Source organism: Thalassophryne amazonica, chromosome 12 (assembly GCF_902500255.1).
Source record: "Thalassophryne amazonica chromosome 12, fThaAma1.1, whole genome shotgun sequence".
Taxonomy (NCBI): Eukaryota; Metazoa; Chordata; class Actinopteri; order Batrachoidiformes; family Batrachoididae; genus Thalassophryne; species Thalassophryne amazonica.
Genome location: NC_047114.1, coordinates 80,365,734 through 80,492,260, shown reverse-complemented (window position 1 = coordinate 80,492,260; position 126,527 = coordinate 80,365,734). Strand labels below are relative to the sequence as shown.

The 126,527-nt window shown below is 39.5% G+C and overlaps 4 protein-coding genes and 1 long non-coding RNA gene across 6 annotated transcripts; 1 reads left to right on the top strand and 4 right to left on the bottom strand.

Annotated features, from left to right (window-relative positions):
• Positions 1-3,998: 3,998 nt before the first annotated feature.
• On the bottom strand, positions 3,999-10,064 carry bag1 (BCL2 associated athanogene 1). Its single transcript, XM_034182711.1, has 7 exons — positions 9,941-10,064; positions 9,536-9,661; positions 7,164-7,246; positions 6,958-7,071; positions 6,757-6,864; positions 6,602-6,664; positions 3,999-4,993 (listed from the first exon to the last, which is right to left on the bottom strand). Exons 1-7 carry the CDS (start codon positions 9,975-9,977, stop codon positions 4,904-4,906), a joined length of 621 nt encoding a protein of 206 aa, XP_034038602.1. The 5' UTR covers positions 9,978-10,064; the 3' UTR covers positions 3,999-4,903.
• A 2,017-nt stretch (positions 10,065-12,081) lies between these two features.
• chmp5a (charged multivesicular body protein 5a) lies at positions 12,082-31,623 on the bottom strand. Its single transcript, XM_034182710.1, has 8 exons — positions 31,456-31,623; positions 27,580-27,684; positions 27,445-27,491; positions 27,228-27,321; positions 24,624-24,695; positions 24,087-24,195; positions 21,204-21,319; positions 12,082-12,477 (listed from the first exon to the last, which is right to left on the bottom strand). The coding sequence occupies exons 1-8, from the start codon at positions 31,522-31,524 to the stop codon at positions 12,427-12,429; spliced, it is 663 nt and encodes a 220-aa protein (XP_034038601.1). The 5' UTR covers positions 31,525-31,623; the 3' UTR covers positions 12,082-12,426.
• Positions 31,624-40,863: 9,240 nt separating this feature from the next.
• Positions 40,864-49,250, bottom strand: oprk1 (opioid receptor, kappa 1). The gene is made up of 3 exons (XM_034182426.1): positions 48,912-49,250; positions 43,399-43,751; positions 40,864-41,540 (listed from the first exon to the last, which is right to left on the bottom strand). Exons 1-3 carry the CDS (start codon positions 49,148-49,150, stop codon positions 41,002-41,004), a joined length of 1,131 nt encoding a protein of 376 aa, XP_034038317.1. The 5' UTR covers positions 49,151-49,250; the 3' UTR covers positions 40,864-41,001.
• Positions 49,251-63,675: 14,425 nt separating this feature from the next.
• atp6v1h (ATPase H+ transporting V1 subunit H) lies at positions 63,676-124,344 on the bottom strand. Of its 2 annotated transcripts, XM_034182424.1 has the most exons (14): positions 124,202-124,344; positions 115,475-115,625; positions 112,945-113,044; positions 110,796-110,885; positions 110,437-110,550; positions 108,756-108,860; positions 100,171-100,230; positions 99,147-99,244; positions 97,769-97,961; positions 88,288-88,466; positions 85,224-85,349; positions 84,207-84,308; positions 78,570-78,683; positions 63,676-63,838 (listed from the first exon to the last, which is right to left on the bottom strand). In XM_034182424.1, the coding sequence occupies exons 2-14, from the start codon at positions 115,576-115,578 to the stop codon at positions 63,784-63,786; spliced, it is 1,440 nt and encodes a 479-aa protein (XP_034038315.1). In that variant the 5' UTR covers positions 115,579-115,625; positions 124,202-124,344; the 3' UTR covers positions 63,676-63,783. The 2 variants fall into 2 exon arrangements, with proteins under 2 accessions (XP_034038315.1, XP_034038316.1); XM_034182425.1 differs by lacking the exon at positions 100,171-100,230.
• Positions 100,221-112,365, top strand: LOC117521112. The gene is made up of 3 exons (XR_004563892.1): positions 100,221-101,034; positions 104,452-104,455; positions 112,352-112,365. It is a non-coding gene; the product is annotated as an uncharacterized LOC117521112 (long non-coding RNA).
• Positions 124,345-126,527: the final 2,183 nt, after the last annotated feature.

Genomic DNA, 126,527 nt, shown 5'->3' with positions numbered 1-126,527 from the left:
AAATACTAATGTAATGATTCACAGGATTGCTAAAAACAGTTTGAACATAATAGTTTTGAGTTTGTAGCGTCAACAGCAGGTGCTACTATTATTGTGAACACCCCCTTTTCTACTTTTTTTTTTTACTAATAGCCCAATTTCATAGCCTTAAGAGTGTGCATATCATGAATGCTTGGTCTTGTTGGATTTGTGAGAATCTACTGAATCTACTGGTACCTTGTTTCCCATGTAACAATAAGAAATATACTCAAAACCTGGATTAATCTTTTTAATAACATAGCACTACTATTGTGAACACTACTGTACGTATTCACACCCTTTGCTCAGTACTTCATTGATGCACCTTTAGCAGCAATTCCAGCTTCAAGTCTTGAATATGATACCACAAGCTTGGTGCACCTATCTTTGAGCAGTTTTGCTCTTTTTTTTTTGTAGCATCTCTCAAGTGCCATCAGGTTGGATGGGGAGTGTCGGTGCACAGCCATTTTCATATCTCTAAAGAGATGTTCAATCAGATTCAGGTCTGGGCTCTCGCTGGACCACTTGAGGACATTCAGAGTTGTCCTGAAGTCACTCCTTTGATATCTTGGCTGTGGGCTTAGAGTCATTGTCCTGCTGAAAGATGAACCGTTGCCCTCAGTCTGAGGTCAAGAGTGCTCTGGAGCTGGTTTTCATCCAGAATGTCTCTGTACATTGCTGCATTCATCTTTCCCTCAATCCTGACTAGTCTCCCAGTTCCTGCTGCTGAAAAACATCCCCACAGCATGATGCTGCCACCAACATGTTTCACTGTAGGGATGGTGCCTGGTTTCCTCCAAACATGACGCCTGGCATTCACACCAAAGAGTTCAATCTTTGTCTCATCAGACCAGGGAAATTTGTTTCTCATGTTCGGAGAGTCCTTCAGGTGCCTTTTGGCAAACTCCGGGTGGGCTGTCATGTGCGTTTTACTAAGGAGTGGCTTCTGTCTGGCCACGCTATCATAAAGGCCTGATTGGTGGATTGTTGCAGAGATGGTTGTCCTTCTGGGAAGGTTCTCCTCTCTCCACACAGGGATGCTAGAGCTCTGACAGAATGACCATCGGGTTCTTGATCACCTCCCTGACTAAGGACCTTCTCCCCCGATCACTCAGTTTAGATGGGCAGCCAGCTCTAGAAAGAGACCTGGTGGATTCAAGCTTCTTCCATTTACACATGATGGATCACTGTGCTTATTGGGACCTTCAAAGCAGCAGAAATGTTTGTGTACCCTTTCCCAGATTTGTGCTGAGACAATCTTGTCTCAGAGGTCTACAGACAATTCCTTTGACTTCATGCTTGGTTTTTGCTCTGACATGCACTGTCAACTGTGGACCTTATATGTAGACAGGTGTGTGTCTTTCCAAATCATGCCCAATCAACTGAATTTACCCCAAGTGGACTCCACATAAGCTGTAGAAATATCTCAATGATGATCAGTGGAAACAGGATGCACCTGAGCTCAATTTTGAGATTCATGACAAAAGCTGTGAATACTTACGTACATGTGATTTCTCAAGTTTTTTGTTGTTGCAAAAATCTCCAAAAAAAAAAACCTCTTTTTTTCCACACAGTCATTATGCATGTAGAATTTTGAGGGGAAAAAATTCATCTCTTGTGGAATAAGGCTGTAACATAACAACATGTGGGAAAAGTGAAATGCTATACATACTTTCCAGAGCACTGGTTCATGTTAGGTGAGCCCCTAGTTGCTCCCTGTGTGTTGTGAGCGCCTTGCATGGCAGCACCCTGACATCGGTGTATGAGTGTGTGTGTGCGTCAATGGGTGAATGTGAGGCCTAATTGTAAAGCACTTTTAGCTTCTGATGCAGATGGAAAAGTGCTATATAAATGCAGTCCATTTACCAGATTGTATCCTTAGATATTTCTACTCTAACCTCACACCAAGGGGAACTAGCCCATGATACATGTCATAATGATGATAAGTGTCATAACTGCACAACAATCTTTGTATCTTGAGTTCTCCTCTGTTGCTTGTTTGCTGTTGACTGAGTTTATGTTACTAAATTTAAAATTAAATGAACAGTAAGCACACTGTCCATACTGAACGCCATGCAAAGTAGTAATGTTTGTGTTACATGTGTTATTACACTAGCCGAAGGATCATGTAGAGGCGCTTAAACTCAAACTTGCCAGATTTTGGTGCCGATGCAGTCCACGTTACAACTCTGAAACAGATTTCCCCAATGGGGGTGAGGTAGCTTTCACACTTGACCACATTTTGTCCGGAGTTTTCCCAACTGTACAACTCTGGGGGAAAGGATGCTGAGTATTGGACATAGAGGAATATTAAAGGAAGTGGATGTCAAGTTACCCTGAGTTGAGTATGAGTTAAACTAAGCTAGTTAGGAGTTTGACTTAGTTTTTGAAAATTCTGAACATGTTCATAAAGCGCCGGTCACAACCCACCGTACTTTTTTTTCCCGCCGTACGTTTTCTGCGGATGCCATTGCCACTACATTTTTGTGAAAACGTACGGAGGCAGTAGCAAGAGGAGGGAGGGAGTATGTTCAACGGACGTCTCTAGGAGTGTAACGATAAAGAGAGTTGACAATAAAGCAGTGTGTGTGTGTGGGGTCGGCTTTTCTTTTGATGTATGTGTTATGAGCGGGACCGGAGCGGCAGGTGTTTTTCGGCGTCGGCGATGCATGAGCGTGTCCACCCGGCAGCGGTCAGTTGTACGAGTGTTTACTTGCCTTGAAAAGTTACAGCTTATCAGACTGGAGCTGTGGAGTGTGTGTTGCTGAAGTTTGGAAATAAAGTCCAAGTTCAAGTGAGAAGCTGCATCGTGTGTATCACAATCTTCAAGATCTGACACCTACAATTTAATTCCATAGTATGTGGTGAGTAGCCTACTGCCTCTGTACAGATTTGGTTAATTCAATAGTAATTGAATGAAAATGTGCTGCTCTGAATCCGTACTGAGGCAGTACTCACAACGTGCGTCATCTGTACTGCTGGTGAATCTGCAGCCTGACTGCAGCGAAAGTTCTGCATGCACTAAAACCTCTACGGCGTGTCTGCGTGCTCCTAAATTCGTACTGAGGCAGTACTTACGACGTACGGCTCTCCAAATTTAGCCCACATTTTTGCAAGTAGACTGCACGCATGTGCAAGTACGGCGGGTTGTGACCACGACTTAACTGGTGCAACTTTAACCCACAGAGATGATAAAAGACTGGAGTGGACATCAAGCTTGTTTCCACAATATTTTCATCTACCATCTTGTATAAGAGACTGCTTCTGGTGTTTGGGTTTCAGGTGAAAATTGATTCTTTTCAATAATATCCAGTAGCTTTTCTGGAACCAACATTGCATTAGGTATGTGATTTCAGTAACTGTTCTTGTGCATTATCACAATGATCACATCAAAGTTGTCAGTTACCTTTTATCACCCAGGTAATGGCTGTGATGCTATGATTCAGAAGCATTCAGTAGTTAAACAGTAGACCAGATGACCAACTGTCCCCTTCCCCAAACTGGTGTGGTGTCAGCAGTTTGCTTTGTTTATATTGTGTAAATTAATTTCTGAAACAAGAAGGGAGCCTGCGCTACTCATTAATGGCTGGTACAGTGAATGACAGTCTGCTCCAGTCTTTTTTTTTTGGACCTTTCCCAACTTGTATTAACCACAACAACCAAATTGTATACAAGTTGCACCAAGTCACTACTTGGGGAAACTGTGCACCAAATGCAGTCACACATGAGAGCTATTTTTAAAAATGCGTTCTGTGGTCCAGTACCACAGGACGTCAGTGGGCTTTACAAGGGTCTATCTGAACTGGAAGGACATCTATTCGAGTCTTGCTGTAATTTACAGGTTCTGGTTTCTCCACCTGTACTGACAATTGACATAAGGGTTAAAATAACCTCAATACAATGTATCAAAATTCCTACATGGAATAAAGCTGGAAATTAAGTGAAAAAGAATGTTATTACAGCTGGATTTTCAATCAATGAATCAATGTGTTCTGTAGCCACTTTTGGGATTTACATCAAGGATAATTTATTCATTTCAGAAATAAAGTATTTGCATTTACAAACAACAAAAAAGGCAAGAGTCTTCATAACTGCAATGCAATTCAAGTGTACAGTGGACATTTTACAGAGATTAAACAGGATCAACCACTGGATTAAACATATTTCTGGTTTGGTGCTGACGTAAACAAACATGCTCACATTCAGGATTTGTTACAGTGACTTTGCACACTATCAGATCAGAGCCGGGTGATACTGGTTTAGATGTATATCGTGATGGGAAACTGATGCTTAAGCTTTATACCTTTTAAAACTCGCATGAGACTATCTGGGTAATTCTGTGGTAATGGAATTATAATCACAGCATTTTTTTAAAGGGTGAACTAAAAATATGGCGAGATTTTGCTGTCACTGAAATTCCATTACCGTAGAACGGACCAACTGTCTAAAATACACTTCAGATCTCACTGTAGCTTTTGTGTCATGATTAACGTGGACAACAGCAGTAAATCAAATTATACTGAACTCGTGTAAGATTTCTCCCAATGCATTTGAGTTTGTTCAGAGCTCATTGTGGATTTAGTTTTTTTAATCAGGAACCAAAGGAGATCATTCTAAACGTCCACGAAGTCTACAAACGTAGTTTGTCAGAATTCACTGATCCTTAGCAAGCATGCTGTTACACACTTATATACCCCAGTAGTGCTCGGATACCTGGGATTAGCGTAGTTAACGAGCTTCTATGTTCACAAAGTGTATGATGGAATTCATCTTGTACAGCACACCAGCCCAACAATAAATATGCAAAGATCTGCTCCATATTTGAAGCTTTCTGTACAGTTTGTGGTTGCTCACAGAGCAATGTTTAACACGCAACTGGACCCTTCTAGTCTGCCAGAGCAAGGTTTTTAGACTGGATCAGTGACAGTTGGTATGATATGCTAGCCTCCAGTTTGTCACATCGCGCCAGGAAATCCTGTTGACATAAAACATTCACTTTGTCGTTCATCCGTATTATCAGAAATTCTATATTAAAACACACTGCAGTATTATTATCAAGATGTACAACCCCTGGCAAAAATTATGGAATCACCGGCCTCAGAGGATGTTCATTCAGTTGTTTAATTTTGTAGAAAAAAAGCAGATCACAGACATGACACAAAACTAAAGTCATTTCAAATGGCAACTTTCTGGCTTTAAGAAACACTATAAGAAATCAAGAAAAAAAGATTGTGGCAATCAGTAACGGTTACTTTTTTAGACCAAGCAGAGGAAAAAAATATGGAATCACTCAATTCTGAGGAAAAAATTATGGAATCACCCTGTAAATTTTCATCCCCCAAATTAACACCTGCATCAAATCAGATCTGCTCATTGACATTGACCCTACACCATGACACTGACCCTATGTGTCTTTTTGCAAGGAATGTTTTTGCAGTTTTTGCTCTATGGCAAGATGCATTATCATCTTGAAAAATGATTTCATCATCCCCAAACATCCTTTCAATTGTCCAAAATATCAACATAAACTTGTGCATTTATTGATGATGTAATGACAGCCATCTCCCCAGTGCCTTTACCTGACATGCAGCCCCATATCATCAATGACTGTGGAAATTTACATGTTCTCTTCAGGCAGTCATCTTTATAAATCTCATTGGAACGGCACCAAACAAAAGTTCCAGCATCATCACCTTGCCCAATGCAGATTTGAGATTCATCACTGAATATGACTTTCATCCAGTCATCCACAGTCCACAATTGCTTTTCCTTAGCCCATTGTAACCTTGTTTTTTCTGTTTAGGTGTTAATGATGCCTTTCATTTAGCTTTTCTGTATGTAAATCCCATTTCCTTTAGGCGGTTTCTTACAGGTCGGTCACAGATGTTGACTCCAGTTTCCTCCCATTCGTTCCTCCATTTGTTTTGTTGTACATTTTTCGATTTTTGAGACATATTGCTTTAAGTTTTCTGTCTTGACGCTTTGTCTTCCTTGGTCTACCAGTATGTTTGCCTTTAACAACCTTCCCATGTTGTTTGTATTTGGTCCAGAGTTTAGACACAGCTGACTGTGAACAACCAACATCTTTTGCAACATTGCGTGATGATTTACTCTCTTTTAAGAGTTTGATAATCCTCTCCTTTGTTTCAACTGACATCTCTCGTGTTGGAGCCATGATTCATGTCAGTCTACTTGGTGCAACAGCTCTCCAAGGTGTGTTCACTCCTTTTTAGATGCAGACTAACGAGCAGATCTGATATGATGCAGGTGTTAGTTTTGGGGATGAAAATTTACAGGGTGATTACATAATTTTTTCCTCAGAATTGAGTGATTCCATATTTTTTTCCTCTGCTTGGTCTAAAAAAGTAACCGTTACTGACTGCCACAATCTTTTTTTCTTGATTTCTTATAGTGTTTCTTAAAGCCAGAAAGTTGCCATTTGAAATGACTTTAGTTTTGTGTCATGTCTGTGATCTGCTTTTTTTCTACAAAATTAAACAACTGAATGAACATCCTCCGAGGCCGGTGATTCCATAATTTTTGCCAAGGGTTGTATATATATAAAAAAAAAAAAAGGGCTAACCTGGACTGTGTTTGCAAGTCCTCTTCTCTTCAGTTTGCAGTCCCTAAAGTTGTCTGGCAAACTCTATTTAAAAACCAAAAACACTTCATTATCATGAAGGCTGATATATTTAAAGTCTAATAATTACAATAGTAGAAAATAGTAAACTAGATTACCATAGCATCTAGCTGCTCTAGGATCTTCATGAGCTGCTCAGTTGCTACTTTGACACTGTTGTCGAGTTTACCCAGACTCTCCACCTGAAGGTCTTTACCCAGGAAGCCCTGCCAACACATGATTGACATCAACAAAAAAGTTCAATATGTTGTGCAAAATAACAAACTAACACAAATAATCTTAGAAATTATAATTCATACATTCTTGATTCCAGTCAGCTCCCCGTCCACGTGCTCCAGTTTTTTAGCCAACTGATCCACAGATTTCTCGATGTCTCTCAGCTTCTTCAGTTCAGCTTCTTCTTCGGGACTGTTCTGTTCACACATTACAGCCAGTATGTAGGATGACTTCAACATGTTGGGCAGTTTAAGGCGTAACACAGATTCTAAACGTGTAAAGGACGTACCCTCTTTCCAATCAGCATCATTTTGCAGCCTTCTTTGATTCCGTAGCTGAATAGACTCTCCTCTGGGTCCTTTAATGATTTTCCTGTTACATTACCAAGATGAGATGATTACAATACAATAATATCTGACAATAGATCACACATCTGTGAAAGAAAAGTCACCAGCAGAAAAACATTAGTTGTTTCAGTATTTTACTTATGTGACATTCTACAGTAGTGGCCTCAAACTAAGACTACCTAATGGCCACTGGTCAGGTTGCTCCACTCTTGAAGGGGCCATGTAAAAAATGCAGTAGTATTTTTAGTACAGCAGTACTGTACTTATTTTTATTACTGCCATCATTTTAGCCATTACACACAATGAATGGTCAAAGGGAGTGGAAAGATGGCTACCTTATGACTTCACTGTGAAAAATGCAACATTTAACTATAAAATTGCAATAAAACTTACTTATGGGTTGAACAGAAGTTCTCAGTACGAGGCAGATATTAAATGTGAAATAACAAAAATATAATAAATTAAAACAACATGGAACGTTCCAGACACGTTCCAGATCATATTACTAAAACAGAGAAGAATGTTTGTTGCATCCAGATGGGAATAAGCCTTTTTATAGCACCACACTAGTCTCCAAGGTCATGTGGTTTTTACCATCACTGGAGTGACAATCCTGCCACCAACCTAATGCCGATGTTTTGATGGTGGGAGGAAACTGTGCTGGGTGGAAGCCCATGCAAACACAGCGGGAACATGCAAACTGAATTTTGGTGAACTTCAACCCGGGAACTTACTGCTGTGATGCCAACAGTGATAACCAGTTGTTCCCAACCTTTTTTCCTTGGAGCTCATCCCCGAGCCCCCTCTGGTTCATTCATTCATTTGCTGCAGATCAGGTCCAGGTCACGTCACTCTATCGCTACCTGGAGGATTCTGAGGTGTTCCCATGCCAGCTGGGAGATAGAATCCCTCCAGCATGTCCAGGGTCTTTCTCAAGTCCTCCTTCCTGTTGGACTACCAGATGCCTAAACCACCTCAGCTGGTTCCTTTCAATGTCAAGGAGGAGCAGCTCTACTTTAACCACATCATCTGCAAACAGCAGAGATGCAAGTCTGATGTTGCCAAACTAGACACCCACCAGTCCCTGGCTGCCCCTAGAAATCCTGCCAATGAAAATCATGAATGGGATAGGTGAGAAGGGGCAGCACTGGCAGAGTCCAACACTCACTGGGAACATGTCTGTTTCAATGTCGGGAATGCAGATACAGCTCCTAATTTCCTAGTGTAGAGACCGGCTCACATGTAGTAGTAGTGGTGGTGGTTCAGGTACCCCACCCTGAGGACAAGAAATTTAGAAATTTCTTTGGTTCATCCAAACCCTGGGTCACCAACCCTGTTCTTGGAGGGCACCTGCCCTGTATGTTTTCTAACTCTCCCTGTTCCACTCCCAGGCAATTAACTCATTTTTTTTGCCCTATATATATATATATATATATATACACACCCACACCCACACACACACTTACAAGAGCCATAACATTGTTTACGGTGCCGAAGAGGTGTGCGAGCATATTTCTCGTATCAATGCTTGATACGACAAAAATGCTTTCATATCTCAAAAATGTGATGCGATTGGCAAAAACTCACACCAGATTTGGATTCAGTGCCCCCAAATTACCCAAAATCCATTGAAAAACTCCATACAAGAAAAACCGTGTTGACTAGTTTTAATCCCCATGGCAGCGCCCTGTGCTTCCCAGAATGCACAGTGGCGCCAGCAGAGTTCTGGGGTCTCACAGCGCATGCAAACAATAGCTATCGAGGATGTGGATGATGTTGATCCAGCGAGTTCACAGGCGATTATGATGATGACACGTTCCCTCAAGTTGAGAGGGTTATCTTGAGGAGGTGTAACACCTGTGATGAACTTCTGCTGTGCCCTGATGTTGTTTTGTTGTCCATACTTCACGAGGTTTGTTTACATTGTACCCTGAACCGGAACTCTGCTAAAACTGACCTCTCATGCGAGTCATGGATCGCAAGATTCACAACTGCGAAACAGCAAATGATCTTTTTTGAAAAGATCATTATTTCTTCCGTGCAGTAGCTGGCTTTTCTGGTATCATGACACTTTTTAAAAAAACAAACAAACAAACAAACATTCAATACAGGTCCAAACATATGATAACCACAATATGCAACATATGTTCCACCACTCGACTTTGAATACATGACATATTGTAAAGCTGTTGGTTTGTGTAGTATCACTAATATTGAATGTATGAGTGAGCTCAAATTGTTTTGTTTGACCCTTTTGCGTCGCTTTGTGTTGTGACGACGTTCTCAGAGCTCCTGCTAAATGATCACACTGTACCTTTGAAGATGAGTTTCTGTGCAGTTGTGTGCACTCCGGTAGCTTCAGCCAGAGCTTCAGCCAGATCTCTGACTGTGGGACTTTGACCATCCTGACACTTCAACGTCACGCTGTGTTTAACAGACCCTGCGGTGGGACAAGAAATTAAACCTGAAAAAATCACATCAAACTGTACCTCTGTGTGCGTTACTTTCCACCACGATGTTAGTACAACTCGAAAACCCTTCATATTTACAGCTACGTTAAATGTTCATGCTGTCGACAGTATTTTAATAATGTACTTAGGGTAATTAAAAGCACAATGATTGCTACCACTGTAGCTACATTAGCTTAGCTTGCTAGCTAATAAAGCGGACGTTATTCATTTCATTAAATACTGTGCATCTTCATGCAAAGTCACGTTACCGTATGCGACTGTCAACGTTAATGTTTGTTCTGACATTATTTTGTTTATAGCTTTTTTTTTTTTTTTTTTTTTTAAACAAACTACTAGCAAAGTGACTGCTTGGTGTTTTCTTCTTCGCTTGAACCGTATGTATTGAAACAGCGCTTTGCCTTGCATTACCGCCCCCTTCTGGACTGGAGCGGGTTTTGGAGGTGCTTTGAATTCAATAATTCCTGTATCATTATAAAATTTCCTTTAATTTTTTTTCCATCTCACATTACCTCATTTTAATCTTGATTGTGATTATTTATAATTTCATTAATCCATTAAAATGTTCTGCACCGTATTGTTATTGCACCATAATCATAAACAGTCATTGAAGAGAAATTGAAAGACTGCCATTTTTATTTTATTTAGATCATGTTGTAAAGATTTTTCACTTTTGCATTAATGAGAATTATATTTAAAAACGGTCTTGGGGGAGTTGGAGCTTATATTTTGTACACAGAAACTGATTTTAGCTTTAGTATTTTTGATTGTGTCATGTATTTCTGTAAGCTCTCAGTTGTCCAGGTGGTTTCCATAGCAGAGAAGCTTGAATCTTCAACTGGACTGGGTTGCTTGACACGAGGACGTTTCGCTTCAAATCGCAGAAGCTTCCTCAGCTAAAATTCTTGCTCTGGTCGTCTGACTTCTGTCTTGACTCTTGTAGAGAAGAAAAATGTTTCTTCTCTACAAGAAAAAGAAAAATGTTTCTTCTCTACAAGAAAACATTTTCTTCTCTACAAGAGTCAAGACAGAAGTCAGACGACCAGAGCAAGAATTTTAGCTGAGGAAGCTTCTGCGATTTGAAGCGAAACGTCCTCGCGTCAAGCAACCCAGTCCAGTTGAAGATTCAAGCTTCTCTACTATTGTGTCATTTAAAAATATATTAACATTTTAACTGGAGACAGACAAACATTTGCATTTATAACAGTAGATAAACCTTTTAATTTCTGATTATAACGCTATTACATGTAAAAGACACTATTACAACTCACTTGTACACACTGACATATTTGATCACTTTAAGTAACACATTAAATTTATAGACTATTATTTTGCTCGAGATCTACTACAGTTCTGTTATTTTCTAATTTAATGTTCCGTCCAGCCAAAATTCTAGTTTAACTCTTACTTTTAGTCTGCTTTGAGCATTTCATTTAATTCTTGACTCGATATGTAAAAGGACAACCAAAAACCCCAACACTTTTTTTGATTTTGATGTGTGCAGGAAAAGGATGAATTGTTAAAATTCACAATTAGATCTGGGATGCCATGCTCACGTTGTAAAGTATCAGGCATATAGAGAAAATCTAACATAGGCTTTTAAAGAGTAAAGTTCAGTAACAATAAATAATAATATATGTGATGTGTACTTAATTAGATACTTGCCTATACATTGGAATGAGGCTCCAATTTTTTTTGGAATAATCTTCCACATGAGCTGAGAAAGTCAACTTCTGTTGAGTCCTTCAAAACCATTACCATTCATTTATTATACTATTACTATATAAAACACACGTAGTTCATAATTACTACTTATATTCTTATTGAGTATTTTATGTTTATATTGTTTGTATCTTTGGCTTTGATGTTAGTTGTTTTAACATTTTCATTTTTTATTGTGCAATGTTTTCTAAACTGTGTTTTTATGTCAAATTGGTATTGTAGAGCACTTTGAAATGCATTTCTCCTTAAAGTGTTACATAGCTTATGAGTTTCCTACAGTGGGTTATGATGATTCATTTGATGCAGATCTTATTTTTATTCAAAACATCTGATTGACACTGCTGAGTACACCCATAAACATCTATACTAAAATTAATCCATAACCACTTTGAGAGTGCCTATATATAGGTTGCACCGGAGTATAAGTCACACCTTTTTTTTGTATTATCAGCCCTTTAATTTAGTAATATTGTGCATTGTTGTAATATTTTTTTTTTATTAATTGGCATTTATTCTTATATTATTAGTTTACTTTGTTTACCACTGATTCCTGGAAAAGTCTAATATAAGTAGTCATTATAATTATTATTATTAATAATAATAATAATGAATGTGTGATTTGTAGGTATTTGGAAGACGACTATAAATAATCAACGCCTGGAAATCCAACATTTAATTAAAAATTTTATTTTTCACACACACATGAGCAGGCAGACTGGGATTCATCTCCACCTGTGATAAAGTCAAACAATGAGAACTAAACAATCAGACTACACACAAAAACCAATACTGATGGATAAAGATTAATGGGAGAGGGGATAAAGTTTTTTTTTTTTTTTTCCAAAGTTTCAGTGTGTCACAAGGCCACATACCAGCACAGCAGTAGTAACAATACACAACCCAATGTCAGGACAGCTTCAAACGGTAGTGTTCTCAGGTCATGTGCTTTTGCCTGTATCTCTGTTACTCTATATACAAGCGTGTTCTCAGTGCAGTGTTGAGGCGCTTTCCTCGTTTAAGTGGCTGGAATCTGCGGCAGGCCAAACTCGTCCACCAGAACACCGTCCTGAAAGCACAAGTGCAACACGGTTAAGCAACCAGTTACTACGGTTCATTCTGGTGTCGGCACACACCAGTGATGCCGGTAACGCGTTACTTAGTAACGCGTTACTCAAGTAACGCGTTACTCTAATCTAACCACTTTTTTTAGTAACGAGTAATCTAATGCGTTAATCTTTCCAAATCAGTAATCAGATTAAAGTTACTTCTCCATGTCACTGTGCGTTACTATTATTTTTCATTGTGGTTCGATAGCAGCATTAAACTTGGTCTGTGGGCAGGAGGTCGGGGTTCGACTGAACTGCCCACTTTAAGTGAGCTGTGAGCTTTTCATCCACGGTTTTTTGCAGCTGCTCGACTCGTCGTCTCCTCTTAAAGCACAGTGATCAGCACACCTGCACTGAGCTTTACAAAGACATTTTTATACTTTTTTTTCTCCTTTATTTAGAATTCTGAGCTGAGCCGCTCCGTATCTGCACGTTAAAACAGCTGATCCTCCGCGACGCGTCAACAACTAACACTATTTTCCACTCAAATGCACCTAAACTCTCTTTCTGAGGACCACATGATGTGAAAACACAATAAAACTTTCTTACCTGTAAATCTGGTCACGTTTTCTGCCTAAATAAATGTTATCCATTCTTTGTGCTCAAACACCAAAGTAGGGGTGAATCCAGATGGAATGGGGGCGTGGGGGAGGGATGTGCCCCCCTCACAACACCCCTAGATTAAAGGTCCAGTTTTGAAGCCTTTTTTTACTACAACTACTAATACTACTTAAAATAATATTAATTTCGACAAGTAAAATATTTAGAGAGAATTTAAATGTTAGAAAAATGCTAGAATGAATTTAATAGTTGCGTCAGTCACAGTCAGTCAGAGCTGCGTGTCGTCAGAGTGAGCTGCAAAAAGTTTGTACCTGAGTTTTCAGAGGTGGTGTTTGTAGTTGCCATCTGCCACGCCGGTGTTTGCCAACCCGGACAGTGGGAATACCACCTCAACCGGCAACTTAGCCCCGCGACTGGACAGCAACAACGTCCGAGGCCCAACGTGGTGAATTCACTGAGGCCGCGCGCTGCGTCATTAGAACCGCGCGTCACGAGTGCCGCTTCCCCGAGGCCTCGTGCAGCCACCGCGCATCCATCAGCGCGGAAACACCGAGGCCGCGCGGCACCAGCGAAGTGCAGATCCATCCCGGTGACAAACAACGCAGGCTGTTAACATCGGCGATCGACAAGCTGCTCATAAGCCGACCATGGGGCCTAAGAAGGTTCTGACAGCGGAGGAAGGTGACGATATTAAAAAATCTCTGGACTTTTTATCAGAGGAGATTTCTGTTGTGAAGCAGCAACAGAAATCAATCATGGATCTGGTGGAGGAGGTGAAGGCATTACGGCTCCAGAATGCCGAGAAAGACCGGCATCTGGTGCAGCTGGAAAATAGAGTGGCTGAATTGGAGCAGTACACCAGAATCAACGACGTCATCATCACAGGTCTTCACATCAAACCACGGTCCTACGCACGGGCGGTAACAGATGAGAGCGGAGGGGAGCCCAGTGAACAGGAGGTCAGCTCTGTGGAAAAACAGGTTGCTGATTTCCTCCTATCTAAAGGTATAGAAATGGATTTAAATAACATTGAAGCGTGCCACCCTCTGCCCCGGAGAAATGACGGTGATAAACGAACCGTCATCATGAGATTCATCAACAGAAAACACAAAACAGCACTGTTAAAACAAGGAAGAAAACTGAAAGGGACAAACGTATTCATCAATGAACATCTCACCAAACGGAATGCCGACATCGCCAGGAAAGCACGCTTCTTGAAGAAACAGGGAAAAATCCAGCACACATGGACTTCAAACTGTAAAATATTCATCAAACTGAACGGATCACCAGAACAAGCAAAAGTCATGGCAATAAGGAACATCGAGGAGCTGGACAAATATGAACAATAGTGTTTCTTAAAGCGAGGATCTGGACAGATATGACCAATAAGGTATGAGGACACAAACACATCACAACACCATGACACAGACCAGAGGAACCTATTCATCTACTACCTATTCATCTACATCTGGAGACAAGAAGGATATAACTCAAAGGATTGCTGATCATGGAAAAGTAGAACTGAGAACATTTAAATACACAGACCACAATGTACTGGACTTGGAGCACGATATAGACCCGGACAATAATTTCTTCTCAAATATCAATGACAGTTGTTGCTATTATACAGATGAACAGTTTAATCGGATCATTAAAACGGATAACAAATTATCAATAATCCATTTCAACAGCAGAAGTCTATATGCAAACTTTAACAACATTAAAGAATATTTAAGTCAGTTTAAAAAATATTTAACATAATTGCTATATCAGAAACATGGATCAATGAAGATAAAGGAATGGATTTTGAACTGGATGGATATGAATTTAATTGTGTAAACAGAAAAAATAAGAGTGGAGGAGGAGTGGCTGTGTATGTGGATAAGAACATGGATTATAAAATAGTAGACAATATGACAACTGTGATTGATAACTTATTAGAATGTATAACTATTGAAATATGTGAAGAAAAAAGCAAAAATGTATTAGTCAGCTGTATATATAGAGCACCAGGATCTAGTATTGAAACATTCACTGACTGTATGGGAAAAAATGTTCTCAAAAACTAATCAAAAAACTGTGTTCATTTGTGGTGACTTAAATATTGATCTGCTCAATCCAAATAAGCATAAAATAACAGATGAATTTATCAGTATAATGTACAGTATGAGTTTATATCCAAAATCACCAGGCCAAGCAGAATTACATCCCATAGTGCCACCTTAATTGATAATATATTCAGCAATGATATTGAGAATAACACTGTGAGTGGATTATTAATCAATGACATTAGTGATCATCTACCAGTTTTCATCGTTATAATAGAAACCATCGGCGGAATCAGCCAGAGGAGAAAATAAAATACAGGCGAGTGCGGACAGAGGAAAACATGAACACACTAAAGAAGGATTTACAGGAGCAAAACTGGGAAAAGGTATACAGTGAAAGTGATGTTGATAGTGCATATGAAACTTTTTTACAAATATTTACATCATTATATGATAAAAATTGTCCAATTAAACAAGACTACAGAAAACAAAAAATCCAAGCTCGACCATGGATGACGAAAGGGTTACGAAATGCATGTAATAAGAAAAATACACTGTATAGAGAATTCATAAAACTAAAGACTAAAGAGGCAGAAAATAGATATAAGAAATACAAAAATAGATTAACTAATATTATACGGGTATGTAGGAAGGAATATTATAGTAACATATTATATAATAACAAAAACAATATTAAAGGAATATGGGATATATTAAATAGCATTATCAAAAATGGTAATAAAAAACAGAGTTACCCTCAGTATTTCATTGATAATAATGTCAAGAAGGAAAATAAGGATGAGGTAGTCAACGGTTTTAATAATTTTTTTGTAAATATTGGACCAAGCTTGGCAGAAAAAATTCCCGATTCCCAACCTGAGGATTGGGATAATAATCTCATAGAAAGAAATCCCTGTTCAATGTTCCTCACAGCAGTGGATGGAAATGAAATTATAGACATTGTGAATAATTGTAAATATAAAACATCTACCGATTTAAATGAAATTGATATGGTGGTGGTAAAACAGGTCATTGAATGGATTGTAGAACCATTAACATACATCTGTAACTTATCATTTCAAACCGGTAAATTTCCCAATCAAATGAAAATAGCTAAGGTTGTGCCGCTGTATAAGACTGGGGATAGACACCACTTCACAAATTATAGACCTGTTTCTTTGCTTCCACAATTTTCCAAATTATTAGAAAAGTTATTCAATAATAGATTAGACAAATTCATAAATAAACATAAATTACTTACTGATAGTCAATATGGATTCAGAGCACATAGTTCAACATCACTTGCATTAATAGAATCAGTTGAGGAGATTACAAACGCCATAGACCACAAATTACATTCAGTTGGAATATTTATAGACCTTAAAAAGGCTTTTGATACAATCAATCATGACATATTAATCAGTAAACTTGAACAGTATGGGATTAGGGGTTGGTGTTGCACTGGGTGAGAAGCTACTTAAGTAACAGAAAACAGTTTGTGAAGTTGGGGGAATATACATCATCATGCTTGGACAATGCTTGTGGCGTCCCACAGGGGTCAGTATTGGGTCCAAAACTGTTTCTAATTTATATAAATGATATTGTCAATGTTTCCAAAATATTAAAATTAGTATTATTTGCAGATGACACAAGCATTTTTTGTTCAGGGGGGGATTTGCAGGAGTTACTGAGGAGGATCAGTATAGAAATGGGAAAATTGAAAATATGGTTTGACAGAAATAAATTATCATTAAACTTAAGTAAAACAAAATACATGTTATTTGGCTATTGTAATACAGACATACAGGTTCAGTTACAAGTCGAGGGGGTAGATATTGAAAGGGTACATGAAAATAAGTTTCTGGGGGTGATAATAGATGATAAGATAAACTGGAAGACTCATATAAAACATACAAAGTAAACTGTCAAGAAGCATTTCAGTTCTAAACAAAGCGAAACATATTCTGGACCACAACTCACTCCGCATTCTTTACTGCTCACTGGTTTTACCATATTTACAGTACTGTGCAGAGGTATGGGGTAATACTTATAAAGGTACAACACAATCACTATCAGTAATGCAGAAAAGAGCTATAAGAATTATTCATAATACTGGCTATAGAGATCATACAAATCCACTATTTTTACAATCCAAATTATTAAAATTCACAGACTTGGTTCATTTTCAAACAGTACAAATTGTGTATAAAGCAATAAACAATTTACTTCCAGCAAATATTAAAAATATGTTTTTTAACAGATCAGGGGATTACAGTCTGAGGGGGAAATTTAATTTAAAGCATCAGTGGGCACGAACAACATTAAAAGGTTTCTGTATTTCTGTCTGTGGGGTGAGGATGTGGAACAGATTGGGAGTGGGGCTCAAGCAATGTCCAAGCATGAACCAGTTCAAACAGCAGTACAAAAATATGGTTTTTTCTGGGTATAGGGAGGAGGAAGGGTAATGAGGGTTAGGGTGTTTTTGTTGTTTGCTTCGGCTTGTAAATATATAGTATTTTGTATGTAAGTAGGTATGTGTAGGTGTATATTTATGTTTGTGTATATATACGTGTATATATGTATATGTGTATATATGTGTATGTTGATGTGTATATGTATGTGTGTGTATATATATGTATATATATATATATATTGATATCGGTTTAGGTGTGTAGGAATTTATGTGTATATGTGGCAAAGGGTATTACTGGTTGTGGGGAAGAAGGGGTAGGGATAAATAAGCTGATGCTTCACCCTACCCCTTTTCGGACATGTTGGGTACACAGTAGGAACTTTTTTGTTGTTGTCTTTACTGATCTATCTTGTAATTGTTGTTGTATCAAATGTTCGAAATAAACAGTTTTCATTAATTTTTCATTAATAGTTACATTTATAAACAATGTAGGTTCGAAATTGCAAGTTTTACTGTTACAGTGCTGTCAACAGTTAAATATGAGGTCAAGAAAGAGGTCTTTATTTTACTTTTTATAAAACAAGTATTTATTTTCATTGAAGTGAAGAAAGGGTGACTATAAAGTAAGTTTTGGCAAAACAGGTATCATTGTCATGTTGCGGTAGCAGAGGGTTGTTGTCGGCAGCTGGAAAAAGTAACTAAAAAAGTAACTAGTAATCTAACTTAGTTACTTTTACAATTGAGTAATCAGTAAAGTAACTAAGTTACTTTTTCAAGGAGTAATCAGTAATCAGTAATTGGATTACTTTTTCAAAGTAACTGTGGCAACACTGGCACACACACAATAACTGTGTCCACTATAGATTTTTCTTTTTGTCTGTATTTTTATTTAAATTTACAAAACATTTTGTTCTGTTGGTGCTCAATAACTTCATGCATTTTTTTCAAATGTTGTGATCATTAAAAAACTGGCTGATTTGCATTTATTCATGAACATACCATATTTTTTGGACTATAAGTCGCACTTTTTTTTTTACATGTTTTGGCCGGGGTTGCGACCTATACTCAAGAGCGACTTATAAATGAAAAATATCCCGGTAGATTCTCAATTAATTTACCGTAATAAAACAATTTTACGTGACAGTCGCTCTATGTTTTAAAATGGCCACCGGAAACGGAAATGCAATGCATCATGGGCACTGTAGTATGGCGGCCGCCCTATAGGTCACCCTGGTCACGATAACCAATCAGAGAATAGAACACTGGACGCGTATTCCTCACCTCACCCAGGCCCACCTGACACAGACAATGATTGTGAAACAGCATGTGAAGCAGACACAAACTAACAAAACAGCTTCAACCATTGGATATCAGTGTGAGCAGAGTGTTTAAGTTGACGCTGAGAGCTGCGTGGGAGCACTGGGTGAGCGACGGCGGAGGATTAGCGTCTGCACTTTGAAGGAGCTGGCGTCGACACCACGGGGAGGTCATGAGCTGCGCAGGTAGGTGCTGCATGAACATCGGCAGCTGACACCTGGTGTGTACTATGGTCCACAGCGGGTAATGTGTCTGAAAAGAACCGTTCAGCGATGGTGCGGGTTATGGTTCGGCTCGCAATGTGGTCCGCAAAATACAAACATATCCGTAGGTAAAATGCAGCTCACGAGAGGGCACTCAAGGCTTGTGTGACTGTTCCTGCGACTTCTGACTACCATAGAAAAATAAAAATTTCAACATTACTGATAACTTAACAAGACAACGGAGAAGGCCCGAAAAAATGCCACCAAAAAGAAAATCATACTCTGCAGATTACAAGTTACGACTGGTGAAATATGCATCTGAAAACGGTAGCCGTCACAATATTATCATCTGAACTTTTCATGTTAACATACCTGTATGTCCATGCAACTTATAGTCCAGTGCGACTTATTTATGGTTTATTTTTCTTTATTATAATGAACTAGATGAACTCAAAGATCTAAAACTTTTTCCACATACACAATATCACCATTTCCCTCAAATATTGTTCACAAACCAGTCTAAATCTGTGATAGTGAGCACTTCTCCTTTGCTGAGATAATCCATCCCACCTCACAGGTGTGCCATATCAAGATGCTGATTAGACACCATGATTAGTGCACAGGTGTGCCTTAGACTGCCCACAATAAAAGGCCACTCTGAAAGGTGCAGTTTTATCACACAGCACAATGCCACAGATGTCACAAGATTTGAGGGAGCGTGCAATTGGCATGCTGACAGCAGGAATGTCAACCAGAGCTGTTGCTCGTGTATTGAATGTTCATTTCTCTACCATAAGCCGTCTCCAAAGGCGTTTCAGAGAATTTGGCAATACATCCAACCAGCCTCACAACCGCAGACCACGTGTAACCACACCAGCCCAGGACCTCCACATCCAGCATGTTCACCTCCAAGATCGTCTGAGACCAGACACTCGGACAGCTGCTGAAACAATCGGTTTGCATAACCAAAGAATTTCTGCACAAAGTGTCAGAAACCGTCTCAGGGAAGCTCATCTGCATGCTCGTCGTCCTCATCGGGGTCTCGACCTGACTCCAGTTCGTCGTCGTAACCGATTTGAGTGGGCAAATGCTCACATTCGCTGGCGTTTGGCACGTTGGAGAGGTGTTATCTTCACGGATGAATCCCGGTTCACACTGTTCAGGGCAGATGGCAGACAGTGTGTGTGGCGTCGTGTGGGTGAGCGGTTTTCTGATGTCAATGTTGTGGATCGAGTGGCCCATGGTGGCGGTGGGGTTATGGTATGGGCAGGCGTCTGTTATGGACGAAGAACACAGGTGCATTTTATTGATGGCATTTTGAATGCACAGAGATACCGTGACGAGATCCTGAGGCCCATTGTTGTGCCATACATCCAAGAACATCACCTCATGTTGCAGCAGGATAATGCACGGCCCCATGTTGCAAGGATCTGTACACAATTCTTGGAAGTTGAAAATGTCCCAGTTCTTGCATGGCCGGCATACTCACCGGACATGTCACCCATTGAGCATGTTTGGGATGCTCTGGACCGGCGTATACGACAGGGTGTACCAGTTCCTGCCAATATCCAGCAACTTCGCACAGCCATTGAAGAGGAGTGGACCAACATTCCACAGGCCACAATTGACAACCTGATCAACTCTATGCGAAGGAGATATGTTGCACTGCATGAGGCAAATGGTGGTCACACCAGATACTGACTGGTATCCCCCCCCCCAATAAAACAAAACTGCACCTTTCAGAGTGGCCTTTTATTGTGGGCAGTATAAGGCACACCTGTGCACTAATCATGGTGTCTAATCAGCATCTTGATATGGCACACCTGTGAGGTGGGATGGATTATCTCAGCAAAGGAGAAGTGCTCACTATCACAGATTTAGACTGGTTTGTGAACAATATTTGAGGGAAATAGTAATATTGTGTATGTGGAAAAAGTTTTAGATCTTTGAGTTCATCTCATACAAAATGGGAGCAAAACCAAAAGTGTTGCGTTTATATTTTTGTTGAGTGTAGCTGCTAGTGCGACTTGTACTCCAGTGCGACTTATAGTCTGGAAAATACGGTATTTAAACTCTGTATGGGTGCTAATAATTCTGAGCATAATTCTGTGTGCTTCAAACCCAATGCAACATTTAACTGCTACCTTATTTGTCTTGCTGTCACTGGGCATTCCTTCGGGAATAGACGGGGCGGATGAGGCCTCATCCAGGTAGGATGTGTCGTCATCCAGCAGAAGCTCATCACCCAGTGCGTCCAGTTCTGCAATCACATCCATACTCTCAATATACTACTGCAGACACTTGAACTGCCACAAAGCAACAAAAAGAAAAAAAAGCGCACAAAAAAAATCTGGTTATTGACGACTGAATATCTTTATGAGCCTCTTACCTGGATTTGACTCTTCATTCTTATTTTCACATTTCTGTTTTGCTCTTTTTAATTCTCCTTTTTTAACAAATACTACATAATGACACTGAGGTGCAGCGACAATCGTGCTGTGAAGTTGTGAGTTGATAGAGAACATTATCAGCGTCATAACGTCAGATACTAACAGGACTATTCCATTTTCATATTCAGACTCTGAACAAAGACTATTTTCTCTCATCTTTTATCTTTCACATTGTCATAATGGCCTTTTCACAAAGTGTTACAGGAAAGATTTTTCTGGCTGAGACGCCATCTCATTAACTTATCCTTTAAGCCCCGATCACAACCCACCGTGCGTTTTTTTTCGCCATACGTTTTCTGCGGATGCCACGGCCACTACGTTTTTGTGAAAACGTACGGAGGCAGTAGCAAGAGGAGGGAGGGAGTACGTTCAACGCACGTCTCTAGGAGTGTAACGATAAAGAGAGTTGACAATAAAGCAGTGTGTGTGTGTGTGGGATCGCTTTTCTTTTTTATGAGCGGGACCGGAGCAGCAGGTGTTTTTCGCCGTCGGCGATGCATGAGCATGTCCAGCCTGCAGCGGTCAGTTGTACGAGTGTTTACTTGCCTCGAAAAGTTACAGCTAGTTATCAGACTGAAGCTGTGGAGTGTCTGTGTTGCTGACGTTTGGAAATAAAGTCCAAGTTCAAGTGAGAAGCTGCGTTGTGCATGCAAGTCTGTCGGAATCCATAGTATGTGGTGAGTGCCATAATCCGTATTGCCTACGTACGGATTTGGTTAATTCAATAGTAATTGAATGAAAATGTGCTGCTTTGAATCCGTACTGAGGCAGTACTCACAACGTGCGTCATCTGTACTGCTGATGAATCTGCAGCCTGACCGCAGCGAAAGTTCTGCATACACTAAAACCTCTATGGCGTGTCTGCGTGCTCCTAAATTCGTAATGAGGCAGTACTTACAACGTACGGATCTCCAAATTTAGCCCACGTTTTTGCAAGTAGACTGCACACACGTGCAAGTATGGCGGGTTGTGACCACGGCTTTAGATACGCGAGAATTATTGTGGCGGCAAACTCCAGACTCTCGATGACACAATCCCATTACACGCACGTTATTTTGCCTTATGTGCTTCGAACTGCACTTCAACATATTGTGTTAGAAATGACCAAGTACTGCCACTAACGGCAGCAGGTACCTTTTTCCTGACCGTGACCTGCTTTGACCACAGAGATCATTTTTGAGGTTGTACATACAAACATTTTTCAAAGATAACTAATCAGTCAAATGGCAAACATGGAACTGCTCTCCATCCACACCACGGACAAGATAACAAAGCAGTCGTGATATAGCACAAATATTAAAAACACATTTCTTGACGTTACCCTCCCAACTGCAAATTTTGCACGATGACAATCGGACAATCGTTCTTTTCGTGTAGGTTTGCATGTCTGAACAGATCTACAGAGAGGTTCACTGTAGAAGAGCCACACTTGTTTAAAAGTCAAAATGTTGTTGGTTTAATGACAAAGCAGCTCAGTGGGATAAAGAGTTGAACTACCAATATGGGTTCAATGCCAAGTCACGCTACCCGTCTGTGTCCTTGGATAAGACACTTGATCTGCATCATCTAAAGCCCCTTTCACACCGGGGCTCCTTCGAGTTACTTCATGTGGCGTCATGACGACGCAGGAATGTCTGCGTCAGGTGCACGCTGCAGGGGGAGAGAGGAGGTGAGGACGCAGCATGCAGGTTCTCTCAGAGTGCACAGTTTGGCTGCAGACAGACTGTGCACTCTGATTCCTCTTCTAGTTTATATTTGTTCTTGTGCTGAGCTGCAGGGCTGCAGGTCTGTGCTCTGATTTCTGTTATATTTTATCTTTCTTCCTTTGACCGCGAGCTGCACATGAACGAACCGTCCATGAGTAAATGTGGAGGTGTCTGGAGTTCGACCTGATGTGGACATGTCCTGTCTCTGGCAATGAGTCTGTGAGCAGGACTTATGTCCTTTTTTTGTCCTTTATTTAACAGAATGATGAGAGTTTGAGGGGAGAGTGAGGAACTGCAGGAGCCAGCCAGTTTTTTTTCTTTTAATTGTTCACATGTGCGCGTGTGAACGAATCATCCGTGAGTGGACTGGAGATGTCCGGACTTTTTACTGGACGTGGACATGTCCTGTCTCTGGCAATCAGTCTGTGAGCAGGACTTTTATGGACTTTATTTAAACCATAGAAGTAGAGAGACACATTTGTGAGAGAATTTAAGAGCGAGGAGCTGCAGCAGCTGTGTAGACGGTATAAAAACAATCCTGCGTGATTTATACTTCGGGAATAATGGAACACAGCAGGAATTAGAAATTGGCGTTGGGTAATATTGTATTGTGAGGGTGTGGCTTCCAGTCACATTAGGTGCCCTTGCATTGCTCTGACTTGCGCTTAAACCACTTAATTTCTGCGTCTTGTGTTCAACGCAGAAAAAAACTAAACGTTTAATTTTTGGTGTTCGATTCACTTCGTCCTTTGCTTCCCTCACACAAAATACCGTTTACGATTTTCTGTGAGTTTTGTGAATGTCAAACTGTCACCGGTTTGTAAATAATTTTACAACACTGTACATGAGTGTTTGTGACAATCATTCATACCTGCTTCAAGATCATCCTCGTCTATATCTGGAGTGCCGTAGCTGCGGCTCAAGGCCTCTTGTACTTCACTGGCTTCTTCCATCATGTCCTCCAGCTGATCCTGTAAATCCTACAAATACAAGAATATGTGATCACTTTTCACGCATCATAATACTATGACAGAACGCACAATTCTACTTCATATTCATCTCTAATGTAACATGCTATGAGTTATCTTTTAGCACCTCCCTCCCAATTGATTTGAGATTTTAATCAATCTTACAAACAATATGAAATTAAGGATGGCTGTTACTAAAAATAAGGACGTGCAGGTAAAGACTAAGATGATCACACCCCATATAACCACATACATTAATCACATGTTGCAACTTTTTAAACCTTTCCATTGTTTTAAACGATGGATTAAAAAAAGTATCACATTCCATTTAAACACCGCCAAGCAAATACAACATTGACGTGCATCAAAGTTGCCATTTTTGTATCATTGGACAACACAAAAACACCACAGAAGTCATAACAAAAACAAGTTAAACCTACATCAATCTGATCAAGTTTAACATCCTTGTAAGCCTTCTTCATTTCCTTTGCGCCGATCTTCATGGCCTCCACCTACGAACACACAAGAACAATCAGGCATTTAATTTTTGCAGGTGATTTCCTCGTAAAGACAGACGTCTATGATAATCAGGTTCATTCTGTGTGTGGACATGAGTTCAAATTCCGTTATTGTTGTACCCGAGCATTAGCCGATTCTGTCAAAGCCACTTATCGTTTTCATTGTTTGTAGATTAACTGACAGGAATGCCAAAGGTGCACTGTGCAGGTCTCGTTTGCATCCACATTTGCAACACTTGCATCTTAGATCCTTCTGCTTAAGAAGTGAGAACAAATATGCAAGAAAAAAAAGAGGCACAGAAGGAAAGACTGTGGAAAAACTGATTAAGACAACACAAATGTCAGATGATATACAGAGACACAGAAACATCAGATGGTAGTCTTAATCAGATTATTGCAACTGGGCTGTTTTTTTACTGACAAACTATGGTGATAGTCAAACAACAATCAAGAAATGATGGAGTTTCAAAAGATAAGGTGTATGATAATCAAGTTAATTCTGTAACAACTAATTGTGATGTAAACAAAATAAAACTCACTCATCTTCAACCACTTATCCAGGTTTCCCTTTTCACACTGACCACCTCTGACTGTGGGATCCTGAGGTGTTCCCAGGCCAGTGTGGAGATATAATCTCTCCATCTAGTCCTGGATCTTCCTCGGGGTCTCCTCCCAGATGGACGTGCCTGGAACACCTCTCTAGGGAGGCGCCCAGGAGGTATCATTACCAGATGCCCGAACCACCTAGCTCTTTTCAATGCAAGGAAGTAGGGGCTCTACTCCAAACTCCTCACAGATGACTGAGCTCCTCACCGTATCTCTAAGGGAGACACCAGCCACCCTCCTAAGGAAGCCCATGTCAGCCACTTGTACCCGTGATCTAGTTCTTTGGGTCATGACCCAACCATCATGACCACAGGTGAGAGTAGGAATGAAGATTTACCAGTAGATCGAGAGCTTCGCCTTTTAGCTCAGCTCCCTTTTCGTCACAACAGTACGGTAAAGCGAATACAATACCGTCCCTGCTTCGCTGATTCTCCGGTCAATCTCACGCTCCATTGTCTCCTCACTCGTGAACAAGACCCCGAGGTACTTGAACTCCTTCACCTGGGGCAAGACCGTATTCCCTACCCGGAGTAGGCAATCCATCAGTTTCCTGCTGAGAACCATGGCCTCAGATTTAGAGATGCTAATCCTCATCCCAGCCGCTTCACACTCGGCTGCGAACCGACACAGTGAGTGTTGGAGGTCACAGGTTGATGAAGCCAATAGAACCACATCATCTGCAAAAAGCTGCAATGAGACTGAGCCCAACAACCTGAAGACTCTCCTCCTCCCGACTACACCTTGATATGCTGTCCTTGAATATCACAAACAGGACTGGTGCCAAACCTCACCGGAAACAAGTCTGACTTACTGCCAAGAGCCTGAACACAGCTCTCTCTTTGAGTACAGAGAGTGGCTGGCCCTAAGACGGGACCCCCTCACTCCATACTCCCGCAGCACTTCCCACAGTATCTCATAATAAAACTTCAAGATAAAAATACTTTTAAGGCTTGGGTCACAAAAATGTGTGTCCTACAAATTTTGCATGAACTGTATTTTAACTGCCTATAATTTAACTTTCAGATAAAACATCTGATAGATAGATGGTGTCCTGCATGGCTACAGTTGCATCAAGTCCAAATAAGTGGGTGGTTACAGAAACCTTTCCTCCCACTCTCTTTAGCACTGCAAGATGGGGCATTTTGTCAACTTTTTTGTGAATTTTGCAAAAGATAATGAGGATATTAGTACTCCACATATGCTTGATTTATGTCATAAAGATCTGTGCATGATCTCTTGAGGGGATCTGCTCCTTGGTCCTTGTCCCACACCCCACCCTTCCACCAAGTTTCAAGAAAATCCATTTGTTTCTGCATAGTTCTGCTAACAGTTGGACAAACACCACCCAAAACATCACCTCCTTTGCGGAAGAAACTCTACAAGTTGGAACAGAACAGAGGATTTCCTTTAAAAGATGTAAAAACTCAGCTGGAGGAGACTCGAGCCTAGATTTCACCTATCTTCTTTAATTAAAGTCCTAATCCTTCATGCAGCTGTATAATTGATGATGCAACAGACAAATGCTGTACCATCTCCAGTTTCTTTAATCAAAGTCACAGAAACCTACAACTCCTTCAGAGTTATTGTGGGTGTCTTGGTGGCTTCTCTCACTAGTCTCTTGCACAATTATTCTGTTTTTGAGAAGTGCCCTCTCCACACAGATTTACTCTACAGTACCATGCTGTTTGTGATTCTTAATAACTGGAGTAAATGAATTCCAAGAAGATATTCAGTGACTTGGAAATGTCCATGTATTCATCCCCTGATCTAAGATTTTCTGTAAACACAGTGTGTGCATTTTATTTTAGTATATGAAAGTATTGTTTGTTCTTTAATAACTTTGGCCATTTTATTAAATATTCTAATCATGCAAAAAAAAAATGATTTGTTTGGATTTATTGGTGTACATTCTATACTTACTGTCGTTTTTGTGTCCTTTAGTGTCTGAATTGTGTAGTTTGCCTGCTCCATATTAAAAGACTGCTGAGCCAACTGTTCTCTTTGTCCTTCATACCTGCAGAAAACAGTAACTGCTTTCAAACAGCGGTATTGTGCACACACTCCCAAACCTCAATTCTGTTATGCGTGTAAAAATAAATAAATAACATGAACGTGGACATTTCAGTTAAAGACTTACATTCTCTTTTGCTTCAGTACTCTCATCGCCTTCTGTTTCACCATATTCTACAAAGGAATTCATGAGACGGACATTTGTCTTCTTTACAAAAATCCTGAGAGTCATTTCCTAAGGTTGCAGTCAGACATGTCCTACCTTTGATGGACCATCCTTCATCTTTTTCAGCTGGTCCTTGTACTTCAAAAGCTCAGCATCGAGTCTGCCAATTTTCTTTTCTATGGATTCTGATCTCGCATCTACCTGTGTGAGAAGAAAGAAGGAGCTCCTTTAGATGTGTAATGGCTCAGCGCATCTTCGAGTACAGACCAAATGTCATACGCGCCCTGTGTGAGAGGGACAGAGAGCAGATAGGTGTCTTGATGCCCATGATCAGGGATTCCTTAACAAAATGGCAAACAGAGGCTGCACACTGCAAAAAAGGGGCGTCTAAAAGCAAGATAAAAACACGAAATCTGAGGGAAATTATCTTGCTGTATGGACAGATAATTTCCCTTGACAAGATGTCTTGAATTAAGATTGTTAAATATAGAAATAAGCATGTTGAACACTTAAAATAAGAAATTAGCCCTTAAAGCAAGATAAATCATCTCAAGGTTTTTGTTTAATCCCAGTAAGAACCAAATAATTTGCAGTGTACCAAGATTTAAAGAAAAAAAACTTTTAGATTTACAAGTCTTTGATCATTTATCTTGCTTTAAGTGTTAATTTCTTATTTTAAGTGCTCAACATGCTTATTTCTAGTTTTCATAAGTCCCTTTGGCTGCTCCCTTGTTTTACTCAGGGTCACCACAGAGAATCTGAGGTGGATCTGCATGTTGATTTGGCACTGGTTTTACACCGGATGCCCTTCCTGACGCAACACCACGTTGCACGGAGAAATGTGGCAGGGGTGGGGTTTGAACCGGGAACCTTCCACACTGAAACCAAGTACATTACCACTTTCTAGATTTAACAAACTTAATTCAAGACATCTTGTCAAGTGAAATTTCCCCCAGATTTAGTGTTTTTGTCTTGTTTTTAAATGCCCTTTTTTGCAGACCAGGCAAGGGTTCTGCAGAAGTGGGGACATGTGCACATTGGTTTGATATTATCTGCAGCTCAGGACAATAGCACTACTTACACACATACAGTATTTGCACACATGCAGCAGCGACATGCACACACAGCAGGACAGCTTTTGTCTTTTAGAGCCGAACATACGTTGACGTATAATCTGTGGCAAATTCTATACAGATAAATACGCGACTGGTACACCAGATTTAAAATTGTGAAATAAAGAGCTTTTTTTCCCCCCACTCTCACAGCACATACATGCATTTATGCATCCTGAATGAGGGACTCTGATTCTGCTTATTCTGGAGTTTATTCATTTGATACTTTTCAACTAGTGCATGTTTGTAGAAAGCACCATGCGTTGCTCTTATTGCAAAGCTCACCAACAGATTATGATTTTTGTTTACGGTACAAAGGCCATTAGAGGTGCATTTATTAAAAAAATAGAGATGCATTTATTAAAAAACAACAAAAAAAAAAAACAGGCCATGTTTGGTGTTGAAGAATTTTGAAAGTGGGACAGCTTAGTCAGCTGGTTGTCACATGCAGGGTAACACGCTGAGTTAAGAGACAGGAGGCTAGCACATTTTGAGGAGTGTGTGAAGATATTTATTGACATGTGCAAACACAAAAGTAGAGAATGGTCTTTTTTCATCAGCAGAAGGGAAAATGTGTAGATGTAGTTTGCATGGCACAACTAAATAAAATATTTCCAGTCGACAATGATATAAAATAGCAAACAGCAGAAAATAATCAAAAAATTAGACTTTTTTTTTTCAATGACAAACTATCGATTATGTAAATAGGTGACAATTAACGCTCTGTCTGTTTCATCTGTGTTTTTTTCTCTTCAGTTGGCTGTTTGAGTTATGGTGGCGTCTCATGCTGACGTTGAACACAGAAGGATTTTCTTAATAATATGAAAAATTTCAGCAAAGTTTGTCAGAAGGGACATGAGATACTAGAGCCTAGATTTGAATTTTTGTTTATGAAATTGCTTCTCTGTTCCCCTCCACCATAAAGCTGTGATCAATAATGCAGCAAGCAATAGTTGCATTACACTCAGTTTCTCCAGTCACAGCCACGCAGTCTGTAACTTCTTCAAAGATGTTATGGGTACCTTGGTGGCTTCCCTCACTTGTCTTCTTGCAAATTCACTGACATTTTGGGACCTGCCTACTCCAGACAAATCAAACATACAGTACCATACTGTTTGTGTTTCTTAATGACAATTGATGTACATATTTAGTGTCTGGTAAATGTTGTTTTTGTATCTACTGTCTTGCTCCTCAAAAGAAAACTGGCTGTTAAAAAAGATATTGAGTAATAATGTTTATTTTTAGTTTCTCCAAATACTTTCAGCCTCTGAAAATGAAGGGACTGTGTATAAATATGGCTCTAATTCCTAAATGGCTAATGTAATTCATTCATTCATTTTCTATATTCGCATACTCCAATAGGGCATGAGGTGGGGTACACCCCGGACAGAACCCCTGGAGTTAAAGCTGACAGTCTACACAAGAATATCTTTACTGTTTCATTCAAGTGTTTAAGTAATACATTTTTATGGCTTCAACTTTCAGTTTAGAGGAACAATTTATTGTATGCATTTCCACTGTGGTTGATTTACAATACATCCCTACTTGAAAAATGATCACTGTACCGAGAATCTTATGGACTCCTGTAGTTCCAGAACATCTCTGCAGAAATTTGAAAATGGCTGTGCACCAACACTCGCCATCCAACCTGATGGAGTTTGAGAGGTGCTGCAAAGAGGAATGGGCAAAACTGTCCAAAGATAGGTGGCCCAAGCTTGTGGCATCATATTTAAAAAGACTTGAGGCTGTAATTGCTGCCCAAGGTGCATCAACAAAGCATTGAGCAAAGAGTGTGAATACCTATGTACATTTGATTTCTTAGTTTTTGAATTTTTTATAAATTTGCAAAAAAAAAAAAACAAAACAAAAAAAAAACACTTTTTATGCTGTCATTATGGGGTGTTGTGAGTAGAATTCTGGGGGAAATAATGAATTTACTCCAATTTGGAATAAGGCTGTAAGATAAAATGTGGGAAAAGTGAAGCACTACAGGCATTATAGGTGTCAGTCTTGACAGTCTTGCTGCCTCCAAAGACTCTGTCTTGACTTTGTCATGACCACTCCAAAATCTCAAATTCTTGGTTTTGAGTCACACTGTAAACTCTTTGTTTTGATTTGGACTCAATATCAGTGGTCGTCTCCCCGTTTTTTTTTTTTTTTTTTTAATTATTAAAGTCAATTTACAAGGTCCCTGCTTAGAATTGACGTCAAAGACTAATGATACCTGACAAGTCGGTGGATGTTTTTAATACATCATAAAGGCATTCAGGACACAGGCTAGGAAAAGAAAGTTTTAAACCCTATCAGAAATTAATACACAAGTAACCTACACCATGTCAAGCAGATATAAAGCTGGATCACAAAAACTTTTTTTTCAATAAAACTGAACTCATACGATTAATCAGTTTGCTAAGTGACAAATCATTGCAAAGTGAAATCATTTTGCAAGATCACTTTGACTATAATTCCAGTTTTTGCACATTTCCTTCTTTTTCATCTTACAGGTCTGGACTACGGGACTAAAAAAGTATATATATATATATATATATATATATATATATATATATATATATATATATACACACACACACACACACGTGAATTTATTATTTCCCAACACTTTATAGGCTAAACGCATAGAAAATTACTTCACCACCAGTGGAACTAATCGCTGCTCGCAGCCTTAACTGTCCTGTTTGTTGGACCTTCAGCAGTTTTTATATGAACATCAATTCTCTTTTAATTTGAACACAGTAATCTGACAGCCTCCGTTATTTGTTGTTTAGCCTGCTAGCCTGTTAGCTCGGTTGGCTCTGTGACCGTGCAAACTAACGGTATCGTCATAAACTGCTCCACTTACGTTGCCTATGCAGTCCGACAGATTAGGAGGAGGATCTTTCGGTTTTCCTCGCCCGAATATTCTATTCATTTTCTAAATGTTTCACGTCGATATTTCAGCTTTTTATTTGGAAAATACAAAAACCATTAAAAACAAAAAGCGTTCTACATTAATGACACCAGGAAGCAGCTGTAAAGACAGAGAAGATTTTTATTGGTCGGTGTAAATAGTTGTGGCCAATGACAGTTGAGATGTTCTGTTTCCCCCGTGTGGCGAGCAGTGGTAGTGCAGCTGTCAGGGGAAACCTTTTGTCCGCAGTCTTTGTCCACAAACCGTCTGAGGAAAAAGACACTGACAGCAAGGTTATGTTAAAAATGAAAATATGGGCTTTGGAAAGTGGAAAGTGGTGTTAGATTTTGATACAGATTGAGATGTGTATTTATTTATTTAGTATAATAATAATAATAATAATAATAATAATAATTATTATTATTATTATTATTATTATGGCCTCTTTTTTCTCCAGAAGAATTAATGTTGTGAGAAAGACCTTTCTTCAAGATTGTAGAAAATTTCTCAAACTATAATACATGAATTCTTTGGAAAAATAAGGCATTTATAAACTATTCATATCTACGATTTCGTGTTGAGACAGGATTCAGACGATAGAAAAAGTTTTCAAAGAGCCCTGCGCAGAGAACGCAAACAAGCTTCCAATTCTAAAAAATTCAAGGTCAAAGTCCTGTTAGAAGTAACTTTTCATAAACTAAATTAGATGTGATCAAATGACAGGAGCATGTATTTAGTTCATGCACTTGAATCAAAGTTTTTTTTGGTGTTGTGTGTGTGTGTGTGTGGGGGGGGGGGGTCGGATTATGCATTCTTTTTCAGATAATTTTCACAGAGCATTGGTTGTCTCTGCTGTGCACCATTTGTCATTACTTTTTGGCATTTGGTTTATGACTGATAACTGTAAGATAGACAAACGCGCATAAAATTGGAACCTCCATCCAATTTTCATGGTGTAAGTAAATCCATAACAGAAAAATGGGAGTGACTGAGGCACTTTTGATTCAGATTTAATGTAAAATGTACACCAAATGGCTTTTCAATATTAAATTCAAATGTCCACAAAAACACAATCCAGATCAAACCTGGATCAAACTGTGTCAGGTGATAGTGAGTGCCAGTCTGCACCTCACTTTCAAATATGAGAGCGATTGGGGCATGTTTGATTAAGATATAATGTAAAATATACATTAAATGGGGCTTTCAATATTAAATTCAAATGTCCACAAAATCCACAATCCAGATCAGATCTGGATCAAACTTTGTGAGGTGACAGTGAGTGCCAGTCTGCACCTCACTTTCAAATATGAGAGTGATTGGGGCACATTTCATTAAGATATAATGTAAAATATACATTAAATGGGGCTTTCAATGTTCAATTTAAATGGCCACAAAAACCAAAGAATAGACGTAGAAAACATGCAGGTCAGGGACCCTCCATTCTACATGGATGGCTGCTTGTACACTCTAAAAAATGAACTGCTGTCTCAACTAGAAGACGTGATATCACAATCTGCATAGATTTTTAAAGTTATTTCAACTTAACTAGAGAAGTCCTGTGGCATTATGTCAGTAATGGCTAAGCTGATAGACTTTGTGGCCCCAATTCAATGCTCCTTTACTTGATTAAAACCTCTCCAGATAAATTTTTGCCAAGTGCATAAATGTAAGAGTTTTATCAGCTGTTGGGAGACTGTTTTTCCTTTGGATAAGGAGGACGATTAAAGCAAACACAAAGAGCCTGGCTGTAATTGCTTTCTAAGCGATGTATGCATTAAAAGAAAGAAATAAAGCAGTGACTTTTGTGTTATGATTGACAGCACATTTAATGCAAAGGCAGACTGATTTAAATTTCTTTTCAAACCCCTTAAAGGTCTTTTATATACAATCTAACCATGACTATCCCTATCACTGTGATGTTGACAGTTCGCAACAAAATAAACGCCGACCTTGGGAAGAAAAAAACGTTCTTTGTCAGTGCCAACATGATATCACCCAGAGACTCACTGAGAGTTCTTACATGGCATCGATGTGTAACGCATGGCTTAAAGTGCATTTCAAATGTGTCAACTCAAAAGCAAAGAGGTTGTATTTAGTCCTATAATATTGGCTGGGTTTTTTTTTTTTTTTTTTTGCACATAAATTGAATGACTCCAGTCAGTGACCTTGCCTTTAAGAGCTGCATGCACTTGAATATGGTGCATCCGTATTTAGATAGTTGGCTCAACATGTAACAGACGTGAGACATTTTGTGGCAAGGAAATGAATCGCAGATGAGCAGTAGTGGTCCACCAAAGCTCCCTGAGGTGAAGCAGATGGTCACCTAATTCCTCTTCTGACTACCCAATCTCCTCCACACCCCATCAGGCTGATGCCCTCTTCCTCAAGGTCCCTCCTCCTGGCCAACCCATTGGTGATCCCTGCCTCTGAAAACAGTTTTGTACTTCACATTAACTTTAACTTTTCAATTTTTGTTTTAAATTCAGTTTGATGAGTGATGATGAAGAGGAGAACTATTGTACATCTCATATGTACAAGCAGAGTGCATGTGCACTGTGGACCTACCTGTACCTGTATGACATTTATCTGAATATTACGTATAAATTGCAGAAGAAGCCGAGCACAACTTCAAACAAGTTTTTGTTGGTCTGTGGCGCAATCACTTTCTGTTGCTTCTTTATTATAATTTAGCAGCAGAATGCCTCACCACACATCATTTTTAGACCAATCTGACTACAGGTGCAGAGAGGAGCATGAAAGTATTTGGTATTTATTCCAGTTTGCATCAATAGCAAACTAGCATTGACACTTGCTGTGCACTGCCTGATACTTTGTCACCTAGTCCACCATGGTTCATCAATGTTTCTGCACTACTGGATGAAGTAAAGGTACAGATCAATATCTAAAAAAAACTTGTTTACACTGGCGGGGGTGTAACAGGAATTGATTTTGGGAGATGAGGTACCCATTAGTGTCACTATCATAGCATTTGGAGTCATTCAACATGCTGAATCTTCTTCTGAAGGAAACAGTTCATTCATTGTTTTTAATGTTTTGAAACAATGACATTTGTTCATTCAGTGTTTCAAATATTGCTTGACAGTATGTGGCAATCCCTCATTGGTGAGGAAGATTGTTTCTTGATTGAGTCCCAGATGGGATGGCAGATGCAGAGAAAATCTACATCCGGGATTGATCTAAAGATGCCTGTGCGCTGGTTTGTTTAACGTGGAAATGTTGGACACCGTCATCGTAGTCCTTGACAGGTCCTTAGCCTGGTCTGATGGCTGTGAAATCCCAGATGATCTGAGTCTGAGGACCTGTTGCAGCCTTCACAGCCATCACCTCCTCTACCTGATCTACCGTTGAAGACTTCTTGTTTCATCGGAACCCCATTAGCTGTTTTGTGTTCAGGGTTGGGCCTTCATCGTTACCATAGCGGCCACAGGGCACACAAGGTCCTGACCGTATTTCACCCCAACAGGCAATCCCCTGCTTGATTCCTTACCCAGGTGTCACGATGCAGACGGGGGGTTGGATTCTGACAGTATATGCTGTGCACAAATGACTGAAAATGAGGAATTGTCGGAAAGTACTTTGAGTGGCTGTCCTCAGGTGAAAAAGCACCATATGAACGCAATTTAGTCCACATTTCAAACTGTGAATCATTTTTTGAAGCCACTGCTTCATTTAGGTTTTCAAGGTTTTGGATCCAGTGCATCAGTTTCTGAAGCAATTGTTCAATCAATCAAACAATTGTTTTTTTTTTTTTTTTTTTTTTGGAGTGTTTAAATACAGTGAATTATTTTACCAAACCTTTGGTTCATTTAACAATTCTAGCTTTTGAAACAGTAATTTTTTCCAGTAATTGTTTAATTTACTGTTTCCAGTGATTCAAAACTGCAAATTATTTTAGTTAAGAAAATGTTTCATTCTCTCTCTCTCTCTCTGTCACTCCCTTTTTTGATTTCCTCAGCAAATGTTTCATTTAGTGTTTTGAGCATTTCAAAACATAAAAGTGCTTTCTATAACATTTGATTCATTCAGTTTTTCAAATATTTAATATTGTGAATCATTTAATTCAATGTTTCCAGTGGTTCAAAACTGTGAATCACTGACTGAAACAATGGCTTAAGTTGCATTTTTGTTTGTTTGTTTTTAATGTTTTTGAAAGTGTGAATGATTTTTTTTTTTTTTTTTTTTTGAGTAAGTGTTTCATTTAGTGTTTCAATGGTTTCAAAACACATAATTTAACAGAATATAGAATCTGGTTCATTTGGCAATTCAAGCTTTTGAAACAGAATAATTGGGCCACAATGGAAACAAGTGCTTTATGCTTTTTTGTGTTACATTGAATATTTATGTATCCATGTTTATTTAATACATTTTTGTACTGTATTATCTTACACGTTTACATTTTATATGAATAAAAATCAATCAATCAATTTACTGAAGTAAAACTTAAAAGAACTAACCTCTGCCTTCACACAGTGGCTATATTTGAAGTCAGTGCATATTCCGTGTAGAGGACTATATAAATCCACTAATTCCATGGTTGATCTGGAATATTACTTAATGATTTTCATTTACATGAAGGAAGGAAATAGTACGTTATCTTACGGTACAGAATGTTGTCACATTTTCCAGCTTTATTCTGAACCAATTACACATGTTTCTGACATTTAAAGCAAATAAATACAGCAGAATGCCAAACAGATACAAAGATTTTTACAAAGTGGCACATTACAGTCACATTATAAAGACATTTATATTTGCTCAAAATTTGAATACAGTTCAGTATCAATGTAATCTGGTCTATAAAATAATTTACAGCATCAACAAAAATGTAGAATAAAAGAATTCTGTGACACATTTTCATATTCTAAAAGGAGGTGTGTGTGTGTGTGTGTGTGTTGGGGGGGGGGGGGGCGCAGTACTACACTGCACTGAAAAAGAGAATAGTTGAACCAATTTAAAAAAGCATTACCATTGGTAAAACCTTAATGAATTAAGTTGTTTGAACTTCAGATAGTTCAAACAACTTAATTCATTAAGGTTTTACCAGTTGTAACACTTTTTAATGTTGGCTCTTTTTTCAGTGTGTATTTGTTGTTCTTTCAGAGAAGACAAATGTGTTTAAAGGGTACACTAATGTGTATGCTGCTTTGAACCTTTTGCAGTAGTAAAATTATGCTTTCAGACTAAATTCTATGACAATCTTCCCTACAATAAGCAACATTTGGGCCTCCATGTTATAGATGTCTGGAGTTGTTTTACAGACATTCAAATCTGGAACTCAGCTTGCTCTGTAAAACACACCCACTGAGCTGGATCAACACAGTGTGGGTGTGGCAAGTAGCAGCTCCTTTTAATTTAAAGAGACAGGCATTGAGACATGACCTGAATTTTACTTCGATATTTTTAAAGGATACAACTTTTTTCCCCCCTAATCATTAATATCTTTAATAATATTGACACCCTGGGACCTACAATAGCTGACTGAAAAATATGTATAATATGACTTTTTTTTTAAAGGCTAAAAATAAGGCATACAAAGAAAGGCACACAATCATATTTTATAATTACTAATATACAAGTGTTATCACTGCATTTCAAACTTTAGAGACCTTAAATTACATTCATTCCTGTTGATCTAATGACTCCTGTAAAAGCTACAGTGTGTGAGAAAACAGATAAATTATTCATATAAATTACATTATACAAGATTTTTTTTTAAAAGCATGGCATGTACTAATCAAACACAAGTTCAAGTGAAAAACTTAATTCATGCTTTGTAGCTTGGAATATGATTGATGGTTGGAAAAGAAATAGAGCTCTCTTTTTTGTTAAGAATGATGAAAATTTTGCACAGTGCTGTGCATATTGTAATCTGTTTACTTCATTTAACAACAAAGAATCAGTAATGAATCAGACATTACTGTACACAATCACATTATAAGCGCTTAATAAACACTATACATTAGAAAGAAACATTTTTTTTCTTTTTACAAGCGAAATCCTAATTCCCTATGTTAACCATTTCTGTTTATACTAGTAGAATATATTACCAATATTTTCAAACCTGCTAAGAACAAATAACAACACTGAAAACAACAAGCTGAACATTAGATTGGCCCTGATTTGTATCCGGTGTGTTATTGCCATATTGGCAGTTGCCGTGAAGCCCTGTGCCCAGTTTGACATGTATAAATATTTTAGAAAGGATGAGAATGAGCCATGATTAAAAACTGAGCTTTGATGTCAAAGCTGAAAACTTTATGAGCTCAGTGTCAGGTGTAGAAGCGGCTGATTAAAGAACATTTTAAAGAACGATGACCACTGAAGTTGTAAAACTGAATATGTATGACTTGTCAAAGTGGAGCCTCTTGTCAAGGAGATACGACTTTGATTCCATATGATCTGACAGAGGATCCTTGACAACATGTTCAATCATTTACATTGGTGTATGGTTAAAGTGATGAGATATTAATTTTCAAAGATACAATATTTCTCACAAATTCACAAAACTATCAAAGCCCCGAACTGCTACACATAATCACAATAATGTTAAAAAATAATAATAATAATCTGGAGTAACTACTTATTTTTACTCTATGCACAGACAGCAGTCATTTGAAAAGTACCAGTTGATCTTTCTATACATGTAAGTACTATTAAACTTTATATAACGCCTGGATAGATCCTTGTCATTTGATTAGTGGTTTGTATGTCGTGATATAGCTTATTCGTACCATTTGACATTGTGTTCCATTTACCATGCAATTTTGGTTTCATACATTTAATGCTATTGCATGCTGCCATGCGCTCACATTAGCGGCGATGGCACTTAGCTTAAAAGCAAACAGCAGCCCAACACAGTGCCCAGACACACTGGGTAATGGATGGGAAGGCTGGAAGCACCAAGGGGGCTTGAAAGCGAGTCTGGGAGGTTCTGAGAAAGCAGTGCTTGCTGGAGGTAGAGCCGTGCAGGCTGGGTTGACCCCACCACAGCTCGGGGTTTGCGGGGAGCCACTGGGGCACAGCAGGCTCCATCAGATGACACCTGGGTGAGATGGGGCATGTCGGTCTTGCTACCGAGCTTTGGCGGACACCGTAGGACTGGGAAGGGCGTAAGTCTCTTTTCTCTTGTTTATAAATTAATAAAATATTAAATGACAAGGATCTATTTTAGGTGTTATATAAACAAGTAATGAATGTTTTTTCATTCATTCAATGGAAAGAATATTTCATGAAATATTATTATCATTACACTCATAAACATTCATTATTTGTATTATAATATTATTTCCATCCATCCATTTTCTTCCACTTTATCCGGAGTCGGGTCCCGAGGGCAGCAGCTCAAGCAAAGACACCCAGACCTCCCGATCCACACACACCTCCCCCAGCTCCTCCGGGGGAACCCCAAGGCGTTCCCAAGCCAGCCGAGAGATGTAGTCCCTCCAGCGTGTCCTGGGTCTTCCCCGGGGCCTCCTCCCAATGGGACGTGCCCGGAACACCTCTCCAGCGAGGCGTCCAGGGGACATCCGGAAAAGATGCCTGAGCCACCTCAACTGACTCCTTTCGACATGGAGGAGCAGCAGCTCGACTCCGAGCTCCTCCCGAGTGACTGAGCTCCTCACCCTATCTCTAAGGGAGCGCCCAGCCACCCTGCAGAGGAAACTCATCTCGGCCGTTTGTACTCGCGATCTCGTTCTTTCGGTCATGAGCCAAATCTCATGACCATAGGTGAGGATCGGAACGTAGATCGATCGGTAAATCAAGAGCTTTGCCCCCCTACTCAGCTCTCTCTTCATCACGACGGTCCGATACAGCGACCACATCACTGCAGATGCTGCACCGATCCGTCTATCGATCTCACGCTCCATCCGTCCCTCACTCGTGAACAAGACCCCGAGATACTTAAACTCCTCCACTTGAGGCAAGGACACTCCACCGACCTGAAGAGGGCAAAGCACCTTTTTCCGGTCGAGAACCATGGCCTCGGATTTGGAGGTGCTGATTTTCATCCCGGACGCTTCACACTCGGCTGCAAACCACCCCAGTGCACGCTGAAGGTCCTGATTTGACGAAGCCAACAGAACCACATCGTCCGCAAACAGCAGAGACGAGATTCTGTGGGGACCAAACCAGACCCCCTCTACACCCTGGCTGCACCTAGAAATTCTGTCCATAAAAAAATGAACAAAACCGATGACAAAGGGCAGCCCTGGTGGAGGCCAACGTGCACTGGAAACAGGTTTGACTTACTACCGGCAATGCAAACCAAGCTCCTGCTGCGGTCGTACAGGGACCGGATAGCCCTTAGCAAAGGACCCCGGACCCCGTACTCCCGGAGCACTCCCGGAGCGGGGCTGGACGCTTCTAATATTATTTTCTTCTGAAAATATAAGACAAGCTTTTTTTCTGAAAATTCGATGTAAAAAAAAAACTGAACACAGCTACACAATAAAATACTACATTTCTTGATCATATCTGACATACATGTCATTTGCTTGGAAAAAAAAATAGAGAAAAATACATGTCACAAATTACAATTACATACTTTTTAAATGTTAACAGCTAAATTCCTTTGTGATATACAGTACACTGTAACATTTTTGTATATCTACAGTGCCTGTAAAAGTATACATTTTCTGTGTAGATTTTTTTTGTTGTTGTTTTATGTATAAATTGAAAAATAATTTGGCTTCTTTATATTTAAAAAAAAACATTTTACTTTATAATTTCTAATATCTGCACTCTAAAAATGATATGTTATTTTTACTTAATCTAGTTATGTCAACCAGTGCCACAAAACGTAGTAGTTCAAATGGGAACTATGAAAAACATTTAATTGTAACAGTTTGTTGAGACTGTATAAGTGCTTACTCTTTTTAACACAAAACAGGTAAATTATTATGATTACTGTTATTTGGCAATACACAAGTAAAGTGTGAAAAATAAATATTTATTTCTGAACATAATCATGTTGTCACTTTCTTTAAATATTGAAATTAACAAGTGTAATTTTAGAACAATTATGCAATGATAACTTTTAAGAAATGTAATGCCAAAAAAACCTGCAAAAATGTGACCCAAATCATACTCATAAACCAATGGAAGTGTGTATTTTTGTAGCCACTGTACATACTGTACCATGCAGTAATGTAGTATTTAGGCATGGTGTACCTTAGAACAAACCAGGCAGTCTTATGACTGGTTGGTGGTTCCAAACATAGAACTAGTTGTAGAACACTAAGATTGTGACAGTCTCGTGGGTTTGTGCTCTAATTTTCTAGATTACATCTATCAGTTTTCTTGATCTTTGTAGGAAAAAGCATGTTGGACCTTCTGATCCACTTTCTAGATAAAGAAATAAGAACTCGCCCTCTCACTGGCTTCTAATTTTCAGATGGCAGTGGTAATTTGAGTCACATCAACATCAACGGAGTCTTCACAACCCTGCTGGCAAACAGATGTTGAGTCCATGGCTAGTCATACGGCCCTGGCTTGCCTCCCATCCTCCCGTGCATCTGTAGGACACGAGTGATCCCGTAGAGTGCTTCTCACCCGGCTCACAGCATGGCTGTTACCATGGCCTTGGATCCTGGGACAGCAAAAGTCCCTGAAGCACCTTTTGAAGTTCTCGTCCAGGAAGGCGTAGAGAATGGGATTGAGGCTGCTGTTGGTGTAGCCCAGTGCCACGCAGAAGAAGTAGGCGGCTGTCACGGCAGTGGTCTCTGGTACGTTGGATGACAGAGCCTTGATTAGAACGAAGATGTGGATGGGAGTCCAGCACACCACAAAGACAGCCACCACTACGAGGACCAGGCGTGTGATCCGGCGTAGGTTTCGGTCTTTCTCACGTGAGCCTGACAGCAGGCGTACACTCTTCAGCCGTAGGACCATCAGCGTGTAACAGACGGTGATGATAATGACAGGAGCCACAAAGGCAAATATGAAGACACAGATCTTCATTAGGGTGTCCCAGTAGATGTAGGGTTCAGGGAACTGTAGGGCACATTCTGTAGTATCTGATGGTTTCAGTTACAAAACAGCAGAGTTAGAAACATACATGTAAACAGCTATGAGCAAAGTAGACTGAAGTACACTACGAACAATCCATCAGAAAAAGAAGAAAAAGCCATCGTCTCCTCCACAACATATCAAAGCTTGAGCTAGGAAAGTCAGGACTGGGATGTTCTGTTGGTGCTGCTTGGTGACCCATCCACCACTTTATGGAACTACTTTGGGTCCCAGCAGACAGCAAGCCTGGCAGACAAGAAGAATATGAAGAAGAAAGTGCTCCATGGGCTCTGAAACTTATTTGTGTTAGCGCTAATCCCCAGATTCTGTATTGTGCAGATGAAGTGTCTTGTCCAAGAACCAAGACAGGTACCCCAACTGTGAATCAAAACAGGTCTGCATATTGGAATTCCAATTCAAACATACATACATATACATATATCTTCAACCACCTCTGACTGGGGGATCCCGAGGTGTTCCCAGGCCAGTGTGGAGATATAATCTCTCCACCTAGTCTTGAGTCTTCCCCAGGGTCTCCTCCCAGATGGACGTGCCTGGAACACCTCCCTAGAGAGGCACACAGGTGGCATCCTTGCCAGATGCCTGAACCACCTCAACTGGCTCCTCTCAATGTGAAAGAGCAGCGGCTCTACTCAGAGCTTCTCGCGGATGACTGAGCTTCTGGTGCTATCTCTAAGGGAGACCCCAGCCACCCTCCTGAGGAAACCCATGCCAGCTGCATGTACCCACAATCTAGTTCTTTTGGTCATGGCCCAACCTTCGTGACCATAGGTGAGGGTAGGAAAGAAGACTGACCAGTAGATCGAGAGCGTTGCCTTTTGGCTCAGCTCCATTTTCATCACAACAGTACGGTAGAGGGAATACAATACCGCCCCTGTTGCACCGATTATCTGGCCAATTTCACGCTCCATTGCCCCCTCACTTGTGAACAAGACCCAAGGTACTTGAACTCCTTCACTTGGGGCAAAAACTCATTCCCTACCTGGAGAAGGCAATCCATCGGTTTCCTGCTGAGAATTTAATTCAATGCATTTAAAGTAAGTCCCTTATACTTCTTCCTCTTGTCACTCACGGAGGGCGAGAACCTATTCTAGCATTGATAGGGCTTGAGTTCGGGTACACCCTGGACAGGACGCCAGTCTGTCGCAGGGCCACATATAGACAAACAAACACATTTACACCCGCATGCACCCCTACGGACAATTTAAAGTTTCCAATCCACCTAACTTGCATGTCTTTGGATGTGGGAGGAAACTGGAGCACCCAGAGAGAACCCACGCAGACACGGGCAGAACATACAAACCACGCACAGAAAGTCCACAGGTGGGAATCGATCCCATGACCTTCTCACTGTGAGGCAACAGTGCTAACCACTAATCCACCGCGCTGCCCATATTCCTTGACCTTTGCCCAAATTCATTCTTTAACAGCAATTTCAGGGTCAGCTTTCACTGACATACTAAATTTGGCAGAAATCAGCAAAAGGACATGGGAGGAATATGCCAACAAATTTAACTTCACATGGGCAGTTCCTGAACCCACCTGCATATGTGAACCGCATGTGAACCAAACTTTGAACTGCAATGACCATGACCTTTGCCAAAACAAACTCATTAAGGGCAGTTCTGGTATCAACCTACATACACACAGCAAGTTTGGTGGAATAAACAAACACACACACACACACACACACACACACACACACACACACACACACACACACACACACACACACACACACACACACACACACACACACACACACACACACACACACACATAGATTATGGTACAATACCAATCACACCCCTGTAGAAATGTGTGCATAATTAGGGGATAAGGTACCATTACTGGTCTTCGTGCCACTGAGTACCATGGCAGGGACACCGGCAGATGATGACAGCACCCAAATGATCACGTTGATGATCTTGGCCTTCATGGGTGTGCGGAAATCCAGGGCCTTGATAGGGTGGCACACAGCCACGTAGCGGTCCACGCTCATCATGGTCAAGGTAAAGATGCTGGTGAACATGTTGTAGTAGTCAATAGAAATAAAGACTTTGCATGCCACTTCTCCAAATGGCCAAGAGCTGAGCAGGTAGTCAGTACTCTGGAAGGGCATGGTGGTGGTGACCAGAGCATCGGCCACAGCCAGATTAAAGATGTAGATATTGGTAGCTGTTTTCATTTTGGTGTATCTATGTGGTGGAGAAAGAAACAGGTGTTCAGTATTGGCTTCAGTTATGTTTTTGCTACTCTCTGGTTTGCTTGAAAGAAATCTTAAAAAAAAAAAAAACATTGCTGGACACATTTCTATATGGTTCTCAGGTCAAGGAAGGGTTTTGCTGAATTTGATTATGATCTGCATCTGCCTCAGGTCAAAAATTTGTCATTTTATCTCCAACAGCCAAACCTTATGATGTCATAAAGATTTGCTGAGGAGTTAAAACACTTCTCTCTGCTAATCATTATTACAGCAGCAAAGGTACAATACTAAGTGGCAATTATAGGTACATTAATCATAAAAAGCTGCCAAATGTCTATTGTTTGTATAAATATATAAAGTAAAATGTGTGAACACTTCACCCTTAAAAATGCATCTTTTCCTATAGGTGTGCTCATGTAATTTATTTAAAAATGAAAATTGAATTGTGTCATCAACTATCTTGTCATCATCAATCTGGAGCAAAATGGCACACACGCACACACACACACACACACACACACACACACATACATATATATATATATATATATATATATATATATATATATATATATATATATATATATATATATATATATATATATATATATATATATATATATATATATATATATATATATATATATATATATATATATATATATATATATATATATACGCTGTAAATTGTGATTTTGTCTGTTATCTTAACATATTATTCTATGTCATTAAGACACATGATTACTGAGGTCGTTATAATAACATGAAATTATTAGTTTAAAACATCTCAACTACAAAATAAATGCTAATTTGAAAATCCAGGCCCAACTGAATTAGAAATGTAAGTCAACTTGACTTTGGGGATAAAAACGCCTGCGTCATCATGCTTTTCTTGAAATGCATTGTGGGAATGCAGCTGCAGGGGGGTGAACATGTGTTCCTTTCCTCCCTTCCTCCATTTTGGACGCAAGTTGGAGGGCATTGTCGACCACATGTTTCTTCGGAGGTAAAACTTTCACTCGGTGAAATTAATCGATTTCATTTAAGTGTGTGTGTGTGTGTGCAAATTCAAATCACAACCAAGCAGGTCAATCAATTAATAAATCCAAGTCAAGTTAACTGACACAAAAGGTTTACATAACTTACAGTTTTAATTAAAATGAAACAGATTTGCTAGTTCAGACAACTACCCTAAATAGCTAAATCAATTGACAAATCCAAGTCAACTTAACTGAAACAAAAGGTTTATAAAACTGACCATTTCAGATTCAAACAACTACCTGAATGAGTTAAATCAATTATGAAAGATAAAGGCAGCCCTTTCACTTGTATTTTTAAGTTCAAATGACACATTAGATATTACAGTATATATATATATATATATATATATATATATATATATATATATATATATATATATATATATATATATATATATATATATCATCAATTTCATCATCAATTTTATTTATATAGCGCCAAATCACAACAAACAGTTGCCCCAAGGCGCTTTATATTGTAAGACAAGGCCATACAATAATTACGTAAAAACCCCAACGGTCAAAACGACCCCCTGTGAGCAAGCACTTGGCGACAGTGGGAAGGAAAAACTCCCTTTTAACAGGAAGAAACCTCCAGCAGAACCAGGCTCAGGGAGGGGCAGTCTTCTGCTGGGACTGGTTGGGGCTGAGGGAGAGAACCAAGAAAAAGACATGCTGTGGAGGGGAGCAGAGATCAATCACTAATGATTAAATGCAGAGTGGTGCATACAGAGCAAAAAGAGAAAGAAACAGTGCATCATGGGAATCTTAAAAGTAGAGAGGGTGTCTGTCTCCCTGATCTGAATTGGGAGCTGGTTTCACAGGAGAGAAGCCTGAAAGCTGAAGGCTCTGCCTCCCATTCTACTCTTACAAACCCTAGGAACTACAAGTAAGCCTGCAGTCTGAGAGCGAAGTGCTCTATTGGGGTGATATGGTACTATGAGGTCCCTAAGATAAGATGGGACCTGATTATTCAAAACCTTATAAGTAAGAAGAAGAATTTTAAATTCTATTCTAGAATTAACAGGAAGCCAATGAAGAGAGGCCAATATGGGTGAGATATGCTCTCTCCTTCTAGTCCCCGTTAGTACTCTAGCTGCAGCATTTTGAATTAACTGAAGGCTTTTCAGGGAACTTTTAGGACAACCTGATAATAATGAATTACAATAGTCCAGCCTAGAGGAAATAAATGCATGAATTAGTTTTTCAGCATCACTCTGAGACAAGACCTTTCTAATTTTAGAGATATTACGTAAATGCAAAAAAGCAGTCCTACATATGTGTTTAATATGCCCTTTGAATGACATATCCTGATCAAAAATGACTCCAAGATTTCTCACAGTATTACTAGAGGTCAGGGTAATGCCATCCAGAGTAAGGATGTGATTTCTAAGATTTGTGGGGCCAAGTACAATAACTATATATATATATATATATATATATATATATATATATAGTTTTTTATATATATATATATATATATATATATACAGAGAGAGAGAGAGAGAGAGAGAGAGAGCTGGCAGACCTCATTTTTTAAAATAGGAATGTGGAAATATTTGGACATTTCACATGTGATTTACAGCTGACACAATGATTAAATAGAAATATCAAACACACTTGGGTGCATAAAACCTTTTCACAGTACTGTACGTATGCATGGCTGGAACATCCTTTGTTGGATTTCAAAAATAAGAATAAGATAATTATATATTGGCTGGCGTGTGTTGCAGAGAAGCATGACGTGTGTAGGAGCAAGAATATCATGTTCTTGTGTCTTACAAATTATTTATCAAGGTAAATGTCACATCATATAATTAATACAGTAAGCAGCTCCGAACACAAAGAACAAATGAATCTAGAAAGGAAGCATGGATGTTTCTTTCTGCATTTTCTGCATATTCGTGCTGCTTTGTGATAAATACTTCAAAATGCTGATATAATGAGTGCTTAAAGATAAAAAAAAAAAACAACAGTTTAATAAAACACACCACCACAGACACCGTGTTTCAGCCACAGTGGCAGAACCAGAGGTATTTCATTTGTGGGGCAAGGTGTGTGTATGTGTGTGTGTGTGTGTGTGGGGGGGGGGGGGGGGGGATTTCATGTTGACCAACAGAATTTGTAGTAAATCTGAAAATATGCATTTTAATGTCAAATTAAAGTGTCACCTTAATAATAATAATATTCATTAATTCATTTAATTTGTTGATGCTTACTTGGGTTTGGGTCATGGTGGCAGCAGACAAAGCAGCTAAGCCCACCCTTCCTTATCCATGACCAAGTCCTGTTACTCTTTCCGGGGGATCCCATGTCATTCCCAAGCTGTTTGGGAAATATAATCCCTCCAGCGGGTCCTGGGTCTTCCCCGGGGCCTCCTCCCAGCAGGAGGTGCCTGGAAGAACTCCTTAAGGAAACAATCAGGGGGCATCCTCACCAGATGCCCAAAACACCTCAACTGGCTCCTTTCAATGCAAAAAAAAAAAAAAAAAACAGCAGCTAAACTTTGAGTCTGTCCTGGAGATTCGAGCATCTCACCCTGTCCAGGAGTGTGAGCCCAGATACCTGAGGGAGGAATTTTATTACCGCCGTTATGGGACCTTTTTTGGGCAGTGGATAGGGGCACATACCCATGTGAATAATAATAAATTATTATTATTATTATTATTATTATTATTAACAATAAAAGGCAGGGGTGGAGGCCAAGTGGTTAGTGCTCTTGGTTTTGGTGTAGAATGTTCCTGGTTCAAATCCCACCCCTGTCACATTTCTCCATGTAATGTGGAGTTGCGTCAGGAAGGGAATCCGGAGTAAAACATGTGCCAAATCAATATGCAGATCCACCTTGGATCTGCTGTTGTGACCCTGAGTGAAAACAAGGGAGCAACTGAAGGGACTTACTTTATTATTATTATTATTATAAATAAGGAGAGCAATCAGAGATTTCTGACATCCAGCGAACTGGATCTGGATCACCTCCAAAATGGGTTCTTCCATGTCCTTACATCTATTTGTGGTGCAAATTTGGTGACAATCCATTAAGTAGTTTTGATGTAATCCTTAAAAGCCTATATAAAGTGAAATTATGAAGTGAATTATATAAAGTGAAATGATCTGGATCCAGATCTGGATCACCTACAAAATGGGTTCTTCCATGTCCTTATATCTATCTGTGGTGCAAATTTGGTGAGAATCCGTTAAGTAGTTTTGATGTAATCCTTAAAAGCCTATATAAAGTGAAATCTTGATCCATAATCCAGATCCAGATCTGGATCACCTCCAAAATTTAATGGAGTCTCCCATGCCCTAATATCTATCTGTGGTGAAAACTTTGTCAAAATCCATGCAGTAATTTTGATATAATCCTGCTAACAGACAGACAGACAAATAATAAATGCTTATGATTTTATTACATCCTTGGCAGATGTAATAATGATTCAGAACATTTACAGGCTGAATATTTAAGTAAGTAAGTAAGTAAGTACAGTCAACTTTATTTATATAGCACCTTTCGGATACCAATCACAAATTACTTTACAGAGTGCAGTAAAATAGATATTATTATTATTATTATTATTTATTACAAAGGCATAGAATACAACAAAGTTAGAACAGCAAAATAAAAACAAAAAAGTAGTGCCTCTAATTAAAATTTTGTCTAAATAAAAGAAAAAACAATCACATTTGACAACTAATGGCACAATCAGGATAGAACCTGCTCTCCTTTAGGTGAGGCTGTTGACCACATTTGTCAGCGTCACCAGGTTCTGTTTCCTAAATGTAGTTGATTGACAAGAAAACAATCCATTTTTAAATCATGTCATTCCTTGAATGAGCGGATTGCCAAATTGCAATGACCCCCATTTCTGGGTAAAGCCCCGTCAAGCCCACCTGGAGCCGCACGTGTTGAACCAAACACTGCTCCATAAGGGCCTCTGTCAAAGTGAGAAAAGCCAAAGTGCAGCGTGACGCGCGATCGGACACTTACATCGTTTTTTTTTTTATTATTTTTTTTTATCATATTCATTATCATTTAAACTACATTTCTCGCCTTTCCGCATGAACAGGAATCATTTTCGTCAATTATGAGTTACACGCTTATTCATGCTCACCTGATGATGACGTACATCACCAAACAATTACCCGCCAATCCCACCACGAACACGGCGGAGTACAGCGCCACGATGACGGGGATGATCGGGGACATGAAGTCCGCTTCGGAGTCCCACGTGCCGTTGGGGGTGTAGTTGAAGATGTCCGGCTGCCAGGTGAAGTTTGAGACGCAGTCCTCCTCCGGGTGGCCGGAAGAACACCTGTCCTGTTTGGAGATGTGCACCACGCCGCTGTCCATGGTGCTGAAAGCTGCTGCTGCTGTCACCAAGTTCAGCGCGATCAAAGACGAAATGGCAGCTGCGCCGGGTGAAGTTCCAAAAAGGACAACTGGGAGAAATACGCACGGGCTGGAAATCTGCCTGACTGCAAAGATTACAGCTCCAGTAAAGAAGATTTATCAGACACGCGCTACCTGATTGATTGATTTTTTTTTTCTCCTCCAGCTTCGAAACTATAAAGTTCGTTCAGATAATATCAAGTCGTCTTTAAAGTGTCCACTTAGGAAGGACAACCCGGCTACGTAGATTCTTAGTTGTGGACGATGAGGAAATAAAGAATTCCGCGCCTGTACCAAAGATGCGTTCTGGAAGGTGCGCGCTCCACTGACATCACTGACTGTGTCCACAGCACTCACATTACGCAACGCGCACCCCGCGAGAAACGCAACATTTCTGTTATTTCAGGCAAGCGTCAAAACAAAGAGTCCTCACACGCGCAAAAGTGCGACCCTTACCAGCCCAGTCTCACGAAATTTCGTGACGACATTATGAAAAGTACATTATCTATTGTTTCGTGACAGGGGCACGAAAATGGGGCGCTTTTCGTACATATGATGCGCTTTGTTGGACCACAATGGAAACAAGTAGTTTTTTTTTCTTTTTTGTGTTACCCTGTATTTTATGTACTTATGTTTTTATTATTTTGTACATGGTTACATTTTATAGGAATTAAAATCAAGCAAACAGTCATTATGATTTTTCACCATAACTGTAAACTGTACATTTGAACATTTTGGTTTTAATATTTCTGCTGTTGTTATTTGTGTCAGTAAAGACTAAATCTGAACTATTCCGAGACATATACCCTCTAACATGCAGTGAGTGACTATCAACGAACGAATGAATGAATGCTTGCATGAATGAATGAATGAATAGAGTCTAGGTTGTGCAGACAGGAAAACCAGGCAGTTGCTTGTAGCCCCAGCCACGGGGGGGCTGGAGCTGCCAAAATGTACTCCACAGCACCAAAAACAAGCCAGCCAAGCCTAATTTTGTACTAATTATTAATTTTATTTGAAGTTATTTATTTCCATTATACATTATATATATTGTGTCAAGTTTACTTTTGATGTGGCCTTATATGTTGTTTACTTATTTACTCAGGATTGTATTTTTTATCTTTGAAGTTATACTAATTTGCAGTGCACTTTTTGGAATAAAGGAAAATTCATATTTTATATATTTTTGTTGGTGTCAGATTATTTACAACGATTATTGATAGATCTGGGTTTTCAGGGGCCTCTGTTGGTCCCTGGACCTCACTTTGAGAACAATTAATTTATTTTTTCAGTATTCATCTTAAAAGAAGATAGATAGATAGATAGATAGATAGATAGATAGACAGACAGACAGACAGACAGACAGACAGACAGACAGACAGACAGACAGACAGACAGATAGACAGATAGACAGATAGATAGATAGATAGATAGATAGATAGATAGATTGATTGATTGATTGATTGATTTAAATAACACAATCACACCTCTTTGAATTATGCTGATAAAGAACAAGACAGAGAAAACTGGTCAGGTGAAGTGTGCACTGAATGGGGTCCGTGAGAGAGAACACATTTCTACACAGAAATGTACTAAATCAGAGAAATGAACTATTATTTTCTCATTGTTTTACAGTATGTAAAATTCAAATGACATGGTTACAAATCCACACAACCCCACTGGAAGGAATGTGTTGTGAAAGCAGGCTTCCATCTCTCTCTCTCTCTCTGTGTCTGTTAGCAAGGCCCACCCCTGCTATGGCAATTGACAAATTATTTACACATTTATAAATTATAATTAAGAATATTAAGCAGTGAATTTATCATTAGATTTATAACATAACTTTTCTCTAACATATAATTGTAACATACCTGTCACTGTAATTCATGTTATTGTAAAAGTGTGATTGCAATTCTCACATCATCAAAAGTTCCCCCTCTTTCATAGGTCTCATATGCTCATATGACTCTTAACCACCTGCTCTGCCCCTGGGGTTCTGGATACAGTATAACGCAATAACTAACTAAATAAATAAATAAAAAAGTTGAAGCAAAATTTAAAAAATTCTATAAAGCATCTCTAGAAACTGCAAAATGAAGAAAATTTTCTAAATATCACATAATGTAGTGCATTAATATGGGGCGTGACTACCACTTCCTTTAAAAACTTTTTTTAACTATTTGTTTTAAAAGATAATTGTAGAGAGCCATGAATCATGTAATTATTATTTATTAAAAAAATTAATTTGGTCTTTTATTGATATATTAAGAAAGAAAAACAAACAAAAATAGTATGCACAGTCTAGACTTAGACTTAGACAACTTTATTCATCCCACCAGGGGCAATTAATTTCAGCAGCCTGCATACCGGCACATCACAAAAAAAAAACAAAACATACTACATCCCCATAAAATGTGCAACATACTACATCCACATACCCATACATCCACACCTTACAAGGAATTTAAAAGACGGATAACAGAAGGAATAAAAGATTTTAACAACCGATTCATCCTGCAGACAGGTGAAACATAACGACGGCCCGAAGGCAACAAAGAAAATCCACCTGCCAGCACATGTCCGGGAGAAGACCAAATACAATTTGCCTTCCTCACCATTTGCTGTTCACAAAAACTAGCTAGGTCTCTGGTTTCCACTCCAATGATCTTTGAACATGTCTTTGTGATACTATGCAAGCTACTTTTATCTTTCAGTGCCAGGCTAGGAAACCAGCAGATGAAAGAAAAACATAAAAGACTTTAAATAAAGGACTGATAAAAATGACCCATAATAACAGAACTGACAGAGAAGGACTTCAATTTGCGAAGGAGGTACACTCTCTGTTGCCCTCGCTTCACAATGTCTGCCGTATTTACGTCGAATCTCAACTTCTCATCAAAAAAAGTGCCCAGATATTTATATGCAGGAACTTTTTCTACAGCTTTCCCATGAATAATGCTGTCTATAGCAAACCCTTTGTTACGTCTAAAATCAATTATAAGCTCCTTCGTTTTAGATACATTTAACTCCAAGTGATTTGTATCGCACCATGAAACAAAATCAGCAAGGGCCTCCCCATGTCCTGACTCCTCTCCCTGAAGAAGGGACAGCAAAGCAGTATCATCAGAGAACTTAACTAAACAGCTGCATTGCCTGACACTTCTGCATTCATCTGTACGAGGTCTGTCCATAAAGTATAGGTCCTTTTTATTTTTTTCAAAAACTATATGGATTTCATTCATATGTTTTTACGTCAGACATGCTTGAACCCTCGTGCGCATGCATGAGTTTTTCCACGCCTGTCGGTGCCGTCATTCGCCTGTGAGCACTCCTTGTGGGAGGAGTCGTCCAGCCCCTCGTCGGAATTCCTTTGTCTGAGAAGTTGCTGAGAGACTGGCGCTTTGTTTGATCAAAATTTTTTCTAAACCTGTGAGACACATCGAAGTGGACATGGTTCGAAAAATTAAGCTGGTTTTCAGTGAACATTTTAACGGCTGATGAGAGATTTTGAGGTGACACTGTCGCTTTAAGGACTTCCCACAGTGCGAGACGTCGCACAGCGCTCTCAGGCGCCATCATCAGCCTGTTTCAAGCTGAAAACCTCCACATTTCAGGCTCTATTGATCCAGGACGTCGTGAGAGAACAGAGAAGTTTCAGAAGAAGTCGGTTTCAGCATTTTATCCGGATATTCCACTGTTAAAGGAGATTTTTTTAATGAAAGACGTGCGGGCGGGTCCGCGCGTCGGCTCGCAGCCGCCGCGACGCTCCGCCACAGGAAAAACACCTCTGTTGGAAGCCTTAAGGACAAGTTGGAACATGTCCAGCTGTTAAACGATTTCTCATATACTCACTCCACTGAAAGCCATCAAAAGCCGCCTGGATTTTACAAATGGTTATCAACACGGAGGTGTTTTTCCTGTGCCGCCGCTCCGCGCCGGCTGCGTCCCGACGCGCGGACCCGTCCGCACGCCTTTCATTAAAAAAATCTCCTTTAACAGTGGAATATCCGGATAAAATGCTGAAACCGACTTCTTCTGAAACTTCTCTGTTCTCTCACGACGTCCTGGATCAATAGAGCCTGAAATGTGGAGGTTTTCAGCTTGAAACAGGCTGATGACGCCGCCTGAGAGTGCTGCACGACGTCTCGCACCGTGGGAAGTCCTTAAAGCGACAGTGTCACCTCAAAATCTCTCATCAGCCGTTAAAATTTTCACTGAAAACCAGCTTAATTTTTCGAACCATGTCCACTTCGATGTGTCTCACAGGTTTAGAAAAAATTTTGATCAAACAAAGCGCCAGTCTCTCAGCAACTTCTCAGACAAAGGAATTCCGACGAGGGGCTGGACGACTCCTCCCACAAGGAGTGCTCACAGGCGAATGACGTCACCGACAGGCGTGGAAAAACTCACGCATGCGCACGAGGGTTCATGCATGTCTGACGTAAAAACATATGAATGAAATCCATATAGTTTTTGAAAAAAATAAAAAGGACCTATACTTTATGGACAGCCCTCATATATAAGATGAAAAGCAAGGGGAAAAGAACACAGCCCTGTGGTGAGCCTGTGGACAAAACTAAGGAGTCTGAAACGCGTCCATTTACCAACACTCTCTGTCTCCTATTCGTTAAAAAGTCCACCAACCATTCAACCATCTGGTGAGGCAATTTAAAATCACACCTTAACCTCTTAATTAAAAGGCAAGGCTGCATCAAGTTAAAAGCTTAAGAGAAATCAGCAAATAAAAGCCAATATTGAAAAGAGTCTAATGTCATAGGAGAAATGTTTCCTAGATAAATGGACTGCATTTATATAGCGCTTTTCCATCTGTATCAGATGCTCAAAGTGCTTTAAAATAATGCCTCACTTTCACCCCGATGTGAGGGTGCTGCCATACAAGATGCTCACTACACACCGGGAGCAACTAGGGGATTAAAGACCTTGCCCAAGGGCCCTTAGTGATTTTCCAGTCAGGCTGGGATTTGAACCGAGGATCCTCTGGTCTCAAGCACAACGCTTAACCACTAGACCGCCTCTCCTAGTAACTCTTGCCAGAACTAATGCAGATCCAGTGCAAATGCTGATCTTGAAGCAGCAAGAAGTATGAACATCACTTACAGAATTAAAAAAAAAAATTACAATTACAGTAAAAGAACATTCTGTCATCCTGAAAATGAAAAGATGATTTCATCACAGTTTCTATTGTCCCAAATAAAACTGGCGACAGCCTTATCTGCATGCTTTGCTGCCCTTTCAAACCAGATATGATATGTAATAACTTTTACTACAGGAAGACATTTTTCTTTTTTATGACTTTTTAAAAACCCTTTTTGTCCATTCATAATGTTTCAGCTGATCCAAACACTATCTGAACATCACATTCCTACTACGCACACAGCTGCACAACAGAGTGGAGCTCAAAACACAGACAGTTCCCCACAGAGAGAAACCACAACCTTGTCATCTCTAATGACTTGTTTTTATTCCGTTTCAACAGGTAGAAGACAGATTTCAGCCAGAATGCATTAAGCAGATGCCATTTCCTCTCCCTCATTTCACGCACTAACACTCGTTGCTTAGAGACCCTTCTTGGACAGGTGTTGCATGAGTGTCAAGGCAGGGATTTAGTGACATGGACTTTGTTTTTGTTTATATATATATATATATATATATATATATATATATATATATATATATATATATATATATATATAAACATTTGTGTCACCGAGACCCTGCTTGAATTTTAATATTGTAATATGTTGAATTAAGTCAGTTGCAGGAAAGGCAGTTACAATATTTCCTGATATGGTTTAGATGAAGCTATAAAATGAAGTTGGCTCTTTCATTAGAATTCCAAAAGAGGAGAACATATTGATGGAACCTGCAGGAGAAGAGGCTGAGCCCTCATAGCCGAGGCATTGCTCAGCCAGTAAAACCTGCAGTTCAGAGACTCTTTGACTATAGATATGCAGCAAATATCTGCCATACAAATAGCAAGTAAGGTTTATTTATATTGACGCCTTTACGGTGTCAAATCTCACGCGTAATCACGTTCTCACTGGGGAGGCTGAGATTTCGTTGTCAGTGTAAACACTTGTTTGCAACAACTTGTTTGCAACATTGCGTCGTTATGGAGGTGAGTTCAACCAAAATATGTATTTAGGTGTTTAACTAATATAATCCTGAGTCTTTAATGTGAGAACTAAATTTTGTCTTCCCATACATTCTCTCTGTTCTGAAATCTGCTCCTCAGTGAGACGTGATGAAATTTTTGAGTTTGATAGCCCAAATTACATCCATCAAGACCCATTTCACTTATGGTTGAAGCTCATTAAAGGCCTCATTACTTGAAGATTTACATTCATCAAAGTGACCTGTAAGAAATCAGCCCAAGAGGGCCAAAACTAAAGAATGAGAGCTGAAATAGTTCACGTTCTTTGAAATTCATATTCCAGCCCCATGATTAAATAAAACCTTTCTTAAACTTTACTTTTTGAGTCGTGTCTCAGTATGTTCACACGATAGTCCATTAAGGTCACAAAGGTTTTACTGACTTAAGAAGCTGCAGATCAAATATTCTCCATGGACAAAAGTACAATTAAAACTTTGAGCTCACCTAAACACCTGATGGATTAACGCCAAGAAATCTGGAGATAAAACTTCGTCCCAAGCAACGATGAGCGGTAATATCCATTATCCTGTGAGTCAGACGTTAAATGTCTCACACGTGCTGCCAAACTCAGCAGAAACAATGATTCTGAAGATTTTGCCAGTGTGCAGAGGATGTTTTGTGGCAACCAAGTTTTGTTTAAAAAAAAAGATCTTTGTTTAGTTTTCTGTTGTACAAATAAAAACAATAATATAACTCTAAAATACCCTCGGACGTATGAGCCTGTAATCAGTGAAAGAGTGTGTAGAAAGGATGTGACCTTTTGACACCTTAGAATGGGTCACGGTTAGCCATCTTTGAACTTGTCCAAGGTCTGTGTCCCAAGAATGCTCTCTGTGAATTTAAAGATCCTGGCAGTAACAGGACTGAAGTTATGGTGAGCACAGACAGATGGATGGACAGACAGGTTACGTTGCTTTTGCACTGAAAAACAACACACAATAAAAAATATTGACGCTTGAATGTCTGTTTATTTAAATTATTTTATACAGAGGTTAAAATAACACCAGTTGTCATCATCCTATAAAATCTTGAAATCAATGAAAACTAGAAGCACTCGAAGAGCGCAACCTTCCGCCAAGGCCATAGGGTCACTGACGTCACATGGAATACCCTTTGGCAAAGAGACTTATTCCATGTCGTTTCACGCATCTATCATCATGTTTCAGATTCAGTGGTTAAACCCTTACACCTTCAGCAAATGTATTTATAAAGAGAAACTGCATGAACTACACAAGTTTTTTTAATTTTCTAATAAGTTTATTCAATGAGGAGAAACAAATGCTAAATTATTGTTGTGTTGTAACTTAATTTTTGTTCAGCCTTTGTGACCCGTCTTCATAAAGTTAGATGCAAAAATGTTGAAACTGGTCCTATCCTGCACTGATAAAGAATCCTTAAAAAATTACTGGATCCGGATCACATTCCAGATCATTACCAAAATTTAATGACTTCTAAGTTAGGCCAAGATAAACCCCTGGTAAAAATTTCATTGAAATTCGATGAGGATTTTTTGAGTAATCCTGCTAACAAACCAGCCAACCAACCGACCAACCAACCAACAAACAAACAAATGGATGCGACCGAAAACATAACCTCCTTGGCGGAGGTAACTATATGATACCACAATCAGAGGATGGTAAATAAAATTTTAAGTAATACTGTGGATAGTAGGTGTGATAAAAAGCAAGTTGAATTAAAGAAAAGTACAGATTGTTTTGTTTTAACACCAGCGGCTGTGTGTTTTTCTCCAGGTAAAACTGGAGTTGCGTCAGGAAGGGCATCCGGAGTAAAACTTGTGCCAAATACCTCTTCTGTGGTGACCTTGAACAATAACGGGAGAAGCTGAACTAACAACATATTTTTGTTTTACAAAATATGCAAATAAACTGTAACATTGTAAAAATATTTTCCTTTTCTTTAGATGACAATTACATTAATAATGCATTGAGAATGTGCTTATCCAGTGTCGCAGACAGAACGGCCCTCCCGCCTTCGCTGCGCATGCGTCATTTCTGAGCATCAGCAGCAATTCGCCAATTATTGCCTCGTTTCTGCTTAAAACTGCAGTCCAGTCACCATCTATCTCAGCGAATGATCTCTGAAGCTTTTGCACAACAATTATTTCCACATAAATTCAGCTTTATTTCGTAATAAAAGACAGGGGACCAATCAGAGCGTAACACCAGCGTGTCTGAGTCTGACTCTCTGAGTCTGACTCTTTACGCCCAAACCGATCAAATGGAATGATGTGATTATTAACCATCAGATGACCAAGTAAAACCTCTTAAATCATTCTAAAGTCAGTTTTAAGCAGAAACGAGGCGATAATCTATTAATTACTGCTGACGATCTGACAGTGAAGGCAGGGGGACCGATCAGACTGTGACACTGGGCTCGCGCATGCGCAGACTAGTGTTGAGGATCACACAGACTAGGGGATTGCTGAGACCCTGACATCGGGACATATTGGCAATAACCTAAGCAGCTCAACCCCCCCCCCACCTTCCCAATCCTCAAGTCCTCTCATTCTTCCTGGCGTGGATTCGAAGGTGTTCCCAAGACAGCTGGGAAGTATAATCCTTCTAGCGTGTCTCAGGTCTTCCTCGAGGTCTCCTCCCAGCTTTGAGCAGAAATACATTTTGCTTTTATTTTGCTTATTATAATTGCTTCTTGGGGACCCCAGTCTGTAGGTAGTCCATGTATGTTAAAAATGTTGGTAGGATGAGAGTTCAAACCGTAATTTTTTTAAAAGAAATTCTATTTCCTCTTTTAATCAAAGCGAATCATGTTCTGAAACAACTGACTAATTCAGCGTCAAATCTTTTGAAACAACAAATAATTTTCTGTAGCTGCTTCATGTTGTGTAGCCAAGCGACTTTTGGAAGTCGTGGTTTCTTTACACGTTTCAAGCATTCCAAAACAATTCACTATTTGCTAAAGTAATTGGTTCGTTTTGCTCCGAGTATACCAGTCAGGTCCGAGATGACGCGCTTGAGCTCATCCACCACACCACAAAACTATTTTGGAGGGGTTTAAACCCAAGATCCACCAGCTACACCCATTATGTACACACAGAACCACGCCTGCCAGTTGTTTGGGCTCCTGATTCAGTTGCTGATGTTGTGCTGTGTACAGGGTACGGTTTTTCCCCCTAATATGAATCTGTAACTTTTCCAGCATCAAATTAACATTAAATCGGATTTTACTAGCTGTATGTCAACAGGTCTGCAGCTCCGTAACTTTAAACCACACCAGCAGGAGAACAATTACCGTGCACCTGGCGGTCTACAAGCATCGGGAACCAGGGAACTCTGGCATGCATACTGCACGCTGGATTTCACTGCAAGAGACCAACAGCTCCATGCAGATGTCAAGACACCCTGGTCCTTCCCATTCAGGCTGAAGTGAAGCTTCATGCCGCGAGGCTGTCGGTATACTCTTGCTTTGATTGTTGCTATGGCAATGGGCAGTCTCCAACTCTGGGCTTACCAGAGCCTTCAAGGGATTTGATAGATGAAACAAAGCATTAGCGTGCTTTCTCAATGATTAGATACATCACTGTCAGACTGAACAGATTAACATAAAAAAGAAGCACTTTGCATGAAAGAATAAGAAAAAAAAATCCTTGTCTTCAGATGAATAATCATCTTGGTTTTAATTAGCTACTTGTTTTATAAATACACAGGCAAGAAAGATCTAATTGCTGTGAGACTGAAATGTAGTCAGAGTGATGCTGCGGGGAGACTCCAGGCGTTTCTTCGATAAGGACAATCTCGGCGGTTTAGCAAGGAGACAAATAGCTGGTTTCACACTCTGCCTTGGTCCTGAACAAACAACAAATGTGGGCAGCATAATAAAGATGGAGAGAAGAGGCGGAAAAAACCCCCATCTGTTTCAGGGTCTAGAGTTCACGCGCTAAGTCGCAGGTGAGCTATCACAGGGATGATGGGGTACCAGTTATGGTAAATAGGTACTCAGAGAAACACAAGCCAACTGCAGCCAGCGAGCCACCACAGATAACGCCTGTGTACAGCACACCTTCAAGAAATCAAAGGGGGGGGGGGGTAATTTTGCCTTAATAGAGGTGTGGGAAATGAACGGGGTTAAGATGTGCAGCGCACTCAGTAAACATCTATAACCTTGCCTTAAAATTGTTACTCAAGGCCAAAATACGGCCATTGTGTATTGCGAAGACTTTGCATCCATCCATACATGGGTGATTCTTAGACTACGGGCACTTATGTCCTTTGATCATATTGTATGAAAAACAGAAAAAAGGGGAAATTTCACACTTTTATAGTTATCTTTACAATGAACGTGTGTTAAGAAATTAGTTCTAGTGGTCTATGATGACTTTTTCACCTTTTTTCAGCATCATTATATGCAAATATTGCTGTTTTGTGCTTGTCCCACACCCAGACCTTTGATCTTCAATGATAAAAATGAATGGTAAAAAAACGTTTTTTCTAATGTTTTAAAATATCTCAATACAATATCAGTAAAATAATCAAAACATAATTGGGGTATTCAATGTCATACAACTGTTGTCATTTTTTTTTTAAACAAAATGTAGTTGTCCCACACTATTGCCGTAATTTTCACCACAACACTGTAATGTCCCTTTAAACAGTTTGTATGAAAGATTGTTTGGGTAGTTTCTATGGAGATAAACAGTGACATCAGAGCACATGTATATGGCGCCTAATCACAACAAACAGTTGCCCCAAGGCGCTTTATATTGTAAGGCAATGGTGTGGTGGAAATTACATTTACAAGGCCAATAGTGCCCGTAGTTAAAGAATCACCCACATCTGTCTGTGCTCAGCATAACTCCAGTCCTATTACTGTCAGGGTCTTCAAATTCACAGGGAGCCTTCTTAGGACACAGACCTTGGACAAGTTCAACGATGGCTAACCTTGACCTATTCTAAGTGGTCACATTCTTTTTACACATGCTCATATGGCCGAGGGTACGTTAGCATTGCGTTCTACATTTATTACGTATCGCCTACGTGTCACCCTGTCAACCATTCTTTAAAACAGAACTCCTCTTAAAGATTGATGGATTCAATGAAACTTCAAACCTTGGTGGTCCACCATGTAAGGATGAGTGAGAAGGAAAATCATTCTAGTGTGACATCTACAACTCCAGATAATTGTACTTTGTGCTTACATGATATTGACGTCTTAATCGTATCGCCTCCAAAACTATTTGGTGGTTTTCAGTGAAACTTTGTTTCATGGTGATGTGCACAAGGGCAAACAGTTCCTGTCTGATGCCTTCAAGGGGAAATAATTGGAGTTTGTTCATTTATGCAAAATACTAAAGGATTATTAATCAAGCAAGCGAGGTTAATAATTCATTTATTATATGGCTATTATACATATAAACACACAAACCTACAGTATCACCTGAATATGAAAGCTGCTGACTGTTCTGGGCTCATTGTCAGACCTCCATGAAGAACTTGCTTAAAAGCTGGTCAGGTTAGCTGGTAAACTTTCAATCTGTGTTTTTTTTTTTTCTGATGCTGTTTAGATATTTATGGAGTACGTTCATGTCAGACTTGTTTTTTTTCTAATCGGATTTTTAGCTTTCTGGTTAGTAACGAATGTGATGAGATCCAGACCGATTGTCATGGTAACAGCTTGATATGGGGAAAATATCAGAGTGGAAATCAGCCAATCAGAGCACGCATAGTGTCACAGCCATATAATAATGTATGGTAATGTATGATAGACTAAACCACTTTATGGATTTCAAACGTCTCACAGTGGGTAGCACATGATGTGAAGATGTACATGAAAAAAGGTAGGTGAATTAGTCTATTTCAGTTTTCAACAGCCAGTCAAAAATAATAAATATTGTCATCTTGTCGATCTGCAAATTTAAAGAACATATAAAAAGGATCGACCCTATTGGATTTGATGAATCACATCGATTAAAAACAGTAACTTTGTTCTGCCTATGTAATACCCCATAGACGTATCTGCCACCTGCTGGAAGGCTAGTGGAGACAGGATAATTTATCTAAAATTACAAACCTAAAATGTCTACCTTCTGAATACTTCTGATGTTCAGCTGCAGTTTACTAGAAGTCACATGGGAAATGCAATCCTGGATTTGATTCATTTTGTTATACGAAAATCATTCTCTCCTGCACTCCACTATGAAACTGTGAGCAGTGATTCAGAATGTAAAAGTTGCACTATGCACAATTTATCCAATTTTCTGGGTGTCTTGGTGGCTTTTCTCACTCATCTCCTTCTTGCACAGTCACTCATTTTTTTGAGAACTGCCTCCTCCAGACATATTTGGGTGATTCTTAGACTACAGGCACTTATGTCCTTTGATCATATTGTATGAAAAACAGAAAAAAGGGGAAATTACACACTTTTATAGTTATCTTTACAATGAACGTGTGTTAAGAAATTTGTTCTAGTAGTCTATGATAACTTTTTCACCTTTTTTCAGCATCATTATATGTAAATATTGCCGTTTTGTGCTTGTCCCACACCCAGACTTTTGATCTTCAATGATAAAAATGAATGGCAAAGAAACATTTTTTCTAATGTTTTAAAATATCTCTGAATAAAATATCAGTAAAATAATCAAAACATAATTGGGGTATTCAATGTCATACAACTGTTGTGATTTTTTTAAAACAAAATGTAGTTGTCCCACACTATTGCCGTAATTTCCACCACAACACTGTAATGTCCCTTTAAACAGTTTGTATGAAAGATTGTTTGGGTAGTTTCTATGGAGATAAACAGTGACATCAGAGCACATGTATATAGCGCCAAATCACAACAAACAGTTGCCCCAAGGCACTTTATATTGTAAGGCAATGGTGTGGTGGAAATTACATTTACAAGGCCAATAGTGCCCGTAGTTAAAGAATCACCCATTTATCATGATAATTCTTAATTTGTAAATGAAGTCCAAGTCACATTCAGTGACTTGGAAATGTACATGTATCCATTCCAACTTGTCTGAAAGAAACTGGCTGTAAAAGTGATGAATAAATTTGTGCTACACTCAAGGGTGTCATTACTTATGCAACCCATCATTTTGGCTCATATTTTTATTTCAATGATTACATGCTGTAGAGATTAGTTTTCACTTTGAGTTTAAAGGGCATCACTTTCAATTTTTTTAAAAAATATACAGATGCCTAATTTACTTAGTTTAAACTTTGATGTAATTTTAAAATGAAGGGTTCAGACCATTTCTTGTCACTGTATGATGGTTGTGTTATTAAGTGAGGCATCAAAAAAACAAAACAAAACAAAAAACAACAACAACCTTTTGAGCAGCAAACAGAAATAGAAAGAAAATAAACGAAGTGCAGGAGACAGAGTTGTAACAGAGTCACTCCAGATCGTCTTTATTGAGCCACATACACAGATTTACAGGCAAGAAATTTTATAGGAATTTTATAGACAAAGTGCAACTCAGTCACTATACATCAAGGAGTGCAGCAGATAACAGAATATTTACAGAGGCATCCTTCAAATGGTGATGCAAGCACCAAATTCAGCACAAATACACCTTAGAGTAGACATTACTCTTGATAAAAGTGATGAGCCACTTGAATTTTCAACAGGCGACCCCTGTGTAATTAAATGTAAAAATGCTCTAATCATATTGAAAAGGATAAGTTAATTGGGCTTTAAAAAGGAATAGTTTGGACCATGTGTCATGCTTAGTTACGTTACAGGGAAACATATGTCACATGTCATAGAATCCAATGAACATCAACATTTTTTGACCTTTAATATGGAGACCAAGCATTCAACACAGTCAAAACTATTCCATGTATTAGTTCAACCAATAATTCGCACCCCTTTTTACCAAAATTGGAGCAAGTTTAACTTTTGACCCCTGTACAAACTGAAATTGACCTTTGCCACCATTCTTAATGCTTTTTTTTTTTTTAACCACATGACTCTAACATTCAGTCATAGACACTCCAAACTATACCTTTTTGGAATCTTTATGTTCAGACCAATAACGTGGTATAGTTTGCAATATGAATGGAGCATTTTTAAATTTCCTCGACCTGTGTAATTCCCATACCCGGCCGCCTATTGAAAATTCAAGTGGCTAGTTGTTTTGTTTTTTTTCCCCCAAGAGTACTGTCTAAGGAGTATTTGTGCTGAATTTGGTGCTTGCATCACCATTTAAAGGATGGTTTCAGTTATCTGCTGCACTAGAGAGAGCACAACACAATGTGAACAAGTAACATCAACAATATTTTGGGTTGCAAATAAAGGAATATCAACACCTTTTGTCTTTCAAGTCACTGGTCCAAATGAGTGTCTGACAATTAAAATAGCAAAGTACATACAGTACGTATTCGTCCAAACACTGATACACAAACACACGTGCACAACAAGACTTGCTTTTTGCAGCCTAGGCTGGAGCTTGCTGCTGATCAGTGGACTGGAGTTGCCGTCCCAGGTACTCCCTGTGAAACAAAGTAAAACAGCAACATCACTTCCAAATATTTCAACAACAGGGTGGTTTAAAAAAAATATGTCACATTCAGAATTATTCACAGGTACTGTGTTGGGCTGTTAATTGGTGAAATGTAATTGCTAGCAAAAAAGGTTATATTACTTCTGTCACTTTTTATTTGCAGTAACATTTTCACCTCCAGTGATGTGCAGAAGTGTTAGGTGCCCCAGTGTTTAATAATAATAAAAAAAGCTATTTTTTTTTAAAAACTATTTATACAGTAGTGTTCAGAATAATAGTAGTGCTATGTGACTAAAAAGATTAATCACAGGATTGCTAAAAAAGTAGTTTGAACAACAAAGCATTATACTACAAGGAACTAAGACCTTTTTAGATTCAGGAGAAAACTAATTATTTCACAAACTTACAACCCAAAGCGTGATAGAGAAGCTTGAATCTTTGACTGGACTGGGTTGCTTGACGTGAGGACGTTTCACTTCAAATCATAGAAGCTTCCTCAGCTAAAATTCTTGCTCTGGTAGTCTGACTTCTGTCTTGACTCTTGTAGAGAAGAATAAACCAGAAGCCAACAAAAGCTGGAGTTTTTAACCTAACCAGACCCCTCCTACCGAGAGGCCGACTGCTATAGGCTAGTGACTAAACAATAGCTCTAATTAGCACATATTGTGCACTCTCCTAATGATGGGATGGAAGCCTCCGCTGATGGCTCCCTTGACGACTCTCCTGATGACGTGAATGACTCATTACCATGAACAAAAGACTGAAACTGCTTAGACCTGAGTACCCCATTGTAAACAGGGGACAAAGCGTGTCTGAGACCCGCCCCCCGGTTAAGGCTGGGTTTCAACTGTTTTACAAAGAATGCTTCCTTGGCACCTCTCTCAAACCATTTCTTCTCTCTGGCTAAGATTTTAACTTCCTTTTCCTCAAACGTGTGGTTAGTGTCTTTCAGGTGGAGATGAACTGCAGACTGAGGTCCACTGGTAACCTCTCTGCGGTGCTGGTATAGCCTCTTGTTTAAAGGTTGCTTAGTCTCACCTATGTAGTGTTCATTACAGTTTTCCTGACATCTGATATAATACACTACATTGCTCTGTTTGTAACTAGGGATTCTGTCCTTAGGGTGAACTAATTTCTGTCTCAAGGTGTTAACCGGTTTAAGTAAACTGGGATTTTGTGCTGTCTGATGATCCTCTGTAGTTTTTCCCCTACACCTGCTAAATAAGGGAGAGACACTCTTCTTCTTGTCTCCGTCTCCTGTCTATCTGGTCTCTTTGTTTTCTGGGACTTCTGCACTTTGTCCAGGGACCATCGTGGGTACCCACATACTGTGAGGGCTTTCCGTACAAGTTGTTGTTCTTTAGCCCTTCCCTCTGCAGTTGTGGGCACCTGTAGGGCTCTGTGTTGAAGAGTCCTGATCACCCCGAGCTTGTGTTCAAGGGGGTGGTTTGAGCCAAAGAGCAGATATTGGTCAGTGTGAGTGGGTTTTCTGTAAACCTCTGTCTGGAGCTGCCTGTTCTCTCCAATCGTAACATCACAGTCCAAGAAGGCTAAATGGTTGTTTCTGGCATCCTCACGTGTGAACTTGATATTGGAATCCACCGAATTGATGTGTTCTGTAAAGTCCTCGACCTCCTGTTGCTGTTGTTGTCAAGGACTTTACAGAACACATCAATTCGGTGGATTCCAATATCAAGTTCACACGTGAGGATGCCAGAAACAACCATTTAGCCCTACAGGTGCCCACAACTGCAGAGGGAAGGGCTAAAGAACAACAACTTGTACGGAAAGCCCTCATAGTATGTGGGTACCCACGATGGTCCCTGGACAAAGTGCAGAAGTCCCAGAAAACAAAGAGACCAGATAGACAGGAGACGGAGACAAGGAGAAGTGTCTCTCCCTTATTTAGCAGGAGTAGGGGAAAAACTACATAAGAACTTCAGACAGCACAAAATCCCAGTTTACTTTAAACCGGTTAACACCTTGAGACAGAAATTAGTTCACCCTAAGGACAGGATCCCTAGTTACAAACAGAGCAATGTAGTGTATTCTATCAGATGTCAGGAAAACTGTAACGAACACTACATAGGTGAGACTAAGCAACCTTTAAACAAGAGGCTATACCAGCACCGCAGAGAGGTCGCCAGTGGACCTCAGTCTGCAGTTCATCTCCACCTGAAAGACACTAACCACATGTTTGAGGACAAGGAAGTTAAAATCTTAGCCAGAGAGAAGAAATGGTTTGAGAGAGGTGTCAAGGAAGCATTCTTTGTAAAACAGTTGAAACCCAGCCTTAACCGGGGGGCGGGTCTCAGACACGCTTTGTCCCCTGTTTACAATGGGGTACTCAGGTCTCAGGTCTTTTGTTCATGGTAATGAGTCATTCACGTCATCAGGAGAGTCGTCAAGGGAGCCATCAGGGGAGGCTTCCATCCCATCATTAGGAGAGTGCACAATAGGTGCTAATTAGAGCTATTGTTTAGTCACTAGCCTATAGCAGTCAGCCTCTCGGTAGGAGGGGTCTGGTTAGGTTAAAAACTCCAGCTTTTGTTGGCTTCTGATTTATTCCTCTCTACAAGAGAGAAGACAGAAGTCAGACTACCAGAGCAAGAATTTTAGCTGAGGAAGCTTCTGTGATTTGAAGCGAAACATCCTCACGTCAAGCAACCCAGTCCAGTCGAAGATTCAAGCTTCTCTACTATGGAAACCACCTGGACAACTGAGAGCCTACACAGAAACCCAAAGCATGATTTATACAACAGGAAATAATAACAAAAGGACTTTAATTTTAATAAGGAAATGGGCAGTCACATGCTACACTTTAGTTTTTAATGCTGAGCATTCTGTATCACAAATTCACATTAAGCTATTTTTTTGAGCATCTTTCCTGTGGATTTATTTATTTATTTATTTTGTGGGGTCAAACATATTCTTTTTGCAAAAATGACAACACTGCTACCAAAAATCAAATGCATTCCAGGGTTACAAAATACAAAAGCCTGGTTCAAAATTCTCTTTATAGAATTCATTTCACTTCCACAATAAATACATAAATAAAAATAACTAAATAAATAATATTACAATGATCTTTAAACTGGCTGCAGAAAAAGTTCTCACTGCACATTATTACTGCATTTTTAACCATAATCACATTTGGAACCAGGCTGTGCTTACGCTGTCCTACTCTGGTTCAAGTCCAACTTAGAGATTATGTCTATTTTTTGCTGGAGTTCCTCAAAGGTCAATTCTTGTACCGGCCACATTTTGCCACTACTATGATAAATCACCCAAAACAGAAGCTGAGCTATGATGTTTTCACATGCCTCATTAAATAAACTATAAGTCAACTTTGTCAACATCCAAAATGCTGCTGCAAGAGGTCAATTCCATGGTGAAGAAGCTCACAGACCAAAAATTCTTTTCAGAAATTGGAGAGAATAGTATTTGAAAATTAAATTGTAAGAGCAAATATGACCTTGTGCACAAAGAAAGTAATTTCAGTTAGAATGATGCGGTGAAGCTTAGCTATACCATGTCAAACCAGGTTTATTTTTCATGTTTTTCTCCCATCAAAATGTGAATGATTTGGAGTCATTTTCTATGTATTACATAAACTGATTTTTCATCCTCTGTATAAGCATATTATTGGTTTGCGTTAATGAGAACATTGCACACCTCGGAGTGAGAAATTGGTTGCCAGCACTGCACCTGCTTTGACCCAGAAATCATGAAAATACCAACCAAACCTATTATTAAGCTGCCAAATTATAGAATTTCACAATTGGCAGTCAAAGTACATTGTTTTATCAGCAGAAATTTGTTTTTTGTAACTTTAAATATAGAGTGACATGCTGTTAACATCAGTCATGTAACGTCAGTCACAATTATGCAATCATTCAGTTTATACCTTTGATTTGTAACATGGCAAGGTGCAGCAGAACGACAGTTGTTTGAAACCTTATATCCTAGAATAAAAAGAGTTGCTCATCCTATATGGTTTGAAGACTAAGTTGCAATAAAGATTATGAATTTTCTTAATGGTTGTTTCTTTTTTGTAATATCAGTCACACCCCTGGTACTGAGTACCACCAACTTGTACTAAGCACCAACAAAGTTTCCTTCCCCTACCAAGTAGACCTTGTCCTTATTATGTCTTCCACAAGATAGGAACACTCAAGGGCTGTATGTTTTATGTCTTGGTCACTTCAAAAGGCCTGCTTTCTCTCTGAATGTAACGTCAGTCACTGTGGAATTGCCCAAGAGTTACAACAAAGACAAGTTTACACAGAATTTAAGTTCTACTATAAGGCTAAAACTGTCACATTTCAGTCATGTCTTGTGATGTAATCCATCCAGATTTCCTAGATCACCTTGTGTTGTTATGTTGTCTGCAGTGTCAGAATAATTCACAGAAAAGAACAGTTACATTTTTAGGAACCTTAAAAAGCAAACAAAACAAAAACATTCTTTGTATAATTTTTAATTATACATTTTTCTTCAATACATATTTCTCTTCAGGTTTTCTGATTTGTAATTTGTATTTTCTGTCTTTAAATATAATCTAATTTCTTAGAATTTTTTTCAGTTTATTTCAATTTCAATTTATTTTCATTTATACAGCGCCAAATTACAACAAAGTTGCCTCAAGGTGCTTCACACAAGTAAGGTCTAACCTTACTAACCCCAGAGCAAGCACACAGGTGACAGTGGTAAGGAAAAAATCCCTCTAATGATTTGAGGAAGAAACCTCAAGCAGACCAGACTCAAAGGGGTGACCCTCTGCTTGGGCCATGCTACAGACAATTCACAAAACAATTCACAAAACAAATATACAGGAAATTTTGCCGGTGCACAGGACGGGAGGGTTGCAGAAACAGACACCACACCCATCTCTGGATGGAGCACCTCAAACACAGAGAGAGAGAGAGAAATAGAGAGAGAGAGAGAGAGAGAGAGAGAGAGAGAGAGAGAGAGAGAGAGAGAGAGAGAGAGAGAGAGAGAAATGGAGAGAGAGAGAGAGAAAAAAAAACAGAATCAGGTATCAGAAAGACAACAAATACAGCATAATTTTGAAATTATACTGCATTAAATTACATAGCATAAATTATACTAAATTTTTCTATTCTAAAATTTTAATTTTAGAATATCTCAGGAATTTGATTTCTCTCTCTACCTTAATATAAATAAATATATTTGGCTCGCCCAAAACTCTGACATGTAACCAGTGACAGCTGATAAGATGCAAAAGTATTTTACGTTTACTGCAGAGCAACAATGCTTTTACATTTCCCGCAAGTTACAGTAATGTAAGTACTACTGAGAAATACTAAGATACACACAATTAACATGGCACAGAATTTGTTCTTTGCATGTTTTAGTTTATATCTGTACCTACTCCCTCTTAAAAAGACAAACATTCATATCTGGTCAAAGCTTCTATGCCTGCACTTTGCTTTATCAGCTGTTAGCCACTGACCTAAAAACAATGAATGGCAAATATTTTCCCAAACAAATCCAGCACAGAGTGGAGTTTGCGCTATGTCTGTATCACACCAGGGACCTGTTGCCTGATTAACGCACACCTAATTACAAACACATGTATGTATGGAAGACCCAGCTTAAAGTAAAAAAATATGTATATATCAATATCAATCAACACAGCCAGGTTTAAGACTGACTGTCGCCGGCAGCCTCCATTAGGAGGCTTGTAACAGTCTGAGGAAAAAGGTCTAAATATGCCACTTCCTCAAAGCTGTCAGCAGTAACCTTTGGCTGGACTGCAATTAGCAGCTATACGTTGAGTCCAACCAGTGGGAGCTACAGAGGGCAGCATGCTAATAACAGCAGACGGTGACACATGTGGTTGTGTAATTGGAAGGAGGTGCTCAAGTTCTGAAATCAGGAAGCCAGACCACTTTGTGGTGCAACTGTCTGCAGCTTCTGTATGAAGTAAGACCTCTACAGCCCAATGCATGCACAAGTTCAAACAGCACGCCACCATTTTAATTACAGGCTGGAGTCTGGTAAAAAGAGTTTAAAACACACACACACTGCAAATATGTAAGCACCGTCTGGGTGATGGCTTAGTAACATAAGCCAATTATCTCATCCAAACAAAATGTTTGCACAAACTGAAACCATTAGGACTGAAATTTGAACCAACTAGGATAAAAAATGACATGGCAAACAGAGTGCACTATATTATCTCAACAATTCAGTGACTCATGGAGCCAGGAATTTCACATAAATGTTATTCAAAATATCGCAATCAGCAGCTTTTAACAGACTTTGAGCACTGTGCTGGCACCAACAGATAGACATGTTTTTTTGTTAGTTTTCTTTGTTTAAAAAAAAAAAAAAAAAAAAAAAAAAAAAAAATCTTTAAGGTTCCACCGTTGATGACCGATAGTGTACCGTTTGACCGCCTGTGCAAACGGTGTATCCAATTCCACTTTGTGATTTAAATAATGCAGAATCTGAGCCCAAAGTAAAGCAGACTGCACATGATGCAGAAAAGCAGGCTGTATTGCTGCATGTATGGAGTCAACTATGGCCGGATCCTTTATCGTGGAACAATTCAACAGCATACGTTGCAATCCGATCCAGTTCTTTGTTTTATGAAGACTTTCATTTTTCACAGTGAATCTGAATATGCCAAAAGTGGCATTGCTTACGTTCAAATACATATTTCAAGAAAATCCTGGGACATTCTTCAGGTTTTTGCTGCAGTGCTACTACACTCTAATCACCTTTTGTTTATCACTGGAGGCAGCAACACATACTATGCTTGGTGGAGCATAGTAGAAGCCCAGAGGAACCAGCAGTTTTTAGCATAGCATATCTTTCCCAGTCTGATCTGGTATGACAGTATTAACAAATTGTGAATCTAATGTAAAGTTCAAACTAGCACACTTATCCATTATACTACAAACGTTATATACTACAAACCGAGAGTAGCCACCAAAGCTCCCTGAGGTGAAGTAGTGCAGTAAAGTTTTATAGTTTAACTTTAGTGTTTACTTTTACTCCATTTGTTGTTCTCAATTCATTTTCATTGTATGTACATGTGCCGTGAACATGCATATGTAAGGTGAAATATAAAAGAAGAAAAAACTGTTTTTGGGTGTATGACAATCACTTTAAGGTGCCCCTTGATTACAATGCTCAGACAGCGCGCCTCACCATGCCTCATTTTAGGTCAAACACACTAATGGACATACAGATGAGTGCAAAGGCACTTGCTATTTAAAGTATGTAGGTACTGAACATGAAAATGAAAAGGCTTTTTAGATGTTAAATAATGGCAGTTTCCTCAATTCAAACATTCATCAATGCTGTTGTCATGACAGCAGAACCTCTAGTAAGCAGGATCATGAGGTTTTTTTTTAAAGGAAACAACGTCAAAGCAACGTATTCAGGGTGACAGTGGGTGAGCTTCCTTCAAAAGAAAGATGTTTCTTTTTCAGAGTTAGAACATGTAATATTAGAACAATTATAATGATGCAAAATGGAGGTAAACCGAGAGCATCCAGTGTTTCTTTCTCTTTTTTTTTTTTAAACAGAATGGCAAAACACATCTATTGAATTCCGGCAATTAATTAAATATATTTTCTTTTCTCACATACACTGAGCGCACTCTACCAATGAAGGTCATGTTCTTATTCATTTGTCCATAGGCCAGCTGCACTGCACTAAAGGCGCCTTCACACACTGTACAAATAAGTACAAATCAGGGTGAATCATGGCGGAACAGTTCGTATGAGCAACGCACGAAAACATCGAGCCGACAGGCAGGCGTGAACGATGCTGCTGTGACGGTTTTGCGCACACGGGAACACAGTGCGAGCAGCTGCAGCATGTGTAACCACATCGCGCAGCTGCTGTGAAAATAAGAAAAAAAATACATGCCACCCACGGGATTCAAACCTGCAATGACCAAAAGATCTGATTGCCAGCCAGAAACTTTACCACTGAACTACCATTGCTGTCCTGTAAAAGGTGCAGGAAAATGCCTGATAACGAAGAACATGGACGTATTTAAAAAACAAAACAAAACAAAACAAAAAAAAACACACACCATATAAAAACACCGTATTTTATTGAATCCTTCTTATCAAGCAGACAATACAAGTATGATCCGTCTGTTCCTCTGTAGATGACCCATGGTCACAGACATACAGTCATGAAATGACACGAATGAGAAGCAGGGTGCTCTTATCATATGCACATCTGCTGGCGGCGTGTCATGTGGAACAGAGCTCACGTGGCTGATGTGAAATTCAGATCGCCCGCTGCGTGTTATGATCTGACCGTCCGTTTCAACTGGGGTAGCTTGTCAATGTGCATGGTGTGCACTCGCTCACTGCAGCCCATTGCAACAGCGATATATGTTTTATGTATGTCCACGTGAGGACAGCAAGCACACACACACATGCGGGCGTCCGTCAAAACACGGTACATGTTCTACAGCTGTGATGCCCAGAACACCTGCAGCTGTCGGCGGACACGCCCCCTGTACATCCATATATCAGCAGCTCATGTAAGTGCGACCCCCCCCTCTCCCCCCAGCATGCCACATGTTTACAGGCGCGATTCACACACATGGCACATGTGTGTGCGGGGGGGGGGGACCTCTGGCACCTCACGTGTTGCCGTTTTGCAAAGCCACACTCGTGGGGGCACAAATTTCACATCCAGCTCAAAACTGATCATCTGTTGACTGTTTTCAGCACGAATGGCCACATATTTTCTAAGTGTCAAGTGAGCGGAGTAGATGTTTGTGTGTGTCACCTGGAATTTGGCCGACACCTGCCGTGAGAGGGATCGATGGGCTCTCACTCTGTCTTTCAGCCTCTGGTGTGCGCAAATAGTTGTAGCAACAGGTGTATGAGGCTTTAGAGGCATCTACAATTTTACACGTATTGCATATGATTCCTCCTTCATGCACAAATTGACCACATTAGTACTATGGGTGAAGGGGCCCTTAAAGCCAGTAAAATCTTCACTCAACACACTTAACTTTCATCAAAAACATGTATAAAGTGAGATCTGATAGAGGATAAATACACTCAACAAAAATAAACACTTTTGTTTTTGCTCCCATTTTTCAAGAGCTGAACTCACATTTTCGATATACAGAAAAGACCTATTTCTCTCAAATGTTGTTCATAAATCTGATGAAATCTGTGTCTTGAGCCTTAGGCTGGCCACAATAAAAGGCCACTCTGAAACATTCAGTTTCATCACACAGCACAAAGCCACATATGTCTCAAGTTTTTTGGGAGCGTGCAATTGGCGTGCTGACTGCAGGAATGTCCACCAGAGCTGTTGCCCCTGAACTGAATGTTAATTTCTCTACCATAAGCCATCTCCAAAGGTGTTTCGGAGAATTTGGCAGTACATCCAACTGTCCTCACAAGTGCAGACCACGTGTAACCACACCAGCACAGGACCTCCACAACCAGCATGTTCACCCCCAAGATCAAAAAAATCTGCAAAAATCAGTTTGCAGACCAAAGAATTTCTGCACAAACTGTTAGAAACCATCTCAGGGAAGCTCATCTGCATGCTCAACGTCCTCAGTGAGGTCTGGACCCGACTGCAGTTCGTCGTCGTAACAGTCTTGAGTGGGCAAATGCTCACATTCAATGGTGTCTGGCTGCTGATCAACTCTATGCAAAGGGAATGTGTTGCACTGCGTGAGGCAAATGGGGGTCACACCAGATACTGGCTGGTTTTCTGACCCCCCCCCCCTCCCAATAAAGCAAAACTGCACATTTAAGAGTGGCCTTTTATTGTGGCAAGCATAAAGCACACCTGTGCAATAATCATGCTGTCTAATCAGCATCTTGATATGCCACACCTGTGAGGTGGGGTGGATTATAGCGGCAAAGGAGAAGTGCTCACTAACACAGATTTAGACAGATTTATGAACAATATTTGAGAGAAATAGGTCTTTTGTGTATATAGAAAATGTTTTTGAGTTCAGCTCACGAAAAATGGGAGCAAAAACAAAAGTGTTGTTTATATTTTTGCTATATTTATATTTATGTTTACATTTTTTTATTCAGTGTAAAAAAAAATCTGCTGCAGATACTACAGCAGTGCACACACAGAGCAGCATTGAAGGTGATTTATTCATTTAAATCACATCTTTTACAGTGCAATTAACTTTGCAGGCCGATGTCATCCAGAAACACACCTGATGCATAGTTGAAGGAGGGTGAAATATTTTTTTCAGTTTTCAGTGCAGGTGCTGTCTATAATAATAATAATAAATTACTATTATTATTACTGCACTGGCACTGCTCCATGAAACAGCGACACATGCACTGTTGATTATGTGTATGATTAAAAAGAACTTGCTGTGTATTTAATGCGCGTGTACTTTTAAAGCATGCAATAAGCTCTTTGCTGAATGTAGACACAGAGCTGCATGCTTGCTCACTCCAAAGACACTACACAAATGAGACAAGGCGAGATGAAAGGAAACCTGGATGGATTTAGAGAACTGGATTTGATTCATGTTAAACTGATCAATTAAAATAAATAAATAAATAAATACATACATACATACTTTTGCAGGCCAAGGAATGTCAATGAAATATGACCAGACCAGATTTTCTTCTAAATGGGCCTAAAAATTAACTTTTCAACTCAAGTAGGGGTATGGAGCACACGTCAGACAGCACCATTCACAAGCCACTGTCAAGGTGTAACAAGAGAACTCTGCCCCCGGGTGTCCACTCCTGGGGCAGAGTTCTCCTGTATCCATGGCGAGCCATCAAGCATTACTGTTGAGTTTTGAAAGGTAAACGAAATTTAAATAGCGCACTAAGAATTGAAAAAAAGACATTCATACAAAATCAATGTATTATAAACATAAAGAAATACCTGCTTATTCAGAATAACTAATAGTATCCATAGTGATGGCCCTGTCTCATTAATTGTGGGAACTGGCAAGTATCTCTCATGAATTACTCATTTATTTACACCCATCTCCAGAATTCAAAGAGCTTTTCACAACTGCAAGTATGACCTTCAACAAAGTGTTTTATTTTGTTGAAAGTCATACTGCTCAACATGCACTAAAGGGAGCGCCTCTTCAAACAGACACGCTGCTACTGCCACATACGCAATAAAAAGATCAGTAAATTGTTCTGGTTTTTTATAAATGTCAAAACAAAGTGAACAGAAATTACGAGGTCTGTTAGAAAAGTTTCTGACCTTTTAATTTTTTTCAAAAACTACATGGATTTGAATCATGTGCGCTTGCATCAGCCAAGCTTGAATCTTCGTGCGCATGCGTGAGTTTTTTCACGCTTGTCGGTTGCGTCATTCGCCTGTGGGCAGGCTTTGAGTGAGCACTGGTCCAGCCCCCCCCGTCGGATTTTCATTGTCAGGGAAATGGCTGAGCGACTGTCGCGTTACTCCATGAAAATTTTTTCAGAAACTGTGTGAGACAGCCAGGTGGAAACCATTCGGAAAATTCAGATGGCTTTCGGTGAAGATTCTATCGGCGTCACACAGATTAAGGAGGATTACAACCGGATTAAAGACGGCCCACAGCGGCGGAGAGCGCACTGCGCTTCGAGCGGCCATCGACAGGCTGAAACAACCAGATCATTTCCAAAGTGAAGGCTGTGTTGATCTGGGACGTCGTGTGACTACCAGAGAAATCGCAGAAAATGTGGACATCAGCACTTTTGCGGCACATTCCACTGTTACAGCAGATTTTGTAATGAAAGACGTGCGGAGGAAGTTTTGCGTCGGGACGGAGCCGCTCAAAAAACACTTCCGTGTTGGAAGTCTCACAGGACATGTTGTGGCATGTCCAGCTGTTACACAATTTCTCGGATACTCACTCGACTGAAAAGCCACCGAAAGCCGTCTGAATCTTCCGAATGGTTTCCAACACGGAGGTGTTTTTTGTTGTGCACCATGAGCGGCTCCGTCCCGACGCGTGAATTCCTCCGAACGTCTTTCATTACAAAATCTCCTGTAACAGTGGAATCTGCCGCAAAAGTGCTGATATCCACATTTTCTGCGATTTCTCTGGTAGTCACACGACGTCCCGGATCAACACAGCCTTCACTTTGGAAATGATCTGGTCGTTTCAGCCTGTTGATGGCCGCTCCAAGCGCAGCGTGCTCTCCGCCGCTGTGGGCCGTCTTTAATCCGGTTGTAATCCTCCTTAATCTGTGTGACGCCGAAAGAATCTTCACTGAAAGCCATCTGAATTTTCCGAATGGTTTCCACCAGGCTGTCTCACACAGTTTCTGAAAAAATTTTCATGGAGCAAAGCGGCAGTCGCTCAGCCATTTCCCTGACAATGAAAATCCGACAAGGGGGCTGGACCAGTGCTCACTCAAAGCCTGCCCACAGGCGAATGACGCAACCGACAGGCGTGAAAAAAAATCACGCATGCGCACAAAGGTTCAAGCTTGGCTGATGCAAGCGCACATGATTCAAATTCATATAGTTTTTGAAAAATATAAAAAGGCTGGATACTTTTCTAACAGACCTCGTATATCCAGCATGTGTTTTTTTAAATGGACACCTGCAAAGCAATTTCTATCAAAGTGGAGGTTGTTACTTCAGTGACAGGAAGTGTGGTTATTCTGTGACTTTAAGGCTCCCTCATCCAATAACACCATGTGGGTGGTGATGAGTGAGTTATGGCCTGGTCACACGGCATATGACAATTCCTGAACGAAGGGGAGAAAGGTAAAAAAAAGTCACAAATCATCGAGAAAGTTGAACAAATGAGTTTTTGACTTTTCCCATCACTGAATACCCTGCGAATCAAGAGCGCAAAAGGAACAAAAGAGGAACAAAACAAAACCGAAGCTAATGTTGATCTCCATGCTTTAAACGGAACACGCCTGGAGCCACTGCAGGAGCAGTGTGTGTCTGCATTCTGTTCTGCATTCCAGGACTCAGCGCTGGGTCCTGGAGAAGCTGAAGTGCGCGATCCGTCCTACTGTGGAGATCTGTGTGCACGTTGGTGGATCCACCTTCTCTGGTTCCTCGTCCAGAACAAAACAGGGGTCATCTCCATCATCAGAATCCTCACTATCTGGTTCAAGCTGATGACACACTGTGTGCTCCGTCTTGCTCCAATTAAAAAAACAAAACAAAAAAAAACACTGGTATGCTGTGGCGGTTGCTGTATCACTGTATTACTTTAAAACTGTCAAAAGGGGGAATAAATACAAGTGTAATGATGTTTGAATATATAATCAGTGCGTCAGCAGTAAATTTATCAGTGCGTGTAAACACCGCGCATTGACTCCCCATATGCGGTTATTTCCACCACCTGCCACAGATCCATAATGTGAATTCTAGCTAGATAGATATATTGTTATTACAAGTGCAACAAAGTTACAACAAGTGCAACGAAATTATCTTCACACCCAATCACCGCAGACAAAAATACAGCAATTAATCCACAATTATTACTAGTTGAACGGAATACTGGCACACATCAGAATTAAAACAATCATACATACACATTTGACTGTTTATGTACACTAACCTTTAAGACAGTCCGTCATCCGAATTGAGGCAATGTGAGTGTGGGGTGGCCGAAGCAGTATGCTGCGCAGCCGCAAGCTTGGGGGGAGTGGCAGGGCGGAGGCGGGGGGGGGGGGGGGGGCATGCGTCATGTGTGCAGATGAGATGAGTTCGTATCAGTCAGATGTTTGTATCAGTTTCTGTCAGTGTGTGCATAATGTCTGGAGTTGCCTTGACAACATCAGACTGTAGGGGAGGCAGAAAGATAAGAGGGGCAGCCGAATGGTTCACCAAGGCCGTAGAAATTCTTCTGGAGGAAAACAGTGGGGCATTTTGACCTTCAGAGGCTGATAAGCCTGCCATGTTTAGGGTTAAGCAGAGAAACACCATTTCCAGCTCCTCTGACCGACTAAATCCAATTTATGAGTATTCCCTGCCTTCGAGAACAGCTCTTATATAATGTTCTGAATTATCTACCTGTTGCCACATGTACAGAAGGGCTGGATTGTCATTCCTACACTCCTATTGTTATATTTAATAACAAATAAGCGCACACAGGAGGCGATGGCTGCTGTTGATACTGTGTTCAAGTACCGTCGGATATTACACAACTTTTTTGTTGTTTCAAATTCAGCAATTGCTTGTGGCAGGAGCGTGGTTTTCATTTTATTTTTGGTAAAATAATTCATTGTATCCACACAAAAGATTAATTCTGGCCTATATAAGGTGCCTGAGCCCAGTGAAGCTAACCCCCCACCCATATTAAAAAATCTAAGCAAACAGGCTGACTTTGCCCTGTAGTTTCTCACAGTACATGAACGCAGCGGCAGTAGCAGTGCTCACAAACCGGCTTCTGCACTGTATGAAAACATTCAGCACATCGAACGAAGTCAAACTAAGTCCTAACGTTACAAAAACTAAGCAAATAATAAAAAAAAAAAACGTAAAGAAGGAGAGCAAAACGAAATACGGAAGAATTGAAGTTTTTGGCAGCATTCATTCAAATTTTATGACAGTTTAAAAATCCTGACGAAGCGGCAGCTGCAGGAACAAAGTTGCGCAAAGGTTAAATTATGCCAGCGAAAGTCAACGAAAGTCCAGATTTCTTGTTTCGTCTGGGCTTCCCATCGTTAAGTGCCGTGTGACCAGGCCTTAACAATTCAACCGAAAATGTCACATCCGTGTCGACATGAAGGTGTTCATACCAGTTGTGGACCATCAGTTTCTGCACAGCCAACAGGGCATTGTAACGGACGAGCTGGTCCTCGTGATGCATGTGATTCATCACCAGCTGCTTCCCACCGAGTTGCTCAATCACCCTGGAACAGAGAGAACAATGGGAGAAATACATTTATCCACACAGAATCCAGGAACCAATTTTCATCTTTTAAAGCTTTGAATGGGTTTAGCAGCAAGTGACCCAATCCAACTTGTCTGAAATTATCTTTGCACCCTTAGAAAGAACAAAACCAAGTAAAAAAAAATAAAAAAAAATACAATGGCTTAAAAACAGCAGAACAGACATCCATTAAAGGAAAACTGAGGCACCTAGAACAGTTAATTGAGGAAAAAAGTACAGCAACACTTAACTGACTCTGCTGAACATTGTTCGGTCTATGTAGTTGATACCCACCTCTACAGGCAGAGGGTATATATGATCACCTTAATTTATCTCTATGTGAACATGATAACTTATTAAATTCTGTATGGTTTTGGCATCTTTTGCAGGAATATGTTTGTTAATGGCAACAGGTGATTTTTAAATGCTTGATAACAGAGGTATGCCACTATAATGCAAATGCCACTAAGAGATGCTGCTGCATCGCTCATAACAGTAAAATCCATTTGCCACAATGTAGTAGTACACCAGCTGCACTGTAATGTGAGGGACTCAAGAAGTGGCGTCGGTGCGTATGTGTGGCTTTGATCACAGCGAAACCGGGGAGAGGTGAAATTAGCAGTTTGGTATGGTAAGTATTTTGGATCAAGGATGAACGCTGCAAAAACAGAAAATTGATAGGACCAATATTTTTGGAGAATTTAGTGATATTAGTTAACAAAAGTGAACAATGGAAATTGTGCTGCAATGCACCATGGGAGTTCGGGTTTTGGGGTTTTAAATGTTATTGTGGTTCATGTTAGTTTAACAGTGTTACTGATTTATTGTGTTTTTGTAGTTTAATTGGTTTAGTCAGTTTAGTTAAGTGACATGTTGTCATTACCATGAGTGAAAACTGCATTTGATGGCTTCTGCCACCATCTCTGTTTGTGCATGTGTAAAATTAAAAGCACCTGCTTGTAGCAGGATGCAGAAAAGACAAAAAGCTGTGTGCGTTTAACTTTGATCACAGACAAACTGAGGACAGCTGACATTTGCCATTTGGTAAATGTCAGGTTGACTTTGGGTCAAGGATGAACGCCCGTAAAACAGACCATTGATAGGACTAATATTTTTGAAGAAATTATGGGGATTAGCTAACAACACTGAACAATGGACATTGCTAATTACATTCTGGACACACACACACACACCATTCCAGCAGGGGGCGGTAAATCATCTTTATATTGAAAGCGTGACTGCATGTGTGATTTAGTAAGTTCAATGTAAGTACTACTAATAATAATATTGTGTACAGTATATGATGAGCCTAAACAATTTATAAATACATTAAGACAGTAAATTAACATTAAAAAATACATAATTAAGAGGAAATAAGTTCTTCTAAAGATTGTTGAGGTCTAAGGTTCTAAAAACATTCTGGACTTGCATACCATTCTATATTCTATTATAGAAACTTTGCATAATTTATTAACACCCTTGAAAAATGTCAGTTGCCTATTGTGTAAACACGACCCAATATAGAGCCCGTGGATCCCCACAGGCAACACGCTAGTTTATTTTATTTGTATAGCACCAAATCACAACAGTGCTGCAACAAGAGCCTACATACGAGTAAAGTCTAACCCAGTGGTGGGTACAGCTATCCAAAAAGTTAGCTTTGATAACCGTTAATCCGCTAACTGAAAAGTTAACTTTTATAAAGCTAAACCCACGAACCCCTAAAACATTTAGCGGACGTTACAGCTAAAAGCTAAACCGATAGCTTTTAATTTTGACTCCAGTATTTCTGTGAAGGTTCTCAGTTGTCCAGGTGGTTTCCATAGTAGAGAAGCTTGAATCTTCGACTGGACTGGGTTGCTTGACGCGAGGACGTCAACCCAGTCCAGTCGAAGAGTCAAGCTTCTCTTCTTTGACTCCAGTACACTGGCATCTACTGATACTTCTGAGTAAATTCAAAGGCAATCACAAACAACAACAAGCCAGTGCTTCTGTCCAAGTTCAGCCTTCTCTCAGCAAAACAGACCTGATGACCAGAGAAGAAAAAAGGGGAGAGGAAAAAAAAAAAAAATATTTTCACAGCCATACAGTCTTGGAGATGTGTCACAGGAGACATGCACAGCAAGGCAGTTTTGACTTATGGTTAAAATTTTAAACAAACTAATTCCGGACAAGTTATCAAAATTAACATCAACTATCGTTTTTACAAAGTGAAAATATCAGCTATATTTTAGTTTTGAAGTAATGCACTAATTTTGAAGATATGAGTGTTTACAGACACACATGCCAAAAGGCATTATGGGAAAACGAGCTTCCTGTCATCAGTGGATGGCCTTGTTATATATATATGTAAAAACCACCACACAACTTACTGTAAGTGTGTGGGTTTTTACAAATAAATCTGTATTTGTAAATATGTAAATTTTTTCATTTGGGAAAAAAAGCCAATTTGAACACCGAAAATTCTGTTTGTTAAGTGATTCTGCACTTATAGGAAATGTGTGGCAATTGGTTTTCACACTCCCATCCAGTAATTGGCAGTGTTCATGGCAGTGTGCTGCCAATGTGTTGCTACATTGTCCAGTGCAGCACTATATTATATGTACTTAAGAAAAAAACAACATACCAACATAAATACATTCATTGCTACATGCTAAAGGGCTAACAGCATGAGAACTCCTGAGCATCATATACGTACTGTGATGCTAACAGGCTAACGTCTAGATGAAAACTCACTAGCATCACATAACACAATGTTAAGTGACTGAGTATGCCCAATGTGAGCAGAGATTTATAATGTACTTTAAAAACAAAAATAAATGCAATTTATACTCCAGTGTGACTTATGTGTATTTCTTTTTCTAGCTTCGTGATGCATTTTTTGGCAGCTGTGACTTGTATCTTACATTCAACAAACTATGGTAGACATCTTTGGTACTAGGTCTCCTCGTATGATCCTTAGGTACTGCTGGAATGACTTGGACATATCCGGAGCCCTCATTTATCAACTCTTCGTTCACACAGATTTATGCTTACACTGTGTGTACTAACATTTGTATGCAAGTATGTAATTTATCAATTTGTACTTAGACTTAGGAATGTGTGTGCAGGGGTGGTGACCAAGTTGTTTCAGTGCAGAAGGTTCCGGGTTCAAATCCCACCCCTGCCACATTTTTCCATGTAATGTGGAGTTGCGTCAGGAAGGGCATCTGGCGTAAAACCTGTGCCAATTCAACATGCAGATCCACCTTGGATTTGCTGTGGCGACCCCAAGGGCAAACAAGGGAGAAGCCAAAGGGACTTACTTACTTAGGAATATGTGTAAATACACACACAGATCTGAAGCATTTAGTAGTAGAACAGGAAAACTGCAAGAGCATTTAACTTCATCTATACACATTCTATATTACCTCAAATTAATAAGTGCACAATTAGTAATTATGTCAAGTTAGAAACAGATGTGTAGCCTCACTGGAGTCAAAACCGACAAAAGGCACTAAACAGAAGCTTTAGACCTCATAATATTAATATAAATAAAGATGCAATTTTGTATTAAAAATGGGCCCACATTATTTTCAATGGTCAAATTTCATAAGGAAATATTGTACCTTAAAGACAGCAGCGCAGTGACATCACAGGAGTGCAAAGGATTCTGGGATGAGTGTAATGACAAATATTTGTCTACTTATTTTGTGTATTTGAACATTTCACGATAGTTGTCATGGTGGGTGTTAAAGATTCTTAAAGCGATTTTGCTGCTAAATTAAGAGAAAACCTGATATCATGAGTGAATGTTTGTTACAGGTGGTGGGGTTTAAAAATACTGGTGGACAGGCTGTCACCACCTACTCTCACATTTATTTTATGTATTTTTTAGTCTCCGCACTCTGCCCCCACACACGCAAGAATTCACAACAATCGCAGTTTTGCAAAACTTTGTTTTCTTCACTCCCTTAGCCATTATTCCTGTGTGGAACACAAGCAACACACAGATGTTCCATTACCATTTATGGTTAATTGTGGGCATTCCTGAACGCAATCAGAGGTGGAAAATCACTTCAGTGAGTAAAAGTCCTGTCACATATTTGTTCCATCCATCCACTAAACCAGCTGATCCTAATTTGATCAATTCTTCAGACAGGTAGAGGTAATCAGTGACATCACCTGTTTTAGGTGCAATACATGATACAATTTTTACTCACTCAACCTGTTGTCCGTGACCGAATGGTCAAATGGAAAAATGGTCCGCCCTGCCGTCACTGCGCATGCATCATTTCGGACCACAGCAGGAAGTCTGAGACTGACTCTCTACACCCAAAGCGGTTAAAGGGTATAATGTCATTATTAACCATTAGATGACAAAGTAAAACCTCTTAAATCATTCTGAAGTCAGTTTTAAGCAGAAATGAGGCAGTTTTAACCAGAAACGAGGCGATAATCGGAAAATCGCTTGTGACGCTCCGAAAGGACACAGGCACAGCAGCACGTCAGACTAGACGTACTGCTGTGGTGCTCTGATTGTTCCCCCATCTTTTAATATGAAATAATGTTGAATTTACGTGGAAATGATTGTTGAACAAAAGCTTTAGATATCTGTCACTGAGATAGATGATGACTGGAGAGCAGTTTTAAGCAGAAACGAGGTGATAATGGGTGCACCACTGCTGACGCTCAGAAATGACACTGCTGTGGTCCAAAATTCTGCATGTGCAGTGAAGACAGGGCGGACTGATTTTTAGGGGGACTGTTCTGTCGGCAACACCGTGTTTTCATCCTCTGATGAGCATGTGTTTTACACAAAACAGTCTCACGGCATGTCGTGATTCAGCAGCCTGAAATATAAATTAAACTATTGGTTTGTCATATTGTCACAAAAAGTGCAAAATTTTTTTCATGGTAGCATGAATTTATTCTAATTCATTCCGTGACGGGTGCATGTAATTAAAAGTGTAGCAGGGGAGGGGGGTTAGGGGAAGGAGTAGGGTTAGGCTATGGTTGGGGGTAGGAGCAGGGTTAATAATAGTGAGTAAAAAAAAAAAACCCGTCACGAAAATTTGAATCACTTCGTGATGGGAGAGCAAAAAACAAAACAAAACAAAACAAAAAAAAAAACAAAACATGAGACTGGGCTGGTTTTACAACATGTGGGATTTATCAATAGCTGATATATTCTGCTGTCTATATAAACTGTGCCCTATGTTTTGTTTGTATGAAAGCATTTAAAACCTAAAAAAAAAACAAAACAGTTTGATAAATGAGGGCCTTTGACCTTCACAGAAACCCAAAGAGACTGAAACCAGTTTTTAAGTGGCAAAGGGAGTAGGAGCCAATCAGTGTTTGAAAGTAAAAAAAAAATGATATGCAGCTGAAACTCTAAAGTGATTCTAGCAGTTGTTGGCAATTGCTAAGAATGCAACTGCTTTAACAGGGTACAAGTATCCTACAAAGTAAACAGCAGCTGAAGCCTGAGCTCTGAATATAATTTTACAGCAAAACCTTTTACCTTTTGCCACGTGGGTAGTGGCGCACATACTCTCCAATATCATGAGCTGCCACTGCTATGACCTGGGGATCATCAGACACCTCCAACAGCTTGGTTAAGATCCTGTTAGAGGAAAGCAGACAAAAGGAGAGGCACTCAAAGGATGAGGTGGCTCTTCATTAAAAGGCAAAACCATTCACATCTCAATAATACTCCTCTGGGTTTCAGAAATGAAATGTGGTGTTTCAAACGATATGACTTCCTGGAAAATAAATAAGTGTGAGAACTGTTGAACTGAATTCAAAGCAAAGGCTAATAATGTGATTAGACAGCAGGAAGAGTCAAACCCTCACCGACAAGGGATTCTTGGAAAAAGTGACACCTCAAGGTTCAAAGTGAATTAAACAGTCACAAAAAACCCTGATTAAAAGAAAAAAAATAAATCCAAAATGTTGCATGAGCTCACTGCAGAGAGGGGACAGTAATAAGAGAATGAGTAGATCAGGATTTTACTGAATGTCAATAGGTCTAGCAGAGAAAAAAAACCCCGTCACGTAACCCGTGACGTGGTTCTGACGTGGCTACTTAAACTGCAGACAGATGAGGTAAGGAAGAGATGCAGCATAATTAAGCCAAAAGTGGTGTGACTGAGTAGCGCTTTATTATCTCTTAAAATTATAGTCTGAAATATGTGAGGTCATGTCCAAATGCAGAAACATTATTATTCATTATTTTAAAAAATCTTAGAAAAGCTTAGACAGAAATGCAATTCATTATTTTAAAATTCACATTCAAATCTCATGATTCCTTTCACTGCCAACCCCCCCCCCTTTTTTTTTTTTTTTTTTTTACAAATTCATAACTTCAATATTCACAAACTACACACTGAAGGACACCCTGTGCTCTGATGTCCCTGAACTGATTGTACTTGTAGCAGCATTGTTGTTGTTCTGCTGAAGTTCACAGTTTAGGGTTTGGAGATAAATTAAAGTACCGAGATTACAAAGAAAATAAAAGCTCAAGTATGATTCATCTTACTTGAGGAGCTCATAGTTCTTCTCGTTTAAACGGACAGCATTCTCACGCCAAAACTTCTCCGACTTGTGCACAGGGCTCCATTCCAGGCGTCCTGATTTGAGTTCAGAGCTGTACTCATCAAATGAACTGGATAAAAATAATTTGAAAAGACAACAAAAAGAGAACAGGGAAAAAAACAAGTCAAGATCACAGTCCAAATATCTATTGTATGAAAAAGATAATTTTTAAAATTTGAACCCATGTGTAAAAACTAAGATTACAGAACTGCAGAATATGTTGCAAATACAATGAAGGTTCCCAACCAAAAAAGCAAGATGGCATCAGGTGAGGCAAAGTGAATCCCCTCTTTTGGAACTTATAATATGCACAATGACCGAAACACAAAATAAAGACAGGCCAATGAAGTTTGTTGTGAATCCTTGTTGCAAACTGCTGGGACCTGCTGTCCACTATGGCCACCATTACTTGTTGACCCAGTGTATTAATAAGAGCAAAGCAAAGCATGGCATGTGCTCGTGCTTGTATGTTAAGGAGGTATATGGATGAATAGCCGAGTCGATAATGAAGGTTGGAAATTATTTCTCGAGCCAAAGACTGGTGCTTGGAAAAGGGTATATGGCATATTTTTATTGTGAAAGATTGCCACTTTACAACTGCTATGTGATGTATGAACACCCATTTTTTAAAAAGATATTTCCTCTCACCTTCTTCAATACACAAAAAAGAAAAAAATAAATAAATAAAAAGGTTTCAACTAGGGATGAGCGAGTACACCGCTATCTGTATCTGTTCAGCCAACTAAATGATCTGTATTCATATCTGTACTCGAAGTGGGCGAGGCCTAAACTGGAAGTGGGCGTGGTTTAACCAGAATTTTTTTTTATGAACTGCGGTGAGAAAGTGTCAGATACTGCATGCAGCCATATACAACAAAAATAATATAGGCTACTTTGTGTGTTCAGCTATAAGTGTGTAAGTGGTCTGTAAGACTGTTTATTTTTTAATGATCTGTATGAACTTGGTGATTCATGCAAACATCCAGTGTTGGCAAACAGGGAAATAATATGTCAGCCTTGTTCACTGTATTCATCTCAAAAGTACCGCGCTCGATACAAGCAAAGTTTTCCAACTGACTTTATATCACCAGCCAAACTAAGAGCAAGCATAAGATTAAAAAAAAAAAAAAAAAAAAAAAAAAAACTGACCGGAGTGGAGGCAGCGACCGACGCGATGCGAGCCGTTTTTAGCCTTGTCTTGTTAAATGCACCGCATACGTTATGAAACAAGTTCACAGAGTAACTTTAAATATCATACAAACCGAAACAGAGGCGAGCTCAAGAAAAACCCCAGTCACACACCATTTGCTGAACGAAGGAAAAAAAAGTCCCAAATCGTTGAGAAGTGAACGATGGAGCCTGGACTTCTCCCGCTCTGTGAGTGCAGAGTGCATTAAAGACCGAAATGAAACCAAAACTAACAAAAGAAAAACAAAGTGAATGGTGAACTTGACTTTTTAAAACAAAATCAAAACGAAGTGCCAGTGTGCGATCATATCTGCAATAAGTCTGCCCACACCCACCTGCAGCTCTGTTGTCTTGACAACATGTGCGCACACACGCACGTCGAAGCCAGAGATGGTGGAAGGCCAGAGAGTCGTGTATGTGTAGGGAGGGGCAGGCGCTGTGTGCAACTTGGCCAATCACCGAATGTGAAGACAGTCAGTTAAAAAACGAGCACGGATATTGACGAGTTTTACTCGTATCATGCTCGTACTCGTCAAAAATGCTTTATCCGTACCGGATACTCATCTGAAACGAGTATCTGGCTCAACCCTAGTTTCAACCAGATGAGGTGTTCTTTGCTTATTGAATCTTATCTGAATCGCGATTCTTATTTATTACGATTCTGAATCGATCCAAAATGTCCAAGAATTGATTTTTAAAAATCATTTTATTAAACATTTCCTTGCTTACTCGCTGCGTGTACTGTTTGTCAGGCAACGGCTTCCGTACTACAGCGTCTCTGCAAGGGGCGGGGGGGTCCGGCGTGCTTCAAACATTTGTGAGCTGAAGCTTAGCATGGCGGATGAAGAGCTAATTCAGCCAGCACCATCTTTGCTGAAGGCAAATGTTTGGGCGCATTTTGGATTTTATTATTTGCTGCGTAAGAAGGAATCTGCAAAATGAAAGTTAAGTACTTCGGAAACACTTCAAATCCGCAAGCCCACATGCTACGTCATCACCCGGAGCTAAAAGGAGCGGAGCTGCGGTCTCTGCCGACTACTGACCAGCGCTTTGCTGAACTGCCAGTCAACTCTGAACGAGCAAAGCAGATAAGTAAATTTACATCTTTAGAATCACTTGATTAACCTTGTAAAGCTGCATTTTCTTAAACAAACATTTTTTAAGTAATATAACTATTTCTCAGAGCTCTTTGAATCGAAAATCGATTCTGAATCGAATAGTCACCCCAAGAATCAGAATCGAATTAAATCGTGAGTTGTACGATTCACATCCCTACTGAATAATGGCTATTTTCATAATGAACTGTCCTCTAGCCTCTTATATACACCACAAAGAAATGGTTTCAATCAAATGGAGTTCTTTAATTGTGCAGAAATGACAATCAAGATGGCACCTATGGTGGCCATACTGGATGACAGTCAACCCCCATTTTTGAAAGGAACCTTTCTCTAGCCCCCACCCCCCACACACACACACACACACCACGAAATAGTTTCAATCAGACGACATGTCTAGTTAAAATTAAAAAAAGATGATGCACATAGAGGCCATAATGGATAAAGAATGACTGCCATTTTCAAAAGCAACCTTCCTCTAGCCTCACCAAGCACCCCCCGCCGAGTACAAAACCAGCCAATGGCTTTTTTTTAGTTCTTGTGCAGAAATGGGAATGTTACAGACAGACAAATGGGCTGAAAACATAATGCCTTCCAAGGTTGTCAGCCATTTCCCTTTGAGAAAGCACAAGGTTGCTCATAATGAGCGGACAGCAATCTTTGGATGTACTGCATGTTATTTGGGATGCGTATTCTGCTCGGTACCTGAGATCCTGCACACTCTCTCCCAGCCTCTCCAGCAGGAACTTAATATCCTCGGTGATGTCTTCGTCATCGTACTTCTGCTGCTCAAGGTTCTCCAGCTGCTTCAGCACTTTGCACTGAATCATGGCCAAGGCATACTCTTGACGTGTCTCTCTCTCTGAAGATTTCTCCAGAAGATTCTGTGAAAGAACAACAGTACACAAATGTTTTATTTCCCCCCTTCTATATTTTTTAAACAGTGGTTAATTTTGGGAAGATACATCCTCCTGTAACCCATTAAAAAGAGCATCTCTTTGTAAATTTATATCACCATACACATTCAACTAAACATAAGTTTGGAGATAGAAGGCAGGAATTTCTTTTTAAACTAGAAATATCAACTTAATGAAAAAAAAAACAAAAACCTGTCTTAATTCAATTAGTTCAATAACTTGCCAATTGCTTGCACCGATCTGCATCATTACCCACAATGGGCGAGTTCATTTTGATATGTGTTGGGCTTGTGGTAGAAGTAGGAATATCCAATATCTCAACAATGTTGGCTCTCATCTCATGGTTGACACATTTCTTATCTAAAAGTGAAATGTCAAACTAGAATGTGAACAGCATGCACACAGTGCAAATTACCATTGCAGTGATAAATAATCCAACACAATAACTATCAATATTGTAGTAAGTATTACAAATGGGGGTGTGAATGCACAGCAAACATTCTCTACTGTAACAAATGTTAGTAATTTAACTAATGCCTCCTTGAGTGAATGTGTGTGTCTCAATGCTTCGTCAGTCAATCACGTTTCTAATAATTATTATATTAGCTGGTGAAATTGCACAGAAAACGTAACCACTATTGTAATAATTATTCAAAAAGTGACTGATATCTGATTAAGTATCTGTAAACAGATTCATATTCATGGAAAGATGCATCAGTTGAATCACAAACACTTACTACAATGGTGATTGAGTTAGCTGTGCATTCTCTCTCTCTCTCACACACACACTGTAGTAATTATCATAATACTGAGATTTGTTTGCAAAACACCACAAGGGGGACAACTTTGTTTTTCTTAATTTCATGTTCTGACTGCACGTTTCATCAAAATTGAACTATCTTCATTTACAGCAGATCTGCCTGTTTCACTAAATTTTTATCTAAACCTTATTCAATTTACTAGGTTTCTTTAAATTTCAGTATGCTAACAAAACAACCTGTGATGCAATCAATTATCACTCTAGAGGTAATAAGTTTATTCAAGTTTTGAATTTCTTCTAAGGCAGATAATTGATTTTTTATTTATTTTTTAACTCAGACTTGGATTCATTGTGAGGTGTTGAAAGTGAGGTGGATTTCAGCTGCACTGAAAGAAGAATATGATATTCAAATAGTCCGAAAGTAGTTTATTTTAAAAAAACAAAACAAAACAAAAACATCTGAACAAACTGAAATACTCCCCAAGCCCCATTATGAACAACAATTCCATGTCTCTCAAAGTGAGAAAAAGAAGCACAGCAGCTGTTCACAGCACGCTTGGCACTGGAGGCGTCAAGTAAACTGAAAATAAAGAAGAATGTAATATGTCTGTCTTTGAGAATATGTTCGATTTCCAGATGGTCTCGCTAGTTTTGCTCTCACAAGACCACTGCAGTTTTGTTTTGTTTTTTGTTTTTAAATAGAATTATGAAAATCCTAGTATACATGATAACACAAATTGCACAGACAGTTAGTATTTTTATTTTTTTAAAAATCTGAATTGATGAATATTCAGTTTCAGAACCTGCTGCTCCAAACTGTAATAATAATAATACATTTATAACGCACTTTACATTTACAAAAAAATCTCAACGTGCTACACCATAAAAATGAACAAAAACATTAAAATCCTTTCTAAGTAAAAATGTCTTTAGCAGCTTTTTAAAAGACTCCACACTGGCGCTCTCAGGTGTTTGGGCAGGGTGTTCCATAGTCGCGGGGCAGCCGCCTGAAAAGATCTGTCCCCCATGATGCGGAGCTTTGTCCAAGGTTTGCAGAGGCGCTTTGACTCAGTGGACAGGAGGTGTTGAGTGGTGGTGTGTGGAATGAGGAGCTCTGTCAGATAGTCCGGGGGCGTGGCCATGGAGGCACTGAAAGGTCAGCAGGTAGCACTTGTACTCAATCCTCTGCTGGACCGGGAGCCAATGGAGGGATTGAAGTACAGGGGTAATATGATCATATTTGCGCCTCCTCATCAGGACCCGGGCAGCGCAGTTCTGAATGTGCTGGAGCTTCTGCATGCTCCTGCCCGAGATCCGACGAGGAGAGTATTACAATAGTCTAGGCTGGAGGAGACAAAGCCATGGACCAGCCTTTCAGCATCACTAAAGGAAATGGAGCGAAATCCCTACTGTTAAGTCTCAAGTCTTCACAAAAACAATTTTGCACTTGTTTATGTGTAACAGTTTTTGTAGCCATCCTTACTCAGTAAGACAGTACCTTGAGGGAGTCTTGCCCACTTAATGTCAAAAGACTTTAGAAGGGTTTTCTCTTCACTGCCCACTTGTTTTTAAAATGAGCTGCTAACTATCAATCAAAATGAACTACATCCTTTTTTAATCCAATAAAAACTGAACAGGTTTGAAATGTTTGATGAGTTGGCAAAAGAGGTGAGACTACCGGTAGTTCTGAATCACAGTCCAAATAGGAACACAAGCAGGTTATACTCTACCAACATATTCCCAAAAGAATACACAGTGCAAAGAATTCAAAGCACTTCACTTTTTCCACATTTTGTAATATTAGAGCCTTATTCCAAAATGGAGTGAAATAATTTTTTCCCTTCAAAATTCTACTCACAATACCCCATAATGAAAACATGAAAATGTTTTTATTGACATTTTTGCAAATTTATAAAAAATAAATAAATGGTGGATTAGTGGTTAGCACTATTGCCTCACAGCAAGTAGGTCATGGGTTGATTCCCACCTGTGGCCTTTCTGTGTAGAGTTTGCATAGTCTCCCCGTGTTTGCATAGGTTTCCTCCAGGTGTGCCGGTTTCCTCCCACATTTACAGACAGACATACAGGTTAGGTGAATTGGAAACTTTATAATTGTCCAGGTATCCCATGCAAAAGAGGTCTCGATCTCAATGGGACTAACCTGGTTATATAAAGGTTAAATTAAAGAAATAATATGTACATACGTATAGTAAAACTCAGCTAAACAGTCACTGTATAAACCGGATACTTGCATTTACCAGACAAAAGCAAAAGTCCCGATGTTTTAGTAAGGTCTGCCATGCAATAAACACCGCATATACACCGGATTTTCGCTCACATCAGACAAAACATCCCGCGCTGTCGCAATTATTTCAATTAAAACCCCTTTGCATGTACAGGACAGAGCAGTGTGGGCATGCCCAATCGCACAGGTACGAAATAAAGTTCAGCACTGACACTTGCCAATTCAAGGAAAGTGGGTAGCATATTTCCTTGATTAAAAGCCTGGGTGTTTATGTAGTGCACATAATTAGCTTTAATGCACATAATGCCCTGTGCTTATTTAAGGCAGGCATTTTTTTCAGATGAAGTTTTGACACGGTGATTAAATGAGTCAGACCCCTATTCAAGGTCAGGCATTTAATCAAGGAAATACGCAAGTCTAATCAGTGCTGGGGATTCCCCGTAGATTATTCAGCAACTCCTGACTGTAACTAATCCATTACATACATATAACTGATTTTGTCCTTTTTATACATAAAGTGGATTTTGGTTATAACAGACAAAATTCACTAGACCACCTGAATCTACTATATGCGAGTTTTACTGTATTCACACCCTTTGCTCAACTATGTTGATGCACCTTTGGCAGCACGTCTTCTTGAATATGATTCTACAAGCTTTGCACAACTATTTTTGAGCAGTTTTGCCCATTTCTCTTTGCAGCACCTCTCAAGCTCCATCAGGTTGGATGGGGAGCGTCAGTGCACAGCCATTTTCAGATCTCACCAGAGATGTTCAATCAGATTCAGGTCTGGACTCTGGCTGGGCCACTCAAGGACATTCACAGAGTTGTCCTGAAGCCACTCCTTTGATATCTTGGCTGTGTGCTTAGAGTCATTGTCCTGCTGAAAGATGAACAGTCACCCAAGTCTGAGGTGAAGAGCACTCGGGAGCAGGTTTTCATCCAGGATGTCTCTGTACATTGTTGCATTCATCTTTCCATCAATCCTGACTAGTCTCCCAGTTCCTGCTGCTGAAAAACATCCCCACAGCATGATGCTGCCACCATCATGCTTCACTGTAGGAATGGTGCCTGGTTTCCTCGAAACATGACTCCTGGTAAAAAGTTCAATCTTTGTCTCATCAGACCAGAGAATTTTGTGTCTCATGGTTTGAGAGTCCTTCAGATGCCTTTTGGCAAACTCCAGGTAGGCTGCCATGTGCCTTTTACTAAGGAGTGGCTTCTGTCTGGTTACTCTACCATACAGGCCTGACTGGTGGATTGCTGCAAAGATGGTGTCCTTCTGGAAGGTTCTCCTCTCTCCACAGAGGAATGCTGGAGCTCTGACAGAGTGACCATCGGGTTCTTTGTCACCTCTCTGACTAAGGCCCTTCTCCCCCGATCGTTCAGTTTAGATGGGCGGCCAGCTTTAGGAAGCGTCCTGGTAGTGCAGCAGATAACAGAATATTTGCAGAGGAATCCTTCAAAACTGGTTACAAGCACCAAAGTTTGACTGTGCTTACCTTTTGGTACATATTTTAGAAAATAACAGCCACTTGAATTTTCAAGTGGGCCAAGTAGGGGTCAATTGAAAAACTGCATAGGGGCACCACGTTTTACCAAAACTGGAGCAACTTTAACTTTTGACCCCTGTACAAATGGAAACTGACCTTTGTCACCATTCTTGCCATTTTTACCCCATAACTCCAGAACATTCAATTATAGATAGTCCAAACTATACCTTTTTGGAATTGTTGTCAGACACATAATGTGGTATAGCTTTCAATATGATTGGAACTTTTTTTTTTTTTTTTTTTTTTTTACCCCTATGCAGTTCTTCAATTGACCACTACTTGGCCCCCTATTAAAAATTCAAATGGCTAACGTTATTTTTCTAATATGTACCAAAGGGTATACACACAACTTTTGGTGCTTGTAACTGGATTTGAACGATTCTTACAGTTATCTGCTGTACTATGGTGGATTCAAACTTCTTCCATTTACAGATGATGGAACACTGGGCTTATTGGGACTTTCAAAGCAGCAGAAATGTTTGTGTGCCCTTTCCCTGATTTGTGCCTTGAGACAATCCTGTCTTGGAGGTCTACAAACAGTTCCTTTGACTTCATGCTTGGTTTGTGCTCTGACATGCACTGTCAACTGTGGGACCTTGTATGTAGACAGGTGTGTGTCTTTCCAAATCATGTCCAATCAACTGAATTTACCTCAGCTGGACTCCAATTAAGCTGTAGAACCATCTCAAGGATGATCAGCAGAAACAAGATGCACCTGAGGTCAATTTTGAGAATAATGGCAAAGGTTGTGAATACTTATGTACAACCCCTGGCAAAAATTATGGAATCACCGGCCTCGGAGGATGTTCATTCAGTTGTTTAATTTTGTAGAAAAAAAGCAGATCACAGACATGACACAAAACTAAAGTCATTTCAAATGGCAACTTTCTGGCTTTAAGAAACACTATAAGAAATCAAGAAAAAAAGATTGTGGCAGTCAGTAACGGTTACTTTTTTAGACCAAGCAGAGGAAAAAAATATGGAATCACTCAATTCTGAGGAAAAAATTATGGAATCACCCTGTAAATTTTCATCCCCAAAACTAACACCTGCATCAAATCAGATCTGCTCGTTAGTCTGCATCTAAAAAGGAGAGAACACACCTTGGAGAGCTGTTGCACCAAGTGGATTGACATGAATCATGGCTCCAACACGAGAGATGTCAATTGAAACAAAGGAGAGGATTATCAAACTCTTAAAAGAGAGTAAATCATCACGCAATGTTGCAAAAGATGTTGGTTGTTCACAGTCAGCTGTGTCTAAACTCTGGACCAAATACAAACAACATGGGAAGGTTGTTAAAGGCAAACATACTGGAAGACCAAGGAAGACATCAAAGCGTCAAGACAGAAAACTTAAAGCAATATGTCTCAAAAATCGAAAAATGTACAACAAAACAAATGAGGAACGAATGGGAGGAAACTGGAGTCAACGTCTGTGACCGAACTGTAAGAAACCGCCTAAAGGAAATGGGATTTACATACAGAAAAGCTAAACGAAAGGCATCATTAACACCTAAACAGAAAAAAACAAGGTTACAATGGGCTAAGGAAAAGCAATTGTGGACTGTGGATGACTGGATGAAAATCATATTCAGTGATGAATCTCGAATCTGCATTGGGCAAGGTGATGATGCTGGAACTTTTGTTTGGTGCCTTTCCAATTAGATTTATAAAGATGACTGCCTGAAGAGAACATGTAAATTTCCACAGTCATTGATGATATGGGGCTGCATGTCAGGTAAAGGCACTGGGGAGATGGCTGTCATTACATCATCAATAAGTGCACAAGTTTATGTTGATATTTTGGACAATTGAAAGGATGTTTGGGGATGATGAAATCATTTTTCAAGATGATAATGCATCTTGTCATAGAGCAAAAACTGCAAAAACATTCCTTGCAAAAAGACACATAGGGTCAATGTCATGGCATAGGGTCAATGTCAATGAGCAGATCTGATTTGATGCAGGTGTTAGTTTTGGGGATGAAAATTTACAGGGTGATTCCATAATTTTTTCCTCAGAATTGAGTGATTCCATATTTTTTTCCTCTGCTTGGTCTAAAAAAGTAACCGTTACTGACTGCCACAATCTTTTTTTCTTGATTTCTTATAGTGTTTCTTAAAGCCAGAAAGTTGCCATTTGAAATGACTTTAGTTTTGTGTCATGTCTGTGATCTGCTTTTTTTCTACAAAATTAAACAACTGAATGAACATCCTCTGAGGCCGGTGATTCCATAATTTTTGCCAGGGGTTGTACATGTGATTTCTTTGTTTTTTTAATTTTTATTAATACATTTGCAAAAATCTAAAATAATTCACTTTGTCATTATGAGGTATTGTGTGTAGGATTTTGAGGACAAAAATGAATTTCATCCATTTTCGAAAAAGGCTGTAACATGAAATATGGAAAAAGTGATGCACTCTGAATACTTTCTGGATTCACCAAACCTCAAAATAAATTATTTTAATACATAAAACACACTAGAAAGGCAACTCATTAGGGTAAACAGCCTGTCAACAGTCCATCTTTCAGCTCCCCCCCGCCAAGTGGATCTGAGACAGACCAGAGTACAAAGACTAAAATGCTGCTGGACGCAGGCTGATTAGCAGACATAAAGACGCTTGTATTAACAAACAGCTACCATTCCTTCAGCGGGAAGGAGAATTCAGACTGTACCTCATGTTTCAGTCATGTAATCAATGTCATTCATGACATGATTGTGTTCTGAGAAACCTCTGTGTCTGCTCAGAGTGGACAAAAATCATGTTCCTTTCAAAAACTGACTTATTTTAGATCACAAATTGGCCTTAAATAATGTATTCAGCTTTTAACATAATATGTGCTGGCGATGGCCACACGCTGTAGCTGTCAAAAAAAAAAAAAAAAAAAATCTGCATTTAATCAGAGCCGATGTACAGTATATAAGTGGTATGGCTGCCATTATTTATATTCTAACTGGGGCATGGTATAAGGAATTTATTATCTGGTATAATGCAGACAGCAAACTAAGCTCACAAAACGGTCTTATGGCTCAATTAAATATTCAGTGGATATTTTGTGCAATCACAACAGGAACTGAAAAGCAGCACAATCACAAATCATATTTATACAGCTTTAATGGGTTTGGTTATTTTATACACTGCCTCATCTGTTTAAGATTTGTCATCCACAATTCATGGCAGACATATATGAAGGAGTATCACAGTGTCCATACTAGCATTTAATTCTTACAGCTAAATGTTGTGAGCAGTATGAAACAAACACACACACACACACATACAAGGCTGTATGTGTTGTGCAAAAGGTAAGACATCAAGAACCAGAACAGCAAATGGGAATAAACAGACAGAGAGATGATAGGTAAATGGACAGAGATGACAGAGACTTTGTCAACACATGAAAATGTAAAAAGCATGATTGTTTACAGTTTTGTCCTCCTTTTGTCATTCACGTTTATGATAGTCATGAGTTTATATCCTATGGTTGGTCAATGCTTCATTCTGGGCATCTGATTGGTCAAAGATCTGGTGCAGGGTGCCAATTCTGCAGGAGTGGAATGAGGGCCCGACGCAGCTATTCCAGGTCAGACTGAAGAAAAAGACAACGCTGTGTGGTTGGTAATCATTTATTTTTATCTGGACCTCAATGTCCAGCAGATTCTCTTGGCCAGGAGGCGCCGCAGAGTTGACTGATGTCCTCAGTGCATGAACAGTGAGGGAAAAATGACATCATGCTTTCAGACCATGTAAACTCCGCTCAAATCTGGCTTCCCCCAAAGCACATATACATCTTTAAACTGAGAAAATCATTCTGCTGAATGCAGCTCTGTGTTGCCACTGGAAATGTGACACTGTCTGTGTTTAACAACTGTTAACACTTAACTGATTGTGAAGCTCAAAAATCTGCATGAGGTTCTCGCTAGTCCAGAAAACAGGGAAAAAAGTTTAAGAGTATTTCCATCACTTTTAAATTATGTCAACATCTGAAAATTACTTTAAAGTGATTTATTTCTATTAAAAAAGTATTTAACAGGTGTTTTGATGATGATTGGGTAGTGTCCAATTTTTTATACTTTTAAACCTTCCCCAAATTATTCCCCGGTATATGGCATTACAGTCTGCCTACCTACAACAGGTTGAGGTGTGTGTCATTTATGCTGTCTTGACAGTGCATGTACCTTTAGGGCTTTTAGTATTTACGCGTTTTTATGCTTCATTTCTTATATTAAATATGGCATACACAATAATTGTTATTTTTATTACAAAGTATTATTATTTTCAAACAATATAACAACAAATAGGCAGAGAAGCCTCTCACCGCAGCCTGCAGTTAACGTCCAATATAGCCCGCATCCAAGAGTTATGTCAGAAGACACGCCCACATTCAATAAGTCACTTTTCCTGCTAACTTTGAAACAGGAAGAAGCATCAGTGGAACAATTTAGCAGGAGCTCAGAGTTTCTTTCCCTGCTACAATAGCGTGTTAGCAGCAGCTCAGACTTTTTGTCCTGCTAAAATAGCCCCCGTTAACGTCAGCTCTGAGTTAACGGTACACAATACACAGCAGATTTTGTTTAAACAACTGTATTAAAAAGGAATATATTTAAATACCACTACAACTACAGATGACATTGCCATTGTAGTTTATGCACCTTTGTGCCGGGTGGAAGCTGGGATACTAAAGAGTAAGTAAATTCTCTCTCCACATACCCGGAAGGCAGCCAGAATGATTCGGGTGACTTTCTCCTTGACAGACTCCTGCAGGATGTCAGATAAAGCTGGTACCACATTGTAGCGTCGCAACTGCTCACAAAGTTGAGGACTGAAGGCTAGAAGCCAAACACAGAAGATCATCTGGTACTGGAGTTGGAACCCACACTTGTTGCTTAGTACCGCTGTAATGCTTAAAAAAAAAAAAAGGAGGAAGGATAAAAGAATAAATAGAAAAACACTAAAAGAGGATTCGCTATTTAAAGTTTCATAGCTCTGTGTCCACTCAATATGGATGATGGCTGCTCAGAGACACTTTAGATTAAAATGCTGTGCAAAATGTGGCATAATAAAGACTACAGGCAGGTCATAAATACAGAGATACAGTAGCAAGGTACTTGAAGAAATCAGTAGAGGGGATGACAGACTTGTGACACAATGGTATACAAACCTACGTATTAATAATGTCTTTGTTGTCACTGTACATGACAAAAGTGAAATTGGTCTTCTGCATTTAATCCATCCTAATCACAGTTTGACACAATAGAACCACTAGGCACAGTGACTCCCTTAACATGGAACCAAGGGACCAACTCCAGGTCTGGAGACGCTGCCTTGGTCAACAGTCAAAGGAGTATTTTTACCTAATGTGCATATTTTTTTTGGTGGGAGGACACCAACACAGACACAGAGAACATGCTATGTCCACACAGAAACAAACTGGGCATTGGTGGATTTACCTGGAATGTTCTAGCTGTGAGGCAGGAGGTCTAACTACAGTTCCATTGTAAAACCCTCAAGTAACCATCTGCTATAATGATATCATCCCTCTGGTCCACAACCACTGGTGAGGACTAAAACTGGCTGCTAGTCTTTTAACTGCAAGCCTCATTCGCACATACTAAACCTATTTCAACCATGACTGTCCACAAATACATATCAAATTTCTCCTTGTGAATCTTGTTTATGTCCCATCAAGTTAGAAGACTTCTGTGTGACAACTTCATAATCACAAAGTCAAAGACTTTTCATCACAATCAAATCAAGAACTACCATCATACAGCACGACACCATCAAGACTCAAGGTCGCACCACATCAGATTTTTGTTGTTCTTGTTTAATATCTTCTTTTGACTTGCATTTTTTCTGTGTTAAAAAACACTATTATGTGGTTTTCTTTTTTATTTGTACATCATCATAACCTACAATAATCTACATTAAATCTACAAATAGCAGTCCTACTGAATCATTGATCGTCTTAAACAGTCCATCTGCAAATATGAGAGGCCAATTGTATATTTTACAGGTTATGGAACGTGTTTTGTTTTCATGTGGTTCAAAACTGTAACATTCAAATTCATGAGGAACCTTTACTCACCAGTTGACACCATCAGCTTCAACCCAGGCAAACCTATACTCATTGACCCTTAACATTAGCTGCAGACAGCCAGCCACACACTGGACATACTGAGAGCTCTGCAAAGGACACAATCAAACAATTATTTATACATGCTTGCAGGCGGATGCTGTGGAATCAGGAAAACAAACAAGCTGTGAAGAAAGGTCAAATGTAGTTAGTGCAGTTCTGAAACACAGAGTAGTTGACAAAGACAACACACGGACGAAAATTCCAAAATTTACATAACAGTCACCTAACAAACCGGGGACATCGCACATGCATTTTAACCGTTTATATACTTATATATAAACACATGCCTTATTACAGAGGCAACACTACATTCAAGAGGAATAATAGACGAAGTGTCCGTCTACGTCTGAGCAGTTAATAGCATGAAGGAAGCTAAGAAAGAAAAAAGTATATTAATCAGTCACTAAAGGCAAAAAAGTCCTACAAGAACAAGCAAACATGAAGACAAGAGTGTAGGAGTGAAGGTTACCTGGTTGAAAATGAAATAGATGAGTTATTAAAATAACTCATGGTAGAGGAGCTATGAGCACACTTCTCTGAAAAATCATGTCATGTTGAGAAGCTATATGGCACAAAAAAAAAAAAAGGATGCTGCCGCTGTGCATATTTTACTTTAATTTCTTATGCTAATGATTGGGAAAGCCGTGTTTGTCATGCACTTTCAGCACTGATAAGTGGATTATCACATGCAATATGAACTCTTATAGTTAAAACCAACCAAGAGCAGCAAACACCATGCTGTCCAAATGGAGAATTTCTACTAAATGTGCCTAATATGGGTAGCAAAAAACCACCACAGGTCTTCAAAAACCTGCAACTATTAATGACAAACTGGAGTGCAAGAACACCATGAGAGGAACAGAGGGATAAAGATGTGAAAGTCCAGCGACAAACAACAGACGCCTGCTTGCACAAACCCTGGCAGTTTTTGGAAGGGCCAGAGTAACTGAAGATGCACTTCAGCCATACTCACTTCACTGGGAGAAATAGTTCCTGCTCCTGAGCCTGTTTCTGGACCTGTACAGTGTAGGTTCTAATGAGAGATAAACAAAGGAAATAGTTGCTACACTGCTGCATTCTATTAGCCTAAGCTACAGTGGGAAAGAACGATATACACGAGATAACCAATCCATTTTCTTACATCACCTGTCCAGCTTGGTGACCCACTGCAGGGCTAAAATTTCACTTTCACATATACGGTCAATTTATCATCACCAGTTAGCCTAATCTGGATGTTTCTGGAATGTTTGGGGAAGCCTGAGTACATTGAGAAACAGATAAAGTCTGCACAGAAAACCCAGATCTGGTATGAAATCCATTATGGTGTTGCCGTGAAGTGACAACTGTAACTGCTGGGCCACCGTGAAGCACAAACAATATTATTTTAATATTGGGAAGCATTTTAGATAGCTTAAAAAATAAAATAGGTTTTAGATATAAAGAAATATCATGCACGCTGATGTCATCTTCAACAAAGAAGAATGATCCAGGTTCTTCTATACAAAGTCATAATTCAACGTTATACTCATTGGCTCTGCAATTATGGGTACTGGAGCAGAATTGGTGTTAGGAGAGAAAACACTGGGCTTGGGTAAGACCCTACCATATTCCCAAACAAAACATTTTTGAAAGTTTGTGGTTCATAAGAGTGAAAACATTTTACAAAAAGACTTAATTCAGCAACTAGGTGTGCACAAACCACTCAGCCAGACTATCAATCGTTCTCATCTCTCATGCACTTTAAGTATTAAGAGCATGAGTATGAGAAAGCAGGAACCAAAAACCTCATCAGAAACACTGTGTGGATCAAACAGTCAATCTAGAGGAGCTCCATTTTGTTCAGGACTCACAGGAAGGTGAAGCCTCACAGGATGTGTTGTGACATGCCCACCTCTTCCACAATTTCTCGGATAGTCACACGACTGAAAAGCCACCGAAAGCCGTCTGAATCTTCTGAATGGTGGAAGAGGTGGGCATCATTTTTCAGAGTCCAGCATGTCCTGTGAGACTTCAACACGAAGGTGCTTTTGCTCCATCAGTAGCTTTGTGCTGAAGCCATCGGCATGAATTTCGCTGCAACTCTTTTCATGGCCAAATCTTCTGTCACAGTGCAATGTACTGAAAAAGTGCTGATGTCCACCTCTTCCGCAATTTCTCGGATAGTCACACGACGGTCCCGCATCACCACAGTGTTCACTTTTGAAATGATCTGGTCATTTCAGCGTGTTGATGGCCGACCGGAGCGTGGCTCGCTCTCCACCGTTCTGCTAACGTCTTTAAACCGGTTGTACCGCTCCTTAATCTGTGATGCCCGTAGGATCGTCACCGAAAGCCGTCTGAATAATTCGAATGGTTTCCACCTGGCTGTCACCCAGTTTCTGGCAAAATTTGATGCAGTCGTGCTGCTCCAGTCGTTCTGCCATTTTCCTTGCAAAGAAAATCCGACGAGAGACTACACCCATCCTCACACAAAGGCTGCTTACCAGCAAATGATGCAATCGACAGGTGTGAAAAAATTCACGCATGCGCACGAAGGTTCAAGGTTGGCTCATGCAAGCACACGTGATTCAAATCCATCAGGTTTTCGCAAAAAATAAAAAGGTCGGATACTTTTCTAACAGACCTCGTACATGCCACCCACGGGATTCGAACCTGCACTTTCCAAAAGATCTGATTCAGAAACTTTACCACTGAACTACCATCACTGTCCTGTAAAAGGTGCGGGAAAATGTCTGATATCAAGAAGGACATTGACGTATTTTAAAAAAAACAAAAAAACCACACACCATATAAAAACACCACATTTTACTGAATCTCTCTTATCAAGTGGGCAACACAAGTATGAACCGTCTGCTCCTCTGTAGATAACCCATGGCCACAGACGTACAGTCATGAAATGACATGAATGAGAAACAGGGTGCTCTTATGTCCATATCTGTTGGCGCCATGTCCAGCTGGCCCTGCACGTGTGTCCGGCACCGTAGGACAGACGCTCCGTCATGTGGCGACGTGACATTCAGATTACCCACTGAGTGTTATGATCTGACGGTCCGTTTCACCTGGGGTAGCCTGTCAATGTGCGTGCACTCGCTGCAGCCCATTACAACAGTGATATATGTTTTTATGTATGTCCATGTGAGGACATCAAGCAGACACATGTGCATCACAGTGGACAGTTGTTAGTTCATGTCCGTCCAAACACTGTACGTGTTCCCCAGTCGTGAGGTCCAGAACCACACATCTGTACAGATGCCCCTGTGGGCAAACTCCCCCCTGTCAGTTCAGTGCACACACACCAACGTGTCACTGTATCTGTTTGCAAAGCCACACTTGTGGGGCACTTACACAAATTTCACATCCAGCTCGACAGTGATTGCCTTCTGACTGTTGTCGTGCTAATAGTGCCAATGGCCACACATTTTCTAAGTGCCAAGCGAGCGGTGTTAGATATTCGTGTGTGTCACCTGGAATTTGGCTGACACCTGCCGCAAGAGGGTTCAATGGGCTCTCACAGCGCACACTCTGTCTTTCAGCCGCTGCTGCGCGCAAATACAACCACTGGCAAAAATGATGGAATCACCGGCTTCGGAGGATGTTCATTCAGTTGTTTAATTTTGTAGAAAAAAAGCAGCTCACAGACATGACACAAAACTAAAGTCATTTCAAATTGCAACTTTGTGGCTTTAAGAAACACTATAAGAAATCAGGAAAAAAAAATTGTGGCAGTCAGTAACAGTTACTTTTTTAGACCAAGCAGAGGGAAAAAAAAAATATGGAATCACTCAATTCTGAGGAAAAAATTATGGAATCATGAAAAACAAAAGAACGCTCCAACACATCACTAGTATTTTGTTGCACCACCTCTGGCTTTTATAACAGCTTGCAGTCTCTGAGGCATGGACTTAATGAGTGACAAACAGTACTCTTCATCAATCTGGCTGTTGTGTGGGCCGCTGAACAGGAGGTACTGCTGGCCCACCACCACCAGAGGGCACCCTGCCTGGAGTGCGGGCTCCAGGCACCAGAGGGCGCTGCCGCCTCACAGGAGCAGCCGGGGTGACAGCTGACACTCATCACCTGTGACAGCTGTCACCACTCATCTGATCTGCATCGGTATATCAGCAAGACGTCATCTCCACCTCTTTGCCGAGATATCGTTCTACCTGAAAGGTAATATCCTCAGCCTGACTGCTTGATAGAAAGCCCTTTTTGTGATTTTTGTGAGTGATAACAGACTTTTTCTCCAATGAGAGGTGGAGGTAGCTTCCCTGCCGTGCAGATTGCTGGGTGCAGACGCACCCACGTTTAATTGTGTTTTTGTTCCTCGCCAGCAGTACCAGATCCGACACGCGGAGGCAGTGGCCACCTGGGAGTTCGGGACTTGGCGGCTCCAGTATTCCTGGGGTCTGGTGGCGGAGGAAATCGTGTGGTTCCGGTTAAACTTTGGACAGGCGTCTCCTATCTTCGAGCCTGCCCACACGACACCTTGTAATTTGACCTCTGATCTATTGTGTAATCTGTTGTGTTTGTTGTGCACGTTCGCAACAGTAAAGTGTTGTTATTTGACCTATTCCATTGTCCGTTCATTTGCGCCCCCTGTTGTGGGTCCGTGTACTTACACTTTCCCAACACTGGCTCCAACTTTCTCTGATTGCTGTTGCCAGATCAGCTTTGCAGGATGGAGCCTTCTCATGGACCATTTTCTTCAACTTCCATCAAAGATTTTCAATTGGATTAAGATCCGGACTATTTGCAGGCCATGACATTGACCCTATGTGCCTTTTTGCAAGGAATGTTTTCACAGTTTTTGCTCTATGGCAAGATGCATTATCATCTTGAAAAATGATTTCATCATCCCCAAACATCCTTTCAATTGAGGGATAAGAAAAGTGTCCAAAATATCAACGTAAACGTGCATTTATTGATGATGTAATGACAGCCATTTCCCCAGTGCCTTTACCTGACATGCAGCCCCATATCATCAATGACTGTGGAAATTTACATGTTCTCTTCAGGCAGTCATCTTTATAAATCTCATTGGAACGGCACCAAACAAAGGTTCCAGCATCATTACTTTGCCCAATGCAGATTCAAGCTTCATCACTGAATATGACTTTCATCCAGTCATCCACAGTCCACGATTGCTTTTCCTTTGCCCATTGTAACCTTGTTTTTTTCTGTTTAGGTGTTAATGATGGCTTTCGTTTAGCTTTTCTGTATGTAAATCCCATTTCCTTTAGGCAGTTTCTTACAGTTCCGTCACAGACGTTGACTCCAGTTTCCTCCCATTCGTTCCTCATTTGTTTTGTTGTGCATTTTCGATTTTTGAGACATATTGCTTTAAGTTTTCTGTCTTGACGCTTTGATGTCTTCCTTGGTCTACCATTATGTTTGCCTTTAACAACCTTCCCATGTTTGTATTTGGTCCAGAGTTTAGACACAGCTGACTGAACAACCAACATCTTTTGCAACATTGCGTGATGATTTACCCTCTTTTAAGAGTTTGATAATCCTCTCCTTTGTTTCAATTGACATCTCTCATGTTGGAGCCATGATTCATGTCAGTCCACTTGGTGTAACAGCTCTCTAAGGTGTAATCACTCCTTTTTACATGCAGACTAACGAGCAGATCTGATTTGATGCAGGTGTTAGTTTTGGGGATGAAAACTTACAGGGTGATTCCATAATTTATTCCTCAGAATTGAGTGAGTCCATGTTTTTTTTCCCCCTCTGCTTGGTCTAAAAAAGTAACTGTTACTGACTGCCACAATTTTTTTTCTTGATTTCTTAGTGTTTCTTAAAGCCAGAAAGTTGCCAATTGAAATGACTTTAGTTTTGTGTCATGTCTGTGATCTGCTTTTTTTCTACAAAATTAAACAGCTGAATGAACATCCTCCGAGGCCGGTGATTCCATAATTATTGCCAGGGGTTGTAGTTGTAGCAACAGGTGTAGAGGCGTTGGAGGCAGCTATGATTTTTACATGTATTGCATTCGATTCCTGCTTCATGCGCACTTCATTCACAATTTGACCACATTCGTACTATGTGTGAAGGGGCCCTACAGTCGGTGTGTGAAGGCACCTGGACTTGCATGAGGTGGACTGAAACCTGCTAGATGACAGGCAGTTGCCTTTGTACGCCAAAGTAGATGTTCCAAAGCAAAATCATACAACAAACACTGACAACTTTCCCTCAAAGATTTGTGCAAAGGTCCTTCTGAAGATACTCATTACAATTTTCAATGTATTTTCATTTATATAGCGTCAAATCACAACAAGGTTGCCTCAAGGTGCTTCAGACAAGTAAGGTCTAACCTTACCAACCCCCAGAGCAACAGTGGTAATAAAAAACTCCCTCTGAGGAAGAAACCTCAAGCAGACCAGACTCAAAGGGGTGACCCTCTGCTTGGGCTATGCTACAGACACAAATTACAAAACACCCAGAAAATAGATATGGAACTTTAAAATCTGTGCCACGATGAGGTCAACTCCTTTACAGGGCTGTGCCCAGAGTGCCTCTGAACAGGAAACGTTTCCCTTTATCTTAAATCTCAGCATCTGATTAAAATGGAGTACAAATACAGTTTGAGAGTTTTAAGAAAGAGGCCAAATAATTTTGCTGAAAATAAGACAGGGATAGATTTTTAAATAAATTCAACTGTTTGTTAATAAGTGCTGATGTTAATTTCATTTTTTCTAGAGGGGCAATAAAAAAAGTGCACAATGTAAATCCCAGACACCCCCCCCCCCCCCAATAAGTAAATAACTTGTCAAAGAAAGCAGTTAAAGTGAGAAGTTTTCCAAGAAATAAGAAGCTTCCAAAACCTCATCCACAGTGATAGAATAATTACTCTGAAACAGTAATAAAATAAACTGTACAGAAGAAAATCACACAAGGTAACATCCTGAGAGGAAAACTGTGTTTGTAATCAATGTGAAGTTGTGCATAGATTCTAAAATAAAGGTTTACTTACACACCAAAGATGTGTAGTGATGAGAGGACATTGAGAAAAATAAAATGAACACCTGCAGATGATTTGTGTGCAGAATGATGAGCCTTAGAATTCGGCTTAACACTCACACAAATAACCAGAAGTGGAAAATGCTATTCGTGAATATTAAGATACAAAATGGTACATTGAGGCATCACCACCAGCATTTCAGCAGCTCATTAGCGTACTACACATGTGAATGTAGCCAAGATCGGTCATTAGTGCCTCTCTTTTGTGCTCTGAACAGGGTGAGAGAACACAGTGAGAAGCAGCACCTGAGGAAAATCCACCATCATCTAGGAGTCACAAAGAAATCATTTATCAAGCCAATTTAAATGACTAAAAAGCATGCCAGCCCATGTTCAGTTCCCTATAATGCTTTGTGTAAAAATAAAACTGCCATGTGTTGATTCAGGCCATCAATAGATTATGAAGCAACATTGTTCGACCCTATTCGTAAGTTTGGTGGAATTACAGCACTTGCGTCGCACCTCGCAAATGTAGAACTTGTAGCAGTTGAACCATACTAATTACTGCCAACTTTTTTTTTTTTTTAATCTTTCAGCATAAGTGATTATCCTGACATTTATTAGGACAGCATCACTTTCAGAATTTCACTTTTATGATCAGGATAGACAATCCCCCATTTTGAAATACTCTGCACAAACATCAGAATTAATAAACAGCGGCACACATTCTCTCAAGGCCACATTTTATGCACAAACAAAACATCAAAAATAAAGCTCCAGGGCTGCAACAGACATGTAACTGCATTATTTGTCTAATAGATTGCAATTTGTTCATGTAAATGGGGAATCTTCTTCACAGACTAAAGTTAATTATGGAGTTCCACAAGGTTCTGTGCTAGGACCAATTTTATTCACTTTATACATGCTTCCCTTAGGCAGTATTATTAGACGGTATTACTTAAATTTTCATTGTTACGCAGATGATACCCAGCTTTATCTATCCATGAAGCCAGAGGACACACACCAATTAGCTAAACTGCAGGATTGTCTTACAGACAAAGACATGGATGACCTCTAATTTCCTGCTTTTAAACTCAGATAAAACTGAAGTTATTGTACTTGGCCCCACAAATCTTAGAAACATGGTGTCTAACCAGATCCTTACTCTGGATGGCATTACCCTGACCTCTAGTAATACTGTGAGAAATCTTGGAGTCATTTTTGATCAGGATATGTCATTCAAAGCGCATATTAAACAAATATGTAGGACTGCTTTTTTGCATTTACGCAATATCTCTAAAATCAGAAAGGTCTTGTCTCAGAGTGATGCTGAAAAACTAATTCATGCATTTATTTCCTCTAGGCTGGACTATTGTAATTCATTATTATCAGGTTGTCCTAAAAGTTCCCTAAAAAGCCTTCAGTTAATTCAAAATGCTGCAGCTAGAGTACTGACGGGGACTAGAAGGAGAGAGCATATCTCACCCATATTGGCCTCTCTTCATTGGCTTCCTGTTAATTCTAGAATAGAATTTAAAATTCTTCTTACTTATAAGGTTTTGAATAATCAGGTCCCATCTTATCTTAGGGACCTCGTAGTACCATATCACCCAAATAGAGCGCTTCGCTCTCAGACTGCAGGCTTACTTGTAGTTCCTAGGGTTTGTAAGAGTAGAATGGGAGGCAGAGCCTTCAGCTTTCAGGCTCCTCTCCTGTGGAACCAGCTCCCAATTCGGATCAGGGAGACAGACACCCTCTCTACTTTTAAGATTAGGCATAAAACTTTCCTTTTTGCTAAAGCTTATAGTTAGGGCTGGATCAGGTGACCCTGAACCATCCCTTAGTTATGCTGCTATAGACGTAGACTGCTGGGGGGTTCCCATGATGCACTGTTTCTTTCTCTTTTTGCTCTGTATGCACCACTCTGCATTTAATAATTAGTGATCGATCTCTGCTCCCCTCCACAGCATGTCTTTTTCCTGGTTCTCTCCCTCAGCCCCAACCAGTCCCAGCAGAAGACTGCCCCTCCCTGAGCCTGGTTCTGCTGGAGGTTTCTTCCTGTTAAAAGGGAGTTTTTCCTTCCCACTGTAGCCAAGTGCTTGCTCACAGGGGGTCGTTTTGACCGTTGGGGTTTTACATAATTATTGTATGGCCTTGCCTTACAATATAAAGCGCCTTGGGGCAACTGTTTGTTGTGATTTGGCGCTATATAAAAAAATTGATTGATTGATTATTTTTTCCAATCAATATATCAGTAAAAAAAACCCAATAAAAAACAAAGCAGAAAATGTCAGAATTTGCAAAGTCTTGAATGATAAAAATGTTTTCAAATCCCAAAGATGTACAATGATAGAAAATGAGAAAGCATAAAAATGTTCAATATGAAACTGCTATACAAAACTATGTAATATCTGGCAAGAAAATGTATTTCAACACTTGATTAAGAAAGTCTCTGTTAATGCCAAACAAATGTTTGTCCTATTGGTATGTTAGGAAACTTCTTTCTTTTTAAATTCCACCTCAGTGGCATTTTGTATTAACTCATGCCTTTTTAAATATGTCAAAAGGATTTCTAAAACAGCCTTGCAAATCACACACCTGGGAACTGAGTTGGCTTTTGATCCAGTTGAAGTAATAGTTCAGATCACTTCCCTCCATCAGATCACGGCCCCAGGCAGCCAGCTTGGCGATGATTCTTGCTGCCTAATACAAGATGAAGCAAATTTCAAATTCAGAGAGGCACCTGAACAAATCTCTGTATCTATACATTTTGCAATCAGTAGCCACTCACAGCAGTGTCAGAATCCATCAAAAACACAGTACAGTGCATCCACAAAGTATTCACAGCGCTTCACTTTTTCCATATTTTGTTATGTTACAGCCCTATACCAAAATGGAGTAAAATCATGTTTTTCCCCTCAAAATTCTACACACAATACCCCATAATGACAAAATGTTCACATTTTCACCACAGATAAATATTAGGCCATGGAAGACTCCATTAAAATTAAGAGGTGATCCAGATCACGGCTCAGGATTTCACTTTATATAGGTTTTGAAGGATTACTAATTTCACTCATTCTCTAATACCAACACTTCCTTCTCATTCAGATCATCTTCAATCTACTCCAGTGCGTGAATCACAGTGACCGTTTCAGATGAGTACAAAGGAGCAGATTGTCCTGTATGTAGATGGTGCCATTTTGTGGGCAGTATTTTCTTTCATACAAGTCACTTTGAAATTCAAGTCTCAGGACCAGTGAAGCAAGTACCCCCTACCCCCCCTTTTTTTTTTTTTTTTAAGTCTTATAGTCCAGAAAATACAGCACTAGATATACACACACCCACACCTGGAAATGATCTATATTGTATTATATTCATTCTTCTCTACAAGAGTCGAGATAGAAATCAGACTACCAGAGCAAGAATTTTAGCTGAGGAAGCTTCTGCGATTAGAAGTGAAACGTCCTCGCGTCAAGCAACCCAGTCCAGTCGAAGATTCAAGCTTCTCTACTATACTGTATGCACGTATGACTGAGTAGACAGTAATCATCTCAAAACAGTATGCAGTTGAACAGAAACCTCAGTTCCACTTTACAAAAAAAAAAAAAAAAAAAAAAAAAAAAAAAAAAAAAAATGAAGTAGAACTAAATTCTGTTCTGCAAATATAAAAAAAGAGAGGCTGCAATAGCACTTACAGTAATGATGACCACCTGCTGGAACCATCTGGCTAGTACTCTTAATTAAACTGTGGGCGCTTCATCATAGAGAACAGGTATGTCATTGGGAGGTCATCTTTTATTTGAAAGGCTGGCAGGAAGAGATCATTACATTAATTGCCTGCTTTTACAGAAAGGTGAAGGTTGCTTTTTGAGGAATTATTGATGTCTTGTTATTAGAAGCAGATTCACAATCCTCAAAATCTCAACCATGTTTTTCTTTTTATTGTGTGTTCTTTTGAGAAACAATATTTTCCGTATATTCGGCATTATGCTCGTCTATTCATTATATTAAAGCGAGTCTCTGAAATAATAGTAAAAGGCTTTGTGAGAAAGACCTATATGCTACAAACCTTTACACATTTCCTGTTCAGATGAAGCCCTTGTTTGAACTAGGAAACTGACAATACCACTCATGATAAACAACAGCATTTTATCAAAAGTAAAAATTTACGTAGGTCTGAAATCTTTCCATTCTACACTTGGTCTAACATTGTGGGCTTGGCTTGATTGCTGACTGGCCTTCTTGGTGAACACATCTTCAATCTCCTAGGACTCACCATGTGGACAGTAAAGAGGTCTTGACGATTCAGCATCGGAAGGAAGTAGGACCAGGCAGTATTTTTTGTCTTTTTGGCATAATCGAAGAAGATGTTCACCCTCTGATGATTCTCCTGTGTGACAGTTGAACCAAGATCTTGTATGAACTCAGGTGAAGAACTACCTGACTGCAGTTAACACAACACACCCTTACAAGCAACAATTTCATTTCTTTCTTCCACCGACAACATGAAAACAGTCAGTAGGACAAGATATAAACATACTTAAGACAAGATTTAATGTGTTCACAGATGCAAGTGTAATCTACTTCAAATAATTCAAAAAATAAACAAAGAACTCAATCAATCAGTCACTATACCTGTAGAGTGTCATCAATCAGTGTCAAGATGTACTGGACTGTTTGCTCCTTGGAGATGTGAGCCATCAGATTCAAAAAGGTCTTTGCACACTGAGTAAGAACAAATATTTTGTCACCTGCACATAGAAACACAATCCTATACCTGCATGGCTCAGGATAAATTAATTGCCTTTGCTTTTATTTTGGTACTATGAATCATCTTGTGTAACTTCAAGACAGTGAAGGAGATGCACAGTTTATCTTAAGTAACTGGAACATTTTTTGGGGAAAGACTGCGTGCATTTTTCTAGGCTACAATTTTAAGGTTTTGAGCATCACAAAATCCAATTCCCCTCCAATGGGGTGGTGGGAAATGTTTTATAGCAGGGGTTTTCAAAGTGTGGGACAGTGACACGCATACACACAATTTCAACATCTTTGTGTTTCTTTTTATTCTTTTACACATCTTAAAAGTATTTGTGTGTTTTTAAGGAACTGTCTATGCATTTACACATTTTACAGCTTTTGTAAACATGCTTTTAAAGAACTTTCTATTCTTTCACACATTTTACACCCTTTTCAAACATTTTAAACGTGTTTTTAAATAACTTTATTCTTTTATTTTTACCTTTTGTCATAATTTAATCATCTTTTTTTTTTATATTTAAACATGTGTGTTTTTAAATGTTTTTAAATTTGGCATAACTAACACATTTTAACATAATATTAATTCAAACAGGGATGGGTACTGATAAGATTTTATTGATATTGATGCCATTATCGATTCTGCTTATTGATACCTCCTGTGAATTTTCTGTATACTAGGAGTAGGCTTTACAGGTTTACTATGTCAATAACATTTCATTGAGTCTTAAAGTAAATAAATGAAATTGGTCACTGGATAATTACGGCCGGAATCTAACTTGACTCGGCAGAGAGCAGCGCAATGTTTGGAGCTGTGTGAACGGATCAGAGGACGATTTTCATTTCTTGCCTGCAACAAGACAACAGTCCCAGTTAGTGACTTTAATCTGCACAAAAGAGACTCACGATTGACATTTTTAAATGGCTTTGAGAGGGGTTAAGAAGCGGACTTGCTGCTTCTGAAAAGCAGCGAAGCAATGAATCAACAAAGCAGTGAGTCGGAGCACGGCTTCGCTGCTTCAAGCTTCAAGAACAGCTGCTGCTGCTGAAGCAGTTGATTACAGACCTGCTACAGGGTCTGTAATCAACGTAAAGAAATATCATTTTCCCAATAAAACACCATCACAAACAACGTCTGCTCTGAAGGACTAATAAGGGAATCGTTAAGCAAAAAGGCTACTGATGTCGGTGGATCGAATCATTTCTTAACGATTCTTGAAAAGAACTGGTTCTCGCTACCCATCCCTTGCGGCCCTCCCTGAAGAACTCTTGCGCTTCCCTGAGGTCACGCCTCACAGCTTGAAAACCACCGTTTAATTCCAAGCTTGGGTTTAAAAAGCCAAAAAATACTGCATCTGCATGAGTAGAAATACCACAAGCAGGAAATGAGCAAAAAATCCTTTTTGACATCCAAGTGGACTTCCCTAAAACAGATGGAGATTTTCAGAACTAAAATTAAGCAGAGAACCATAATAGCAGGAGGCTATGTACACTAGCTGCGAGTGTATACAGCAAAATGTGTAATGATAATGTAAATAAAGTGTAGTGTATATAGCAAGTATATATACACTCAGCCAGTCACTTGTCAGAAACACAGTGTATTTAGGTATGTAGACATTTTTTAAGCCCTGCGATATACTTGCTCCCACCCCCATGTCCCTTAACTGGATGGAGTAAGTGGGTTTGAAAATGGATGGATGACATAATCAAGAGCAAGTTCAAATGAAACATAAGAATGGGGCAGAAAGTTCATTTCAGGCTCTCTGAAGGTGGTTGCTGATAGCAAACTGGTTTGAGCATTTCAGAATCTGCTCATCTACTGAGATTTCATGTGTAACAGTCTCTAGGGTGTGTAGACAATGGTCAAACAAAGAGACTGTGGGGGGGGATACAATTGGTGGTGGTTATCTGGCACAAATTAAGAAAATGGACTGCATTTATATAGTGCCTTTATCTGAATCAGAAGGCTTTACAATGATGCCTCACATTCTCATACACCAATGTTAGACTTGAAATGACTTAATACCTGATGTCCTTCCTTGGTTAGAATGATCTGTTTCTCCTCTGAATTGGCCACTTCAAACTTCTTGATGAAGTCACAGTCCTCAACTGAAATCATCTGACTCCTACAAGATGAGAACTTTTCATGAGGATTTTGGCTCACTGTCACTTAACATTGTGTTTTAGTTGTAACAGTGTCATTCCACAAGCAACATTTTGATATGAAAGCATTTTAACAAGAACCAGAATTGACTGAGGCATTCAAAATACGTACTATCTTTTTTTCTTTTACACATGTGATCTTGTGCAGCAGATAAATGAAACAATCCTGCAAATGGTGATAGAAGCACCAAATTTGGCACAAATACTCCTTAGACATTACTCTTTTGAAGAAAAAAGAAACAAACAAAAACATTGGCCACTTGAATTTTCAACAGGCAGCCAGGTACGGGTCAACTGAAAATTTACACAGGGGTCAAAATTAAAAGATGCTCCAATTATATAAATTAAGTTATATCAATGCACCACTTAATAATATATTTTCTACTCAAAGTAAAATGATGACCAATAGACATGGGTAGTTACTGCATATTAAGTGTTCACAGTGCTGGAAAAAAAAAAGAAGTTTGTGTTCCCTTGCACTTTTACACATTTTTTTTTACATCAAATTTCAAAACAGGTTACGTAATATTAAATTTTATATATATAAAAATATACCTTTTAATCGCAAAGTCAAAAATTTCTACATTACATGAATTAAATGAAAATATCAGATATTTTCATTTAATTCAGGTAATGTGTATGCTGTATTTTCCAGCATACAAGTCACACCAGCATCTGTCCAAAAATCCATCATGGAGGGGGGAAGGATACAAGCTGCAGTTATTTTCGTAATGTGATGATATTGCTTTATGCAATAAAAAGTACAATTAATGTACAACCCCAATTCCAATGAGGTTGGGACGTTGTGTAAAATGTAAATAAAAACAGAATACAATGATTTGCAAATCTTCTTCAACCTATATTCAATTGAATACACCACAAAGACAAGATATTTAATGTTCAAACTGATAAACTTTATTGGTTTGTGCAAATATTTGCTCATTTTGAAATGGATGCCTGCAACACGTTTCAAAAAAGTTGGGACAGTGGTATGTTTACCACTGTGTTACATCACCTTTCCTTCTAACAAGAGGAGGATTTGCAAGAAGAGGATTTGAAAATCATTGTATTCTGTTTTTATTTATATTTTACACAATGTCCCAACTTCAATGGAACTGGGGTTGTAACTGGTGCATTCTATATTGATAACACAAACCCAACATTAGCAAGCAGAAGGCAATGGGGTAATTCATGCTACTGCACAGGGCACAAAAACTGGTAATTGTGGTCACTGAACAGATATTTTCATCTATTCAGTGTTTCTGCTCAATGTAATTAAATACTTCAAAACACTTTTGTAAGACATAACAGCTTTACCTTGGTTTAGCTTGTTGCCTAGCAACATTGCTGTTCTGGTTGCCTGACATAAATAAAAATAAGTTGTAGTGTTGAGGCATATGAGCATTATATCAGTGCTTTTTTTCAAGAGTATGGTTTTTCAGATTGACAGCAAGATTCATTAAATTTACTAATTCTCCCTCAAGTACCACCTAACCCAGGGGTTCGGTCCACGAGATCTGAATCCTGACACTCTTAGTTGTCTCCCTGTTCCAACACACTTGAATCCTATGAAAGACGCGCATGCTTTTAATGAGCCTTTCATAGGATTCAGGTGTGCTGGAGCAGGGAGACAACTAAGAGTGTCAGGAAGGTCGATCTCAAGGACCGAACTTGGGCACCCCTGACCTAACCAATACATTTTTCATGCTGATTATCTCATTCAACTGTGCAGGCAGTCAAGTAAACAAACACCTGAATGAACTAATCAGTTCACAGCTGAGCAGGGAGAGATGGAAAATGTTCAGCTTTGTAGTACTGGAATAGTTTCTCAAACCTGGTCAGTTTGAGAAACTACTGCTGTAACATATCTCTCATTCAGATCTTGATTTACGGCAGTTGGCATCCAGTTTAATGGTGCATTACTGCCACCTTATGCTCTGGAGTGTGAATCACAATATCTCATTCTGTATATAGGAGCAGCAACTGTGGTTTTGTTTAATATTTATCTGGATTTATTTTTGCTTCTTTTTTGGTTTGCAGGTCTTGGATTACAAAATATTTTGTATGATTAGGATCTACTTGCTGTACCTGCAAAAAGAGTAAACTACTCAAGATGAACTGATATATAATGTAGCAACTACATCACAATTTTAGATTAGATCACTTATAAGAAAAAAAAAAGCAATAAAACAATTTGAAATATGAAATTTTCAAAGTCAACCCAATAGCAAATTACCACGATCCAACAAAAATTGAAGTATAATAAGTCTTGAGCTTAAAAATAAAAGTGATTTCAAAAGAAAGCAGCTTGCTTTTCAGTTTTTAATATTACTACAAACAGGCCACCAGAAGGAGAAAAGAGCAGTTGCTTATATTAGATGCATTATACTTACTGTAGATAGGACTGCCAGTTGACCAAATTTGCCCGAACCTCTGCAGCTTTTGCAGCAATGATGTTTGTAGGGACTGCAGCATCCACAGCACCACGGATATCCATTTCGTAATATGACAGCTACTGTATTTATCTTGAAAATCCAAAGCTACCTGGATGGAAAAACAGAGCAGTTACTCACCACAAGGTACACATTCACCATTTTGGTTTGGATTTGTGTAAAACATACGTACGGCTACTTATGAAAGAGTTATTTTTAACCAACAAAATCTGCGTTTTTCAGCATTTTCGTGGATCTGACAAGGAATATTGCATGATAATTTTTTAACATGAAAATGATTTAATCCTTTAAACCTCACAACCTGCCATCAAGTTGAAATACATGCTTTCTTAAATCATAAATTTAAGAAATTTTAAATAATATTTCATAAAAAAATCCCTTCATTCTACATATCTGTCTCATTTAATATTTTGCCAAACAATCAACTAACAGCATGATCCAAATTCTTCTTCTTCTTCTTTGTCTTTCGGCTGTTCCCGTTAGGGGTTGCCACAGCAGATCAATCGTTTCCATCTCACCCTGTCCTCTGTATCTTCCTCTGTCACACCAACCACCTGCATGTCCTCTCTCAGCACATCCATGAACCTCCTCTTTGGTCTCCCTCTTCTCCTCCTGCCTGGTGGCTCCATCCTCAGCATCCTTCTCCCTATATACCCTGGGTCCCTCCTCTGCACATGTCCAAACCATCTCAATCTCGCCTCTCTGACTTTGTCTCCAAACCATCCCACCTGAGCTGTCCCTCTGATATGTTCATTCCTAATCTTGTCCATTCTTGTCACTCCCAAAGAGAATCTCAACATCTTCAGCTCTGCCACCTCCAGCTCTGCCTCCTGTCTTTTTGTTAGTGCCACTGTCTCTAAACCATACAACATAGCTGGTCTCACTACTGTTTTGTAAACTTTCCCCTTCACTCTTGCTGATATTCTTCGGTCACAAATCACTCCTGCCACCTTTCTCCACCCACTCCACCCTGCCTGCACTCTCTTCTTCACCTCTCTACCACACTCTCCATTACTTTGAACAGTTAACCCCAAATATTTAAACTCATCTACTTTCACCACTTCTACTCCTTGTAACTGCACTATTCCACTGGGCTCCCTCTCATTCACACACATGTACTCAGTCTTGCTTCTACTGACTTTCATTCCCCTTCTCTCCAAAGCATATCTCCACTTCTCCAGACTAGACTCAACTTGCTCTCTACTCTCACTACAGATCACAATGTCATCTGCAAACATCATAGTCCATGGGGACTCCTGTCTGATCTCATCTGTCAACCTGTCCATCACCACTGCAAACAAGAAAGGACTCAGAGCTGATCCTTGGTGTAATCCCACCTCCACCTTGAATGAGTGTCATTCCGACTGCGCATCTCACCGCTGTCACACTATTTTTGTACATGTCCTGCACTACCCTAACATACTTCTCTGCCACTCCAGACTTCCTCATACAATGCCACAACTCTTCTCTTGGCACCCTATCATAAGCTTTTTCTAAGTCCACAAACACACAATGTAACTCTTTCTGTCCTTCTCTGTACTTTTCCAACAGTATTCTTAGAGCAAACACTGCATCTGTAGTGCTCTTTCTCAGCATGAAACCATATTGCTGCTCACAGATCTTCACCTGTTTTCTAAGCCTAGCTTCTGCTACTCTTTCCCATAACTTCATGCTGTGGCTGATCAGCTTTATGCCTCTGTAGTTACTGCAGCTCTGCACATCACCCTTGTTCTTGAAAATAGGAACCAGCACACTTCGTCTCCACTCCTCAGGCATCCTCTCACTTTCCAAGATTTTATTAAACAATCTGGTTAGAAACTCTACTGCCATCTCTCCTAGACATTTCCATGCCTCCATTGGAATGTCATCTGGACCAACTGCCTTTCCACTCTTCATCCTCTTCATAGCAGCCCTCACTTCTTCCTTGCTAATCTCTTTTACTTCCTGATTTACTCTCGCCATATCATCCAGCCTTTTCTCTCGCTCATTTTCTTTATTCATCAACTCTTCAAAATATTCCCTCCACCTTCTCAGCACACACTCCTCACTTGTCAGCACATTACCATGTGCATCTTTTACCACCCTAACCTGCTGCACATCCTTTCCAGCTCTGTCCCTTTGTCTGGCCAATCGGTACAAGTCCTTTTCTCCTTCCTCACTATTCAACTTCTTGTACAGCTCGCGATATGCCTTTTCCTTTGCTTTAGCCACTTCTCTTCTCGCCTTACGCCGCATCTCCTTGTACTCCTGTCTACTTTCTTCATCTCTCCAACTATCCCAAAACTTTTTCACCAACCTCTTTCTCCTTATGCTTTCCTGGACCTCTTCATTCCACCACCAAGTCTCCTTGTCTTCCTTCCACTGTCCAGATGTCATACCCAGTACTGCCCTAGCTGTCTCCCTCACCACATCTGCAGTACTTTTCCAGTTGTCCAAAATTGCTTCCCCTCCAACTAGTGCTTCTCTCACCTGCTCGATAAATTTCACCCAACAGTCTTCCTCCTTCAGCTTCCACCATCTGATCCTTTGTTGAGCTCTCACTCTCTTCTTCTTTACCTCTAAAGTCATCCTACAAACAACCATCCTATGCTGTCTAGTGACACTCTCTCCTGCTACCACCTTACAGTCTGTGATTTTTTAGCTTGCATCTCCTATAAAGAATGTAGTCCACCTGTGTGCACCTTCCTCCACTCTTATATGTTACCCTGTGCTCCTCCCTTTTCTTAAAGTAGGTATTCACCACAGCCATTTCCATCCTTTTTGCAAAATCAACTACCATCTGTCCTTCCCCATTCCTATCCTTGATACCATATCTACCCATTACTTCCTCATCACCTCTGTTCCCTTCACCAACATGCCCACTGAAGTCTGCTCCTATCACCACTCTTTCATGCTTGGGCACACTCTCCACCACCTCATCTAATACACTCCAGAAATCTTCTTTCTCCTTCATCTCACAACCTACCTGTGGGGCATATGCACTGATGATATTCATCATCACCCCTTCAATTTCCAACTTCACACTCATCACCCTGTCAGACACTCGCTTAACCTCCAACACTTTTAACATACTCTTCCTTTAAAATGACCCCAACACCATTTCTCTTCCTGTCCTCACCATGGTACAACAACTTGTACCCACCGCCGATGCTCCTGCTCTTACATCCCTTCCAGTTGGTCTCTTGCACACACAATATGTCTACCTTTCTCCTCTCCATCATATCAGCCAGCTCTCTCCCTTTACCAGTCATACTACCAACATTCAAAGTCCCCACTCTCATTTCCACCCTTCTAGTTTTCCTCTTCTACCGCTGTTCGTGGCAACGTTTTCCTCCTCTTCTTCGTCGTCTTCGCCCAGCAGTAGCCCAATTTCCACCGGCACCCTGTTGGGCAATAGCACCAGTGGCGGACGTTGTTAACCCCGGCCGCGACCGACCCGGTATGGGAATTTGATTCTGAGTCTGCATAGTTGGGTTGGCTTGTTTTACGCCGGATGCCCTCCTGACGCAACCCTCCTCATTTATCCGGGCTTGGGACCGGCACTCAGAATGTACTGGCTGCACACCCCATGTGGCTGAGTTAGCATGATCCAAATTCTGTATATAAATATATGAAATACATTTTAAGAATAAAATAATATTCTGCACTCGTCAGTGTAGCTGGGAAGCTTCGGATAATTTGATTGAGATCGCATGATAAACTTCTCCACCCTGAAGTACAGAGAAGAGCACGAGGAGGACAGAAAGCAAGAGGATGGGAATCATAGAATGAGTTCCCCTTTTTTTACTACCATGGTATGGTAGTTTTTTTTTAATTTTTTTTTTTTTTTTAGGTGAAAAATGGTGCCTTCTGAGGCTACCTGATGGTGAAAATTATTGTTTCTTATACAGGCTGACAAGTACAGAATTTTTTTGGGGGTCATGCAAAACAGATTTTGGGGAGAAAAAAATTTTTACTGACCCAATATAATCTGCAGATAAATGCATTAAAAATGGCAATGATTCTTAACATTTCACCATCAAACCCTTACGACAAAAAAAAAAAAAAAAATATATATATATATATATATATATATATATATATATATATAAATTGAGGCTTGATGTTTAACAGTTTAAACATGAACTTTATTATACAGATTACCAACAATCAACCAATGTACATCATGATGCCGTCACATTGCCTTCACCCAGATTGGCAGTCACTGTGTCACATACCTTAGGATTTGCATAGCAGATCTTCCACCAAGCTGCCAGAATACTGTCTCTTGTAGCTAGTCTGAACAAGGGGTGTTGGGGGTCCAAGCTATGCTTGACAAGTTGATAGCATTTTCAACAATGCTGATGAAGCACCCTCTGCTTAACAAACTATATAATTTACACCATTTCCAACAGCCAAAATGTTTTCTGCATTGTTTATTTGGTCAAATAAAAGTTTTAAAGATGGCAAAAATACACATTTGTGAAAGGCTCATATCGGCTGATCTATCTGTAAGCCTCAAGCTTCTTCTTATACTTTTCTTTGAAGGTGAGATGGTAAGTTTAAATAGTAAATAATGTTTCCAAGGTCTCTTTGACCTTCTTTGATAAACGTATGCTTTAATAGATGTCTACAGATCATCTAGTCCTAATAGCTTTACTTCAAAACACACTTACTTCTAGTCAAACACCAATGTACATTTGTCAGAATTTTCTTTGGAAAACTAACATGAGCTTTGTTCCGCTCTGACACATATCAGCTTCTTCAGTTTGTCATATTCTGTGACGGGCTGGATGTCTTTTTTCTATTGCTCATGTATTCATCACAGCATGTTGCAGTAAAAGCTGAATCAGATCCACACTGATGCTGACTGGTGGGGGTGTAAGCACTGCTCTGCGCAAAACTAGCCATTGAAAATACTGGGTTTTAAGTAGAGCCCGACCGATATGGATTTTTTGAGGCCGATGCCGATAACGATATTTGGATGGAAAAAATGCCAATAATCAATAAATCGGTTGATTTGCCGATAGCTGATAAATCAGCCAATATTTTTTTTTATGAAAAAAAATGTTCTTTTTTGTACCCTTAACAAAAAAGGGATGAGCTAAAAGCTGAAGCTTTGTCCTCATATTGATTAACTTTATAACAGAGAAGAATTTTCAAGTTCAAAAAAATGCAAAAATGCAATTGGAGCAGTTAGGGGGCTATTTAAACGGGCCAATTAATAAGATATCACTCCTGAAAACAATCTTTGCCATATCATGTGAGGTAAATCTGCCCTACATTTGGATTTTGGAAAACCATGTGATGGAGAACCAATTCCGATTGGACACTCACATTGCGCACGTCATCACACATCTTCTATGAGGAGTACCAAGATGGCCGATGGTGGATTGCAAGTCCGCGGAGTTAACTTTTCAGCAAAAAAAAAAAAAGTTTCTATCTCATATCATTAAAAAGTTATTTACAATTTAGTAAAGCTTGGTCCCAGCCGTCGTATACGACGGCATCAGCCCCAGAGGGTTAATGGCGAATGGCAGTAATTCCCAGAAACCTTCCGGACGACCAATGAATCTGAATGTTTCAACCTCTTAGCAATAAACAAAAGTTTTTCCATGCAAGAAATAAGGTCTACAAAACGTGGGCTTAATAAAAAGCGTAACCGACGATTACCGACGAGCACATTTGACACATTACTACATAAACTGAGTTAATCAAACTGAGTTGAACTGAAACGGGAGAAATGTGGGGTGAATGTAATCGCAAAGTTATTACAAACAACATCCTTATAAACTTACTTGTATGCTTTTGTCTAGGGATGGGTATCGAGAACCGGTTCCTTTCGGGTATCGTTAAGAAATGATTCGATCCACCGACATCAATAAGCTTTGTGCTTAACGGTTCTGTTGTTGGTCCTTCAGAGTGGCCGTTGTTTTGGGGGGTGTTTGTCAGGAAAATGATCATTTCTCTACATTGATTACAGACCCTGCAGCAGGTCCATGATCAACTTTTCTGCAGCGCGGCTTTGCTCTGAACCTTGAACCAATCGAAGCAGTGGTTCGCAGATTGAAGCAATGCTTCGATCTGTTGCTTCGTTTATACTTTCTTTCTTTTGCTTAATTTTCCCCCGCTAAAACCCTAAAGAGCATACGTCTGTGAGTATTACTTACCTTTTCTATGTTAAAAATACCTGTTATGGTCTTCTGAAACAGTTAATAGATGCATTTTATAACTTAAAAACGGGAGCGATGCTAACGCGTTAGCATGTCTATGGCATTTTCAATGTTAAAAGTTAGCATTACGCATTTGCAGCTGTCATCACGATCAGGTGCATTTGTTTTCAAATTGTAATATTTCTTAAATTTATTTTTGTTTATATATTAATAATCTAATGCTTATTATATACAATTTTAGAGAAAGACACAAAAAGAACCTGAATAGAAACACAACAGAAAATATAAAAGCAACTAACAATGAACATACATAAATAAATACATACATACATACATACATACATACATACAGAAATAAATAAGTGTTTCCTGTGAACACCTAGTGACTCTTACGCCTCCATTTCATCCCTGTCTTATTTAAGTTTAATGACAGTTTGTTTCGGTCAAACCATATTTTTAATGTGTTAATTTCTTCAGTGATTTCCTCCAGAACTATCTGCCAAGTTAGAAAATCTGCATCCTAGTAAGAGCAGAATACTACTGGAATGAATTTGAATGAGGAAAGTTGTTTTGTTTTTTCTCACCTAAATGGATGCTGCACTCACTCCAGTTTATCGTCTGGAATAGTCCCAGATTGCATTTCAGAGCTTCTAGAATTCAAACATTTTCGTGCGGGTGGTGTTGGGGGGTAATTTTGGGTTTCAACTTTTTTTGTTTTTCACCACTTTCATCCCTGAATATGTCAATCGTGCGTAACATTTGTGCGGATTAAAGTTACTAACTGGGACTCCTGTCTTGTTGCGAGAAACAAACGAGAATCGTCCTCCGTTCTGTTCACACAGCTCCAAACGCTGCGCAGCTCTCTGACGAGTCAAGTTAGAACGATAGAGTCCAGTTGGAATTAATAACTTCAAAGTGAAACACTGTTTTGTTTATTTTTATTTATGTCCAGAGATCAAGGGTACAGTGACCAATTTCATATTTATTTACTTTAAGACTCAATGAAATAATAGAAAACCTGTAAAGCCTACTTTTAGTACAAAATTCACGAGGTACCGATAAGGGAATCGATAAGGAATCGGATCGATAATGGCATCGATAGATAAAATCTTATCAATACCCATCCCTACTTTTGTCAGCCAATCAGTGCAGTGTGACGGTGAACTACGGTGGCCGGTGATGAACACATTTAAACAGGGGTGTAAGCAGCTCTCAGTTGAATGGCGTTAGAGCTCCATCTACTGGACAAACGGTGCAAGGACATTTTACATTGCCGACACAAACATTATTGCAGTAACTGTTCTGTTTATGAGAAATTATTGGTGTTCTATCGGCAAAATTTCGGCCGATAGTGAGTACTTTGAAAAGGCCGATATATCGGTCGGGCTCTAGTTTTAAGCAACATGCAGCGACTCCGTTTTGAAAAGTTTTTAAATCTTATTACTATTTGTGAAATGAAAACTCTGTTACTGACCAGCATGGACTCTTAATGATTAGCACTGTCGCCTCACAGCAAGACGGTTGTGGGATTGCTTCCACCTGGGGCCTTTCTGTGTGGTGTTTGCATGCTCTCCTCCTCGTGTTAGCGTGGGTTCCCTGCGGGTGCTCCGGCGTCCTCTCACATCCAAAAGACACGCATGTTAGGTGAAATGGAAACTTTAAAATGGCAGTACTTGCGGGTGTGACTGTGTTCGTCTGTCTTTATGTGGCCATGCAACAGATTGGCACCCTGTATAAAATACCCCATCCCAGGCCCTATGACTGCTGGGATGGGCTCCATTCCCGTGACCCTTAATTGGAATAAGCGGTATAAAAAAATGAATGGATAACTCTGTTATTCTGCACAAAAGACATACTTCTTGCCATGGCTGTGCTGTTTCCACAGAGGCGTAGTAGTTGATGGTGCAATGCAAAAAAATCTGGGGTTAAGCAGGCAGCTGGTGGATTACAGAGTTTTGAAGTCAAATGGTTGAACTGATGTGCTGCAGTTTGCCCCCTACAGAGTTCCCCTGTAGTTTAAGCGTCTATATAAAGATGCTATCAGTTGGCACAGGGCATGAAAATAACTTACATTTATTCTCGAAGTGGACTTTCGAGATTCAGCAATTCATCTTTACTATAAATATTGATACCAGTTACTTAGTTTTGTCAATCTGAAGCAAAATAACAAGCTAAGTAGCAGCCAGCCTAAACCAGAAGCAACAACAAACTCAAGGCCACAAACGACAGATTTTGTCGCACAGTAAGACAGGAGATGCAGTGTACATCCTTCCTTCGACATGACACAGTCAGAGCACATTAATATAACCACAATAATCTAATTATCACGTTAGCTCTGGGATAGTTCTTGCTAACGCTATGAGTTAGACATTAGCGAGAACAGCTAGCAGAGGATGTTAACCTAAGCTAGGCTTATGCTAACACAATGCCACCTCGACAAAACTATAACCAGGCTCATCTGCAGAATTGTAATTTATTCAACATTGAATAATTAACTAACAGATGATTTACTCACTCTGCTGCTCTTCCTGGTCAAACAGCTGACTGATGACGACACGTTTTATCATGTGACGGTCACATGTACAGCTTCTGTTTGTCTCAGCGGCACAATTTTATCAAAACACACGTTTAAGATTTAAGTGTATAAATAAGCATCATGTAATCGTTGGTATTCTGGATCGTTCAGACTATGTGTAGCCTCAAAAACTAAAAATGACTGATTCTGGTCAGTGCCGTAGCAAAACTTTATGTGAGGGCCACTCGCCCCCCAACCTGTTTCATGTTGATATAGCCATACTTCTTGTGACGTCATAAATCAGGTCACGTTGACTAGCATGGTTGGCATAAAAGCCATAGGGCGACAAGAGTTTATACAGCCATCGCAGGGTTGCCTTCTGCTTTCCATAATAATGTCAGTCAGTTGCTGCGTTATTAACTGCACCAATCGTTTCGTGAAGGTTGACACGGTTCCTGAGGATTCCTGATTGGGAACCGAAAAGATCTGTGTGGATTAATGTAATTTGACACAAGAACTGGTGCCGTTGGCTCACTCTTGTGTTTGTAGTATCTGCTTCCTGTCAGGTAAATTGCAAGTAAATTTAAATAATTGCTTTGTATTATGTTTCCTTATTTTACTGCTCAGAAATGTCAAAGGAATGATTTTCCACTTTTGTCTGGCATGCCAATTCAATAAAGTTTCTCACTTTCCAATATAGGCACTGAATGAATAGCTAGGTAAAGTTTTGATTTATTGTCAGTCAACTCAGTAAACAAATCAAAAATTTTATGGCTTGAGCTCTTGTGGATCTGGAAGCCTACAAAGCACAGACATTATAAAGAGCAGATGCCACACTGGTTGCTGCGGTGCAAGAAATGTGGCAGACATCTTGTACCGGTCATCGTAGTTCCATCACAGGGCACAGTGAAGGTTTGATTTTATTTTATTTTATTTTTTTTTATCTTTCTCCATTTTTTTAATCTTTCTCCATCATGTCCAAATGCTGTCCCAAATGATCCCCACTACAAAATGCAGTTGTATCATCACCAGGGACTTAGAAACCAAACATATATCATTAATATATAAAATAAACAACAATGGACCAAGGGCTGAACCCCGGGGCACCCCACATGTGATCTTCAAAATTTCAGAATTTATCCTACATCAATAAACATACTGATACCCATTGTATAAATAACTCACTATCCACAAAAATGTCAATCCCCTGATACTATGCTTCTGCAATTTGTCCAGTAATAAGGCATGATCTATGGTGTCAAAATCTTTCTGTAAATCATAAAAAAACAACAAAAAAACAACAGTGTATTTCTTATTCTCAATTGCTTTTGTAATTTATCCAACAAAGTCAATTAAAGCCAATGAAGTTGTACCATTTTTCTAAATCCATATTGCTGCTCACTAAGTATATGATGTTTCACTATGAAATCATTCAGCCTCCTTGCAAATACCTTTTCCAGAATTTTAGAAAATTGTGGTAGCAGTGAGATTGGACTATAGTTCGAAAAGACATGTTTATCACCAAATTTGAACAATGGTATCACTTTAGCTATTTGCATTTTAGAAGGAAATTTCCTCATCATTAATGACAAATTACAAATATACATTAAAGGTTTAACAATACAATCAGTGATTTTTTTTATTAAAAAACATATCAAAAGTTAAACAATCAGTTGATTTTTTTCCCCCTTTTACGTAATTTATGAACTATGTTGTCAGTTATTTAAGTTTCATCTGTTTCTTTAATAAACATTGACTTCAGAATTGTATTGTTTGTTTGTTTTTTTTGTTTTTTTGCTGTTGTCCAAGGAACACATTTTTGGTGATACAATTGAATTTGCTAAATTTTTGCCCACATTGACAAAATAATCATTGAAATGATTTGCTACATTAGTGTCTTTAACAATTTTGTCAGTATTTGCACAAAAATAAGCTGGATAGTCTTTAACATTTTTTTTTTCTTTTTTGATGATTTCATTTAAAAGCTTCCAAGTACCTTTAATGTAGTTTTATTTGTTTTCTCAACTAATCACTATAGTACTGTTTCTTACAAGTACTCATAATGTTAGTCAATTTGCTCAATATTTTGTTGATGCATCTTAGTTTTTAGTTTTAATAAATTTGCAAAAATCTAAAAAACAAACAAAAACCTTTTTACATTGTCTTTATGGGGCTATTGTGTGTAGAATGTTGAGGAAAAATTAATTTCATCCATTTTGGAATAAGTTTGTAACATAACAAAATGTGGAATAAGTGAAGCGCTGTGAATACTTTCTGGATGCACCGTATGCCTGTTTTATGTTCCTTATGACATTTTTAGGTGAAG

Bases quoted from the DNA above. Each gene is read 5' to 3' on its own strand.
- bag1 (XM_034182711.1), bottom strand. From the start codon at position 9,977: ATGTCAGAACAAACATTAACGTTGACAGTCGCATACG. The intron at 9,662-9,940 runs GTAACGTGACTT...GTCCCACCGCAG, and splicing joins AACGTTGACAGTCGCATACG to GGTCTGTTAAACACAGCGTG. The intron at 7,072-7,163 runs GTACGTCCTTTA...ATGTGTGAACAG, and splicing joins TGATGCTGATTGGAAAGAGG to AACAGTCCCGAAGAAGAAGC.
- chmp5a (XM_034182710.1), bottom strand. From the start codon at position 31,524: ATGAATAGAATATTCGGGCGAGGAAAACCGAAAGATCCTCCTCCTAAT. The intron at 24,696-27,227 runs GTAAGTATAGAA...GTGTGTTCGTAG, and splicing joins TAAAGGACACAAAAACGACA to GTGGAGGCCATGAAGATCGG. The intron at 24,196-24,623 runs GTAGGTTTAACT...TTGTATTTGTAG, and splicing joins TTAAACTTGATCAGATTGAT to GATTTACAGGATCAGCTGGA.
- oprk1 (XM_034182426.1), bottom strand. From the start codon at position 49,150: ATGGACAGCGGCGTGGTGCACATCTCCAAACAGGACAGGTGTTCTTCC. The intron at 43,752-48,911 runs GTGAGCATGAAT...TCCACCACATAG, and splicing joins GTGATGTACGTCATCATCAG to ATACACCAAAATGAAAACAG. The intron at 41,541-43,398 runs GTACCTTATCCC...TGAAACCATCAG, and splicing joins TGGCACGAAGACCAGTAATG to ATACTACAGAATGTGCCCTA.
- atp6v1h (XM_034182424.1), bottom strand. From the start codon at position 115,578: ATGGATATCCGTGGTGCTGTGGATGCTGCAGTCCCTACAAACATCATT. The intron at 108,861-110,436 runs GTGAGTCCTAGG...ATCTTGTATTAG, and splicing joins ACCTCTTTACTGTCCACATG to GCAGCAAGAATCATCGCCAA. The intron at 88,467-97,768 runs GTATGTGGAGAG...GTTCTTTCACAG, and splicing joins TCATTCTGGCTGCCTTCCGG to AATCTTCTGGAGAAATCTTC.